Source organism: Dipodomys merriami, unplaced genomic scaffold (genome assembly GCF_024711535.1).
Source record: "Dipodomys merriami isolate MVZ:Mamm:240054 unplaced genomic scaffold, mDipMer1.0.p SCAF_4, whole genome shotgun sequence".
In the NCBI taxonomy this organism is placed as follows: domain Eukaryota; kingdom Metazoa; phylum Chordata; class Mammalia; order Rodentia; family Heteromyidae; genus Dipodomys; species Dipodomys merriami.
This window is the reverse complement of record NW_027205603.1, coordinates 9,742,398-9,886,576: the sequence shown is the minus strand read 5'-3', so window position 1 is coordinate 9,886,576 and position 144,179 is coordinate 9,742,398. Positions and strand designations below refer to the sequence as shown.

The following is a 144,179-nucleotide window of genomic DNA, read 5'->3' as shown; positions in this document are numbered from 1 at the left end:
AGAAGTGGGATTGCTGGGTCATAGGGGAGCTCTATGGGTAGTCCTCTGAAGAACCTTCATGCTTATTTCCAGAGTGGTTGAACAAGTTTACACTCCCACCACCAACACATATATCTTAATATTCCACTTTGATGTAACATATAGCACACATTATTATAAGTTGACAAAGGAAAAGTTTCCTGATTTGGGCTCAGAATAGTAAAATATTTAGATAATTCTCTAATGACGTTTTGCTTCCTTGAAAGCTTTATGATACACATCAGGGCTAGTTAAAGGTGAGAGGAAGAGATTCTATATTACTGATGTAGCTTTGTGTTTTAATTTCAAAGGTTGTATTTTAATCCTACTCCCTCTTCATTAAAAGCTACAGATTCTACACACTAGCGTTTGTTAGGGATGTAGCTCAATGGTAGAACAGGTGCCTACCATGCCATGAGGCCCTGAACTCTTAGTCATGCTCCACCCTCCAAAAAAGAAGAATGAAATGTATTAGATTAGTCTTTGATTGAACAGTACTGTGTGGAAGGAGAAGTGTCTGAGTTCAGATGATTTCCAGGTGACGGAGATATTTTAAGACACTGCCAGCATGGGCTTGTTCCCAGGGCATCCTCAGTTCTGCTATTTGTGTTTCTCCATGCATCGCTCAGCAGCTTTGATAAAGAGGTGTGGATAGTTTCCCTCAGCACCGTTGGATATGAGCGTACAGGTGCCATTTGTCATGTTTGGTGTGTTCTTGGAAAAATTCAAGGTTTTCGTTAGTATTTTTTCATCCAGAAATGAATTTATTTTGTGAACTTTGTTACACATAGCTAGGTAGTGTAACAGAGCACCCACATTTGAGAGGGGACGGTAGGTATGCATCTCCAGGCAAGTCGACAACCCCACACCGTGTGGAAGACATTTCTCCTTTTTCTCAGAAAACTAGACTGTAGTTCATTAAGGTTAGGCAGCAGGGCTAGTCATATTTATAACTCCAGCATTAGACGTGGTACCTGGCATGTACAAGCATTCCTAAGTGTCTTTGTGGATAAATAAAATTGTGTGCAACATTTTGTTTCACTGTACATTTATTTCCAGATCCATTTTTCTGAGACCCTGACCTGCCTTACTTGTATCTCCTCCCATTTTAGTCCTGGATGAGAAATGTTGCAGTGTCTTAAACATTTCTCTGCTAATGGGATGCTGTGTGCGGTGTATATGCTAATGGGTACACCTTGTAAGAGGCAGAAGGTGAACTCTAGTGTATAGAATCTTTGGAACTGAATTATCCTACCTCGAGCCTAATACAGGTTAATAGCCACAAGGGTGCTCGGCTCATGCGGTCATCCAGTCATCCAGGGCCTTTCAGTGTAGTGTCTCCATTTTCCAGTTGAGCCTTGTCACATCACATTCTCTACCAGATGAGACACATCCAGTCAAGGAAAAAAAATAGGAACTCTAGTGACTTTTGAGAGGTTTTAGGGGTAGGTATAGAAGTTGAGTATACCACACCCATCTATACTTTCACAGACCAGAATTCAGTTAAAGAGACCCTCTCACTGCAGTGGGCTGTAAATGGGCAGCAGCAAAAGGAAAATGGTTAAAAGGAAGGCAAAAAGAAAGGGAGTGTTGGTACACAATGGTTAATCCTGCTACACACTGAGAGCCTCAATGAAATTAATGCCAACTGTGTCCTTTTCATCTCTTAAATATCGTTCATATTCTCCTAAGAAAAGAAATTGAATTTCATGAAGAGGACGGTGCTCAGCAATAGAAGCAGTATGTTGGAATTCCCCCTCCCAAGAAAAGAACGGAAAATTCCCATTTAACAACTGTAACTCTGGGGATAGGCGCCAAGTGCCAGATTCCAGCTGTGCTATATCCAAATTTACTCAAGTGTAGGGCTCAATTGTATTTTCTCCAGTAACTTTTAAAAGTGTACATGCATGTACTACTTCTGCAAATGAATCAGATGTACAGTGTTGTATAACTAACTTTTGAGGAAGATGTTTGTGCCACACATATTCTTTGTGGAAAGCTAGCCCTGAGGCTATTCATTGACTTAAAAGCTGAAATTTCCTTTTGGGGTTAGAGGTAGTGATTTATAAAATTTACTTGAAAAAAAGTAATTACTTAAGCGTTCAGAGCAGAAGAGACTCATTTAAACAGCGAGGAATACAAAGGCTTCAAACAGCTTGTGCAAATTCCTAGTTTCTACCTACAGAACGGCACATACATTGAGAGAATGTGGCTTCTTTCAATGGATTGTGCCTTTTGGTTTTTTGTGTTTTTTTTTTTTTGTCCTGCAAACTTGTGCAAGTATTTTATGAAGTGCTAATGTAGTTAGGCTCTAATGTTCTTAATTTATGCAGTTGGGTATTTCATAAATGGGTGTTCTTCATGCAAGCATTTGTACACATTAATATTTATGCATGTATTCAAATCAATGCAAGGGCATCTGTCTGCATATGTGATGAAAATATGCATATGCATGAACATTTGTACTGGGGGAGAAGTCCCTAAAGTTAGTGCTTGCTGAGGCCACAATTTTTGACTTTTCTTATCCTGATGATTTCTTTGTTTTTGCCAGTCCTAGAGTTTGAACTCAGAGCCTTGAGCCTGCTTGTCTGCTAAACTGGAGCTCCACCATTTGATCCACACTTCCAGCCCAGTGTTTTTACTGCTTATCTTGAAAGTAGACTCTTGGGAGCTTTTTCTGTCCATTCCTCTAGATCTCAGCCTTCTGAATATCTCTAGGATTATAGGTATGAACAGCCAGTGCTTGGCTGACAAAACTGTCTTGACTAGAAAAGGCATGCAGAGATGAAATAGCACAGTCATTAATACCGACAAACAAAATGGTTCTGTCTGTTTAGGTGTGACTGACAGCTTATTTCATCAGTGACAGAATTTTTTTAGAATAGGTATTAGATTTTACAATGAACATTTATTCTAATGAATTGCCAGTACAATAATATTATTCTGTTAGTGATGGAATGATTTTTGTATGAAATATTTCATTCCTTTCCTTTTTCCCTTGCCTTCCTTCCTCTCTCCCTCTCTCCTTCTCCTTCCTTCCTTCCTTCTTTCCTTTCTTCCTTCCTTTTCCTCCTTTTTAGGTTTTCTTTGGCTTCTTGGAATAAATTGTCTCTGTCAACATGGACCTGACTTTGCCTCTTTTGTATACATATACTTATGCAAAAGCTGATAGAATATAGTTTTGGCTAGAGGATTTCAAGCCCTTTCCTAGTCATGTAAGATCCTCTAGCTTCTGTGCCCTGAATGGGTCTGAAGATCTTTTCCAGGCTAGAAAACCCTAATGTCTGTGATCTATTCACCAGGTAGGCTGAAGAACCTTTTACAGGAGGTCTGGATCCGTTCCTATACAGGTAGAGTGAAGGGATGTTGGTAGTCCTCCATGCTTGGTCATCTGCTGACCCCCACCCTCTATCTTTGTTAATCTAAAGGAGAACTTCTCTTTGATCTCATACTTCTCATTCTTGTTTAGCTGTTTATTAGGTTAAAATGGCAAAGTATTTCTCTTAATTTATAAGCTTATTTATTTATATACTGGTACATGTCCAGTCCCTTATGTTAGCAGTTCATAGCAGGTCAAGAATAAACACAGTGAACTCTGAAATATTGGTTTTTGGAGTTTAAAGATGTGTTAAAGATTTCTTTTTCTTTCTTTTTTTTATTACATCCTGCTTCTTAAGAATTTAAAAATCTAACACTATGTTGAAAAACGAACTTTACAATTTAGGCAGGGGGAGGGGGAGGAGTGTAGTTGGGGAGGTGGGGAAGGAAGGGATGGTAGGGGAAAAACGAAGGAGGAGGCAACAATGCTTGATAAGAAATGTACTCATTACCTGGCTCATGTAAGTGTGCTCTGCACACTATTTTCACAATAAAAAACTTATTAAAAAAAAGAAAAAAAAGAAAAAAAATCTACCAGCTGTTAGGAAGGGATTGGAAATTACAGTGTGTCTTTGTTGTACTTAATTATCTTTCCATTGAAATATTGGTTAAGCTTATTTGGGGCTGAAATGATAAGGAGTTAACTTTTGTGTTCTGAGAAAAGAAGAGTTGAGAAAATTATAAATGACTTAGATGTGAAGTTGAAAGATCTGCTTGCTGAGTCCTGTGGGTTCCCCAAAGCTCATTAAGTATTTCCCATGATTATCTTGGGCATAGATAAAGGCTCTTCTTTTCTTTTTGTACTGAGGCTTGAACTCAGGGCCTTACCTTTGTTAGGTTACTGATCTACCAATTGATCCTTGCCTCTAATCCTTTTTTTTTCAAGATAGGGTCTTTTATTTCTGCCTGGTCTGGCCTGACACTGTGATTTTCCTAACTCTGCCTCTAAATAGAGCACTGCACATGGCCTAGGCTGCAGGTTTTTTTTAATTTGTATTGTTTCATATTAGAAGGATAAGGCTTCCACTTATTTCTAAAACAGAGATAGAAGGGTTATGATTGAAAGGTTTGAAGAAAGGAGACTGTTGTTCAGGCAGAAAAGTTTATTAGCAGAATCAAACTACGGGCCCACCCGAGATGTAGTGTGCAGAGGTGACTTACAGCAGGGGGACAGGTTATATAGGGAAAGGGCAGGAAGGAAGCATGACCATGGTGGATGAGAAAGTGACCTCAGAGGAAAAGGAAGTGACCTCAGAGCCTGGAGGCCCTCCCACTGCCCCCAGGTGCACCAGTTACCTGGGTTACCGGTGGTGGATGGGAACTTCTAGAGAGGGCCACAAATGCACTGAGGGAAAATGCAGGGAAAGGGATGTTTTTCCCAGGGAGACCTAACAGCAGTGTTCCGCATCTCTCATGGGCATTTCCAGTTACCGTCACTCTAGGCAAGCTCTGTTGTATTGAATTTAGATCCAACACTTCTAAAGGATATTTTGTCTCTTTTGCTGATTTACTCAATTCACTTCCAATCTGAAGACATCCACTTAGGCTGCAAGCAGGAGGGGTAGCAACGATGAAAGTTCTGCTATAGAAAGGAGTATGAATGTTGTAGCCATGGAAGAAGACCAGATGAGCAAGAGGGAGAGAAGTACAGGGGTGTGAAAGGAGAGACTAGGTGAGGCTCAGGTAAAGAGTTGAGATTTTACTCTGACAACAGTGGAAGCCATTCAAGGTTTTGAGGTTGAAATATGACACCATTTGATTTAACATTTTAAGAAAGATTGCCTAGCCTCATGGGTAAAAATGGTGCCTGGCTTGTTCTTAGTTACTCAGGAGGCTGTGATTTGAGGATCACAGTTTGGAGCCAGCCCAGGAAGACAAATCTGAGAGACCTTTTACTCCAAATAACTAGGAAAAAAAAAACTTGAAGTACAGGTGTGACTCCAGCTGTAGAGCACTAGCTATGAGGAAAAAACAAAAAGCTGTGTGAGAGAATGAAGCCCTGAGGTCAACTTCTTGTACTAGAAAAACAAAAGTGTGGATTTTATGGAATAGGAATATACACAGGGAATGGTTATAGGGCAGATGAGGTGTAGTAGTTTCTATTAAATTAGTAGCAATTGAAATGGAGAAAAGAGGATAAATTCAAAATTTGCTTTGAAGGTAGAAGCAATAAACAATGCTAAAGGATGAAATGTTTCCAACCAAACAGTAGAGGAAACAAGAGTTTCTCCTAGAATTTTGGTTTGTAAGTGTGCATATGGTGTGATGAAGAAGAAGGATTTAAAAAAAAAAAAAGGAATACAAGGCGGACGTTCCATTTTGGTTAATATGGATACGAGAGCCCCTAGTGGAAAAGTATGGACAAAAATGAGAAGAATACCTAGAGTCAAGACTGAAGTGGTTCAAATCTTTGGAGACCTGATAGAAGAAGAACAATGAGTAGAGTTGGGTTTTTGTGAAATGATCAAGAATTCAGATGATTTTAGAAACAGAAACCAAGAGAAGGGATGAATTGGAAGTAGTAAATACAGGCAACTTGTTTGTGAAGTTTTTCTGCAAAGGGATGTAGAAAAGAAAGGCTGAAGGTGAAAACAATTCAGGGTCAATGTAATTTTGTTTTAATTATCACTTTTTTTGTATGTTGGATTAAAAAAAACACAGGAGCTACAGAAGCATTTTTGAACTGAACTAGTTAGTATAGGTGGAACTGAGAATATAGGTGGGAAGACTTAAGTGCAGGAAGAAAGTTCTAGAGAAGAGTGGAGGGGATGGGGTTTAATGTGTAAGTATAAGGTTGAACTTGGATAGGGTCCAGGAGGATGACTTCATTGAATAAGAAGATTAAGCAGAAAATGTTTCTATACTTACAAATACGGTTATGATCCAGTAGTGGAAGATATAAAACCCACAGTGGGATGCTCCTCTTTTCTACATTCTCTGTTCGTGTGTTGTGCCTGCTCCGGCTCCTTAGTGAGTTTTGCTGTTCTTCTCTTCCTCAGTGCTTAATAGCTGGCGCTTCACAACTTCCGTCTCACCTTAATTATACATCCCATCGATATCACAGCCTCGTGGAAATACCTGCAAGTGATGGTGGTGTGATTCTCAGAGCTCTTCTTTATCTTAGCACTGAGTTGTTCAGTGTGATAGCTGCTGGCCACTTGTGGCCTTTGAACATTTAAAATGTAGCTACTGTAGCTGATAAATCCAATTTTAATTTATGGTATTGAATTTAAATTTAAAAGCAGATACATAATTCAGTTATTGGAAAAAATTACAATGCTTGGGACCCCTTAAACATATGAATCCACTTTTCCATGTACACCACTTTTTTCTGGTAACATTTTGTGTCTGGGTTGAGACATGCTGTCATTGTGCGTTGCATGAAGATTTTGGGGGACTTAGCTTAAAATATGTAAACTGGTTAATAATTCTGTCCTGATTACATGTTGAAATGATACTAATTTGGTTAGATTGGATTAAAATGTTATTAAATTGGTTTTACAAGATTAAACAATTTCTAAAAGTAGCTTCTAGCAAAATTAAATTTAGTAAGCAGCACATATCATGTTTCTATTTGAGGGCATTGTCTTAAAGGAGGTAAAGTTCACATTTTGCATATGTACTTGGATGTGCCTGTCTAGGAATGATCTATACCTTACCATGTGGAGCAGAGATTGTTTGGAACACATGGCTTCAAAGTGATTGCACTTCTTTCTTGAAGTCTAAAGGCTGCCAGACTGGAATTTGAACTCTGGTTCTCTGTCTGCCTATAGGCTGTTGCCTTCGATCATACACAACACTGAACTTATTCTGTACATTTACTGACTACAGTCATTCTATGTTTACATAAGCAAAGGATATTTACATGGACATATTTGGGTTTTGAACTCAAGTAGTTGAAATTATGGCTCTGGCGGCATGGTTTTAATGTACTGCTACTGATTTTGCTTTGATCAAATTGTGAATACACAGTTTTATCACAAGGCCCCCTTTTTGGTACTTGAAGACATAGCAGTTGACTTTCACGTTTCTTATTTATTACCAGTGATGACTGCTATTTGTGCTGTGTATCTCCCCGGCACATAGTATTACGATGTGCTGCCACAGATTGTTTCCTTATTTGATGATAGTTTCCCTTGGTCTTAAGACTGTTAAACTTTCATTAAGAATCATTGGGAAGACAAGATCTAATTTTTATCCCTAAATAATTTAAAGTAAACATGAATGTTGAAGGGTGAAAAAGTTTATCATTTACCACCATGTCCTTGGAATGTCTGAAAGTTAACCAATCCCCAATTCCCACTCGTTACTCAATCCTCTTATATCATTCTTTATGTCCTAGCTATTAAGGGTCATCACTAGGCATCCAGTTGCCAGAGCAAGAACCTCAGTTGGCCTTCTCTCCTGACGTCCCGTCATGCCAGCCTGCAGTCATGAAACTCTTCTCCAAGTCTAACCCTGCCCTCCCTATCACTGCCACTGCCTCATCAGACCTTCAACATTTCTAGCTTTTCTTCTCCCTTCGTTGACTCATGATTTTCCTATCCATTGATCCTCCCTACTCCTCTGCCATCCGGTTCAAGGGTGGGGCCTTCATTTCTGCTGTGTTTTTAGGCCTGCTGATAGTCTTTATTCTGGTATTCAGAATAAAGGGTGTGCATCTGTTTTATTCAGAAGTTGGAAATGCCCTGTGTTTCCTCTCCGTTTGTATTCTTCTTTTGTCCTCCTGAACACTGTTAGCTAAGCTGACTCAGCACCACTGTTTAGCAGGGCCACACAGTCAGCTATAAGGCTGCTGGCCTGGTGAATGCAAGACCATCCACTGTCTCCCAGGTGCCCGCTCAGCTCATAAGAAACCAACTAAAATCTTTCCCAGGCTAGTGCAGCTTTAATGAGGGACAGCTTTCTTTTTTGGAGCTTAAATCGTATAGTAATGTACCCCCAAGGAATAGAACGTGATAGAAATCCCTAGAATCTAATATCTGAAACTCTATCACCTCGGGACCAACTGAGGATAATTTTCATATAGGTATATAGGTAGAGCATCTGGCACACTGTTTATGAGACAGAACTTACAACATGAAGAAATTTTAAAAGAAAAACCATAAAAGAAGCAGAAATCATATAATCAAGTCACAAGTTTGTTTAAGCATTATTTTTTTTTAAGGCAAGTCAGTCAGGTTTCACACAGGATAGCAAAAGAATCACACAAAAATAAATCATGCCTAAAGCTCCCTCAGTACCGTGTTACTTCAGCATTTTCTTCGGATCTGTCTCCAAACAGGATATCATTTCAGAAATAAATCTGTACCAGTCCTGCCCCTGGTGAAAGGAGAAAAGTTACTCCTGTCTGTAATGTAGCAAAAAGATGCCAATAGCTATTCAGGCAATTTTTTTTTCCTTTATGCATCTGATGAAGAGATATTGGTGTTTTTATATGGTGTATAGGATTTCATAGGAGGCATAGTGGAAAGTTTAGTTAAACAAAATGTCCCTTTCTGTTCTATCTCCATTTACTAGTGGCAATTCTCAGCACCGTGGGGCTCTATGTTACAAGCACTGGTTTACAAATGACCCACACCTATCCACTGCGGGTCCACCCTTCCAAGACCTCCAACTGAATGAGAGTATTGTGAAAAAAATCTGAGAGCCTTTGAAGAACAATTGGACTTTTAGCTAGAGGAAAAGGAGAAACTGCCAAGAAGATTATCAAGTAGAAGAAGCTGTTTGTGCCTGAATTTTCTGGCATGAGTCGATAGCCCAGTATAACTGATCCCCCCGCCCCAGTCCCAAATTATGTACTCTGGACAGCATCCATTTTGCCTTTAAAAAAAGAAAAGCATGTTTTTCCTGGGATTCCAGTATTGGGTTCAACATAGCTGATACAGTCCTTTCATAAATGGGAAGGTTGAAAAGTCACTGCTAATTCACTTCGTAGTGTGAATCAGATTGCTTTCTTCATTCTGAAAGAAGGCAAGTTTGTTAGGTGGGGTGGAGTGATGGAGGGTGGACACTCTGGGGGCAGAGGCTAGAAAGAGCAAGGCTGGTCAAGGCCAAGGATCTGGGAAGCTGTACACTGGGGGACCCGCGTGAGTTACTAGGCTGTAAGATAAACTTGCTTTGTCACAGTACTCCTAGGAGCTGTCTTCATATTGACACCAACAGTTCATCTATGGAAGGGGTATTCTGCAGCCATTGAAAAAGTCAAGGAGATTTAGTGACAAAAAGAGAGCATATAACGTCTGCACACACACACACACACACACACACACACACACACACACACAAACATTCTGCACATACACATACATACACACAACACTCTGCACACACACACACACACACACACACACTATATTCACAGATGCAGAATATTTCTGGAAGAAATTTAATAAATGATTATATTGGATGCCTTTAGAAAAGGAATCTGGAGACCTGTATCTGGGATACAATTCTCTCTTTTGGGAGGGTGGGTGGGTATATTGTCATTTTTTAAAAATAGTACTTTAAAGGTTTTCTGGGATAATTGTCACTCTTCCAGCATGGGTGGTACAGAGTTGGGCTATCAGAAGTAGGAGGGAGGGAGCAGGGGGAAGCCAGGGAGGCCAGATAATCTCTTTGTCCTTCTTTCTTCTGCATTACAAAGTTCAAGGCTCTCCTACCTCCAGTCTTATTACATCAGCTGGGTTGTGGTTAAGTAAGCTCCTCTAGGCTGACCTGGAACTGAACTATCATTTTAATCTCTTTTTGTGGGAGAAACTTTGCAGTGGTCCAGACAGCAGTCTGGACCAAATTATGTCCACCCTATCACTCAATTTTCTGTCTATCCTATTCCTTCTCTTAAGAAATAATTTTACAAAAGGACTTTAGATGTATTCCAGGAAGCCCTTTTCTTCCACATTCTCACTTATTTAATTGGAATTGACTAAAATATCATGTACAGTTTTATGCTTGGCTACCTTCTGTTTTGTTTTGTTTTGTTTTTTTTTGCTCTTGTTTGTTTTCTGTTGTGCTTTTAAAACAAGATAGCCTCTGATTTGCACTTTCTTTTACAATTAGTTTCTAAGTCTTCCTGAGGGAGGCCATTACCTTTCCTTTGTGAGCCTAGTAGAGTTCTACTGGCGTTCAGTAAATACTTCTTAATAAGTAAATTAAGGTGTGAGAACTACAGCAGGTAATTTACATGAGCTATCATAAAGAATACTTTTATGAACTATTGAAAGGCTTTGAGCTGGGTGCCAGTGGCTCGTGTCTTTAATCCTAGTTAATCAGGAGGCTGAGATCTGAGGATCGTGGCTCCAAGTCAGCAGCCCAGGCAGAAAATGTCCATGAGATTCTTTTCTCTTATCCATCCAAAAACCAGAAGTGGAGTTATGGTTCAAGGGGTAGAGTGCCTGCCTTGAGCAAAAAAGCTAGGCCCTGAATTCAAGCCCAGACACACAGACACAGACACACAGATACACAGACATACAGACACAGACAGACAGACAGATAGACAGACAGAAAGACAGACAGACAGACACACACACAGATACACACACACACACATACACACACACACACACACATGAAAAGCTTCAAAGTAGCACAGGGCTTCCCACTTTAGGCATTAAGTGGCATCTTGGATCTTGGGCTAAGTAATTCTCTAGTGAGCTGCCATCCTGTGCATTGTGGGAGACATAGCAGCCTCCCACTAAAAAGCCAATAAGAAGCCTTGGTTGTACAGTCAAAAATGTCTGCAGATATTACTAAATGTCCACTCAGAGCAAAATTGCCCAGTTGTCAATTACCAATTTAAAATTTGCTGTTCATTGTCTGAAAATTATTCTTTATTGAGAAAGGGAGAGAAACAGAGAGAGTGTCACACACACACACACACACACACACACACACACACACACACACACACACACACACACACACACACACACACACAAACCCCTACCTCTTCAAACGTCCTGGAGACTTAGTTGTGGTGACCAAGTAAAGCCACTACACAATGAGCAAAGAAGCCATGTAATAGAGAGGGGTTAGATACAGAAATGTAGTCTGTGTTCACCCAGCAGTTCCTCTTCATGTAGTCTGGCTGGATTCCTGTATAGGAGCAGCTCTGAAGCCTGGAGCTCTCTACCTATGTGGGTAGAGAAGCTGTTGTTGGATGTCATACTCATGCAGAAGGATGAGGCGCAGTCTTGGCTGTGTGTGTGCAGCCTGGAATCTGCTGTGCTGTGGGAACTTCAGGTAGCTTGTGCAGTCAGTCATGAATATGGACGAGGGGCAGATTGCACTTCTCAGAAAGCATGGGTTTAACATTCCTGGTTAGGTAGCGAACACCCACTTTGTGCCAGGAGGGAAAAATGCTTCTCCCTGTCCTCTCTACCCTCCATCCTGTCTCCAGTGTTCTGTTTCTGTGTGTTTGATATAGTATTTCATTTTATCTTATTCAAGAGCTTTTTTTATGTTTTTATTTTTTACTTCCAAGTTAATTTGCTTGATCTCTGAAGGGCTGATCATGATTACGAGGAGGAGGAACAATCGAAGTGTGGTTAGAATGTTCAGCACATTCTGTGGTGGCGTGGCCGGGCTCCCACTGCGCGTACACACGCTGGGTTGCAGTCTGGAGCTTCTTCCTCCACATTTCATATAGTTTCATGTTATCCCACAATGCAGCGGCACCGCCTCTGCCAAGGCAGTTTGTAGAATCTCCTTCCCTGGAGGTCTTTAAAAATAGAACAAAATACCCATCTGTCCTTAATGGTTTGGATGCAGTCCTGCTGATGAGAAGGAATAGATGAGATTTTTTTTTTTCTGTCAAGATTCTTTCCAGTCTTGAGTGCTCTTAAGTGAATGAGTTTGCTTCGGGGGTCGGGAGCAGTGGTGGTGGGGAGATAGGGATGTAAAGAGATAGTCCATGACTTTATTGGTATACCGCTGTATACATCTTGGTTAAAAAGAATGAGATAGCTCTCCTGGTTTCTAATATTTGGAAGCACTGCACGCAGAGCCTCCCAATGGGGTGAAGCAGGAAGGGCCCGTATGGAGTCTCCAGGCTCTTGGGAATCAGGAGACCAGAAATATTGAGTCTGGGGTTCGAGTCCCACCCGGTTCCCATGGAGCAGAGATGTTCCTTTTCAGGTGTGTGTTGCTCCTATCTGTCTACCCTGTGGCTTCTTGTGTGTGTGTGTGTGTGTGTGTGTGTGTGTGTGTGTCCCCTCTGTCATTGTATCTAGACATTTCATTTGGAATCATAAAATTTTAGAGCCATGTCAGTTTTGGGGAAGGTACTATTTCATACCTTAATTATTCCTTTCAAAAAAGGACCTTTTCATACTAAATCATAATAAGGTTTGTTGCCACACAGGCATATATTCCCATATATTTATATAGTATGCATGCTGTGTTTATGTGTGTATATAAGATTGGATCTGTAGGCTGGGTGTTGGTGGCTCACGCCTATAATCCTAGCTACTCAGGAGGCTGAGATTTGAGGATTGTGGTTCGAAGCCAGCCTGGGTAGGAAAGTCAGTGAGATTCTTATCTCCAGTAAACCACTAGAAAACCAGAAGTGGCACTGTGGCTCAAGTGGTAGAGAACTCGCCTTGAGCTGAAGAGCTGAGGGACAATGCCCAGGCCCAGAGTTCAAGCCCCACCACCGACCAAAAAAAAAAAAAAAAAAAAAGAATGTATGTGTAGGTGTGATATTTAGGTATAGCTCTGTGTGTGTTTGCATGACCTTTGCCACATGGCGAAAAAAGGGTATGCAGCTGGTTAGAGGCAAAAGGAGAATAACTAAAGGTGTGTGTGTGTGTGTGTGTGTGTGTGTGTGTGTGTGTGTGTGTGTGTGTGTGTAAATTTGTCCCTGTTTTTTCTGGTTTCACTTTAGACCTGAGAAATTGGGCTCGGATCAGCACTGTACTGTATTTACCTAATAGTTTAGGTAGAGTGTTAGTATTTATTTCCCAAGTTATGAGAAGTTAAAAACTCACTTTCTTACTGATTATCTCAAGACAGCTACAAAGATTGAAAAGGTTGTGTGTGTGTGTGTGTGTGTGTGTGTGTGTGTGTGTGTGTGTGTGTGTGTGTATGTTGTATGTACTGGGGCTTGAATTCAGGGCCTTGTACTCTTAGTTGTTTTGATCAAGACTAGTACTCTACAACTTGAGCCAAGTCTGCAGTTTGCATTTTTTTTTGCTGGTTAATTGGAGATAAGAGTCTCTGGGATTTATCCTTTGAACCATAGCAGTCACATCTCAGCTTCCTGAATAGCTAGGATTATAGGTATAAACCACCATGCCCAGCATAGTGTCTTTCTAATATTTTGATTACCCAAATGCTAGCAGGATGCCATTACTTCTAGACATGCTTAGTGAACAGAGCTACTAAATACTTTTTGAAAGAGAAAAATATAGTTTTTTTCAAAAGTAAAACCTCTACTAAGTACCAAAAATATTTAATTTAGAATACCAAAGTACTAGAAAGAATCATTTCTGTGTAATTATGCTACTTAGTTTAATGTGTAACTGGATATATTTATATCAATTTTATTTTGAGAGGCTACTTATTTTGAGTATTTATATTTGAACTATAAAATGTTGACACAATTTTCCAAAGACAAAAGTACAAAATGGAATATATTGAGAGTGATCCCTTTGATTTTCCATCTTCATCACTTCATTCCCTATCAGTAAATAATTGCTTCATTTTTTTCAGCCTTGGTTTATTTTACAACATCTGCATTTTGAATATGTAAGTCTGTGTAGCATGAATTCTTCCCTCTCTTCTGAAATGATAACAGAACATACATTCTATGTATGTTCCTTTATTGCTAGGTTCTGACTATCATTCACTAAGTGTATGGAGATCTGATATACAGATTTTTTTTTCTTGTACTGGTCCTGGAGCTTGAACTTAAGGACCTGGGCACTCTTTTGAGCTTTTGTGCTCAAGGCTAATGCTCCACCACTTGTGCTACAATTCTACTTCTGGATTTTTGATGATTAATTGTAGATAAGAGTCTCTTGGACTTTCCTATACTGGCTGGCTTCAAACCATGATCCTCAGATTGCAACCTCATGAGTAGCTAGGATTATAAGTGATTCACTGATACCTGGATTTTGCTATGGTTCTTTAACCAGTCTTTTATTTAAAAGGCTTTTGGTTTATGTCCAGTCTTTTGCTATGATTAGTATTGTAGTGATAATACTATACATTTATTCTTTCATTTTTTTAAAGTGGAGTACCCTTGAGGGTTGATTTTTTATTAGAGTAACAGATGGGTTAAAAGGTAAATGTATATGTAACTTTGCTAGATAGGACCAGATTTCCCTCCAGTGGGGTTGAACCATTTGTGTTCCCAACAGTAGTATATAACAGGGCCTATTTCCTCAGTCTCCTCATCAAAAATATGTCATCAATATTGGAATTTGTTTTTGTAAATTTAAAAGGTATGACATGGGAGACCTCATGTTTTAACTTGTATTTCTCTTATCATTGAAAACAGATGACCAATTGCAGTTTTCTTTTTTTCTGTGAACTATTTGTTTCAACTTTTGTCCACATTGAGTTGTTGTTATTTTCCATTTGGCTTTGATTTTTGAGTTATAAGTAAAGTTATCAAGGAAATCCCCCATGTTTTATTTCCACGGTTTCATATTTTACATTAGGATCCCAGTTAGCAATTATGTATTTTTCTTGGCTTTTCCAGCATTGTATAATAAGGAATCTTCCTTTTCCTGTCTTGGATGCCTTTATCCTAAGCTCATGGGTTTTTCACTGGACTGTTTTATCTAATACTGTATAATAATGCTCCAATAATAGCACATAGTTTTTACTTCATTTGTTGTGCTGTGGTTGAAACTCAGGGCCTGGGTACTGTCCCTGAACCTCTTTGTGCTCAAGGCTAGCGCTCTACCACTTGAGCTACAGTGCCACTTTCAACTTTTTCTGAGTAGTTTATTTCTGAGTAGTCTCATGGACTTCCTGCACCATCTGGCTTCAAACTGTAATTCTTAGATCTCACCCTTCTGAGTAGCTAGGTTTGCAGGTATGAGCCACCTATTTCTTATTAAATAGGTGTTCAAAAGAATCTCAGCTCCAGAAGTCAGGGTATAAGTACAATGCATCTTGATCAATGTTACTCCCTCCATCTTCTCCCCCATCTTCCCCCATCCCACCCTCAGGCTTACCTATTTCAATTTTTACATATTGTACAGTGAATATAATAATTATTTGCTGACCCTTCCTCCTTCCATTTATGTTAGAAATTTTTTAAATAAGTTTTTATTGTGAAAACACTGTTTATGTTAGAAAAATTTTTAAGCAAAGTTGACATGATGGCTGTGATTATAGAAACATTCAGTTTGAAAGGGGAGACTTTCCAGGGACCTTACATATGGGCTCCTTTTATTCCATTTTGTAAAGAACAAAGAGGGTAAGGTTGCACAAATCATCGGAGATCAGCTAGTTAGCAGTGAGACTAGAACCTATGTTCTTAACCCATGCACTGTATGCTTTTCCAAAAAAAAAAATACATGCCTTTCTCAGACAACATGGGGGACTACAACAAGGACCTAGATTTGGATCATGTCTTTTCTTGCCATAAAGTATTTCCTTAGCTCTGAATATTTAAGATGATACATAATTTAGCTTATTTAGTTTTATCAACATCATAAAAAGCATTGTGGAACTGCTGGGAACTTTATGGAATGGGCAATATTAATAATAATGAAAACATTCAAGAACTTACTACTAAGCCTCAAAAAGGTATTACTTTGTTTAATTTTTCCAGAATCGTACCATTTCTCCTTCCTCCTCTTCCTTCCTCCCCTCTCTTCTCTTCCCTCCCTCTTTCCCTACCTCTCTTTCTCTAGCTCTGTCTTCTCTCTCTTTGGCTATCCATGTGTCTCTGTCTTTGTCTCTCTATCTCTTTCTGTCTCTCTCTCATCACACCTGACTCAGAAGTTTTCTTTAAATAGTTTTTGTTTTCTTAACATCAGGTGAAGTGGAAATAACTTTGAGAGAATGACAATAAGACGTGTGTGTCTTTAGCAGTTATAAACTCGAATCCAGTGCTCTTTTTTCAGTATTTGGATTTGAACTCAGAGCCTAACTACTTGCTAGGTAGATGTTCTATCATCAAACTATGCCTCTAGCTTAATTTGCCATAAAATCCATTTGAGGATTAAGACTTTGTTGTCGAAGCAAGATTGTTATTGCTAAGGAATGCTTGACTTTGAGGATTCAATAACCTCACAGAGTTGGTAAATGATGGACTTTAATTTGCACCGGCCTTCGCCTTGGCACTGACTGTGTGCTGCAGATATCATTTGGATCCTGTTAATTTATTAATACTTTAACAGAACTGTTCTTCCTTATTTCTTTATTAAGTTTTATTAATAGTACAACTTCTCTTTTGGCCCAGTTAGATAACTTCTACCAATTTTTAAAAAGTTAAAAATACTCATCCTTGATTTTTTTGTTTCTGATATTAAAAACATCTTTGTCTCTTTTTAAAGAGCATCTTGAAAGTGAAATAGAATAGATGGGGAAGACCAGAGTGAACAGAAACACATAGTTGTAAGTGCAGAGTTACTTTCCTCTGTTGACCTGGGCAGTTTCCTGCCAGTTTGTTTATGTCAACATTTGTACAACTCCCTAATTTTTTGGTCTACCTTTACCCAAGTCCCAATTGTCCCAGATTCTAAGTTACAAATGAATACACGATACAGTGATGTGTGGCTGATATGTGACTGGTTTGGAGTTTGATGCACAACCTCAAGTAAATAAAATACTTGTTTCCTGACTTTACGTCCTTGACTTAGAGCCTAGCTCAGCAATATAGTTATGTTTACTTCAGTTATGACATGAATGTTCATATCAGTACAAAGGATGAAAAACCTTATCACTTACCAATTTGTCTCCTCAGAGAAGCAGTGCAGAGCATTTTTTTTTTGGGGGGGGGATCTGGTTGTGGGCCCGAACTCTGGGCCTGGGCGCTGTCCCTCAACTCTTCAGCTCAAGGCTAGCACTATACCACTTGAGCCACAGTGCCACTTCTGGCTTTTTTTTCCCCTGCTTATGTGGTGCTTAAGAATCAAACCCAAGCCTCATGCATGCAAGGCAAGCGCTCTACCACTGAGCCACCTTCCCAGCCCAATGTGCAGAGCATTTTGAAGAAAGAAATGAGTTAAATGTGGCAAGCTAATAGGAAATTACACCATTAGTGACCATACACTTCTGAAGTGTAATTTTGTATGTATCTTTGTACTAGGAGAGAATAAAATGGTGTATTCTGGATATATGAACTGATTTCTAACTTTGTAGTACTCGAGCTTTGTGATAGTAGCTGAGTACAAAGGGTATGAGAGCAAACTGGATGACAGTTCCTGTCATCAGGAGATATATATTTAGTGTACTGAGGCTCCTTTCTTTCTTTCTCTTTCTCTTTCTTTCTTTCTTTCTTTCTCTCACTCTCTTTCTTTCCTTTCTTCCTTTCTTTCTCTCTCTTTTCCTTTCCTTCCTTTCTTCCTTCCTTCTCTTTCTTTCTTTCTTCCTTCCTTCTCTTTCTTTCTTTCTTTCTTTCTTTCTTTCTTTCTTTCTTTCTTTCTTTCTTTCTTTCTTTCTTTCTTTCTTTCTTTTTTTTCTTTCTTTCTTTCTCTCTCTCTTTCTTTCTTTCTTTCACCATTTAGCACCTTTCAGTAAATGAACATGTGAGTCCATTCCTCAGTATATTTTATATTACTATAAATTATGTATTTGTACTCTTAGAGACCCATGCATTTGTAAAGTTTTTTTTTCTTACATTTTAGGATTAAACAAATGTCAGTAGATTGATTTTTTTCTTGAATGTCAGTGCACTGCAGGGTATGATCTGTTTTTGAATGTCCCTGACCCATCATTAGATAGGGGGAATATGAAACAGCCTGTTTCCTGGAGGAGCTTCAGTCAGAGACACATTTTATCCCGAAACATCAAGTGACCAGCGGCCTTTCTCTCTTCAGGTAGCATATCCGCTTTTAACCTAATAATCGGTAATTGGATAATCAGAGCATGTGACTCACTGTCTGTTCAGAAGCAATTGGACCTGAGCAGACTCTACTCTGTGCAGGTAATTTTTGCTTTTTTTGTTTTTGAGATAGATTCTCACTATGTAGCACAGGCTAGCCTCTTCTTACGAGCCTTCCTGCTTATCCTTCTTGAGTGCTGCGATTACAGGCATGTGCTACCATGGATGGCTTTGAACTGGTAAAAATATTGATATTTCTGCTACAGTTTTATTGCTGATTCTCTCTTGTCTTTAGCATGATCATGTCAAAGGTGTATGTATTAGCATGACACAGAAAAGGCAAATTAGCCTTAATCAGCAAAGTACGGTTCTTAAGAGTAAATGACCCTAGTTAGCAAACATTAAATGTTCACAGTCACAAATATATTATTATATAGGCAAGTACTATAAAATCCTGTCCATTCAAAGAATAATTTACCATAAGTAATTACTATTTAACTTAAGAATTCAAGGGTGGTTCAATAATAAGAAGTCTGATTATATAGTAAAACTAATAAGGAAGAGATAGTGATTTAAAAAAAAGACCCTCATAACACTATTTGATCTCATTGAAAGTATGTGATAAAATATAACTATAAATTCTGAAATAGTGTTTCAGGTAGGAAATGTAGTGGGTTTTTTTTGTTGTTTTTGTTTTCTTTTTGCTGGTACTGGGGCTTGAACTCAGGGCATGCTCTTATTTGGCTATTCCCACTCAGAGCTGGCACCCTACTGCTTGAGTCATTCTTCCAATCCTGAAACAATATTTCAAACACTTATTTTTTTGTGTGCTTTTTGTGTTATTTCTAGGAAGCAGAGAACATTGATCATTTTTATAACCAGACAAGAATATACAAAAGATTTTTTAACCAGATTCTTTATTCACACAAGAGCCTTTCAATAAATATTTGCAATGAAACATTTTATGAAAGTAGGCCTTATTTTTTTCTATTGTAAGAGTTAGTGAAAAAACAGAAGGAATAGACTTTTTCTTTTGTCTTGAGAGAGACCTTATTTCAGGAATCTTCCTTAACCTGTGTTTAACGTGAATTTCTGGTCCCTAGGAGATGCCTTGAAATGGTTCTATGTACTTGCTCAGAGATTTTCCAGTTACACTGTGAGCTCTGATCTCTCTCTGTCTCTCTGTCTCTCTCTCCATCTCTGTCTCTGTCTCTCTCTCAGCTGCATTGTGGCTATGGTCATTTCCTCTCTGTAAGTCTGACTGATGGCTTATGCTGCATTCTGGCAACTCTATCCCAGACTCAACCTGCCCAGGCCCCACCTCAAGTCAGAACAACCCTCAGAACCTTAGCTCCCCTCTTTCTGCTGGTATTCTTTATATTCTTTACTTGATACTTCTTTTTTTTAAATATTACTTATTTATTTATTTATTATTGGGTCCGGTTGTGAGGCCTGAACTCTGGGCCTGGGCTTTTTCCCTCAGCTCTTCAGCTCAAGGCTAATGCTCTACCACTTGAGCCACAGCGCCACTTCTGGCTTTTTTCTTTTTGCTTATGTGGTGCTGAGGAATCGAACCCAGGGCCTCATGCATGCAAGGCAAGTGCTCTACCACTCTACCACCTTCCCAGCCCTATTTTATTTTATTTTTATTGTGAAAATACCATACAGAGGTTACAATTACATGGGCAAGGTAATGAGTACATTTCTTATCAAGCATTGTTGTCTCTCAATATAGTCCCTATCTTTAATGTCTCTCAGATCTTTTCTTTATCCACTCTTATGACCCTGGTATAGGTCTCTATCTCTTACCTGCACTATTTGGCATGAGTCTTCTGATTTCAATTTCTTCCCATTTTAGTGACATTAATCTTCGTATATTGGATTTGAATGCCATCTTCCCTCTCTTCCAGCTGAAAGCTCAGTGACTCAGGGTTTCTAATCAAATTATGTACAAAATTGCTGGCTTGACCTTTGAAGCTGTCCTGTCTGCTTTTCCTGCCCTCTTTCCTCCTACATCTTACTCATGGCATGTGGAACTTGTTCTTCTTGGGACCACAGTAGGGCTGATCTATTGTTGTCTCTGTGACTTGTCTTTCCACCTCCTGTTTTCTCACTTTGGAAAACTGCCTCAACATCGTAATGAACATACCAAAGGCCCTGCTCTTAACACATCACAGTCTTCCTGATGCAGGATTTCCTGTTCTCATTCCCTGGGCTAATACAGCCCTGTCTACTTCTCTGATTTCTTTGTATCCTCTAATTCAGGGATTATGAAAGTGGTGCTTATAACCACCTTGAATAATGTGAAGCTAGGTTTTATGCAGGTTTGTAAATTTTGCAGTTACTGAAGTAGTAACCATAGTCTAAATACTAATATTTTGATTCAAACATTAAACATAACATTTATGTGACCAGTACACATTTGTCTTGCAAATATATGAATGCCATTAGTTTTGTGTAAGCTCTAAGAATTGTTTGGGGGAGGTAGAGCTATTATAAAATATAGTTGTGTGTGTGTTTTCCTTTATTAATTTTTTTTAGTTTTCACATGTAAACTAAAGCAAGTCACTTTACTTAACTAAAATCTCATTAATGTTACAAATAATAAAGTCATTATGATAACTTTAAGAGACATATGCTAGTTAAGTTGGAGGTTTAAGAAAAGTAGTGTGCTGGTGGCTTATGCCTGTAATCCTAGCTACTCAGCAGAGTGAGATCTGAGGCTCATGATTCAGAACCAGCCTGGACAGGAAAGTTCATAAGACTCTTATCTTCAACTAACTACTGAAAAGCCATAAGTAGAGCCATGGCTCAAATGATAGAGTGCTAGCCTTGAGCAAAAAGAGCTCAGGGACAGAACCTAGGCCTTGAGTTTAAGCCCCCAAAACAGCACAAAAATCAAAGAAAACAAAAGAAAGATAGTGCTTAGTAAGCTATCTTTCTACATTTGTGATGACCTGAAAACGTTATTTTACTATATTTACTCAAACTGCCAGGGCATTTTTTTGCAACAGATTGAATGCTATGATAAATATCTACATTTTAGAGCTTTGGAGAGTTGTTGCCTGAAAAGCAAGCTTGAACTCCCCAGGAGATCACTGTGGAGATAAAGGCTTAAAAGCTTTTCAAAGCTGTACTCTTGGTTCTATCAGAATTTAATTTCCCAGTGATTATATTTATATCGATCTGGACACACATGGGCATGAACACTAAGCACTGTTCCATCATTGGTGATTTCTTATGCTTTAGACTACATCTTTCTTTTAGGTGCATATAGAATCTACTTATATCTCTTTTCAAATATATTTTATTGCTATTGAGAGGTGATGAACAGAGGAGTTATCATTATATGAGTCAGGTAATGAGTACATTTCTTTTTGGATATGTCACCCCTTCCCATATCTCTTATATATGTATTCTTGAATTAAATGTACTAGTTTTAAAAGTAGACTTTGGGAATGTGTTCTAAGTTGTTTAAAAGCTGTCATTTCATAGCAATTGATATTTCTATGTATGAGAGAATGGTTCCATAAATGTCTGATACTTTTTAGACATTTAACTATACTTGGTTAGGTCTGAATTGTAGTTATAATAAAAGGGAGTTTAAAACATACACTCAGTCTTATAATTTCACAGTGAACATGAGTATACATAGAGAGGTGATACTCAATGGTGTAGAAGATCTTGTCTCAAATCCTGTTGATTCTACTTTGGGGCTTCAGTGTTGGGCTTGTGGTGGCATTACTTTCTAGAGTTTATGAATATTGCATGAAGTAAACATGTAAAAGACTTATGATGGAAGTTGGGTGCCAATGGCTCACAACTATAACTCAAGCTATTCAGAGGCTGAAATGGAAGATTGTGATAAAAAGTCAGCTTAGGTAGAAAAGCCCATGAGACAAGTAAGAAAGAAAGAAAGAAAGAAAGAAAGAAAGAAAGAAAGAAAGAAAGAAAGAAAGAAAGAAAGAAAGAAAGAAAGAAAGAAAGAAAGAAAGAAAGAAAGAAAAAAAAAAGAAAGAAAGAAAGAAAGAAGAAAGAAAGAGAGAGAAAGGAAGGAAGGAAGGAAGGAAGAAAGGAAGGAAGAAAGGAAGAGAGAGGAAGGAAGAAAGGAAGAGAGAGGAAGGAAGAAAGGAAGGAAGAAAGGGAGAGAGAGAGGAAGGAAGGAAGAAAAAACAGGGAAGGAAGTAAAGGGAGGAAGGAAAGAAGAAAGAGAAGGGAAATGAAGGAAGAAAAGGAAAGGGAAGGAAGGGAAGGGAGGAATAAAGGGAAAGGAGAAGGGAAGGGAAGGAAGATGGGAGGGTAAGAAGGGAAGGGAAAATAATGGAGAAAGGAAGAAAAGAAAGGAAGAAAGAAAAAAAAGGAAGGAAGGAAGAGAGAAAGAGAGCAATACTGAAGCATAGCTTATGGGGGACTGCTTCAGCCATGAACAAAAAAGCTGAACAAAAGCTTGAGGCCTTGAGTTCAAGGTTCAAGCCCAGGTACTGTCACACACACATACACAAGAGGTCTTACAATGGTGGTGCTTACTCTTTAACGTAAGTTACTTCCATTTCCCTTTGGCCCAAACCAACCCTAAAAACTTTAACCAACAACAAATAATAACTGATGAAAGAACTTGTTAATGGGTGATGTTTCTATTTTTGAACTAAAAGTTAGAAGGTTAGAAATCCCATATCTAAAGTGACCAGAATAATTTTAGATTTCGGGGTGCTTTGGATTGGAGGTTATTTGCATATGCATGAGATATCTTGGGACTGACACCAAAGTTTACACACAGAATTCCATTGTGCTCAAAGAACATCTTATACACATAACCGGAAGGTGCTTTTATACAATAGTTTGAATGTGCCTGTGATTTCAGTGCAACCTGTCACACAATTTTCCAATTGTGTGATCATGTCAGCAATCAAAAAGTCTCAAATTTTGGATTTTTGGATTAAGAATTCTCAATCTACAGTAGCTAAGTAGATATTGACCATGCAATCTTAGAACTAGGTTAACTGGCTATTAAGAGTATGAGTTTTGAACTCAGGGTCATACCTCCTCAGGTGACTTTCTTTCAATGGCTCCCAGTAGACATTAGCATGCTTCCCATACTTGCTCCTTGCCTAATGATGTCTGGAGACTATGGTCCATGCAGTGAAGATTATACAAGCCTTACACCCTTTCATCCTTACTTATCCTGATATGGTCATTTGTAGTGTTTTGGCCAGGTCAGAAGAGAATAAAGGGTTTCTATATATTACTAGGATTGGTATCAGGGGCTAGGAAGGTGGCTCAGTGGTAGGGTAGGTATCTTCCTGACATTCCATGCATGTGTTTTGTTTTCTAAGTAAAACATAAAGTGATTGAGTGGAAGCACTTTTATTATGAAACTCATGAGTCATAAGTCGTAATTTTTGTCAAATCATGGTCTCAGATACAACTACCAGTCTTGTCTCTAACATCTGAACATCACAGAAGACTGTAATACACTTTAAAAGCTATAACCTTGATGTTATGAAAAAATATCTAGCCCTACTAAACATTTATTTCAGTTTGCATATGTTTTAAAGAAAGATTTAAAATATAGCCATTTATCACCGTAGTGTTTTGGAAAAGTTAAAAATTATAATTCTGAGCATACAGTATAAATAATCAACTAGTTGAAGTATAACCAATATGCAGATTTTGAAGGTATAGAGTCTTCTGCAACATTACCCCCAAAATTAGATTTTTTTGGTATAGATATTTTCCCTTTTTATGGAAAGTTTGTATTTTGTGTTAGACACAATTAGTTGGCAGATAATCTTTTAAAACCATCTTGTAGGAATTGTGAAGAAAATATACAGCCATTATAAGTTTGGAAAAGGCCAAATTTGCTGGGTGTAGTGGCATCTTCTTGTAATCCTAACACTAAGGGAGGCTAATGGAGGTCTGAAGCTAGCCTGGGCTGCATAGTAAGACTGAGGCCAATTTGCGCTGTGTAGTGACACCCTTTCTTAACTATTAACCCCCCAAAATTCAAAGCTAAACCAAACAAAACCCCAATACTATGAACACTTTGTTTAAAATGGGAATAATACAAATTAACTATTTTCCCTGATTTAATTAATTTCTCTAATTATTAATTCATACCCCCTTCAGAGTATACTTGTGCTTTAAGAAGCTCAATTTGGGGGGGGGGGATAGTTTATCATAGAAAACAGTTTCTCTAGCTTAAGTTGAGAGTTCTTGAGTTTTTTTCATCAGTTGCATGTATTGGATTTGTGTATGTCATAGTCAAAGTCATTATCAAATACTCTTGTCAGTGAGCATTTACTGTATTTGAAATAAATGTTCATATCTTGGATCCCATTTAAAGGAAATTCTTTCTCTGTGTTTACCAATAGAAAAAGTCCTGTCCATAACCAGGTTGAAATTTTACTGTTTAGAATGATTTCATCAATGTACAGATACAGAGCAGAATAGCATTAGAACGAGATTGTGTACTTTGGAATACAATTAAAATGAGATTATCTCTCAGTGACTGACATTTCTTGACCCTCCTAACATTAGTAACAGGATGTCTTATCACTACCCATGCTATATGCTCCTTCTGGCTCATCTCATCTCAATTTCACCTGTCCCAATTCCAACAAGTTGTTTTTTTTTTTTAAATCTGGGGGTAGATGATGATCGCTAAACATTTACCTGTTTACTACTGCATAGAAATGTACCATTGATGAATGAAAAGCAGGAAAGTTTCCCCAGTTAAGCTCCTGCCAGATTAAGAGTCCTCCCAATGCTTCTGTTTATTACCTGCTTTTACCACTGCTGCAAATGCCAACGAACTCTCCCTTGTCACAGATGGTAGGGACCAAATTGTCTCCCTAGCACGAGGAGTACTGTTCCTTTAAATGAGCAGCAGAAATGGCAATTCCTTTGAAGATGGAAATTGAAGATGATAGGAAATAATAATAGTACCACTACCAGAAAGAAATAAAAGTCAGTGTTTCACTGCTGCATGGTCTAGTAGATTTTACCCACAATTGAACAGTTAAGACCTGAGTTTGAGTCTCTTACTGGGAGACCTTGGGTGAGTTACCAGTCTTAAGTTCCAGGGTCCTTATCTGTGAAAGGGATGTTGGGTGGATTAAATGAGATTTTTTTTAAAAAATCATGTACACTGATAACAGAAAAGACTTCTCAGAGTTCTCGATTGTCTTTCTCTATTTTCTTTGTATAGAGTTCATATTTCTTCAAAAATTTCAGCAGAGTTTGAATGAGGGATAACATGCAAGGCCTTGATTACCACTTTGTTCAATTGTTTTAGATTCAAAGCATCTCATTACATTTGGATATTCTGAAGATTCCAGCAGTCTCAAAAGTATATGTTCTGCTCATTCCACCCAGAGGAATCAGGTCCTTCTGTGCAACAGAAATGAGAAATTCTGTGTTTTCTTTCCCTCATAGCTCAGGATTTGAAGATTTGAACTTTTACTTCTTAGAGAAAAATATCATTTCAGTGAAATGCTTAGTTTTTTTCCAATAATACATCAATCTTTAATTAAAATCTCACACTTGGTGATATTGTTTCACAACATGATTCACAAAAGTTGGCTGGCTGGGTGCCAATGGATCATGCCGATGGCTACTCAAGAGGCTGAAATCTGAGGATTGTGGTTTGAAGCCAGACCAGGCAGGACACTTAGTGAGACTCTTATCTCCAATTAAACACACACATGCACATGTGCGCACGCACGCGCGCGCGCACACACACACGCATGCACGCACATACACACACACACACACACACACACACACACACGCATGCACGCACACCAGAAATGGAGCTGTGGCTCAAGTTGTAGAGTGTTAACCTTGAGAAAAAAAAAGCCCAAGGACAGCATTCAGGTCCTGAGTTCAAGCTCCAGGATGGAACAAAATAAATAAATAAATAAGCTGAGCTGTCAGCGTGGTGCAAATAATACAGTAGCAGTATAGTACACTGTGAGGCCCTGTGTTCAAATTCCAGTACAATGAAATAAAAAAGCCTTTTCCTTGCTGTTTATTATTTGATGAATAATTTGATCATGTGTTTTATAATTTGGTTTTATAAATTAAAATTGGAATATCAAAAGAGGATATTTCATTATTTAATTTTTTTTTTGCTATTTGGGTTCAGATTAAAGGATGAAGATTTACATTGAAAACTACTAGGACATTAAGTATGACATCCTCATTAATGAAACAAAACAGCATGCTGAAAGTATACCTTTAGAATGCATCTTAAACAACTAGTTAATTATGTATAGTACAAATTTACTTTATATAGTAAAGTACATTCCCATACAGAGACTGAGCTAGACAGATCTAGAAACTAAAATACACCTGATGCTTTAAGTTTTGCATCTTAGACTTGGGAAATTATTAAGAAGTTTAATTTTAAATGTGTTATTTCCATAGTTCAAACAGAAATGGTTTCAACATTACCATAACACTGCATTAGCCAAAATACAGTTCTCTCAGCCACCTCTGACCATTGAGCTAGTCCCAATTCAGAGAAGTTGTAAATGTAAAGTGAAGTTGCACTGGATCTCTAACACTTGGTATATAAAAATAAACAGGATGTCTCAGTACGGTGCATGGCACAGAGACAGTACTCAAATATGTAATGAATGGACGTGTGATTGAAATGGAGGTGAAGTGCAGGACTTTTGTCAGTCTTGTCCCTGATTGAAGAGCTAGCGGTATTATTGGCCTATTAATTGCACACAAGAAATCCTGTTAAATGAAATTGAGTAAAGGTATCATCTCCACTCCGTAGATGCTCACACACAGATAGTAGATGCCTCAGAGAGAATGTACACACAATACATGTGAAACTAGTTTTCACCATTCAGAGTACCGATTATTTTAAGACTCCACTACCTTCATACGTCTTTTAATGAGATATTTCCTTTAATTATGCTTTTACTTTGATATTATCTTACATTTTTAGTTATGCATGAAAGAAAACCTCCACAGAAATAATTGGAGTGAGACTCAGGAATTCAGATTTCAGTGTCCTGAGTGAGAGTGTCAGTTGTGTTGTCTCTGGTTTAAGATGCGGTGAAATCATGATTTTTAGGAAGAAGAAATTCTTAGTGAAGATTGGTGTTAGTAACTTGATGCTTCGGGTTCAGGGATAAACATTGGCATCGCTTAGCAAAGAGAAGAATGGAAAAGTATTTTGGTGACAACATTCTAGAGATATAGATATGTGAAATTTATGATGTAAACATCTAACAGCAATTCCATTTGTTTCTGGGTATCCATAATACAAGTGGATCCCCCTCGAGTCATTTCCTTTGTAGCAGAATAAACATGAAAGTACTTTTTTCACTAGTCTAGAGGTACACGAAGAATGCAGAGTTTGCTTGGCTAATAACAGGAAGGAGTAAAAATTATGTTTCAGGCATATACAGTAAAGAGAGTATCTGAAGAGCTTCTGGTTCCAGTTCATTGACCAGGAACTATGTTATTTGTATAAAGTGCTCGTGGTTCAAACTGGCTTAAGCTTTCCGTGTTAGAACAAGTGATTTCCATACATTTTCTCAATCAAGCTCTCTCTGTACGTCTCTGGTTGCTGCCTGACTTCAGCTCCTCTTCTTCCCTTATCTGTCCTATGGTGTGTTCCAGTGACATTGAACTTTTGGTTCCTTCCACTGGTGTCTCTGGGTCTTTGCAAATGCTCGTTGGATGCCTTCCCTCTATTCTTTCATTTTGCTTAATTCCAGTTTAATCATCTGTTTTTCTTTTTTTCTCCCTGGGAAAGAGCTGCTTATTGCTTCATTTCTGATAAATCCTTTTATTCTGAGCTCACGTAACTTTTTTTTTTAACCTCTGTTTGGAAAAACATTGTTACACTTTCTCCAAGAAGTACCAAATTATCCAGTTTCGGGTGTTCTTGCGTAGATCTTGCGTAGGTTATTTTCTCAGGCCTGTTCTCAAAATGCATTACAGCCTCCCACCCCAGCCTTTTATGTCTTTACTGTAAGGACAGACTTATTATTCTCACGGCATAATGTATAAATCCTGCTGCTCCCCTGCCCCAGCATGAAAAATATGACAAAACAGTTTTTCTCCATAAGTTACTTGGAAATTATTTCCTTTATTGTGTTTTCATAAGATTGATGAATCATGTAAATAGGCTATGCTGTGAATTAATTGGTAGATCACCTATCTCTGAATGGGTTAAGGAACTGCCAAGAGTGATCAAGCCTGCTCTTTCTGGCTCTGGCTATGGTGTTGACAGCCAAGCAGAGAGCTTCTTCAATAAATTCTCTCATAGTCAAGTTTTTCCAGATGTGAGAAATAATTAAGTCTTTGCATTTATTGAAGCTTTTTATGCTTTTCAAGCAGGAACTGGCAGCTGTGATGAATTAACTTTGCTTGAGTGTGTGTGGGTGTTGTGTGTGTGTTATGTGTGTGAATGTACATGTATATACAAGCACACATGTACATTTGCCAATAGCCAAACGAGGTCAGAACTCAAAGCAAAGCCAAAAGCTGATTTCAATAAATGCCACATTTTTTTTTACTGATATGTTTTGTGATTGAGAAAAGAACTTTCTCTGGTAATTCCTGTTCCTTTTATATCTTTGCTGAACAATAAAGAAAGGAATAAGGATAATTAAATGATTCACAACTGTTAAAGGGTATGTATTTTAAAAGTACATGACTCATGAAACATGAAGTAAGTGCATTTCAAAGATTTTAACGTTAATAAGAGGGCATTAGAGAGATGTTACACTTGGTTCAAAGGTCAATTGGAAGAGCTAGACATTGCAAGTAATAAGAGTTGCTGAAATGAATTTATAAAGAGATGCAAATAGGGTCTATCAGCAGTTTGATAACCACTTGCTTCTCCCTGGACACATTACTTGGCATTTCTATGGATAAGGATCATTTGTATTATTATCAGTTTTCAACAATTTACGGAATGACAAAGACATTTTAATCCCAAGGGAGCACTAGATAAAATACCAGTACCAATTTCGAATTTCACACAAAACTCTAGGAAAGGATTACTTCCTGTGGAAGTCAAGCGTTTGATCCAGTCGGACTCTGGTTCTGGGTAGAAGCCACACTCAGATGAATGAAGCTATGGCCATTTCTGAGCCTGGATTGCAGGAGTAATGTACTATTAGTATTATGAATGGGTAAACTAAGATCTCAGGTAAGTTGTGACATCATAGATTTTTCAGTTCACTGGGTGCCCATATCTATATAATGAGTTAGAAAACTTTTTCCTCACCTGGGAGAGAAGGATGAGGATATGACTTTAATTTTGGCCTTCTGGCCACAGTTATCTTGGAAATTTTTGTGTCCCAAATTATTTGCACTTGCTTGTTCTTCTCTTCCTCCAATATTTGTCTGCATATATAGGTCTCCACATTGTGAAAGTGGGAATAGAAATACTGAAAAACAGCCTATCAAAACTTTCTGTAATAATAGGAGTGGTAGTGGTGACAATTACTCAGATAAGTTTATATTCTTTTGCCCCCTAATGAAGCAACAGTAATGAAATAGCCATTAAAAAGAAAAAAAGATAGGTTAATATTAGCTATAAAAGTAAATTGAACTAATATTAAATAAGTTTTCCTATAAACAGGACAAGTTGCTATATTGTGATTATGTTTCCTGTTTCTTCTCCCTTCCCCCTTTTCCAACTATTAGTAAATTTGCCTTTTGGGTGGGTGCCAAATGTTGTATAAACATATGAGGCAAAGTTAAAAATAACGAGAAATTCAACTGAGAAGCAAGAAATTCCTAGGACAAAGTCATCAAATAGCCAGATAGCTACAAATGAATGTGAAAAAAAATTGTCAAAGCAGGAAAATGAATCTGGAAAAACAATCCTCTCTTAAATACTTTGGATAAATATTTTATCAAAAGAAATATTGAATTAATTTTTTAAAAAATGAAATGTTTATCTCTAAGTTATTCTTGTTGGGGCAGAAGGAACGTCTTCCAATCTCCCTGAAATTTTGATCATCAAGTGCTGAAATAGAATGACAATAGGCAGACTATCAGGAGAAAAGGTACATAAATTTGTTCTACGTTTGGGGGGGGGGGGCGGGAAGAAGCCAGGGAGGGAGGGGGAGGGAGAACCAGTGACCCAGAGAGAGTTAAAAGCTTATATGACCCATTCCTGAGGTTGGGGACAGGAAGGAGGGAGGTATAGGAGTAAATAATTTTTAGGGGAGAAGAGTGACTTCCAGTCAGATAATAGCCAGGAACCAAGTTTGTGTACAGTCTGGTGTGATGTTTGACTTTCATTCTCTTCTGTGATATGAGTTTACTCCTCCTTGGTTGTTGAAATAGCAGAGGGTAGAAGACAATTATGTTCCCTATTGGCAGATTCAGTCTTGGAGTAGATATAAAGGAGCTCTAGAGAAGAACCTTTTCTAATATCTACTGATACACGTCTGTTTAATACAATCTTCATAACCAGGTGCTATATTTTAGAGTGACATTTGATGGATGTTTTATTAACTCAGAACTGTATCCTGTTGATCTATTCTGGATTTTTATTTGGAAGTCACTTGTCATTATGTTGGGGACAAACACACATTCTATCACTAAGAAGAAAAGAAAGGAGGAAGAAATGAAATAGGTATTGAACTTTAGTAAACAACCAAGAGATAATGGTCACTGTGACCCTAAGGACACTGGAAAGAGTCATATACTATGAGACTTGTAGTAGTGGAACACATGAGTTCCATAAACATGAGTTCTCTTGGCCAGGGACATGCCTCCAGAGACTGTCAGTACCTACTTGGCAGTTGCTATTTGTCCACAAACTATACAAAGACCACTAGACTTCCGTATTGTAAATACAAGTTGGTTTTTATCTCTAGCTTATTCAATTTGGGAGGCCCTTTCTTGATTTGAAATGATATTGATGGCATAGAGTCTCACCTTTCAAATGACAAGATCCTTATAATTCAAATGCTTTTCTTCTAACTGTGTACCTTTACTGGGTACCAGTAAAATGGTTCCAGCTTTTCCTTTTACACACTTGGCAATGCAGTTTTTCTTTTATGCAGAGTTAGAGGGAAAAAGGGATTAAATACTTTGTCCTAGTGGGTAGACCAGAAGGTTGAGTGACTGACTATCACTAATGTGACCACCATCTTGGTCATAGTTTATGTCATGGCATGGGAAGAGGACCAAAACCAAAAAGTAGGCAATATAAGGGAAGTGCTCAGTAAGTACCAAGGATTTAGTAATTACCCAGATACTCCCCATGGGCTGGTCCAAGGTGAAAATATGCATTAGAATATATTAAACCTGGTTTATTAAGAAGAGATACGAAAGACTTTGAAACATGGTAACTATCCAGGAAGAACCCCTTTTCTTTTCTTATTACCTGGTCAGATTATGGCATATTGACAAGAGAGTTTAGCTGTGATAAAGTGCGGGGTTTACAATTTTTAGAGAAATTTGATATGAATTTTGTAACTATATTCATAGGTGGAAGGCAAACAGAAAGATGCATTCAATCAAAAGTAATCTGTGTGTGGCTTGCCAGACAATCCATTAAAGTGTTCATCTAGCAAGGTTTTTGTTTTTAATTTCCTTCCTAATCATGGCACAAAGTACATTTTACTCACCATTGTTTCTAATGCCAAGCACAGTACCCAATGTGCAGCACTTACTTGTGGATCAAGCTGGGCTTTCCACTTAGGTCTTGCTCTTTGACATTCCCAAATGAGATGGCTAGTCAATTTCTCGGGATGTTCATTTCATCCCCAGTGAAAGAGGAGGGCTTTGGGTGTGTTGACTTCCTGTGGGTCACTTGGGCTTTGAAATTCTGCTTCTCAAATCCTAAATGGAAAGTCTGAAATTTTTGAAACACTGCCTATGATGGTGAATTTGGCTTTTACAGCGTTTGTGCCTTATATATTGCTTTCTTGCCACACAGCCTGGTGGGGCATGTACAGATAGGTGCCCAATACAGATCATCCATTTACAATGGGGAAGATACATCAACTTAAGTAACACAAGTCTTACCATCTCAAATTGGATCCAAGAAAGATGTGTCATAGGTGGCTTTGGCAAGATTTTCCTGCAGATTTCTAGAGGCTTGTATAGAAAATATTCCTTCCTAGGAATTCTTTCCTCCCTAAAGGTAACGTCATACATTCTGTCTAGAATCTTAGAATCATCTTTTGGCAGAGGATATGAGGGGAACAGAAATAAGACTTCACCCATTCTTCTCCTCGTGGGACAAGTATAATGCACAAAGAATTTCCTTGTGGACTGAGCTGTACCAGGCAGGCATGATATGTTTGTGATTTTGAGGTTTCCAAAATTCAGCAAGCTCGGGACAATTTCTTCTTGGCTATTTGCAGTAAACAAGATATGTGATGCCATTAATTTAACCTGCATCACAATCTATTTTGTGACCATAAAACCCTTAAAACACTGCCAGAATAGAGCAGTGTTTCCCTGTATAATACTTCACAGAAAAATGCCAGTTTTCTGGAATCACTGGTATCATCCCAAAACAATGGTAGAAGTCTAGGTGTGGTGATTCATTCTTGTAAACCCAGCAATTGGGAGGTGGATCGTGAGTTTCCGGACACTCTGGGCCACACAGGGAAACCCTATCACAAAACAAAACAAAACAAAGTGAAACACAGCTAGCCCAACTCCTTCCTATAAAAAAGCCTCAGCGGTAGAAAGATGGAAGTAAATAAGATGAGATGGATACGATTTGTATTTGGTAAATGGTAGGTTAAGTAAACTAGAATAGGCTTTCTTTTGGTTAAGGGTCTTCTCAGAACGATTGATCTATCTATCTAACCTGTATTAACATAGTATGTGGATTGGCAGAGGTAGAGATTATTATACAGGTTTCCCAAATAGACTTGCTTGAGAAACTTGCTTTTTCCCCAGCAGATATTTCATAGAAATTCTGACTCAAAAACTATATTGGAATACAATTTGAGAAAGAGTATTTATAATGATTATGTGGAATGTTTTTCTTGTCAGAATTTTCAATTTAAGTGAGGTCAAGTCAATTTTCTTTTAACAAATTGAAAACTGGATCTAATATGAAGAGAAAACCACATTATACTTGGCTACTGAAAATGATGTGTTATTTTTGAATCAAGGTGTATTTTATATAATTAGTTTCATTCTTCACCATGGAGTATTTTTTTTAGGTTTAACACTGATACACTATAGTTTTGTAAAAGTAGATTTACTCTTAGATTTAAGCAGCCAAGGTAATAATTTGTGAAATACATAGAGTCTTGGTATTACCTAAATTGATAACCAAGGATTTGTTGTGAGATATAAGCTTTTAGTTTTATGTAACTGTGAATCCAGACCACAGAATAAATATTGTAGCAGCTTATTTTACTGATTTTTTTCAAGTTTGTGGTATACATTTGAAGAATGTACAAATAACTAGGGAATTCGTAAAAATTGACACAATGAGCAGAATTCTAAGAGAATGATTATTTTTTGAACAATACTGTTTCTAGAATTTTTTTATTTTTAAGTACTTTATTTTTATATTAGTATAAACAGAACTTACTCCCTACATTGTTCTTAATTGTTCATTGCTCACAAATGTAAATCCAATTATTTTTATTTTTTATTTTTTTTAGGATTGAGGCACAAGGTTTTATTTTACAGGTAGGTTTAGTCTGTTTTTTTTTTTTTGTGGAAATACCATACAGAGCAGTTACATGGGCAAGGTAATGAGTACATTTCTTATCAAGCATTGTTGCCTCCTCCTTTGTTTCCCCTTCCCATCCCTTCCCATCTTCCCCCTTCCTCCCCTCCCCCTGCTCTTCCCCCCCTGCATGTTTCTAGAATTCTTAAATGATAAATCAGCATGTTAGCTGCAACTTCTCATTGTTACTGATTTTTACCATTAGTAAAATATAATGCTCCCTAATATAAGATGAACAGTCACAATTGACTCAGTAGATTCTTTGAAGTGGTTTACAGGGCTTTTCATAATGAATTTCTAGCCTGGCTAATATAAATGTATATTTTTTAGGATGTGGGAAGTACTTATATGTCTCATAAAATATTTAACTTAGATTAGTGATAGGAGTTTTAATGATTCAGATTCTCTGTGTGGAATCAGGGCTCTCTCTGGCATTCCAGGGAAAGCTTTATTTAGACCTGCTCGAGGCATCTTTGAGATAACAGGCCTGGGTGTGTGATATCTGGAGTGTTAAAGCTGAGTAGTTTCCCTAGACTCCTTATATGTTCTTCTAAAACTATTTTATGAATGAATTGAGCTAGTGAAAGATTAACTTTCTCTTTGGGGTTTCTTAACCAGTTTAAAGAATGTTGACTTTAGAAGTTTGTCAAATTGACTTTTGTCTGAGAAAATGTTACTTCCTTTTGGGAGACTGACCCAGTCCGAGGCCTGGGTCCTATTCTGAGTCCTGTTCTGTTATCTCACACACCACTGAGATAAGGAGAGTCAAGTGAGAGCCCAGCAGACCGGAAGCCTGGCAAGGTCACTGCTGCCCAGGCCCCAGAGACGCATAGCTGAAGGGCACTGTGGTCCATATAAAGACACTACACCAGGGAAGTTTAAAAATACTAATTTTTTGACAGAGGGAAAATGAGGGATCCTGTGTTGGAGGATGTGAAAGATGAAATTGGACAGGACAAAGCAGCAGAAGAAGAAAATGAAGAGGAAAAGGTGAGTGAGAAAGAACCTACTTAAGGCTGTATGCAGCCTTGGAGACAGATAATTTAAAAAGTGATCTCTTCCATTTTTTTTTCTTTCCCTCTTCCCCAAACAGGTATGCTTTAAGCCTGTTATTGAAGACCTAAGCATGGAACTGGCCAGAAAATGCACTGAACTTATTAGTGATGTAAGTGGCTCAAGACATTTTTGGCTCTCTTTTTTTAATTGCATGTGTGGAGTGGTGATGAAATAGAATCTTAGAGCGGGAATTATCTGTTAAAATACGATCATTTTCCAGATCACAGAACTAAGTCCAGTCATTTTAAGTGATGTCTACGAGGCCAGCTATAGACAGGGAATTTTTGCTAGAACAAATATTCTCCCTCTTAATCCAAAATCTTGTCTCAGGAGTTTTGCTTTCATTCTGGCATGAAATCATAAAGCACTGAATTATAGGGCATATTTCATTTGGGAACCCCAAAGACTTCAAAATTAGTATAATGATATAATTTGTCTTGGGAGGCCTAAATGATTTTTAATATAAAGGATCTTTATCTAAATGAATGCTTTTTAAAATATGAAGACCTGTTGAAGAATATGATGAATACAGTTGTTTTTCTTTTTCATTTTCTTTTCTTTTCTTTTTTTTTTTTTTGTCAGTTGTAGGGCCTGAACTCTGTCTTGTCCCTTAGCTCTTCAACTCAAGGTTAGCGCTCTACCATTTGAGCCACAGAACCACTTCTGGCCTTTACTGCTTATGTGGTGCTGAGGAATAGAACCCAGGCCCTTATGCATGCAAGGCAAGCACTCTATCACTGAGCCATCTTCCCAGCCCCTACAGTTGTTTTTCAAACAAGAAAATGAACCTGTCTATATACATAAAGCATTTGTTTACAATTTGGGAGTTATACACAGCAAAACTGTTAGTTAACAGTCTTAAATCTAAATGGTGCAAAGGGCCATATTTATTGTGACTTATTTTAGTTACTGGGATTAGTTTATATTTATATATAAGGGAAATCCTAGAATCATGCACATGTATATATAGTAGATATGTAATTTAGTATTCTAGAAGTACAAGGAATGGTATTACAACTTAAGGATGAGAACTAAGCTGGTTACTACAGGCAACTTCTTAAAAGTGAACATATGCTATGTCTTTTTTTGGAGAGATTGCTACAATCCTAGATGTTTGAGTTGTTGGTGAGCAAAGTGATGCGAGGATTTGCTTATTTTCAAGGGAAGTCCATCCTGGGTAGTGGGATAGCCTTCCTGAGTCAACTTGCCATTAACCCAGGGAAGGTGATTAATCTGGCTGAGCTCTACTCTTCTAGTTCATATTTATAATAGATCAAATAATTATACCTCAAAAATGCCAAGTTTACTTTGGGGAACATTGTTTGAGTGTCCAACCAATGCTAGTTAGTAGTGGCTCTTACCCACTCAGTCTGTAACTTAGTCTTGCGTCTATCCAATCATGTTTTAAGCATGATTCTTGATTATTTTCCAGTTTATCAGAGCTAAAAGATGGTGGTGGGAATCATACTGCTTCCCTGATACTTGATTGTGATGTAATTAAATTTTAGAATGGGTATTTCTCTATGCCATTACCTACTAATCAGAATCAGCCACTTAACGTATGTGAAAGTTCTTTGCAAACTGCAATTGTGAAATGACAATGACAACAATAACTAAAATGTCACTCTCCATTATGATGTATTTATTATGTGCCAGTTATTACAGCTTCTGAAGTAGGTTCTCCTGTTTCTCCTCATTTTAGAAGAAGACAGAGGCACAGAGAGGTTACATGGCTAGCTTGGACAAACACAGTAGGGAGAGGACAAGGACTTGCATACAAAGCACTCTTTGTTGTGTTATCATTCACCGTAGATCCCTCTCTCCCTTCCTCACTTCTCAACTCTGAAAGAGATCTAGCCTCCAAGACAGCTGCTTTTGTTTTGTTTTGTTGATTAACATATTAATATCTTTTTATTTCCCTGATTAAACTCTCTGTGATATTTAGTCCTGTTTGTCAAATACTGATTCAATTTTTAAATCAGTTAAGTCTGTCCACTCCATTGATCATCTAGAATCATGGATCTAGTAATCTATCTATCTATCTATCTATCTATCTATCTATCTATCTATCTATCTATCTATCTATCTATCTATCTATCTATCTATTACTGTATAGCGGGGTTACAGTGATATGAGTAAGGTAATGAGCTTGTTATTTCCTATTGAGCTTGTTACCTCCTTTGTTTTTCCCCTACCATTCCTTTCCTCCCCACCTCTCCAACTCCTCCCTTCCCACCTCCCAGAGTTGTCTCAAGACAACATACTGTCTTGTACATCTCATTGTTACAATGGGTCATCCTGTATCCTTATTTCAGCATTTTGTTATTTCCCTTTCCCTCCCCAAATTAGAAAATTGTATATACATCTAGTAATCTCTTGAGAGCTATCGCTCACAAAAGATATTGGATACAATGGAAACATTTTGTAGGTGTTGTGTAAATTAGGCACAAAGAGCCAGCTGCATCTATGTGCAGCCTCTGACTCAATATTTTGTTTTTAAAGCTTTTTAGGGTATTTATTTGTGTGGCAGTGGGGATATTTTCCAGGCAACTGAACACTATTTGTGGTGGATAAATCCGCCCAGTGCTGAAAACGTCAAATTTCATGGCTACCCCTCCCAAGACAAAGTTCAGACCATATCAGAAAACCTTGAGAGAGTAACCTTGGCCATGATCTGTCCAGGGAACGAATAAGGCTGGAGCCACATTTCTTTCTCCCAGGGTTTACCAAAGTTAGTTGATATGATTTCATTATGAAAAAACTTCCTAGATGCTGTCTGCGAAGCCTCATGAAAGAGGAGAATACCTTCAAACATTTCTCATCTGTCATCTAGCTTCAGTCATTAGCTAATCTCGGCTGGGAGAAGGAAGCAACATTGAGCTAATTGCACTCAACTGTAGAGACTACACTGTGGGAACAGTGGGTAGAGCCAAAGCACAAAGGAAAGGTCAGGGGCCATCTTATTGATCACAAATCCATCCATTTAGTTCATTTTTAATTTTTAAAATACATGGAGTTGTGTTGTTGTTTAAGAGTGTGAATGGCTGTGAGCAACAGGAAAGTCTACTCCAGCGACTTAACAAATGGATATTTGGGGGAGGGAATTGTTCCCAAATAGGAAGCTGGAGGTAGGTAGCCTATGAGCTGATGGCTTCAGTTCAGTGGATGCTATGCTCCAGGATCTTTTTCTTCTGTCCTGCCATCATCAGTGTGGTGGGATATATATTATTCTGTGATTGCATGATTGTCTCTGCTCTTAGAGTATATGACACCTGTGTGTCCAAAGACCACGCAAAGTCTCTCCTCTCATGCTAGAAACAACAGACACTTTGCTGGAAGGACTTCCCCTAATGATTCATGGCCAGAGCTGGGCAAGATAGAATGGTATGGCTTTAGATCAGTTTGCTTTAGATCAGTGCTTGCTTTAGATCAGTTTGTCCTTTGAGTTAACAGGGGCCTGGTTACTCTCATGAATCTATCTGGGTTCTGTTAGTAGGAGAGAAGGAAAACAGCTGGAGAATCTATCCAATGATGGACCAGCCTTCACTTTGAAGATGTAGTCATGGTTGCAATAGAAAGTATGCTTTTTATGTAATGTCAGTTTAGTGTTGTTGATTGCTGTGCTTCTTTTGCCTTTAACACTTCTGTTTTTTTTGCATATGAATGCTACTAATAGGTAACATTCTTCTTATGTTTTAAATAGAAAACCATAATTTTCTGTTTGTCTTTCATATTGTAACATCACCAGACATAGTACACAAAACAATTTATTTGGAATCATACAATTTCATTAAAAACCATTCCCAAACCCATTTGAAGTCCTGCAATAGTGTGTGTGTATGTATGTGTGTATGTGTGCATTTGTAATCATTAGTAGATTTTATCATATGAATGCCAACAAGCAATTGCCTTTAAATTTTTTTATTCAACTTGAATTTAATGACATAGATGTTCATATCTTTCTAATAAAGACCAAAGAAACTAATGAAGTCCACACTGAAGACAGAACTATTTGCCTGTAGAACAAAGGAAGTAAATACTTCACCCTTATCCAGAGCTCCTGTCCTGAACATTCTGCTCCTGTCAGACTTATCAGGAGGCCCCTAGCCAGAGGCACATACCACTGCAGTGAAGAATGTGAATGTGATGGGGAAAGATGGTGGCAAAAGATAAAAATAATGAGCCAAACTTAAGCCTAATGATAGGCTATTTTTTTTCTCACACTTAATTATATAACGGAGATACTCTTTTTTTCTCCTTGTGATCAAAATAGCCTACTATTTATCATACTGCCATTAACGATTTAATTACTAGTGACTGAGGAGGGCGATTTGCAGGAACCTAAAATTATGGCTAATCTCTGTAAAGAAAAAAAAGTAATTTAGTGCTCAGATAAGATAAATATGTTCTCATGTTGATTTCATGAATAAAGCAAGTGTTTAATGTGGTGGGCATTAATATCTCAGAGTCACAGCAGTGAAATGTGGAATTTTGAAGTTACTTACTGTGTTTGTATCTGGGTTAGAACTCAGGTCAAGTCATGCCCCTCAAATCAGGTTTGCTGACGGGAGAATCTCCACAGAATGTTAGCACAAAACATCAATATTAATCACATCCCCTAAGAACCTGGTAGTACATACAATTAAATGCCACTGTTGAGTGTTAATTAGAAACACCATAGAATTTATCATCTGAACTGGGACACTTTTTCCAGTCTAAGTATTTATTTACAGTTCAGGGTAGATAAATATGACTTTATTAGGGGATATTATAACTTATAGCAAATTACCTCCATCCTTGTGACTTATCAAAGTTCGCCGCTACAGTTTTTAGATTACACAGCAGTAGGTATGCCAGCAGGGTGACATTGTAAGGACCTTCTTCATATTTCCTGATTCTTTTCTGCTCACGTGTCCTGGCCTCTCCACAAGGGGAAGAGAGTGCCAAATTTTATCTGGAAGTTTGTGAAAACAAATGAACATGTTCAGCTAGGCCCCTCTGGTCTTTCTCTGCTGATCTGCTTGCTCACAGCAAGGCGGAGTATTCTGTAATGATTTGAACCACCTTGCAAGTTGCTTGGGCAGATTTGGGGAGGAAAGGAGGGTAGGGAAGGCAAAGGGCACTCATAAATTGAACGTGTTTGATTTGAGGGAATTAATTAGTAACTCAAAGACCCAGCTTGATCACAGTTTAAATAAATGTCTCTCTCCAATCTAACATGGATGGGCACCAATGATAGTAGTAGTCTCCATTTGTTTAATTCTGCCTTTATTACATAATGCAGAACATCTGTTCTAATAACTACTTGTTTTCTGCCTTGAGGTGGGCAGCTCTGGTTTTCCCTGCCTGTAGACTTAACTGTGAAGGTCAGTGGCTTAGAAGTAGCATGAAGTAGGACACCTATGAGAGATGGAGCTCATTGGATAGTCACGCTGGACAGACAGGCTCAGCCTGACATACCCAGGTGCATCCCCAGGACTACACTGGTGCTTAAAGTTTAGTCCTCCCTCCTCACCTGTGCAATTCTCTGCTGGGTCTCTATGTATCCACTTGGTGTTTCTGAGACTTATTCCACATTATGTATTTGTTTCAGAAAACAGACTTTATGAGTTGACTTAAATCTCTGTTCAGACTATTACAATTGGTTTTCTTCTTTCTCCCTTGTGCTAATTATTCTCTTTTATAGATCCATTATAAAGAAGAGTATCAAAAGTCCAAAGACAAATGTACATTTGTGACGGATACTCCCATGCTAAACCATGTAAAAAACATTGGTGCTTTTATTTCTGAGGTAAGGTTTCAAAAACTTGCAAAATGGACTGTGTTTTTCCTTTTAGTGTTTATATGCATGGAAGTCTGTGCATTAAATATGGAGACTATTTTTAAAGTACCAATGAATATTGGTCAAATATAAAGCATTATCTATGATTGATATTAATATACTTGGTTATATATACTATATATTATCATATTATATATGTGGGTTTTGACTCCAGCCCTTTCTTATTTATATAGTATTACTCTTGAATAAAGGATATTTTTATTCAGTAAGTAGTAAGCTCTGACAATGTAGATAATTTCAGAAGTTCTAAATTACTGCTTTCCCAATGGACATATTAGAGATAAACAAGTGAGTACCCTTTTGGAATTCAGTGAATTTTAGCAATATATTCTATAAAATATGATTGTTGATAATAATTTTAAGTTAGAACTTTTTGAGTGGGCTGAAATTCATTTCTACAGAGATATCCATTGTGAAACCCCAGAGTGGAAAATAAAATATACTACCTTCATTTTCTAGCTGAAAAGAAACATGTAGTCTCTTCCTGAGTGTACTGAGAACTGCAGTTTATGTTGCATTGTAAAGCATGATGTCGACAATATTTCTATGTTGAAGCATTACTCTTGAAAAGAAACTTGAAAAAAAGAATGAATAAAATAGCACTGTAGATGATTTGATCTCTAGTGTTTTATACACTGGCAAAAGATTAACCTGTGATCTTCATAAGATTATCTGGGAACATGAAACAGTGCTGAGGAAATCAGTCCATTTTCTAGAGTTGTGGGGACAAAAGACTTACGTAGAATATATGATCAATAACTCACTACCCAAGGCAGGCTGTGAGTGGGGAGGGACACAGGCTTCATCCACAGAACATGAAAGAACATTGTCTTTTCTTTTTGGGGGATGGGAGGATTAGCTATGTTATTTCTCCTGTGCAGAGAAATTCTTGGAGATCTGGAACTCATGATTGATTAATTTCCCTGATGGAGTTAACTGCTGAGAAAAAAAAAATTTGCAATTGGGTGATCCATTTTGTTCCTTTGGATCTAATTTTCCCAGGAGGACATGGTAGATGATTGTTTGCCTTTTCAAGTAATGATTGAGCTTATCCAGATCCAGCAAAACAAACTCATAACAAACAAGCACGCTCTTTCTCTGGGCTACAGGAGGCTGAGAGAATTCAAATAAAAGAATGCATTTCTTTAAAAAAAATTTACTGTTTGAACCTGTAGATTGATGGAATGCAGTCCAATAATTCTAGACATGGAAATGCTGTTTAATGACCAAATCAGGGTAGTTAACATTTCCTTTTCCTTAAAAATTAAAAAAATGATTAGTATATCATAATTATACCTACCTATGGGGTACCATGTGATATTTTGGTACATCTGTATGATATGTAGTGATCAAATTAGGGTAATTAATGTTTCTGTCTCCTTATCCTTACTTTGTATTTGATGTCTTTGAGCTCCTCTCTTAACTCATGTGTAATAGGTTGTTGGAACTATGTCACTTCATGGTACTGTAAAAGACAAAGACATACTACTTGTATCTAATTGTGTTTTGGTTCCTGTAAACCAGTCTCCTTTACCCAGACTCTAGTTATTTATGTTCTTTGCCTTCAGGACTAGATAGTAAGTTCTGATTTTCTGGAACAGCTCAAATGTCTCATTATTCTCTTGATTGTTTGCTCACTGATCTAACATTCCAAACTGAATACACATAGATTGATTTTTTATTTTTTCAAAGAAATGCGCATAGGTTTAAATGGAAAAAGTTATTATATTCTTGTGTGTCTCATTTAAACTTTATCTTTGATAGATAGGATTTATTTCTATGTCTTCAGAATATGCTCATCGGGTATAGTATCTAAAATTAAAATGGCCTACAGATTATATGAACATGAGAATAGTCCTGGAGTTTTGAACTCAAGGCCTTGCATTTGCTAGGCAGGCCCTTCACCACTTGATCCAGGCCTCTAGACCTTTCACTTATTTGTTAGACAGGGTCTCATGTTTTAGCAGAGTGATGACCTGGACCTCCATTGTTCTATCCATACCTCTTCTGTAGATGGATGGGATGATGTGCGTGACCCACCAATCGCAGCACAGTCTGGCCTGAAGATTTCTATAGCCTTTCCCCCTCCATTTTTATATTCACAATGAGAAAACTAAGGTGAATTTCTTTTCTTTCCCCCCACCCCACCCCACTAGAAAAAATACAAAGGCAACATTAAGGCTGAGCTTTGCAACTCTCTGTATAAGCGGATGCCGGAGACCATTGACAGCGTGTTTGCAAGAGAAGTTTCTCAGCTTCAGAGTGAGGTGAGTTTTCCCACCTATGGTTAGATCGTATGGCTCAAGCCTTAGTGCCTCACACAGGTTCCTTAGCATTTTGGAAAATGTTGTTTATCTTGGGTAACAGTGAATGGAAGACGGAAATGACTCAGTCCCTCAGTGGTCACTGGGGAAACAACAGAAAATGTAAAGAGCCTGGAAGTCTCTGTCAGTCCCAGAAGGCTGTTTTCCCAAGCCCCACTCAAGAGCCATTTTTAATCTCTTTCTGACAGTATTGATGTGACATTCTTGCAGCAACTATTAAATGATTCTTGGGTTTCACATCTGATCCCCATGCAGAGAACATTTCAATAGCTTTTTAAAAATCACTGTTGCCTATTTCTAAAGATCTCAACTGAACTTGAAAATGGGATGGGGTGGACATTGCCTGGAAGTGATGGATGGACTCCTTCTCAGAAGAGCTGTTTTCAGGCCAGGTCCAAGTACTCCTCCTCACAGAAATGATGTAGGATACTCAGCATCAGTACTGACAGCTTTATGCATCTATGTTTTAATTGATACTGTCTACAGGTTGTTTTAGGAGTTTACAGGTGTCTGTGCTGTGAGACTACAAACACATTTCCCATTAGGAGCTAATAAGCACCATTAGGAGCTACATATGTCATACACACATGGATGTAAGTTAGGCATAACAATCTAGAAGTGAAATATATAAACATATTTATTAACATACAGTATTTATATGAAGTATATAAACTTTTGCCAAGTGTTCTCTACTCTTTAGCTGTCCAGTACTATAGCAACCTGAGCTCTCAAAGTATGAAGAAAGCAGTTTTATTCTACAGCAATGCCACATAATAAGGACAAACCCCAAGACACCAAATTTGTCAGAAAATTTATACCTTGGCCAGCATTTTTCATTAGCTATTTTAAGGAAGAAAGTTAATACGATAAAGGAGAATTCACCTACCTCCTTGATGCCGTCTCCATTCTAAAGTAGCCATTTAGTAGCAGCAGCTATAAATGAAAAGACTATTTTTTAAAGCTGCAAGTAGAAAATCATGTAGCCTTTTTAAGAAAGAGTGCTTTTTAAAATTGTACTCGATGAGTCACCATTTCTGTGATAGCTCACAAAATGATCCTCTGCCTTGGTTCTGTTTATAACGTTGAAGTATGACATTCAGTCTAAATTACAAAATACACCAGGCATCCATTAAAAGGAAGATGGGCACGTGTTAGTTCTTTAAGAAGAAAGAACAAATCACATGGAAGTTTTGGGGGTTTTTTGTTGTTGTTTTTGGCTATAAGACTTAGCCATCCATTAAAATTCTCTCCCTCTGCCCCTCAGAGTTATAGATATGAAATGCAATGGAACTGAAATAATTGCTTTTCTCAACCATATGTAGACCCTTTCAGATTTTCCTGTTTCATATAAGTCATTATTGAAAATGTGCAGATACATTTATCAGAATTAGATATCTCAGTGGAGTACATCGATGTACTTGTACTGTAACATGATGAATTATACCTAGAGTAATGCGCAGGGCTACATTTGTGTCCTGGTAATGAGCCAGGCATACAGAACTGCATGTGGGCACCTGGCTGGACAGAACCAAGTCAGGGCATTAATTTTCAGAAATCTCAACATAGCCATGCAAAGGAGAATGGCCTGTGGATGCATTGGTAGCATTTAGCAGGTGGAAGATGATGACTTGGATTAAGTTAAGTATAATTCTAATCTAATTTGGACCATTGTGAGGACTGTAAAGAAAAAGTGGGTAAATTGGGATTTGGATTAAATGGATCCTCATGGAGGTTCAAGAGTTCAGCTTCTAAATCCATTCAGATGAATGGATTCAGTTTAACTGTATTCTTTTCATTGAAAACTAGACCTGTTTGGTCTTGTAAAGACTCTTCTAGTACTCCTTTTTAAGTTCCATTTATTATTTTGTGCCAAATAATTACAATATCACTTAATATGTTTTCATTATTAAACTCTTTTGTGGTATTTAATATTATTATCTCTTAATCTATCTTGAAATTGAGTTTGTTTTTCTTTCCTTCATTTATTATTGTTTTATTCTCATTCACTCAATTATTTATTCATTTGCTTATTACCCCACTGAGTGGATACTTACTGATGCTCATCTTTTCCGAGAAACTATTCTGGGCACTGAGGGTTTAGGAAATTGTTATATTTTAGTACTGGAAGACAAACTAAGATATTCTGCAAGAATTAAACAGGGTAATTAAGGATTGTGAAGGATCTGAATAAGATAATGATGTAAACTGAGAATGAGGGATAACTTGATTACTGTCTCCTTAATCTTTCATTACCAATTTTTATGAGTTCAGTTACATCTGCTCTTTGTGTGTGTGCTAGTTGTAAGGGCTTGAATTCAAGGGCTGGGCACAGTCTCTAAACTTTTGTATTCGAGGCTAGTACTCTACTACTTGGGCCACAGCTCCCTTTCCAGCTTTCTGATGGTTAACTGGAGATAAGAATCTCATGGCCTTTCCTGCCTGGACTGACATTGGACTACAAGCCCCAGAACTCATCCTCCTACATAGCTAGCTTTACAGGTGTGAACCATCGTCTCCCAGTCAGAACCTTCCATTTTAAAAACAAATAATTTACTTAATATTGTGGAATTTCTTCCCATTGGTCAGTTGTTTTCTTAGTACTTAAACCTTGAATATTTACAATCCTAAAGGCCCTCAGATATGGAAGGTCCCTTAAAACTGTTGGCACTATTTAAGCTAGGTGACTAAAATTGGAAGTTGTGTCTTTTGAACCAATTGAAGGTTACTGAACATGGAGTGATAGCCTCATGTATATTGTCTTGCTACAGAGGGTCAGGAAAATTGAACTGTCAGCTATAGTAGTTAAATCTATAGAATCTTAGTAAAAAAAAAAAAGTGGAATTTAACAGGTGGGAATTTCCTATGCCTCTGAATGGAACTAATAATTATTTGTGTGCTTTAAGGTTGCCTACAAGCAGAAACATGACGCTGCCAAAGGACTCTCAGATTACGCCCACATGAAGGAGCCCCCGGAGGTCAAGCATGCCATGGAGGTGGGCAGACACCAGAGTAATGTAAGTGAGCGCCTTCCACATATGTTTCTAGAAATCTCTAATTAATCCTCACTGGGTCTGAGAATAATTTGGTTGAAATTAAAACATGATTCTATTAAAAAAAGACCTACATTTTTAATCAGTTAGAGATACATAAAGTTATTCTGAAGATTGTCATTAAAGCTCGGTTAAATGTCTTTAACTTGTATCTTTAACTTGATGCAGTAGATCATGGCCTCCCATGAAGAATAGCAGAAACAGTGGGAAAAAAAACCAGTGACTCCCAGAATCATTCATAAACACTAGCAAAGTTGCACCTGCTGTCCTCCCTCCCTTCCTTTCTTTTTGCTCTTTCTTTCTTTTTTAACTCTTTCCTTTTTTCCCTCCATTTCTCTTTCTTTCTCTCCCCTCCATTTTCCCTCCTTCCTTTCTTTCCTTCCTTTTTTCTCTCTCCTTCCTTCCTTCCCTCTCCCTTTCTTTCTTTCTTTCTTTCTTTCTTTCTTTCTTTCTTTCTTTCTTTCTTTCTTTCTTTCTTTCTTTCTTTCTCTCCCTCTCTCTCTCCTTCCTTCCTTCCCTCCTTCATTTCTCTTTCTTCTTTCTTTTTCTTTCCCACCCTCCCTATCTTTCCTCCCTCCCTCCCTTCCTTTTCTCTTTCTCTCTTTTTTCTAGCTAAGACAAGTACTTCCTCTTCATTGATTTTAACTCACCAAGAACCTGATCAGCAGTCAGATATGGTAGCTCACACTTGTTACCAAGTCTATGCTTATTTCCTGGCACTCTCACACGGGGTCTGTCCCACCACTTAGCCTTTTTTTCTGAAGGTGCTTTACCAACTCTGGGTCTCTAAGGCCCAGCTGTGCAGAGAGGATGACCACAGTTATTTGATATCAAATTGAACCAAGTCAACATGTTAGTAAAAAAATGGAGTGACAGACATTCTAACCCAGATATCCGGTACCTATGAACACCAAAGATATGGGAACTTAGGAAGCTACATGTCTGAAATTATTAGCAGTGCTGAGATTTTTAAGGCGAGGCTTTGTAATAAGTATTGTTTGCTTCCAGAATGACTGTAATAATAATAACGCTTACCCAGCATAGAAGACTGTGTGCTAAGACTTCGATCCTTGCCAATTTCACAAAAGGCCTATGCTCAGTCCCATTTTGTAGATGAAGAAAATAAGACTAAGGAATCAAGCTCCGGAGTTTGTTCTTTCTGTCAGACCCAGCTGCTTCTCTCTTAAAGGCCACAGGAGATGTCAAGATTTGAAATAAAATATTTTTTTTTTTAAATGAAGAGCAACTAAGTTATCACCAGTATTCAGATGCCCTGCAGGGGAAAAAACTAACTGAGACATGCTGAGCTCCCACGATTTCCATGCTGAAGAGACTTTGAATTCATATAAAAGGCAGAGGGTTAGAGGGTGGGGGAGGGCGGGTAATTGGGGAGGGGCTGGTGTGACACAGATTCCAGAGAGACCCTTTCTGACACTATCAGTCAATGAAATTCAAATACAGAAGTTCCTTATCATAGAACTGGCTTATTATTTTAACTCTGCCTTTTCTTTTAAAAGGTCTTTGATTGAGGGATTGAGGGAATAGCATACAAAGCCCTTTTCTCCTCCATTCAATGCTGTGTACTTATGGGAGAAAGATGTGTTTACTTACATTCTTCTGCCAGCTCTGCTCAACCTTTTACATGCAAAGTTTGTACCTATAATAGGATTTAGAAAGTGTTTAAGACTGTTTGCTCAGATTTAAAGTGAGAAAGATATTTGTATTCTTACCTGTGAAGTAGTTGATATGCCTCCAGAGTCAAACCACTCAGAATAATACATTTGTTGTCTCTGCAGTGTGAAATTTCAATACTAGCCTTGGAAAAACGACAATGAAAGAGAGAACATACTTTTTTGTTTGTTTGTTTAGTGAGTGGATCTATACAGACTCTATAAAAGATAAAACCCTATCTCCCAGAAAACTTCAGCCAGAAGAAATTTGTGGCAGGGAATTACCCTTTTGTAATGTTCAATGTCACCTAGAGCTCTGGCTACAAATGACCTAATTTACAATAAAAATATGCCCTCCTGGGTAAGTCCAATTGACCTGTAAGCAGTGGAAGTCCAAAGCCTTGTTTGTTTGTTTGTTTATTTCTCTCTCTCTCTCTCTCTCTCTCTCTCTCTCTCTCTCTCTCTCTCTCTCTTTCTCCTTTCTTCCTACCTTCCTTCCTTCCAGCTTGCTTTTTCTTTTTGAATGTTCCTACCAAAATCAAGTCAGCTTTGTAAGACCTTTTAAAGAGCTTCAAACTGGATGGACAATTAAAGTCCAGACTTTTTAACTTCTGCTTCTTATCTGCTCATACCTTTTATTAGAATAGTCATCAGTATGCCAAAGGGAGTAAGTTTTCTTTGCCATCTTTCTCTATCTTAGGCCTTTAGTGAGGAGAATAAGAGAGGAGTCCGACTGCCCAGTGAAATTCTCACCTGTGAATGATGAGAGTTCTATGAGGCAGAATATTCTAGAGATAGGAGGCCTATGTATCATTCAAGAAATGCATTGATGACAGAGGAGGGGGCAAAAGTTTCTTAGAATTGCTCCACGATGGCTTGTACTGGAAAAGGAATCTGGAGTCAGATAGAGACCAAAATGCTTGCTTTGCCATATATATTGTGTGATAAGTTTGGACAAGTTACTTAATATCTCTAAATCTTAGTTTTCTCAGCGATATTTATCTCCCCCTTCTCTCTAAGGGATCCCTCAAGTAGTAAATTAGGTAATATATGTAAATGTTACAGAAGAGCCATTCCATAAAATATCAGACCTTTTTGGTCCTTCTCTAATTTTTCAAGAGGTGATTTGAAAGTATAAGTTGATACCATAGTTTGAAACAATTACAAGTAAACGTGAAATTAGTGTTCAGATGTGTTTAGTTCAGAAAGGCATATGTATTGAAAAGGTTCCCGGGCCTATTTTTTCAATTCCATCATCATAAAATAAAAAGATTGAAAACGGCCAATTGAAATTCTTTTGTGTCTTACGAGATGTATCCCTGCCAAATTTTTCTAATGTAATTAGAGACACTGGAGTATTTTCTCCTGTGACTTTGCCCCTAAGGATGGACTTGTAATGGAAACCTCTTACATTATTAGTTCTCATCAATCTTATTAGAGACATGAAGCCCCATAGTTCTGAAGCAAGTCAAACATATCTCCAGCTACCATCTTAAGTTTTCTAAGTGGTGTGGTCTATACAAATCAGAATGGTTAAACTTTTCCAAAACTCCATATTGACAATCAACTCAATGTGTATTAAAAACAATATTCAGCATGGGGAAACAAGAGACTTAATGCACTTTACAAAAATGATATATCTACTGTCTTAAAATTAATAAAAACTTATCAGTAGACAAATTTCTGTTCCATCAGAAAGTGAAAAGGCTTAAAGATAAATAAGTAAAATGATACCACAAAAGCAATTATGGCTCTGTGCAATTTCCCAACGTGTCTTACAATAATAGTGTTTGAGAGTTCAGTACTAAAACTGAATATATTAGTATTTTGTTCAGCACAGACAGAATCATTAGTGATAGCTCATTAGTGCTCTTCTTTCTGCAAGATTGTGGTAGGAATAAAGTTAAATCACAAGGAAGAAAAGTTTTATCAGCTATAAAATGACTTATAAACAATGACAACAGTGCTAGGGATAAATTGTTATAGACATCACTCCATATTTTACGTGGTCTTCTGAAGATCGGAAAATTTTCCTGCCTGTTGAATAACATCAGATCGTATCCTTATTTGTATTTGTAAGTTTATAAGTTTATATTGTCTTGTAAAAATGTTAGATATTTAAATAAACATAATTAAATTTGGGGTCTCTGGGGTAGGAGTATAGCTTAGTGTTAGACAGCTTGCCTTACTATGTGCAAACATGCAAACACACACACACACACTCACACACACACACACACACACACACACACACACACAAAACCAACAGACTTTTGATGGTAGTTGGAGAGCTGCTATAATGTGGGAATTTAAGATGCTGATAAGAGGTTTCCTTGGGACCCATGGAATTTGGGCTCCATGATGACCTTTTAGATTATAGATAAAGGTTATCCTGCTTGCTTCTCTTCCATAAACTTGGGAAACAATCTCTCTTGTCTAGATCCTTCTCACCAAGAATTATTTTAATCTCCCGAGTAGGCCAGGCATTGGCTGGGGTCCAGAGAGATTTCTTTTCTTGAAGGTCCAAACACTTGTATGGGCCCTTGGTTCCCAGAGGTATGGTGGATCAACTGCTTCCTTGAATCTCTAGTGTTTCACTGTCAGTTCAAGGGTAATCCATGAAGGCTTTGCTTTTCTCTAGTTCACTAACTTACATCCCAACAAGTCACACATCCCCTTTGTATCAAAGTAAGATTTTTGCTGGAAGATGGCTTCCTTTGTGTCTGTGTCTGCCTGTGCTTGCAGAGGACTTCTTCTTTCAAACTCTTACAGGAAGTTCATTTTATTAGGCAAGTCTGTCTCTTCATGGTTTAAGGAAGGGGATGCTGTAAAATATAGCTCCAAGCATAGAATTGAATGTGGATGGAGTTCTCTTGAGTATAAACAATTCACAAGAGGGATGGGGAAGGATTCAGTGAATTTGTCCCCCATCAAGGATTTAAAGGACTGCCTGCCACATTGAATATTCCAGCTGAGGGAAGGAAGCATTTGAAAGGCATGGCTCTTACAAAACAGAAATCTAAGATTATTTTAGAAAACCAAACAGAATAAAAGGCAACAAAATGATATGAAAATACAAGACAAGGATGAAGGAGAAGATGTTGAGCTAAGGAAGAAATTCAAAGGTGTATTTTGATGTAATACAGTTCTGTAATAGAGATAATAATGAACAGATTTGCCACTGTAGAACATAGCCAAATGAGACTTTTCTGGATTAGGGACAGAAATCTATCTCAATTAAGCTCAAGTAAAAATGGAAAATTGGCTTATGGGTAATAGCTCCCATAGCGGGCACAGGACTCTAATAGATACCAAAATAGTTTCTCATACAAAATGGAAGCATATATACATATAACTTACTAAATCCTCTGATATACTTGACATTATCTACAAATTATTTAAAATATCTGATACAATATAAATGGTAAATAATAGTTATGTTGTATTTTTTTGTTGTTGGGAGTGGTGGTTGTGGGGCTTGAACTCGGGGCCTGGGCGCTGTCTCTGAGCTCTTTTGCTCAAAGTGGGTGCTCTACCACTTTGAGCCACAGCTCCACTGCCAGTTTTGAGTGGTTAATTGGAGATAAGAGTCCCTTGGGGACCTTTCTGCCCCAACTGGCTTCAAACCTCAGTCCTCAGATGTCAGCCTCCTAAGTAGTTAGGATTACAGGCAGGAGTCATGGGTACCAGCTACACTGTATTATTTGTAGAGAATGACAAGGAAAACATCTGTATGTGCTCAATATAGATGTAATTTTCTTTTTCATATATTTTAAATTTGTGATTAGTTAACTCCTAGGTAGAACCCATGGACATAGATGGTCACAATCATTAGAAAGATCGTGTTTTCTTCAAGCAAAACTGGCTCCAGAGCCTTCTTCTCCACTAATTCCCTGAAGCCATCTTCTGTCCTATAGCTTGGCTCTGTTGATTCTGTCTGACATCACTTTCAGACTGAGTCTGTGGCACCTACCTCATGGTATCAGCCACTGTTTCCGAGCTTAAATTATCATTACAGAAGTTGTTCACAGAGAAAGGATGATGTTTCTTCAATCCCCTGGCCTCAGATCCTTTGAATGACTCTGGCCTTGTTTGGCTGTGTGTCTGCCATTTTATTAACCATGGTTTCTAAGTGGGTGTGGGATCTGTTAGACAGTTGAAGGTGCACAGCCAGCCCCGTGTCTAGGGAAGTAGGCTGTACTTCAGAGCCCTTCCTCATCACCCAGAGGGAAAAGAAGCATTTTCCAAATTGAAAAAAAAAAACTAAGAAGCAAATTAATAGTTGTCTTCTAGAAAGGAATCATTTATAAAAGTGACCCCAATATGTGAAAAAGTGCAGAGAATAAATACCGTTTAGGAATAAAAAGACAAAAGGAAGAGATCATTCTTATTTAAAACATTTGAAATAATAATTGTAGGTGCTCCTACAGAAGAAATCAGAATTACTATTTATAGATAACATCCTGTATTTTTATATGCTGATAAAAAAGATAAAGTTAATTGTTTTAGGTGAAGATGAATGCATAAAATAATCACCATATGATAATTATTATTTTGACTTGTATAAGACCTATAGAGAAAATGATGAAACTTTATTGAAAATTATAATAAAAGATTTAGAGAAATGGAAACTTCATCTTGTAGAGTGAGACTGAAGTAGTATTGAGATGTCATTTTTCCCTGTTATTTTATAGGATTAGTGCTGTGCTCGTTTGATGTCTAGTCATTTCTTTGGCAGGATTTACTGAAGTGCTGCTAATGTTCATCACCAAGAATAATGAATAATGTTAAGGACACATTTACAATACAAGAGTATTATATAAAAGAAGTCAATAGGAATAGATAAGTCTGTACTATGGCACATAAGTTCCTATTTCCAAAATTGGCACCATTTTGGAGATATTTTTTTTTTCTTTTGGTGCTGTTCCTAGGCTTTGAACTGAGGGCCTAGGTGCTGTTCTGTAGCTTTTTTCTTGCTCAAGGCTGGTGTTTGAGCCACAGCTATACTCCTAGCTTTTCACTGGTTAATTAGCACTAAGAGTCTCACTGAATTTCCTGTGGCGCTGATTTAAACCATGGTCCTGAGGTCTCAGCCTACTGAATAGCTAGGATTACATGTATAAACTACTGACTCCAGTTCTGTACGCTATTTCAAATATTATTTTCTCCCCTCTGTCTTCTGCCTTCTTCCTTCCTCCTCTTCTTCTTCCTCTTCCCTTCATTCTCTGCTGTACTTTGGATAGAGTAGGCAACACCATGTTGACATAAACTCAATCATTGACAGTCAACTTGCAAACATCTTGATTTTCATCTATCTCTTCCTCTGTCTCTATTTGAAGTGGTATGACACAGCTCAGCTATATTGCCATGAGAAAACTGAAGAATGAGAAAACTGAATCCATGGTTCCAATGTGGTTTGGCATTGAGGGTCTGAACTGACTCATGACATTCACTTCAAATCCCCTCAACTTGAACAAGGGTTTAGGTACCAGAAGATGAGCGTCTGCCCAGGAAACCATGCTGCCATGCCTCATATGCTCAGACGTCTTGCAGAGGGTGAAATCAAGAGCTTGGGACTCCTGTCTGTCCCCAGCAAGAGACCCGCCCCGCCTCTCCCGTGTCATATCCCCAAGCAGTGGTAGCTGGTGATCAGGCTCCGTGGTTTTCTCCTGTGTGGCTCTGTGGTGTCCTTGTGTTTCAATATGCAGCTCATGTCAATCTTAATATTTGTTTTGAGTCACATATGCTGGCCTCTAATTTGCAATTTACATGGATGGTGGGGCCCCATTCAGAGCCCTGTTCCTACCTCCTTTGTGCTGTTCACCTCTCTTCGCGCAGTCATTAGGCTGAACAGCGTATAATTAGGTAAGCCATGCAAAGCAGAGGTTTCTGAAAGGTTGCTGTTCTGTTTCAAAAAGTAAAGGTTTCCTTAAAAAAATTTTTTTTTTCCTAACCCTGTTCTTTTCTAAACAAAAAAGTATTCTCCCCGTCCCCTTCCTCGGTGGTTTTCATAAGAACACAGTAACTTACTCTTGGAGGTGGGAAATAATTTTGGTTTGCTTTCACCTATGAGCCTGTTATTTTGTGGTTGTTGTTGTTGTTTACACAGCTTGTGTTTAATTGACTTACCATCATTCATAGATAAGCATGAGGCTCTTTAAAGCCAACAAAACTGGCTGCTTTTAAAGTTTTCAAAGATTCAAATTTTACCCCAGAAGAGAATGCCATTTCCAGCTATTATTACTATTGTTGTTGTTGTTGTTATCTTTAAGTAGTTATACAAAGGAGTTACCATTTAGTAAATGCATACAGTATATCTTGACCGATGTCATTCCTTTCAATATTCCTACTCATTCCTGTCCCTCTCCTGCCCACTCCTTCCCTCACTCTGCTTAATTTTTTTTTTTCAGTCATGGGACTTGAACTCTGGGCCTGGGCGCTGTCCCTCAGCTCTTCAGCTCAAGACTAACACTCTACCACTTGAGCCACAGTGCCATTTCTGGTTTGCTGGTGGTTTATTGGAGATAATTTCATGGACTTTCCCGTACAGGCTGGCTTTGAAATGTGATCCTCAGATCTCAGCCACCTGAGTAGCTAGGATTACAAGCATGAGCCACTGGTGCCTGGATCTCCTTGACTTTTTAAAAAGTTATTTCTTTCAATACCTGTATTTCAAAAAATTACCTGAAATTTTTTTTTATTGCAAAACCAGTGAAAACATAAATGCTGAACAAAGCAGTTATTCTGGTTGAAATTATACTAATTGTGTCTAAGCTGTGTTCACGTGTCAGGCTGATTCATGATTATAAATGTAGTTTAAAAATAGTCTTGTTGGTAAGGAAAATACAGACTTATAAGAGTGAACAGAAATCTATATAAGTGATTTTTATGGAAATAAGATAATGCAACTCATATGAAACTATTGAAGTATTAAGGCATTATTCCTTACAGCTGATAATTTTGAAAGAAGAAAGAAAGTAGGAATTTTCTTTTTACTCTTTGAGGTTGTGTGGAGACTATCAGGATACATCAATATGACCTAGTACATCGGTTTAGTGATCAGTGAGGAATTCATTAAAATCATGTATTCTTATGTTCCATTTAATAACATTCTGTTATAAGAGATTGTGGATGAATCTCAGGAATGTAAATTTTTAGTATGTAACCCACTTTGTGCTGTTGCTGAACGCTTACAAGCAATATAAAAATACTTGCCTTAGGCTGGGCACTAGGGGCTCATGCCTATAATCCTGGCTACTCAGGAGGCTTAGATCTGGGAATCAAAGTTCAAAGCCAGCCTGGCAGGAAAGTCCCTGTGAGACTATTATTCCAATTAACTCCTCAAAACCTGACACGGTACTGTGGCTCTACATGATAGAATGGTAGCCTTGAGCAAAAGAGCTCAGGGACAAGGCCCAGGCCTAGAGTTCAATCCCCACAACTGACCAAAAAAAATACTTGCCTTATATAAGACATAAATAACTGTGCACTTTGTACAGATGTCCATAGTTCATATTTCTAAAAAAAACCTAAGATGGGTTTGAAAATGCCCATACTTCATACTTTGTCTGATAACTTTAATAGAATATAATTAATAGACAGGTCATCTAGCCTCTGGTGATATGGCCAGGGTGATTATCACTTCATCTCAGGACAAATTTCAGGAAATAGACTGGCGGGCAGGTGGGTGGGGTGTTGGCCATCAGTCTTCTCATCCTGTCTGTCAGTCATTTCCTTAACATTGGCCAGTCAAGATAAAGCCAGCGAACACGATGAACAATATAAATTTTAAATTTAGCAAACATTGTATTTTTAACCTTTAAATCTCAAATTGTGTACTTTGGCTAGCTTGTGTCTCCCATGCATTCGGAGGGAGACCCCTCCTTAATGCAGTTGTTTCTATTTGGGAGGATAGAGTCATAGAGGCGATACTTACAAGATGATAAAACCATTGCTGGTAGACCATGACCAGGCCTTCCTGGGCATAAGCATTGGAAGAACCCATTTGGAAAGGGAGAAAAGGGGATAACTCAGAGGTAGAAAACTGGGCCCTTTCAGGGGCTCGGCATATGCAATTTCAGTCCTCACTTGCAAGGGCTTCTCTTGCATTCCCTGGGGTTGAGGATGTATGTTAGGCTGCCATGCTTCATAAGGACAATCTTAATGTGGATATGAACCATGAAGACACAAGTACATGCTGATGGAGTACTATTATAAAAACATTTAAGACCAGTTTTGTAGCCTGCTTCTGGTTTTCTGTTTTTTTTTTAGGCACTGTATTTTCATTCCAGTTATGTTAATGTCCATGAGACATAGGTATTAAAGAATTAATATCTCTACAATAAATGAATGACTTCTATAAAAAGCATAAAAAAGCAGGCATAGGTCAGTAGGTTCCCTAAGCTGTTATTACAAGGATAAATAATGTTAGGGACAGGAAGGCTAATACAAAATGAAATTACTAATTTATCATTTCTTTTTTTTCCCCATTTCCTTTTTCAAAACTGTCTCTTTGATCAGATTTCGTATAGAAAAGATGTGCAGGACGCCCACACATACACAGCAGAACTTGACAGACCAGACATCAAGAAGGCAACTCAGGTCTCCAAGATCATAAGCAATGTAATTTGTCTCTCTTAATCTTGTGCAAAAAAAATGATGTTTTATTTTTGTAGGAAACAAGTACAGCTTTGGTCATTGGGTGGCTAATTTAATTAGGGTGATTAATCTATCTGAATTAGTGACATCTCAAGGTTTTCCTGAATTATCTATGTAATTATGTAAATTATTTAGGTATATGCAGAAACCGCCCCAAATCAAGTTGACTATGGCTAGCATTACCATACTTCCACAGGAATTAGTACAATTTGGGAACAAGGTCACATTGAAGCATCTCATCCTGAAAGTCAAGGTTGTCAGTTCTGTATTATCTCTCAGTGCATTCTCATCAAAGGAATTTCACTTGACTTCATTCTCAACTGTGGCTGCTCATTGTACAGATTCTCACCTACCAACTCTCACCTTTGCACATTTCCTGCATGGCATAGCTATTTCTTATTTTCTCTAAGCTATCCTCCTTAATTGAGGATCTTTTTGTTTAAACTTACTAAAAATTCTGGTTCAAAAAATAATGATTGTAACAGGCTAAAAATGGAAATGACATAGGCTTGGTGCACCTTAAAAATTACAGATTTCTAAATTCAACTGCATGCTAATCACAGTCAAATGCATTCCTGAGAACAAACAGAACCACGAATGCCAGCCACATGAAGAATGCGGTCCCCCAGTTACCCAAGAAGTTTGCCCATTGTTTTTGCAGCATTTACAAATAAATACGAAGATGATGACTGCATACTTAGAGCCAAAGTAGTAATTATTTTACTGCTAAATGTGAAGTTTATTCAAACAACTATTACTAAATAAATTTCTGCTCAAGCAGTCAGAATTTTAGTAGTTGGGTGTGTTGTATGGTGTCTCTTTTAATGGAGGGGGGCTAATATATTTTATTTTGACTAATGTTGATGAAACTCTTCATTAGAAAGTGAGAATAAGTAACATTTTTATTGTTCATTTTAGGCAGAATACAAGAAAGGGCAAGGAATAATGAATAAGGAGCCAGCTGTAATTGGAAGACCAGACTTTGAACATGCTGTGGAAACTTCTAAACTTTCCAGTCAAGTAAGACCCTGCAGTGACCATTCCACAATGGCTTTATTCAGAGATTTTGTTTCGAGGAGCACAGGAAAAGATTTCATTTTTAGATAATATCTTTAATGGCAAGAATAAATAGAGATAATGTTTCTGAAACCATTTCAGATAGGTTTACAATAATTACAAATTTCAGTCAAAGAAAAAAAATGTAGTCTAATTTTAAGCATAAAGTCGTTTTCTTTTCCCCAGGCTCCCATCTGAACCTGTTTTAATGAGTTTGGCTATGCTGTCATATTCCCGAGAATTTTCAGGAGTCAGCAATAGCCATAATGAATAATTGTTTTTCTATTTTATGTGCACACAAAATACATACATGTGTAATATTTAACTCAAATAAAAATATTTTCTCAACTTGTAAATGTTTTAGTATAATTAGACAATAAAACAGCGGTAATAAAAAGGAAGAATTCAACTCTTACTGAAGAACACACATCAAGACCTAGAAAAGTGATAGAACTGAAAAAGCAGATCGGTTGAAAGTCACAATAGATAAAAGTTCTAGTACTCTCAGAATTACCATAAAAATGGCTTATAATTTTAATTAGAATCCAACAGGGATTTTTCTAATATAGATAAAAATATCAAGTGGAAGTGGAATGCCTAACAATGGCCTTGAAAGTATGAAGATGAAGCCCAGTGAAGAAGCCTCACAAGACAACAAAAAACACTGGACTTACCTCACTGTGGCATTGGTCCCATGAGGGTACAGTCACCAGCAGGCCAGCTGGAGTCCTGAAGTAGATTCCAGTATTCATGAGAATATAATGTACGAAGAAAGTGTTGTTTCAAGCATTGTGAAAATGCTGGATTACTTCATAATTGTACTGAAAACTGGCCATTGGTCATGGCAAAAACTACATTGGACCTGAATCTTGAATCAAGTACAATAGTGGATCTGAAGTGGATTAAAGATAGGAAACAAACAATAAGACCATTTTAAATGCGGGGTGCTAGTGGCTCATGCCTGTAATCCTAGCTATTCAGGAGGCTGAGATCTGAGGATTGTGGTTCAAAGCCAGCCTGTACAGGAAAGTCCATGAGACTCTTATCTCCAATAAATCCTAGAAAACTGGAAGTGGCACTGTGGCTCAAGTGGTATAGCACTTGCCTTGAGCTGAAGAACTGAAGGATAGCACCCAGGCCCAGAGTTCAAGCCCCACAACCACCACCACTACCACCAACAACAGAAAGATATCTTTAAAATATTAAAAGAAAATCCAGAAGACTTTAGGTACCACAAAAGGCTCAAAGAATTGGATTTAAACAAGGTCAGGCATGCTGAAGCTCTAGAAGAATAGTTAGATACATCAATGGCATACAAAAACTTTTTTCTCAGTGGAAAAGGCAGTATTTGCAGAATCAATAGTAATGTCATCAAATAGAATTTTATTTTAAATCAATCTCTTCTCAAAATGGAGAGGCATGAATGGTGAAAAGTCTAAAGTTTGAAGAAAAAAAGAACCAAGTAAAATAAATCCTGAGCAGATAAAAACCTCTTCTTAAAATGGAGAGGTGTAAATGGTAAAAGGGAAGGAAAAAAATAGAAAAATATACCCTGAGCAGATGAAACTATGCACTGGGATCTCAGCTTGAGATTGTTGATACTTAGCCTCTTCATAATGTTAATTCTTCCAAAATTAATTTTTAAAAACTCCATGCATTTCTAATTAGAATGCAAATAGACTTCACAAAAATTAGGATGGAATCACATATTTGAATAAATTAGAGTTTAGAAGAGAAAGTCTGAGAACAGTTTTGCAAAATACAAAAAAAGAACAACTGTGATTCTTTAAATATTCAGAAAATGATTTATAATACATATGATAAAAATATTTTAATCCCTATAAAATATACATTCTTTAAAACAGAAACAATAATAGCCTAACAGATCCGAACCAAAGGAGGGGAAATGAGGTGAATAGATATTTTAAGGAAAAACAAGGATAAGTGGCCAATAAACATGTAAAAAGACCTCCCTCCAATAATTCAGTAGAAAAGGGGAATGCCAAGAAATGAATGTGAAATGTCATTTGTACCCGTCAACATTCTGGTCGGTTGTTAGTGTGGGAAGGGACACACAGTCTAGAAAGGTTTTGTGTGGGAAGTAACTTTGCACTGGGTTAATGGGAGAGAAAGCTCTGTTCCAGGGGAGAATCCAAAATAAAGGTTGGGAACGAGGGCGACAGGGCACAGAAGTTTCACAGCAGCTTCACATGCCTTTGGAGCAAAAGCATGTGAGTGCTAAAGAAGAATTTGAGAGGAGCTTTGATTTGTAGTGGGTCAGTGTTGTATTGAGTAGGAAGTGAGGCAGGAAGTGACGTGGTTGAGAAGTCTTGCTGGCGGTAGAGGTAAATACCTGAGAGAGAAGGGATACACAGGAGAGAATTGTCATCGACTCTCCTCCCGATTGTCTTACACTTAGAAGACAACCTTGTGGCCCACGGGTCTGTTGTCGTACAGGAGATTGGGGACATTTGAGTGGCACTCTTGATCAAGAGCCAAGGTGGGCTGGGACACCAAGCTCCTTGCATTCCAAATAATGCTTGCTTGGAAGGACTGGCAAGAGAGCTGGCATGTGTAGGTTTCCAGCCCAGTCCCCTGACTTCTTACATTTCCACCCCTTTCTGGGGATGCAGAGGTGTCATCAGGGCAGATTGTGGAGCCTAAGTTTGGTTGGATTAGTGATTAGGCCACCTGGACGAGGCTCGGTTCTTTCTGTTGTTTCCTAGCAAGGTGACCTTGGATCAAGTGCCTCATTTCCCTACATTTAGCTTCCTTACTGGTATTTCTCTACACTTAGCTACCTTTTTGGTATTGCTGACAGCAGTAATGTCTACTCCTTAGCATTGTGTGAGGTTGAACAGTTCAAAATGGTACCAGGCTCCAGTGGCTCACGCCTGTAATGTTAGCTACTCAGAAGGCTAAAATCCGAGGATTACTGTTCAAGGCCAGCCTAGGCAGCACAGTCCTTGAAACTCTTTCCTCCCATTAACCACCAAAAAGCAGGAAGTGGAGCTAGCTGTGGCTCAAGTGGTAGAGCATTAGCCTTGAGCACAAAAACTCAGAGACAGTGCGAAGGCCCTAAGGTCAAGCCCAGGACTGACTCCCTATCCCCGCCACACACAAAGAAGATGGCCAAAGATGACATAACTTTGTAGGAGTCATTTAAATACGGGTATTCAGAGTATTTTCTCTTCTATATTCCTTTTAGATGAATTCATACACCAATCATGGGGAGGAAGTAGGAATATAATCTCTTGGACTCTGGTCTTCAGTTTATTTTTTTAATTGGTATTTGAACCTTTGCTTTCACATTTTAAATTCAACATATAATATTCCTACTTCATCCCCACTTGTATTTTTTTTCAATCTTATATTATTTTCCCACTGAGTGACCAGATGCTTAGGCAAATTGCTGTAGGCAGTTTCCTTTGTCTGGATCATCTTACATTTCCAGGAGCTTCTTAGCAAGCTTGTGTTTGTGTAACCCATCAGAAGAGGAGAAAGCTGGGCACTTGAATAGCTGGGACTCCGAGAATGAAGTCAGGAGGTCTCCTTTCTATTCTCAGGTGTCCGAACTAGAAATCAATGCAAAAAGTGTAGTTTCATATGATCACTGGTGACTTTGAGCTCGTGTGGTTCCTAAAGGAAGGACAAGGCATGGTGGTACACAGAAGGGAAAAGGTCCAGGAGTATGGTAAGTAGGGAATAGAAGGGGCAGAGTATGGGGAGAAAAGAGCTCGAGAAGACCTGCAGAAGAGGAGACAGAGGCCATGGTTCATGCATATGAGATATACTCGCTGAAAAAAAATGGTATCTCAGAACTGGGGAGCAAGATGCTCCCACTTTGCCAGTCAGTTAGGCTCTATGGCTTTCCCTCAGGAAAAATAAATGGAAACACCTTTCTTTTTTTTTTTTTTTTTTGGGTCCGGTCGTGGGGCCTTGAACTCTGGGCCTGGGCGCTGTCCCTGAGCTCTTCAGCTCAAGGCTAGCGCTCTACCACTTGAGCCACAGCTCCACTTCCGGCTTTTTCTTTTTGCTTACGTGGTGCTGAGGAATCGAACCCAGGGCCTTGAGCATGCAAGGCAAGCGCTCTACCACTGAGCCACCTTCCCAGCCCCTGGAAACACCTTTCTACTATTACCTGGTACAAATGCTTGGACCTCATAGTTGCTATCCTTGTTAAAGTTGGAAGACATGTAAAATGATGGTCAGGTCATGAAAAAAAATCTGTAACAAATAAAAGTAAAGTCTCATATGCCAAGGGAAAATGATTGGTTCAGACATATCTCACATGTAAGGTACATCCACTACTTGATGTTATCAGCTTAAAACATCAGATATATCATCTGGATTTATTAATTGAAATTTGTGTGATGAACAATATAACCTAATGGTATGATGAACACTATAAGTAAATATGAGGGTTCTTGCTTAATTATATACCATTAGGGAAAACCTACACATTTATAATTATTAGTATTGTTCTAAAATTGCATTTTTATATTTGTTTTAAACTTAAAATCTTTTTTTTTTTTTTTTTTTTTTTTTTTGGGTCTGGTCGTGGGCCTGAACTCTGGGCCTGGGCACTGTCCCTCAGCTCTTCAGTTCAAGGCTAGCGCTCTACCACTTGAGCCACAGCACCACTTCCAGCTTTTTTTTTCTGCTTATGTGGTTCTAAGGAATCAAACCCAGGGCCTCATGCATGCAAGGCAAGTGCTCTACCCTCTGAGCCACCTTCCCAGCCAATAAACCTAAAATCTTTTATAGAGGGCTAGAGAACTTTTTAGTCAGAAGCATTGCTCTTAAGTTGTAAAGGGTATTCCTTGTTTTGGAGAATCACCAATTCTCCCTGGCAGACAAACTCTCCACCAACCTCCTCACGCCCAAACACTAGCTTAAATGTCACAACCCAATTTGCCTCTGTAGTTGCTTTCTCTCTACTCCCAGCACTAGGCCTCTCTGTCGCTAATTCACTTGTCTAGAATGGTACAGATTAGGCAATCAATCAGTATATAGGGATGGATGTAACAAAAAACACATTTGTCTCTGGATTATGAACATTTGGTACCAAGTTAATAAAATGATGTCTTGTAAGGAGTTTAAGGGCAGAGACAGCTTCGGGTGTAAAATTCAGACTTAATGTATGGTTGGTCTTTAGGGTGAGCTTTATATTGGTCCTATTAGCATGATTTTCCTAGGCCATTTGTCGACTAATTTCACCCCATATTGAGGAGAACTGGAAGCCATGTGGTGACATAATTGCTCATTTTTCATTTACAATGATATTTAAAGTGTACTCATCAAAGTTTCATCTTTCTCCTAACATTGGTTCATATGGCTCCAATGTAAAGCCTTGTGCAGGGTCCCTAGTTTCCTGTCTTTTTTGGTTCCTAGTGAGTTTGAGGCACATAGAGAAGGCCAAAGCCCTGGTGGTCAGTTGGGCTTTGAACCACAGAGACATTAATTTGTCCAGAAACACTTTGACAACTTGTTTACATTATGTCACTGCAGCCTTACCCATTCAGTGTGTTCTCCATGCATGAGCCTCTGAAAGTGGTTGAGGTTAAAATTCTCTAGACAGTGTTTAGGAGTTAGAAATTTATATAGTGAGCCTTTTAACAAAGTGATTAAAATGATCCATTATCTGAACCACTAGGTATAGCATTTTTTTCTTTCCTTTTTTTGTACTCAAGACCTTGTGCTTGATAAGTAAGCAATCTAACACTTAGCCATGTTCTAGCTTTTTTTTTTTTTTTTTTTTGCTTTGAATTGGTTTTCATGTAGTGTCTTGAGATTTTTGTCCAGAGCTGGCCTTGGACTTTGATCCTCCTATTAATGCCTCCTGTATGGCTGGGATTACAGGTATGAACCACAATGCTTGAGTTTTTTTAAGATGGAATCTTTTAATGTTTTGCCCACGCTGGCCTTGAAGGGCACTTGTCCCTATCTCTGTGTCCCTAGTAGCTGGGATTACAGATATGAGCCACCAAACTCAGCTTAGGAGGTATACTATTCATAACTTAAATAAAGTTAGTCATGTGAGTGACTTCATTTACTGTTTTTTTTAAAATTTTTTTTTTTTTTGTCAGCTTGAACTCTGAGCCTGGGCGCTGTCCCTCAGCTCTTCAGCTCAAGGCGAGGGCTCTACCACTTGAGCTACATCGCCACTTCCGGTTTTCTGGTGGTTTATTGGAGATAGGAGTCTCACGGTCTCTCCTGCCCGGACTGGCTTTGAACCGCGATCCTCAGATCTCAGCCTCCTTAGTAGCTAGGATTACAGGTGTGAGCCACCAGCGCCCGGCGTTTTTTTAAATTTTTATTTATTTTTTATTGTGAAAATACTGTACAGAGGGGTTACAATTAGATGGGCAAGATAATGAGTACATTTCTTATCAAGCATTGTAGCCTCCTCCTTTGTTTCCCCTTCCCATCCCTTCCCAGCCTCCCCTCCACCCCCCCCAATCCTCCCCCCTCCCACAAAAGTTGTAATTTATTGTTAAAAGAATGTCTCTAGGTTTAAGGAGAAACATTGTGCCTTAAAACTAGCATGTATACTCTTTCCTCGGTGGTCTTACGACTGGAACAGGGATGCTCTGTGCTATGATTGGGTCACCAGTTACAGTCAAGGCAAGATGTTGCCAGGGTTGTGCGCTAGAGGTGTGACTCAAGTGGTAAAGAACTTGCCTAGGAAGTGCAAGGCTTTGATTCAAACCCAATACTGCCACTACAGAGATAGATAGATAGATTGATAGATAGATTAGCTATATACATACATACATACATACATACATACATACATACATACATACATACATACATACATACATACATAGAGTGCTAGAATTTGTTGGGTGATGTGAGGAAATGCAGACGTAGACTCTTAGGTGTGTGAACTGTGTATTGAAAATAGGACAGAATGGCAAGCCCTTGTAACTCATGCTTGTAATCCTAGTTATTCCGTTTGTGAGATCTGAGGATCTGAGTTCAAAGCTAGCTTCGTTATATAAAGCCTTTAGACTCTTACCTCCAGTTAACCATCAAATACCTGGGATGGGAGCTGTGGCTCAAATGGTAGAACTGATTGAGCAGGTCAGTGAAAGATGAAACCCACTTAAGCCAGTTGGCCATTTTCTCAGTTCACGACGTGCAAACCCAAAAGAGTAAGGCAAGAAACAGCTGTGTGTCACTGTCTGGCCAATATATTAAAAATATACAATACCGTTGTTTTACTTTCAGTTAATTAATGAGGTGAATACTTGTGTCTTTGTCCTGGAGTTGTCTTATGAATTGGATCACTGAGATTACTGCAGCTTTGAGGGAAATAAATCGTACAATACCATGCTTATTATTACATGCAACAGAAGTATATGACTGACAGATTGATTATTGTTTTTCATAAATATACATTTTCTTAGCAGAGCAAATGCCAGGTTTCATAAGGACTTGTCATTTCCATTTCCAAGTTACCCACCCTACACATTGTCTCTCCTTGCCCATGTCATTGTGTTGGGAATTCCTGGTCCACAAAGACTGGGCTGGGCTCACAATGGCCAAAGATCATAGAACCCATGGTTGTCATTTAGCTAATAATTACTAAGTCACTTCATGGCGCTTGGACTTGGTGAAGTGAAGAGAAATTTAGGCTTCAAAGCACAGCTTAGGGGTAAAGCTCCAGCTGAGGAAGAACAAAAGACCTTGAGTTCAAATTCCAGTACTATGGGGGAGGGGGGGGGAGAAGGGAAAGAGCTTGCTTGATGTAATCGGATCAGTAGATCCAAACTCACCCAGACCTGAGAGCCTTTATAGAACCTGATTGGCTATGAGAAGGTTTGACTCAGAAAGAGGAGGGGGAATGAGGATGAAAAACCTCATTTAGTTTAGAAACATCTTAAAAAAGGTATTTTCCTCCTTGTTAGTGAATACGCCACATCCCTAAGAGAGACAAAACCTGTTATTGAGATACGATGGAAAGAGCTTCAGTAAGGGTGGGTTTGGGTATTCAGGGAACACAGGTAAGACCTTTGTGTTTGCACCAGCTACTACGTAAAACAGTGATGGAAACCTTGTTGTTGTTTTTTTTTTTCCTATGTGTACTCTTGTCCCTGATTACAAATAGTAATTCGAAAAAAAATATTACGATAAAGTAATTTGAAAAAAGAAGCCAGAATTTGTCTCACTTGGCAAATTCTCACCAGTGTTAATGTAAGAAAACACTTCCAAGGCAATGTGCCTATCAGAAAGTTGCCATTACCAGATGGAAACACACAGAAAATACTTAACGCCATCTTGAACTATAACCCAAGTGCTGTATTCCCACACGTCCTTACAGGAGACCCTCATTCTACCAGATGATGGGAGCCACCCTCCAGTCTGTTTAATAATGATATCGGCAGAAGAAAACAAAGTATCACAGGAATTGTGATGCGGTAGAAATAGCATAGGAACAGAGTAACCAATTTTTGCTTGGGAAAGCCACACGTTTTCAGCCATACTTATGAAGGGATTGTGAGATGTAACTTGGTAGACTCATTTATGTGTCAGAGAATCTGTCTGGGTATTCCATTAAGCATTATAGTATCTACTGGTGTTTCTTTATTCATGGAAAAAGATACACCATCCTGCAAGTTGATAATCCTTTTGTGTTGTCCTATGACTACTTCAAAAAGAAAAAAACATCACTTAAGCAATTTAGGTGTGATTTTCCTGCTGAATACATTTTGGAGTTAAAGCAGGAAAATTCGGAATAACATTAAGTAGACCTAGGGTATTCAGAAAATGTATTTCCTATACATAAACTGTTGAAACAAAAAGAAATGTGGGCAACAAAGAAAAACCTTACTGCAAATCATGTCCTTTATTTTGAAAAATTTCCTCAGGTAAATTCATATTCAAATTCTGAGACCAATCATCCAATTTTTCTAAATGTGGTAGTCCTTAAGGTATGCAGACAGGGAAACTGACATATAAGACCCTTGATTTATTAGTGTCTAATTCTCATAAATACAGAATTTGAATTCATGCCTAATTGCATTCATGATCAATGTTCAAGTAGCACACTTTAAAAAAATTGTGCTTTTTTAAGCTTTGTAGAAGGAGAGGAATACTGGGAATTTGAATTTTGCAAGCTTTTGTTTGATCTTTTTTTTTTTTTAAACAAATAGGTTACTTTTGAACATGAATGTGCTGTTTAACTGCTTCCTTTTCCCCCTTTTATGACAGGTTAAATATAAAGAAAAATTTGACAATGAAATGAAGGATAAGAAACATCATTACAATCCTCTTGATAGTGCTTCCTTTAGACAAAATCAGCTTGCCACCTCACTGGCCAGTAATGTAAGTTGTAATCCTCAGAAAATCATTTTTAATATCTACTAATTCTTGTTTTCCTAGACAAGCCTGTGCCTAATCACTGGTACTTAATTGAGATCATGTCAGCCCCAAGTCATTTGTAGTTGAAAACACTGAATCATATTTCCCTGAAGGATTTTTTTTGGACCAAAAAACATAATTATAATTTACTCTTAATGATTACTGATTACTAATAAATTAATAAATATGAAAAGTATTCCAAATAATATTATTATGTCTGATTAAGAGTAGATATAGATGATAAGAGTTTAGCAGGAAATAACTATGTATTATCACAAATTAGTAGGTGGGAGAAATCATTAACCCATATAATTATATTCACAAAATTGGGTTTATTATAAAGTACTATCATGTACATTGTGATCTGTCATAAAGAAACTTGCACAAATTCCCATGATAATGGCTTAATTTTTTTTTCAATTCCATCATGGAGTTGCTATGACGTACTTCATAAGGTAGATTTTTTTTCTATGTTTTAAAGTGAGGATTTGTGAAATCAGGATTACATGATTACATGAAATGATGTTTAAAATTCTTTGTAGAAGCACTCAGCATATGAAAACAGAAGCACAAAACGTTGATCACTTGGTCATAGTTGAAAATGTCCAGAGAACCTTTTCAAAGGTGAAAGTTAAATATTATTGACTGCTTTGTTAGTTTATTTGACCCCTGCAAGCGCCCATCATTTCCTCAGGAATTAGTTTATCTTGCTTCCATTCATATTTAGAAAGTGTTATAATTTTTCTGTATTCAATAATAAGCTTTAATTTACAGCAATAGAAACACCTGGGTTTTTTTTTAGGACCATCGGGACTACCAGACTGATTTTTTCTTAATTGTTTTGTGTGTGTAAACATAAAAGAAATAAAGACAAAACATATTTAAAGGAACCTAGAAACTTGGGCTGAACGCTCAAATCAGATTATTTGGATTTGAACTTCTTACCACCATTTAATATTATGTCTTGATCTTCTTATGTCTCAGTTTCCTCCTCTGTAAAATGAGATTACTTAAAGTGCCAACCATTAGACTTGTCAAGATTAAATGTTACACATATATAAATTGTTTAGAAATGTGCCCAGAACAAAGGGTTTGAAATGCTTACTGGTATCAATATGTTACTTTATCACTAGTGTTAAATTTCCAAAGCAGCTGGTATAAAAGAAAAGGAAGAAGCCAAATCAGATCTATGAAAAATACCCCAACCTCCAAATTACCATAAAGCAAAATTGAAAGAAATCTTATTGCAAAGTCTAAAGAATAAAGTGCTTATTCTCTATTTCTTGAAAACAGAGTTTCTCTTATAATTATTTGAATCTGTTACCATCACCCCTTTGGAGTATGCAAACAGTAAATGGAATTATCAAAATATTTCCCAGCCCATAAATTACTTTTATTTCTTACTTATTCAGTAGTGAATTAGCACCATCTAGTGGCTGCTTATAGATTCATCCCTTTCCCTCTGAGTGGGGCCACTTTAAGAAAGCAAGCCTGGGTGATGGCACAAAAAGCTTATTTTTCTTCTCCTAGATAGCATTTTGTTCCGTGCTGTTTTCATAGGTGAAGTACAAGAAAGACATTCAAAATATGCACGCGCCGGTGTCAGATCTCCCAAATTTGTTGTTTTTAGACCATGCTTTGAAAACCACCAAAATGCTCAGTGAAGTAAGTGGTTGTCGGATGGGTTCTGGAAGCAGCAGCTGGCGTGCTGTGCTTGTGGACCCTCTCCCAGTAACTAACTAAAGCTATCTGCTTCCTGCCAAAATCCCACCCAAACTGGGGCTTTCCCTGACGGTGTTTGCTGGGTCTTCCTCTCCCATACATCCACACTTCGGAGTGTTGTGTCCATGTTCTTTCTGTCTTCTGTCCCCTCCTTCTCTTCATCTGTACTGCACTCAGACTTCTTTGAAGTTCAGCTTCCGTCATTAGAGATCTTTTATTTCATCAAGGCCAGACCAGAGTGCGATATTTAGTATACCTTCAGTAATGTGAAGCATTATCTTAGTTCAGCTGGGCAAGGTGGCACACAGCTGTAATCCCCGCACTTGAGGGGAGGAGGCAGAAGGAGGCTGAATGAATCTGAGCCCAACTCCAGCTACGATGGCCAGGCTTTGTCTAGAACAAAACAAAACAAAAATTGTTTTTAAATTATATTATTTTTTCATAGTTCAATGACATCCAAAAGGAAAGGTACTGTTTGCCTGACTTATGTAATACCTCTTTTTTTTTTTTAGCATTTTCAAATAATAATGATTTAAAAATAAATAAATTACATTTTCCCTGAAAGTCAGGCATCAAGGTATTTATATTAACTTGCTACTGTTCTTTTCATCTTGTCATGGTTTCTCGTAATGGCACTGGGAGGGTAGGCTGGGTGCTTCAGGACTGTGCTGATGAGCGCGTTGTGTTCACTGCCCACATAGGCAGTCTCTCCTGTCAACCCTAAAGGGTATCAGGACACAGCCCCCCCCCCCCCCCTCAGAAATTAATGACCCTGGGTCACTTGACGCTAGTTGGAATGTCTCAGAATGCCCCCTGGTGGTGGGGAGCCCTAATTCCACTTTACAAGCCATCAGGACTATTTTAACTCTTGTCAATCATGCTCTCAGTGTCCTAGTTTACAGAATAGGCACAGCCAAAGGAAGAAACAGATGTTGGACAACACATAGGGAAAGTGAAGAGAGTTGTTCCTGCAGATATGCTTGTAGCCATCAACTTAAAACTGTCATTCAGACTTGGTTCCCAGCCTCAAATGGAGAGAGACAACTTAGCTCCACGTGCAGAGATAACTACATAGCTTCTGTAAACCAAAACACCTGTTCATTATTTGGTATGTCTCCCCCTGCACACGTTGCCACTCCTGTCATCCTTCTGAAAGTATATGCAAGTAATTCATACTCCCAGAGATTTGTTCTAACTAATTTATGTTTTATTTTCTATTTTTGGTGCCAATCTTGGGGCTTGAACTCAGGGTCTGGTTGCTATCCCTGAACTTGTGTGGAGGGGGGATTAAGGCAAACACTCTACTACTTGACCACACCTCTACTTCTAGCTTTTTGGTGGTTAATTGAAGATAAGAGTCTCATGGACTTTCTTGGTGAAGCTAGCTTCAAACTATGAACCTCCAATCTCAGACTTCTGAGTAGCTAGGATTAGAGGTATGCACATTTTTTCCAAACCCGTTGGTCCTTAGATGAAAGGGATGATGTCATTCTTTGCATTCTGATGAGCAAAGGTTAGAGGAATATTTATAGGTCAGAATTAGTACTTGGTTCCAGCACCCTTAAATCATACAGTCCTGTCTGATCAGGGCATCCATCACCTCCATACATTCTGCTCTCCCTTCAGAGACTGGTTTCAGTTTCTAGAATCAATCAATTTCTGTCTTAAGAGCCTCTGCTTTCTTCACAGCCTTATGCCCTCCCCCTAGGTCATTGCCATGGTAATTCATCCCAGACCATTCCCCCTCCTCACTCAGGTTAAGTTTTCCATTTAGGGAAATTGGAATGCCTTTTCCAATTTGGGGATTCCTGGTAAATCAGCCAACCAAAATGTCATGTGGGTAATGAAAAAAAAAAAAAAACCAAACTGGGTGCTGATATTTACTCCTGTCTTCTAACTACTCAGCTTGAAAAATCCAGGAGACTCTTAACTTCAATTAACCAGCAAAAAGCCAGAACTGGAGCTGTGGCTCAAGTGGTAGAGCATCAGCTGTGAGAAAAGAAAAATGAGAGAGAGAGAGAGAGAGAGAGAGAGAGAGAGAGAGAGAGAGAGAGAGAGAGAGAGAGAGAGAGAGAGAGAGAGAATAGGAGAGGGGAGGAGAGGATAGGGGAGAGGGAGAAGGAGAAGGAGAGGGAGAGGAAGAGATGGGAAGAAATGGGAGAGAGGGCCCTGAGTTCAAGCTCTATACCAGGAGAAAAAAATATGTGGTAGTTGGAAGAATTCATGTCACCGGAGGCAAAATTTGTTTTCAAGAATTTTGACCTGTGTTTTATAATAATAACAAATTACAATTTAATATAAGTTATTGCAAGCATCTTCAACAAGATAAAAAGCATAAGAATGTTGCTACTTAATTTATGTGCCCCTTATAAGGTTTAAATCTTCTTGCAGGTGGTTCTTTTGCCTAGGTTACAACTCTTTTTTCCTGTAGAAAAGTTGTGACTAAATGATTACATCATGGACCAGCAAGTTTGACCTACCAATATTACTCTGAACCATCTACTTCCTGAAATTGTACAGTAAGATGTTGGCTCAAAATGGTTGCACATTAGAAAGGCTTTCTTTTAAATTTTAAAGAAAAGGGAACCAAAGTTTTTTTGACTTTGGAAAAGTCAATTTTATTAAAAGATTAAATGAAAGATTGCTTAATGTCTGAGATAAATTATCTATATGAATAAATATTTAAATAAATTATTCATCTATAAATTACTATTTAAAAAGATCCATAGAGCCCGCCCCTTCTCCCTAGGATGTCCTGGGGATTGAACCTAGGCCCTTATGCTCACTAGGCAGTTGCTTTACCACTTGAACCACACTCCAGCCCTTTTTTACTTTAGGTGTTTGTTGAATAGGGTTTTGGATTGTTGCATGGGACCACAGTTGTTTCAGTCATGACCCTGTGTGATTGGCATCACAAACACTACCATGCCCAGCTTATTTGTAGAATTGGGCTCTCAGTAATGTTTTGCCCAGGCTAGTCTCAGACTATGGTCTCCTTATTTGTATGTCTAGAGTAGCTAGGGTTACAGGCATTAACCGCCATGCTGTCCTAGGTCTCTTTCATATAGATCAGAAGTCTTTTTCTTTTGTCTGCCTAGGAGGTAGGAAAAATGAGTAGCTTATGAGCATATGTAGCAGTGTTGATTTTTTTGAGGAAACACAGTCTGGAAAATGGAGCTCTCATTGTTTTCCACTTCTTTAATTTTCTATAAATTAAAAATACATAATAGTGTTGTTCCATGAAACCTTCCACTAAGAGGCAGCAAAGACTATTATATGTGGAAAACAAATCAAAGTATTAGAGATTTCTTTTTTGGATTTTAGTTCAAATGTGCTTTTTTTTTTAAAGTAAGAATTCTTAAATTGTTTGTGACTGAAATAGACAATTTAACCAGAAAAATATTTTTTAACCCTTTCTCAGTATGAATCCCTTTTTTTCCCTCCCAAACATAATACCCTAGGCTTTTTTAGTTCTGGATTTTGACTCAGTAATAGAATCTGTTCTAGGCTATTACGTTGTCATTATTATTTTATACACTTGTATTATAAAATAACTTCTAATGAAATAAGAAAATCTACAGTGTCTTTATTTTCCATGTCTGCTTTTGTCTTAGTTTTTAGTTTCATTTTCTTAGTTTTTAATTAGTTTCATTTTCATTTATCTCCTTCCTTCCTTCCTTCCCCTTTCTTTCTTTCTTTCTTTCTTTCTTTCTTTCTTTCTTTCTTTCTTTCTTTCTTTCTTTCTTTCTTTCTTTCTTTCTTTCTTTCTCTCTTTCTTTCCTTCTTTCTTTCTTTCTTTTTTCTTTCTTTCTTTCTTTCTTTCTTTCTTTCTTTCTTTCTTTCTTTCTTTCTTTCTTTCTTTCTCTCTCTCTCTCTCTGTCTCTCTGTCTCTCTCTCTCTCTCTCTCTCCCCCCCTTCTCCCTCTCCCTCCCTCCCTCCCTCCCTCCTCCCCCCTCTCTCTTCTATTTAAAAGTAGTAGAGTAGCCAGGTGCCAGTGGCTCATGGCTATAATCCTAGCTACTTGAGAGGCTAAGATCTGAGGGTGGTGGTTTGAAGCTAGCCCAGGCAAGAAAGTCCCTGAGACTTGTATCTCCAATGAACTAACAAAAAGTTAGACGTGGAGCTGTGGCTTAAAGGGTTAAGTGCTAGCCTTGCTTAGGGACAGTGCCCAGGCCCTGAGTTCAGGACTGGCATTCATGTGTATGCATACACACCACACACACACACACACACACACACACACACACACCACACACACACATCGAAGATACTCTCTTTGGCAAAGCTATACAATGGGAATATTATAACGACATTTCTTCAGTACTCCTTGCCCTTATTTTATTTGGATTGCAGTTTTGTGGAACACACATCTCTATTTCCTAGCTGACAAGCGACACTGGAGGCCAGCCCCCTCTGTAGGCCACTGCTTTTCTTTTTCTTTTTTTTTTTTTTTAAGGTCCGGTCGTGGGGCCTGAACTCTGGGCCCGGGCGCTGTCCCTCAGCTCTTCAGCTCAAGGCTAGCCCTCTACCACTTGAGCCACAGCGCCACTTCCGGCTTTTTGCTTTTTGCTTTATGTGGTGCTGAGGAATTGAACCCAGGGCCTCAGGCATGCAAGGCAAGCGTTCTACCACTGAGCCACCTTCCCAGCCCTAGGCCACTGCTTTTCCACGGGTACAACAGCAGCAGCTCCTTGAAGCGGGTCCTAGGTAGCTGCTATCGTTCTGTCCCTCCCCTGGGCTTCCTTCTCCTTCCTCTCCCATCCTTGGAGATTCTACCTCCCTAAAGACATGATGTGCATTTCTTTGCCAATCCCCTTCTGCTGCCTTCCATGTACTTGTGAATCTCTCCCTTCACTCTAGACAGAAGTGCCATTTCCATGAACCACTGACATTAGCTTCTTAAGTCGTTGTAGCCTTGACTTACTGTTTACTTCAAAAAGTCTTTCCCCAAATTGGGAAAAGCACCAATTACAGTTTTGATCTCCTTGCTGACTTTTGCATTTGGAGTCTTACAGTTGTCCAACTTGACGTTCTACTCCTGCTGGTGTCTTCCAAGTTTCAAAATTCACCTGGCTGTACCTGGATTCCTTTGTTCCTTTTCCAGAAATCTTACTCTTTCCTTGGGATTAGGAGAATTAATTGAATTATTTTTCACCCTTTCATTTTTCCATGTCACTTTTGATCTTCTTCATGACTGAGCTTTGTAAATAGCGTTTCCCTCTGGCTTCCAGGTTTGCTTCCCTCTGTTTTCGGCTCTTGTTTTTTCTTCTCTTCTTCAATTCCTTTTTCTTTTTGGCAAATACTAGAGTTTGAACTCAGAGGCTTATGTTGCTAGACAGGTGCTCTGCCACTTGAGAAACTTCTTCATCCCTTTATGCTTTAGTTTATTTTGCAGATAGGGTTCATGCTTTTGTCTGGGCCAGCCTTGGATCATGATCCTCCTATCTCCACCCTCCACATTGCTTAGATTACAGCCCTGTGCCCCATACCTGGCTGTGTTTTGTTCTCTTTTTGCGCATACTTGATTTTTGTGCCAGTACTGGGGCTTGAACTTGGCTTTATTTTTGATCAAGACCAGCACCAGTGCTACCTTCCCCCCTACCCCCCCCCCCTGCCCCCCGCCCCCATCACTAGCAGCTTTTGAATTGCTATTCTTTGGTGCTGCAAAGATGCCTTTTCCTTGCATTCACAGCTAATTGCCCTCAGAGTGTGTCGTGTGTGTGTGTGTGTGTGTGTGTGTGTGTGTGTGTGTGTGTGTGTGTGTGTGTGTGTGTTTTGGCCTGGGCCGCCTAGAGCTGCATTTCTTGCATCATCTACCTGTATTAGCATCAGAAATCACCCACGTCTATGTCATTATTGCTGACGGTGCGTTGATAACAGTGTGGCAGCTCTTGATGGCTTGCTTTTTTGTTTTTGCCTTTGTAAGTGATCATTGCTCTAACCAGTCTCTTTCCATCTGAAGTGATTTTTCTGTATGATGTTCTGTATTTCAGCGAGAATATAAAAAGCAGTTTGAGGAGAGTAAAGGAATGTATCACTTTGATGTGGAGACTGCAGAGCACCTGCACCATAAGGGCAATGCCACCCTCCAGAGTCAGGTAAGTTCCCATGTCTCAGTCACCTGCCCTCCCTGCCGGGACCACGTGATCAGCCCAGCGCTCACTCCCCAGGGATCTCAACTGAAGAATGTCTGATGCTGACAAGAATAGATCCCAGGACTTTAAGATTGCGTTGGGAAGGTCTCAGCCTCTATTTTCCATCTATTTATTGGGTCAGGAAGTTTGAATTGCGCTTCAGTACAAAGGCATTTTATAAAATAGCCCTTGCATCCCATAATTAAAAATGTCCAATTTCAGAATTAATCAAACGGCGATGAAGTGTACTGATGTGTCATTTTGTAAAATTACCTTGCCAGTGGCAAGATTCGTTACAATTTCTTATTTCAGTGATAACTGTTATGGGAAAAGAAAAACAATTTTTCAGGTGTATTGCTTTCAACTATGAAGCCTTGTAACTTTTGGAGGAACTTTCAAAATTTTTTTCTTTTTAGCCTATCCTAAAGCAGATCATGATTTTTTGTTTATATTCCGAGCTTAAATAGTTGCTAAAGATGTTATTTCCAGCATCTGTTAAGATAAACGCTTACAACCGTTTAAAAATGTATTCTGTACAACATAAATTTCATAATAATTTTGTGCCCACTTCCAATCGACTTGCTACCTGCTGTTGGTCATACACATTTTTTCCCTCTTTAGATTTTTCTCTTCATTTCAATTATTTCCATAAAACTTGACTTATGCTCTCAGAGTCCCAACAGCTTTGTTGATCATTAAGTGGTGCTTTTCTGCAACAAAAAATATGTCTGCAAATAACTGTTTTTAAAACTTCTTATAGTTCCTGTCATTACAAATTTCTAAGCATTGAAAAGCTCTCTTTGGTTTGCATTACTGTTGACATCATTTTTATTACACAGCTGAAGCTATGTCCTCAGTGTATAATAGTAATAATATTAATCATGAATACATATTAAACCCAAGTTGTGCATCTGAATAAGCTGAAACATGGTTAAAATTTTTCTAGGAATTCAAAGACTTATTTTTCGGTGTGGGTACTGGGGACCAAGCCTAGGATAGGACTTTGTAGTGCTGGACAAGCACTTCTACTACTGAGCTCCCCAGAGCTCATCCCAGCCCCTAGGTTGTTTTTATTCTTTAATTTATTATTTTAATTTTTTCCCTGTACTTGAGATTGAACTTGCACTTGCTAGCAAGTGCTCTACAATGCAAGCCACACCTCCAGCCTTTTTATCCATTATTTTCCAAATAAGGTCTCAGTTCATGCCTGGATTGTGATCATCTATTTGTGTTTCCCATTGCGGCTATTTTACTTCTTTTTCTTTTCCCTTCTTCCTTTCTTTCTTTCCTTCCTTTCTTCTTCTTCTTCTTCCTTCCTCATTCCTTCCCCTTTTTCTTTTCTCCTTTCTTTCCCTCCCTCCTTCCTTCCTTCCTTTTTTTTTTTTTTTTTTGTCGGTTGTGGGGCTTGAACTCTGGGCTTGGGCACTGTCCCTGCAGTGTTCAGCTCAAGGCGAGCACTCTACTGCTTGAGCCACAGCACTACTTCCGGTTTTCTAGTGGTTTATTGGAGATAAGAGTTTCACGAACTTTCCTACCCAAGCTGGCTTTGAACTACCATCCTCAGATCTCAGCCTCCTGAGTAGCTAGGATTACAGGCGTGAGCCACCGGCACTCAGCTTGCTTGCTAGTTTGCTTGCTTGCTTGCTTTCTTGCTTGCTTGCTCACTTGCTTTCTTGCTTTCTTTCTCTGTTTCTTTTTCTCTCTTTCTTTCTGATTCTCGGTCCCCTTTTTCCCTCCTTCCTTTCCTTTCCATTCTTCCTTCCTTTCCCTTCCTCCCTCCCTCCCTCCCTCCCTCCCTTCCTCCTTTCCTTCCTTCCTTCCTTCCTTCCTTCCTTCCTTCCTTCCTTCCTTCCTTCCTTCCTTCCTTCCTTCCTTCCTTCCTTCCTTCCTTCCTTCCTTCCTTCCTTCCTTCTTTTGTGTGTCTGGGATAGCCTTGAACCACTATTTCTAGATCTCTGTTTCCAAGTAGCTAGGATTATAGGCCTGAGCCACTGCACCTAGATATTCCTGAAATTTTTAAATAAAAAAAAATATTGTGTACTTACTTCTCTTGAACACCACTAACTTCAGGGAACCTAGTGCTCTCCTTACACAGTTAGAATAACTCAATTCTGGGAAATGGGATGATTAATTCGAAACACTTATTTTCCTTCTCTCTATGTAAGGGCCTTTGAGTTTTTTTATGCTTTTGTTTTGTGTTTTGGTGCCGTGGATACAATCAAGAGTCTCCTGCATGCTAAGCTTGTGCATAACCCCTGAGCCACACCGCAGCCCTGATCTGACATGCCTTTCCTATTTCTTCCTTCTTTCCTTTTTCTCCTGTGTGTTTCTTTTTCCTAGTGCATATTAATTGTACAAAAGGGGTTTACTCTGATACTTCCATAGTTTATGAGATGTACTTGGATAAAATTCACCTCTTCTATCACTATTTTTTTCTATCCCAATTGTTTTCACTGAAGGTTAAATACAGAGAAGAGTATGAGAAGAACAAGGGGAAATCAATGCTAGAATTTGTCGAGACGCCATCATATCAAGTTTCAAAGGAGGCTCAGAAGATGCAGAGTGAGGTAGGTCACTGAATTTGGTACTAAAGAATCAACAGTGGGTTGAAGGAAAGAGTCCAGCTTTGAGAAGGTTCTGGAACCTATAATCTAGACCCAGACCCCCCCCCCTCTCCCAGGCACACCCCACCCTCCCACCAAACACATACATCAGGAGTCCTGTCAAGGTCGAGTTCTCACTTTTTCTCATGGACCAAATTTGTATACCAAGGCAGAGGGTCTCTTAGCACCCACGTTCTAAGCTCTCACACTTTATCATCAGATAATGAACCCTTCCATTTTGTATCAATCTAATCTGTAATGGGTACTTAACTAATTAGAAAGCAAAGAGCTGCTTGCCCTCCTTACTTTTCTTCTGCAATGAAAACAGAACCAACATTTATTAAATCTTGATTTTGTGCTTGGTAATTGCTAAGCTCCTTATATCAGCTCATTTAATTCTCAAAGTAATGGCACTAGAAGGTGTTATCCCCTAGGTTTATAATGTATTGAATGAAATTATGTCAAATAATTAGTTATATGTCCAGTCAATGCCAATATTTTAGGGCCTGGTCAAAGTCATATGTACTACCATTTTGTTTCTGTGAGTGTATTCATAAAGAGTTGTTTTCCCAATGTGAGGTAATGCTAAATTGCATCCAGCAAATCCTGTATCTTGTAGTTTATGAGTTGTACATTCAAATGTGCTATTCCAAATTAGAAATGATTGTGATTTCAGATTAGAGATTTTTAGCCCTTTATTTCTCTTGATAATCTCTCTCTCTAACACTCAGTTTGTTCTTTCCCTCCTGCTTTTAATGATAATTGCTGACTATTAGATTATTTTAGACTCTCAGTTATGCCTCTGCCCAGCAAGGCTGGAGGAGAACAGAGGCTTTGAATAGGAAACATATTTGGATCAAATTTATACTGTGAAGGCTAAAAAAAAAAAGTATTTAATATGTTTAAAAAAGTTTGTTGAGGAGCTGGGCATGGTAGCTCATGCCTGTAATCCTAACTACTCAGGAGGCTGAGATGTGAGGATCACAGTTAAAAGCCAGCTCGGGCAGGAAAGACCATGAGACTCTTATCTCCAATAAACCACAAGAAAACCGGAAGTGGTGCTGTGGCTCAAGTGATAGAGCACTAGTCTTGAGCTGAAGAGCTAAGGGACAGTGCCCAGGCCCAGAGTTCAAGCCCCACGACTGACAGAAAAAAAAAAGTTTGTTGAGGAAAATGTCATTAAGTACAAGAACAATGAAGTAGGTATCAAGATAGCCACCTGTCTGAGAGATAGGCTTTTAATTCCTCATGGATGGGCCTGACTATGCTTTATTTTCTTTGAAGACTCTTCTGAGCAGGCATACTTAGGCTGGAGGTGGTACGCAAGTGCTGATCTAGTAAAGAAAAGGTCCTGAGTTCAAACCTCAGTACCACTGAGAGAAACAAGACTGAGCAGAATAAGCCATCCATGTCTTTGCTAGTCTTTGTTATTTTAATTTTTTTTTTTATTTTTAAACTTTTTTTTTTGGGGGGGGGGTCTGGTTGTGGGCCTGAACTCTGGGCCTGGGCGCTGTCCCTCAGCTCTTCAGCTCAAGGCTAGCACTCTACCACTTGAGCCACAGCACCACTTCTGGCTTTTTTTTCCTTTTTGCTTATGTGGTGCTTGGGAATTGAACCCAGGGCCTCATGCATGCAAGGCAAGCGCTCTACCACTGAGCCACCTTCCCAGCCCTGTTATTTTAATTTTTATTTATTGTTTAAATTATTTTTAAATACTTGTATTTAGGAGGTGCCATATCCAAAAGCAGCTCGTGAATACAATGCATCTTGACCAGTGCTACCCCTTCAGTACACTCACCCCGCCCCACCTTGACCCACCCCTTCCTTTGCTGTTCTTAATTTTGTGGTGGGTACAATGAATTCTTGACTCCATTCTCCCTCTCTACTGCCCTTCGTTTGTCTACCTCTCTCTTTGGCCTCACTCCCCTCTTGGATATACCCATTTCTTGGTGCTGATTTTTTTTTCTAAAATATTACAGTATTTGAGGTCTCTGTAAAGTCAATTATACTTCAGTCAATTCATCTTGCATACCATGCAGTATGTTTACTTATACATTTATGGGTACATTCTAGCTATACACATGTGGGAAATTATGCAACCTTTGTTTCTCTAGGTCTGGCATACTTCATTTAATACATTTTTTTCAAATCTTTCTATTTCCTTATGAATGGCACAATATTATTCTTTCTAATAGATGAGGAAACTTCATTGTTTATGTGTGTGTGTGTGTGTGTGTGTGTGCACATGCGCGTACATGTATGTCACATTTTCTTGGTCCATTTGTCCATTGAGAGCATCTGGGCTGGTTCCATATCTTGGCTATGGTGAATAGCACTGCAGTGAACATTTATGCTGATGGCTTTCAATTATGCTTATCTGACTTTTATGCATTGCCAGGTATAGGCTTAATTGGTGTGTGTTTTAGAGCAAGTCTCTCATTCTTCCCTTGAAAAGTTCTTTGTCTTTTCTTTTTTTTTTTTTTTTGGGTCCGGTTGTGGGGCCTGAACTCTGGGCCTGGGTGCTGTCCCTCAGCTCTTAAGCTCAAGGCTAGCTCTCTACCACTTGAGCCACAGTGCCACTTACGCTTTTTTTCTTTTTGCTTATGTGGTGCTGGGGAATTGAACCCAGGGCCTCAGGCATGCAAGGCAACTGCTCTACCACTGAGCCACCTTCCCAGCCCCTCTTTGTCTTTTCTTTTCAAGTATAACTCTCCTAGAAAAAACAAATTGAAGATGCTGGGAATTTGTCTTTTCAGGCTATGTATTGGCCAGTTCCAGTCATATTCAACCTTCCATAATGATTTACTTTATTAAAGTAATTATCCTCCCCCAGGTGGGGTACTATGTAAGAGTCTAATATATAAATGAAATATATTATGAATATAACACAATTCCTTTTATTTTAACACATTATGTTATATAACATATTACAGTATAATTATAAAATACATTATATATACTTATATAATATACAAATAATAAAATAATAAAACAAAAACATAACAATAAAATAATAATAAATCATAAAATGTATAAGATATTGATATATGATATATGCATATATTTCTATATAGGGTATCCATTATATAGAGATATATTTCTTTCTTTAAAGTTTTTATTGTAGTGATGTACAGAGGGGTGGCAGTTACATAGGTAAGCTCATGAGTACATGTTTTTTGAACAATGTTATTTCACCCTCATTTTCATCTGTTCCCTTCACTTTCCTCACCTTCCCTTCCTCTCCCCCTGCCCCCCGCCAAGTTATAAAGTTTATTTTCAACATAATGTCTGGAAAATATCGCTGTTGCATTGTTTACCCTTTGTCCCACTGTTTTATATTTCTATACACTAGATTAAAACCCTCCAGGTCACCTTCAGCATCTCTCTTTCATTTCTTGTTGTGGACTCTTTTGTTTTTTTCTTATAGAGTTGGAGATGAAACCTAGGCCTCCAGCCTGCTAGGCAAGTGTTCCACTACTGAGCTAACCCCAGCTCCTTAAAAAGTCTTACTTAAAGGACTTGCCAGATTTCAGACAGGCTATTTTCATAGCGTAACTTGCTCCATGACAAATTCCTTAAGTGGTAGAGAGATATTATGGATGCTAAAATTATGAAAAAAGCCCACCACTCCATCCTGACCGTTTAGAAATCATTGTTCCTCAAAAGGGCACAATGCTTATGTGCATTTGTTCATATAAAATAATATTTCTTGAAATGAACGGCAGGAAATGGGAACAAGAGGCTCTTTTCTTTGTTGCTGTTTTTGTTTTCTTTTTATTCTATTTGTTTATCTGTCTTTGGGAGGGTAAGGGGGAGGTATAGACATGGAGGATGAAAGGTGAACAAATGCAGCAGTGGTACTCACTAGATACTATGTTGAAAATGAACTATACAACTTGTGGGTGGTCTGGGAGGGACAAACTGAGAGAGCAGAGGAAAGTGGTAACATTGTTCAAAAGAAATGTACTCTTTACCTGACTTATGTAACTGTAACCCCGTGTATATCATCTTTATAATTACAAAAATTGAAAAAATAATTCACAAAAGAATGTCAAGGAGAAGGGCAATGGAGCCCTAGCCATTTCGAAGGGACTTCCACACCATCAGATTGTCATCAAATCTGTGAGAACCACTGAGGTGACTCAATCAGCGCCAATCTTGCTACTTCCTGTCTCAAGCTCATATTAATCAAAGATTAGTAAGAGGCTGGAAACAGCTTTTGCTTGCTATGTTCTTAAGTTTATATAGAAGTCAGATTTATTTTCCTATTGAGAAGACACTCATGGGTGATAAAATTCTATAAGAAAACATAGTTTTATTTTAGAAACTCTTGATTTTATGTCTTTCAACATATATTAGTATTTTGTCAACTGAAAATTATGTGTTCTTACTTAACAGAAAGTTTACAGAGAGGATTTTGAAAAGGAGATTAAAGGAAAGCCCTCAATGGATTTAGACAAGACTCCTGAATTTTTACATGTAAAGTACATCACCAACCTGCTGAGGGAGGTATGTTCTTCCTATTTTCTATTAAATCTCAGAAAGAAAAATGAAAGGAAGTAATAACCAGAAAATATTTAACCATTCTCAACTAATCTGAAATACTAAGACTTTGCTCTTCACATCACTTGGGTCTGTACTAATAATAGACCTTAAAACTTATAAATAATAAGAGCATGTATGCTAACCTGTCTAACAGAAAGAAATTACTGAGTTTCTGGAAAACTAGAAGAATAGTCTGGATTTGTGTCTTGACTATCACAGAAGCTCAATAAAGAATAAGTTTTAACGCTTCACAGTATTTCATTTTAAAAATAATACTTTGAATATAGTAATACATTTTATCCTTTTAAATTTAGTTGTAATCCTAGCTACTTAGGAGGCTGAGATCTAAGGATCATGATTCAAAATCAGCATGGAGAATGAAAGTCTGAAAGACTTGCATCTCCAATTAATCACAAAAAATGTTGGAAGTGGAACTGTGGCTTCACTGGTAGAGCACTATCTTTGAGCAATAAAGTTCAGGTAAAGCACCCAGGCCCTGAATTCAAGCCCCAGGACCATGCCACACCAGACAACAACAGCAACAACAACAACAGCAAAACCAAACCCCAAAACCTTAGATTAATTTAAAATTTTTTTATTGTAAAGATGATGTACAGAGGGGTTACAGTTACATAAGTCAGGAATACATTTCCTTTTGAACAATGTCACCCCCTCCCTCATTCTCTCCCAGTTTCCCCCCTCCCTACTTTCTTCCCCTTAAGTTTTAATAGTTCATTTCCAACATAGTGTCTATTGGGTTTCACTGCTGAATTAGTTTAGTCTTTGTCCCACCATTTCTGTGCTTCCCCGTCCCCTCCCCAAATCAGATAAACATATACAAGACAAAGGGTACTGAAATAAAAAACAGGGACAGATAGAAGAGAATAAACCAAAGAAAAAGGAAAGAAGGAAAGAAAAAGGAAAAACAGTACAATTAAAAAACCTCTTTTTTTCCATTTCTTGGAGTTCATTTTCATAAGCATCATTTTATATCATCATATGCACATAGCTATTGAGCCCTTGTGATCCTCTCCTAAGAATACCCTCCTTTGTTCTCATTGTGTGAATGTTTAGACTGCTGTTTAATTAATCGTGCCCATGCATAATTATTTGTCATTTACTGTCCATTGGGTTTACTTGTACATTTCTAGGTACATTCTAGTTATAACAAATGAGGGAAACAATGCAGCCTATGTTTCTTTGGGTCTGGCTTTTTTTCCAAGTCTTTCCAGTTCCTTAGGAATGGTACGATGTCATTCTTTCTGATGAAACATAAGATTCCATTGCGTGTACATATACCTCATTTTCTTGATCCATTTGTCCACTGAGTGGCATCTGGATTGATTCCATATCTTGCCTATGGTAAACAATGCTGCAATAAATATGATCATGCGAGTAGCTTTAGTGTAGCCTGGTTTGTGGTCAGTTGGATAGATGCCCAAGAGAATAAGTTTTAAAACTTTCCTTTATTTTAGTTCTTTTTTATTGTGAAAGTACTGTACAGAGGGGTTACAATTACATGGGCAAGATAATGAGTACATTTCTTATCAAGCATTGTAGCCTCCTCCTTTGTTTCCCCTTCCCATCCCTTCCCATCCTCCCCCTGCCCTCCCATCCAATCCCCCCCCCTTTATTTAAGTTCTGAGAACAGGACTGGAACTTGGTACCTGATGCTTTCACTCATTGGCCATTGCTCTACCAACTTAGCCACACCTCCAACTCCTTAGGGGTTTTCTGTATCCTAACTTTTGTCTTGTCATGACATTTCATATGACAAATAAATGTCCCCCTGCCCTCTGGAAAAAACTAAACATATCTAAAATAACCCTAACTGAAATATAAGTAAAGCAAAAAAGGTCTGGAGCCATGACTCAAGTGCTAGAATGCCTGGCTAGAAAGCACAACACCTTAAGTACAAACCATAACAGCTGAAAATTAAAAGCCTGTTAGCTTAATGATAGACTACTTGCTTTATATTCTCAAGGCCTTGGGTTCAATAGACAGCACAAAAAAAATCCCAAACCCAAATCAACCAACCCACAACCAAAAAAATGCCACTCACTTGGAGACTTAATAAAATTTATAGGTTTACCTTTCTATTTTATTATGGATTTTAGATTTACATTGTCCTATAAGAGCATCTCAAGTATTACTTTCATTTCATTTGGTTTGATTCCCCCTATTGCTCTTGGACATTGGTGGAACATATATTTTTAGTGCCATTTTGCCAAGATGAGAATCAAGGCTGAGTTACTGGGTCACAGGCTCTGAAAGCAGATGACCTGATTCCACTGGGAGGTCTTTACAAATCACAGCAGAGGACAGGCTAATTCAATTATTTAATTGAAATTAATTTAATTACAGGACAGAGGGAGAATAACATGAAACAAACCCTAGAATTAACGAGAACATGATTCCTTATCATTAAAGAGGATTTTTATCTTTCATCTGGCAAATTAGTCATGAATGAAACTAGCTTAATGGGAATAAGATATTTATTGTTTTCTCATCCAATTAATTCATTAGCAGAGAGAATAACAAAGTATAATAAGTATTCTTGAAAGGCATTCAGATCTAAAATATATTATAATTTGCAGAAAACGATTTGGTTTTACAAATCTTTTTTTTTTTTTTTTTTTTTGTCAGTCATGGGGCTTGAATTCTGGGCCTGGGCGCTGTCCCTCAGCTCTTCAGTTCAAGGCTAGTGCTCTACCACTTGAGCCACAGCGCCACTTCTGGCTTTTTTCTGCTTATGTAGTGCTGAGGAATCAAACCCAGGGCCTCATGCATGCAAGGCAAGCACTCTACCACTGAGCCACCTTCCCAGCTTGGTTTTACAAATCTTTAAATGAAAGGGAAACCTTTCTTGTTTCTTCTGGTCCTGGGCTGGAACCCAGGCTTATGCACATTAGCAGTCAAATTCTTCTCACTGAGTTTATACCCCCAGCTATAAAACTTTTCTAAAACAACTGGCTATAATGATCTTTTGCTTTGTGACTTTCCATTCTTCCTAATTACTTTCTTTTGATAACATCTATCATAGACATTTTTCAAAATGTATATTAAATATTTAATAAGAAGCCTATATTCTTAAGATCTTCTTCACCACTTAAAAGGAAGACATTTTTTTTTTTCTGAAAAAGTCCACTATGGTACCAAGACATATTGGGAATTAGAATAAAAAAAGTGATTGGTAATATTGAAAACTACTCTGAATTTGACAGAAAGAGAAAGAAGGATGAATGTTTAGTAATCTATTTTCTTCCTTCCAGCAATATTTTCTTCTCTTTGTAAAATAATTCATAGTAAATTGTTCTATTGTTGATAGTGGGACTTGAACTCAGGGCCTTCAACTTTCTAGGCTTTCTTACTTCAACAATGTCTCTAGCCTTTTGTGCTTTAGCTATTTTTTTTTTTCAGATAAGGTCTCATGTTTTTAGCCCAGTCTAGTCTTGGACAGTGTTCCCCTACCTTGATGTCCTATGTGTCTGGTACTACAGACCTGTGCCAACATGCCCAGGTTATTATTTGGAATAGCATATCACCAACTTTTTTGTCAAGGAAAGCCTTGAACCTTGATTCTCTTATCTCTGCTTGGAGGAGATAGGATTACAGATGTGAGACACTGGAACTGATCTCTTGGTTAATTTTGAACTGTGGATCTCTTTGTTTTGCAGAAAGAATATAAGAAAGATTTGGAAAATGAAATAAAAGGGAGAGGAATGGAACTTAATTCAGAAGTTCTTGATATTCAAAGAGCAAAACGGGCATCCGAAATGGCCAGTGAGGTGAATAATATTTAGCAGCATCATATTTATAAATTTGTCGCTGACTTCTTTACCCATAACTCTTTTTGAAGGATTATATTAGACTCACATTTAGTAGGAAAACCTCTTAGTCTTTCCCAGACATTGAGTTACAATTAACTTTGATGATCACATCTCTTTTCCATGTGTTGTGAGAAAGGTGGCCATTACCCCATTCTTAGAGAAAAAAAAATATATATATATAGTAAGCCAGAATACTTCTATCAGATTTCACTTGACCTTTTCAACAAGAGATTAGGAAGTTATGCCCTCAAGGTCTGCCAACAGCCACAGCTGAACAGTTCACGCCCTCCTGTTCTTCACTGCTCACTCTCTATGCTTGTCTTGCTGCTGAGCGAACCCAGTTAACCTGTTGTTCGCACTAAAGTGGTCACCTGTCATGTCATGTGAATGTTAGAAGATGTGAAATGTCTCCGAAGTACAGTCTGTCTTTTAGTCCTTATGTGACATTGCTTTGGTATCATACAATGGCACTGTATGTTGAGGAGAATCTAGAAGATTTTAGCAGTCAAAAAGCTTAAAGTGGTATTGTCCTCATTGTTAATGAACCAGAGTGTGGATGATAGCCTGTTATTCAGGTACAAAAACAGAAGCCCTTCTTATGGTTATACAATAAAGGAAATGGTTATCTCAGGGATTAGGAAAGCCCCCAGTAGTGTTTCCTTTAGAAGGGGATTCAAGGTGATGCTCCATATGTTCTTCTTCACCTCAGTTCTATTATCTTCTCTATTGGTGTCCCCAGTAATGACAGGACAGCACATACCTGCCACCATAAATCCCACTGGGAACTGAGCATCTATAGTTTACACCCTCAGTTAAGGTTCTAGCATCAAATCCCTCTGGATCAGTTCCTGTTCCTTTCTCAGCCCCAACCCAGTCACATGACACAAAGTAACGTGCTGATTGGCTCATTGATCCTGAGAAAGGAATACCCATTTGTTCAGTTAACGTTCTATGTCATTTAGTTATGTTTCAAGTATAAAATATTGGGTATTTTTCTGTCTTTTATCTTTAAGTGTTTGTACAAAGGAGTTGCCATTCAACAAAGTAATATGTGAATGCAATGAATCTAGATCAATGTTTCTTCATCTCTCCCATTCCTGCCAACCCCATCCCTTCCCTCAATTTTCTTAATTTTGTAGAATATGCATATGACTCCATGGATTGAGACCATCTCCCAAAAGAGAACCATGGAGGGTTTATTTTTGCCAGAATACAGTAGATGTTCACTAACCTGCCTTTGGTATTATTATTATCACACAGCTCCTAATTTCTACAAATCATTTACAATAGTATGAGCAGTCCACATTCAACCATCATCCTTGGACTCTCTTGTCTATAATATTTGGGAAAAAGGTCCTAAACTCTTAGTGTTGGAGTATAACTAGACACAGTAGCATGGCAAAACAGTGCAGGAGCAGCAGTGAATCAGGCCTTGCTAGAAAGAAGGGCTCATATAGGGTACACTAATGAAGACCAGGGAAAATGACTGGAAAGCCCTCAGTGCTGGGCTCTGTGCTGTATGCCAAGTAGCTCTTACCATGGATTCCTCATAGATCCTTATTATAACATGGTTTCACAGATGAGTAAATAGAAATAGTAAGAAACCTTTGCCGTGTCACAGTTAGAATGTCACTGGTGGGCTGGGAAGGTGGTTCAGTGGTAGAGCGCTTGTCTAGCATGCATGAGGCCCTGGGTTCGACTCCTCAGCACCACATAGCAGAAAAAAAAGCCGGAAGTGGTGCTGTGGCTCAAGTGGTAGAGCGCTAGCCTTGAGCTGAAGAGCTGAGGGACAGCACCCAGGCCCAGAGTTCAGGCCCCATGACCGGACCCCTACCCCCCTCTCCAAAAAAAAAGAATGTCACTGGCTTAAAGCTGATCTTTCTATTTTAGCCCATTTATCCCCATTTTCCTGTCCTCCAGCCACTGGCACAATTGTCCATGAAGATCCTCAACTATTTTCTTATTGTCTTCTTAACATAAAAAAAAATCTTCAGAGCTTCATAGAACCTTTTCAATGAGAGAAATGAGTAAGAGTTCTATCTAGTTCAGGAAATTTTATTACAGGTAGTCATTCACCGTGAATAAGCTGTGCCTCATCTCTCAGGTTTGGCTTTGCTTTTCAGTCATTCACTACAAAGACGTATTTGTCCACCATGTCTGAGTGCTATACAATGTCATCTTTTACAGAAAGAATACAAGAAGGACCTGGAGTCAGAAATTAAAGGGAAAGGAATGCAGGTTGGCACTGACACCCTTGAATTCCAGCGTGCCAGGAAGGCTACTGAGATAGCCAGCGAGGTAGTAACGTGGCTCACACTCCACATTTCTGTTTTGCAACTTGACAAATCGCATTAGTGACTCCATTGGTGCGTAGGAATTTCTCAAAGCTTTGATGGTTTGGAATGGAAGCTATTTCCAATCATGATGTTTACTTGAAAGTCTGAGAGGTTTGCTTTAAAGACATCAAAGGAAGCTTGACATGGCCTGCCCAAACTGGGGTCCTCAGTTTCATTATTACCTCCCCAACTCATCAAACAGCACCAAACCAATTGTTGAAGTCACTTGGATTCATCTCATCAGTAAGGTTTATTGATCCCACCCTCTAACACTGTTGTTCTAAGTCTGACTGCTACGCTTCCAGCTCTATCTCCAGGGTCATTGCAATAGATTCCTGCCAGGATTTGGTTTCCATTCTTGTCCTGGTAGTATATGTTCTTACCCCAGCCACTGGAATTTCAGAATTCACTGTGTTTTTTCCTTATTATATGGAGGAGGGTTACATCTGGTTTCGGTTCAGGTTATTGGATTGGAGCTTGTGATAGCAGAATGGGAGTTGAGAGGTAGAAAAGGAGCTTTTGAAATCCTCCCCAGCAGAATGGTTGTTTGAGTCGGTGGATGGCATTTTGTTTTCTACAGCAAGGAATATGGGACCAGTTGTATATTTTGTATCTAAGGGGCATACTTCTAAGTCTAATGCCTCTTACAGGAAGTTGGGATATATTAGTGCTAATTAATTTGTTTATGCAACAACATATAGATTTAGATTTCTCTTTGTTTCCTATAAACTAGGAAAGTAGTGCAGATTTAGTTACTTAGGACTTATGGGAAAATGGGCTGAGAGGAGTCAGCTATATTATGGTGGCCTGTCATTTTCATCTTTATAACTGAAATATCTCATTTGCATATAATCACTATGTCCTGTATTGCCAAACTGATAGGTTCAGATCCTTTTCCATTGAAGTTTAGAACTTTGCTCTAGTTCTTTGTGTTGGAGGTTGAATTTAGGGCCTTGTGCTTGCTAGGTAGGTGGTTTAACCCCTGAACCACACTCCCAGATCTTTTTGCTTTTGTTATTTTTTAATAATGTTTTCATGCATTTGTGCCTGATCTGACTTGGGTCATTATCCTTCCTATTAACACATCTCCTATAGCTCAGATGACAGATATTTATCACCACCTCTACCTTGCTTTTTATGATTTGAGATGTAGTCCTGAGAAGTGCCTGCCCTATATGGTGTGGAACTGAGATTCTCCTGATCTCCATCTCCCATACAACTCAGATTACAGACATGAATCATTTTGCTGGGCTAGTTTGTTTCTAATATTGCTGTAGTTCATTTTTAATAACCCGCACTTTAGCTTTGAGCTAAAGTCCATGTAGTATATTATTATAACAATGATCTCCAATGGTCTGTGTAGATGAGAATGGGAGAGTTTTTTCTTGTCACTCCTATAGGGGCTGTAAATGCACTCATGCCTTGGGTTTGTCACCTTGGAATACCAAACCTTAGACATTTTAAGCCCCTTAGATTTGGGGAGTTTGGTAGTATAGCAATAATGAAAAATAATGTCGTCTCTGCTTTAGCTGAGACTTAGATTTAATAATTGGTATGGTAAAGTGGAGCCACATGCTTCTTTCTCTCCTGGGTGGCTGTCTATCATCAGTGCCTAGTGTCCACATGTATTGTCCTTCAAACAAATGTGTGGTTCAGGGCTCTAAGTAGTGTATTGAAAATGAGGTATTTTACAGGTAATAATTAAATATTATTAGTTTGAAAGTTAAATGTTAATACTTAGACTTCTATTTAGAAAAGTGTAACAGAGTCTACATTAGTAAAAAGCAAGCAGAGTTATGAGTAGAAAATAGGGATCAAGAGTTTATTCACACCTTATTTAAACGTTCTAAAGAACTTCAGTTTATTTAGAGCAGCTCAAGTAAGCAAACCAGCAACTATTTTATAGCAGAGAATCTACAATATGACAAAACAATTCTTTTTAGAAAAGCTTAATTGAAAAAGGTAATAAAAAATTAACATACAAAAATCCATAAAATAAATATACATCTCATGGAATTTAATAGTTTTACAATCCAACAAGAGACCCTTAAGATATGTATATCTGCAATTATGGCTATTTGGTAAAGAACAGATGATCTACCTCAAGCTGGAGATATAAATAAAGCTGATAATTTCTTGAAAGTAGTTTATTGTTCTTTCAAGTGAACATTAGGGGATATTTAAGCATGGGTTGTAAGTCCAGTCATGTGTTGCATAAAGACTTTAGGTCATGATGGTGATCTCATAAAATTATAATAGAAGATGGGCGCTGGTGGCTCACACCTGTAATCTTAGCTACTTAGGAGGCTGAGATCTGAGGATTGCAGTTCAAATGCAGCTGAGGCAAGAAAGACTGTGAGACTCATCTCCAGTTAATCACCAGAAACCTGGAAGTAGAGCTGTGGCTCAAAGTGGTAGAGCACTAGCCTTGAGTGGATGAGATCAAGGACTGCACCCCGGCTCCAAGTTCAAGCCTCATGACTAAAAAAAAAAAAGATTATAATAGAGATAAAAAAATCCTATTGCCCAATGGCATTGTAGCTGTCCTCTTACCATAACGCCCATCTTATTCCCATGTTCATAGTGATCCTGGTGTGCAAAAATCACAGTGCCTCCAGTCCTGCAAAAAGAACAGCACATACACAATGAGTTTGAGTACATACCATTTGATTCTCCTTATAGACAAGCTATCTTATGGGTGTCTGTATTAACTATACTTCTAGTTACTTTAGAGTGCATTCCTCTTCATTATAAGAAATTTATCCAGAAGCTTCAGTTTTAGATTGCTACACCATTCCAGGTTTGTGTACATACTACAACAAAGACACCCATTGATACCTAGATTTGTGTACATACAACAGCAAAGATACCTACTGACACCTTTTCAAGAATGTATCCCCATCACTATCAACATATTGCTTATATGGTATTTTATATAATTCTGACTGTTGACTGAAATCTCAAGGTTTTTTTTTTTGCTCTATTTACAAAGATCTGGCTATAGCAACTAGAGGCTGCATCCTTTTCCATTCATGCTTAGAAGGAAAGAAAGCATTTTCTGATTTTTCCATAGAAAAAGAAGTGCACCCATCCTGAAGGGCTAGGGATGGAGAACAATGGTTTATTTAGGTCCCACAGGGCCCAGGAAGACTCGGCCAATCTCATTCAAGCTAAATGGCTCAGACTGGGGAGTAGCTATCACTTTTTACTGCTGTTCATCAACCAAGTTATGTTAATGAATAATTTGTGATGCATAGTATGTTGAAATATAAAATGCCTTCCTACCTAGCCCTGTTCTTTTTCTTAGTTTACTTAGTAAGACAAAACTCTTTTGATGACTGGAAGTCATATTCCTACCTAAAGTTAAAACTCTTTCTTGGTTTGTAGAAATAAAAGTAATAGGGTCCGACTTAATCGCTAGTGTCTATGTCAAATTGCATCATGTTTTTCAGTATAATATATGAAATGATTATAGAACACTAACTTTGTATTTCATTTCTGTAGAAAGACTATAAAAAAGACCTGGAGACTGAAATTAAAGGGAAAGGGATGCAGGTCAGTGCAGACACTCTTGATGTTCAGAGAGCAAAGAGAGCATCCGAGATGGCCAGCCAGGTAAGGAAGCAGCAGGTGCAAAAACACATCCGGTCACACATACATAGCAAGAATATCAATGTTCCCTATATGCAGTGACTTTGCTATTCAATATGCAAATGCATACATTGCTATTGAAAGTTAAACAAAGCTCTGTGATTATTCCCTTTTCTTTTAGAAACAGTATAAGAAAGACTTAGAAAATGAAATTAAGGGGAAAGGAATGCAAGTGAATGCGGATATCCCGGATATGCTTCGAGCCAAGCGGGCATCTGATATCTATAGCCAGGTGGGTCAAGAATGTCCATGTTTAGAGAAATTCCTCTAATATCCATGACGATGTGCTTTGTGGGTCATAATGACTTGCATATTTTTTAAGACTGTGAAGATTTTGTGGTCAAAGTGAAGAACCCCCTGGCCAAATTTGATTAACCTCACTCATTAAAAGGACATGAATGTAGATTTGATTCCGGAGATATGGGGATGGAGGGATTCCCATGTGGGGCCTCTGTATTGAGTCCAAGGACATGCTGACCTTGATCTTAAGTTTTTGACTTGAATACACATTTGGTTTGAATATTATTTGCTCAAACTATAGAATCATAATTTCAAAGATTTGTTCCTTTGACCATTTCATAAAGAAAAATGTTTTTAAAAGGGATCAACTTTGAATACAAACAACAGTAGTTAGGGGCTGGGAAGGTTGCTCAGTGGTAGAGCACTTGCCTTGCATGTATGAGGCCCTGTGTTCGACTCCTCAGTACCACATAAGCAAAAAGAAAAAAGCCGGAAGTGGCGCTGTGGCTCAAGTGGTAGAGCGCTAGCCTTGAGCTGAAGAGCTGAGGGACAGCGCCCAGGCCCAGAGTTCAGGTCCCATGACTGGACCCCCCCCCCCAAATAAAAAAAACCAACAGTAGTTAAAACTGTACAGAGTAATAAGGTGAAAATAATGTTCACCAAAAATTAAGGGAAGAGCTAAGGTTTTTTTTGGTAAAATTTATTTATTTTTTTCAGAATATACCTGCCACATATACCTTTCTTTTTAACTGTGGGTTTTTTTTTTGTCTTTTCTTTTCTGGTACTGGGATTGAACCTAGGATATTGCACTTGCTAGGAAAGTGCTTTGCCATTGAGCTACATCCCAGCCCGTACCTTTCTTTTTAAAAGAATAGTTTTATTTTTTTGAGGTAGATATTCAAAGAAGTTGCCATTCAACAGAGCAGTTTATGAATACAGTGCATGCTGATCAATGTGACCCATTTCAACATTCTCACCCACCCCTCCAACTCTACCCTTTCCCTCGCTTTTCTTAGTTTTTAGGTTATGTATTAAATTTTCTTTTTGCATTTAACCTGTCACATGTTGTCTACAAATAAAAATCTGCATGTGAGAGATAATGACCTCAGATGAAAATACTTATAAAAATGACTTATAAAATTAGGGCAAAAACATTCATTAGTGAATAATACCTTTGGCATTAGCTTTATATAGTTGATAAGGCATCCCAATGGCAGCAATTGAGGAAACAGAATAAATGTGATTGATGGAATTTATGTTGAAAGTACTTTTGACATAATTTGTCTAAACTTGTTCAAATTCTGGCTAGAATAAAAGCAAGGAGCCTAAATAGCCATTTTTTCAAACATGAGAGTATTAAGATGGTAGAGTCAGAATGTCAAAGGATTTGTCTGCTCAGCCTCCTTGGCTCACATTGGCCTCTTTGAGGGCCACAGCACTTGGGCTGATTCTGAAGTGCATGTGATCCTGAGGCGGCACAAGAACTTGGAGATGGTGGCTGTAGCTGTGAGTTGTGTGAAAGTTCTAGGTAGTATGTAAAATAGGCAAATGGATATTTGAGTTAGTGGAGGGAATGGTTGCAATGACAAGTGCTACATTTCAGCATCATTAAGAGGCCTTGGTCTGACTTTGATAACCATCGTGCCTGAGAATTGAAGCCCTAGCTCTGACACTTACTATCTGGTCCCTGAGTTTCCCCATCTGTAAGATGAGGATGGTACTAGTATTTGCTTGTGGGAAGAAGTCAATACAATTAAGTATGTGTTGAGTATTTACCTATTACATAATAAGCATTATGTATGCTGCACTAAAAGTAAAGTATTGCTAGGTTTTATAGGACATCATCAGGACTTATTTAGAGAAGTGTGTGTGTGTGTGTGTGTGTGTGTGTGTGTGTGTGTGTGTGTGTGTGTGTGTGCTGATTCTGGGGGGCTGGCCACTGTCCCTGAGCTTTCTGTTTTTTCCCCCCAAGGCTAGTGCTTTACCACTTGAACACAGCTCTACTTCCTGTTTCTATTTTTGGTAATTGGAAATATAGACTATCCTGCCATGGCTAACTTTGAATCTCCTTTCTCAGAAAATCTTGCTCCTGAATAGCTAAGATTACAGGCATGAGGCACTGACACCTGGCTATTTTCCCCCCTCTAACTCTTATTGACAAAAATACTAGTGTCTTTCCTTAATCAAGTATCCTTACCTAAAAGTAGGAAGCAAATCACAAATCCAGAAGAAAGTGAAAAACTAGCTGTGAAGAACTGGGCTCTACCCAGAGTAGAAATGGGGCTGTTAGAACAGAGACTAGGGCAGCTTAGGGAAGTGTCGGTCCTTTAGGAAGGATGTAGAATTGGAGGCATTTGAGGGATCTGGGGTGGGAACCACAGCCTGAGCAGAGGCGAGACTGTGGTACTCCTTGCTCACTCCCTCGATCCTTGCTGGTTTTCAGTTTCCTTTTCCATGTGAATCTTATGATTAGAGTTAGAACAATATATATGGTATTGCTGGAAGTGGAGGTATCGTTCTCTGTCTGTCTCTCATACGCACACACTGTTTCAGATTTCTATCAACCTTGTATTTCTAGAAAAAGTATAAAGGTGAGGCAGAGAAAATGCTTTCGAAGTATTCCACTGTGGTCGATACTCCTGAAATTCAGAGGATCAAGACCAGCCAACAGAACATTAGTGCCGTGAGTAGCCATTTCAGGCTGAGTAGCTCCCACGTGAAATTCTTGGGACCAGAAATATTTCAAGTAGTGTTGGAATGGTGAATGTTTGCACTTAAAATTCACTTTTGGCTTTGAGAACGAGACCTATGTCTAAACATGAAATTCATTTGTGTTACAAATTGCTGGAAGCAATTTTATAGACATTCAGTGCACATGTTTTGACTGTTGCCCATTTGTCAGTGCTCAGAGAGTCAAACTTGGAAGGATTTCAGATTTCGGTGTTAGATATTAATTTATGTTAGAGATGTCTAGCATATATATTTTTTGGGGGGGGGTCTGGTCATGGGCCTGAACTCTGGGCCTGGGCACTGTCCCTCAGCTCTTCAGCTCAAGGCTAGCGCTCTACCACTTGAGCCACAGCACCACTTTGGCTTATTTTTTTCTGCTTATGTAGTGCTGAAGAATCGAACCCAGGGACTTATGCATGCAAGGCAAGCGCTCTACCACTGAGCCACATTCCCAGCCCCTTGATATTTCTTTTACATTTACTGCATTACTTTTTTTTTAAACTTAGGCCCTTTTGCATGTGAGGCAAATACTCTGTCACCGAGCTCATCCCCAGCTCTCCTCACCCTTTACTTCCTCCCAGATGTCTGATACATTTTTTGCTTCATTACTTACAACCAAATGGGTTTCTTCAAAATAATAAAAATACCAATTATCTTCATAAATTCTAATTTGTCTTGATAGTTTTGGAATTCAAATTTTATGCTTGATACAAGCCACCATTATTAATAGGATATGAAAGTTTAATCCAGGAAAGGTATGTTAATTTTCCCTATTGACTTCACTTCGAAGATGAAAATAGTTCTGTGAGGTGACTTTCTTCTGGCTCTTTTGATTCTTTACATGGATCTTTAGAGATTGACTAGTTTATTACAGCTCCTAAGCTTTCATATCTTTTCTTGAAGAACTGGAGGTAAAAATCCACACTGTTAATTAAGAGACTGGGCCCGGGTTTAGTGGGTAAATGTATAAATTTGAATTCAATTCTAAAATTAGAAAACTGATCATATAGTCAACACCATCATGTAGAATTTGTGAAGTCATTTAGTACTTAAGCAAGTGTCTAATTAAGAATGTGGATTCAATGAAATTCAAAGGCTGGGATACTTTTTCTTTTCTGATTAACAGGGAGGGGCTAGCTCTCAGGGTCGGTTGGTCTGGTATTTTTGTGGTCTCCCCACAGTGGGCCAGACTGGGCAGCGATATGGGAAATTCTCACTCGAAGGATCAGAGGCTGTTTTCCTGCAATGCTGTGATTCTGTAGCATTCCAGATTGAGCTTCTGAAGGAAGACAATTCCTCATGTCATGCTCTCCCAACCCCATGGGGCCTACAGGTTGCCAAATGTCAAGAGCGGAAGCAGTGTTGTCCTCAGACGCTTTTCTCAGGGCCCTTATTTTGTTTCTGTTTTTAGTTTTTGCTTCAGTTCATGTTTCAAAGGGGTAGATGTTGTTAGGGACCATGAGCCCTGGGGGAAAGATAATGAATAGGAGAAGGAAGAGGGGAACAGACTATAGAGTTAATGCCAACATCGATGATAGAGCTAGTATTTACTTGGAAGACAATGAAGATTTCTTTGCATTTGGAAAGAATAGCAGGTGTTTAAAATTAAATAAATTAAATAAATTAAAATTAATAAACTGGGGCTAGGAAGGTGGCTCAGTGGTAGAGCGCTTGCCTTGCATGCTGGAGGCCCTGGGTTTGATTCCTCAGCACCACATAAGCAAAAAGGAAAAAGCCAGAAGTGGTGCTGTGGCTCAAGTGGTAGAGCACTAGCCTTGAGCTGAAGAGCTGAGGGACAGCAACAGGTCCAGAGTTCAGGCCCCATGACCAGACCCCCAAAAAATAAAATTAATAAACTGCCCGGTGAGCTTTTGCAATTGAACCCTGGGCTCCTTAATTGTTAAGCAAGCACTCTACCTCCTTGAGACATGCCCCAGCTTTTTTCTTTCAGTGTTGGTTTTTTGGGGGGGCTGGTGTGTCACCCTCTGGAGTAGCTGAGATTACAGGTGTATACCACCATACTCAGTCTGATTTTTCTCAGTGCACTTGTGGTATATATCCATATTTGAAGAAGGAAACTCTAGTTTGCTAATTTCTGTCCTTAAAGAAAGTAATCTGCAGACGGGGTTCGGGTAGCTCACACCTCAGGAGGCTGAGATCTGAGGAACGTGGTTCAAAGCTAGCCAGGGCAGGAAAATCCATGAGACTCTTATCTCCAATAAACCACCAGAAAACTGAAAGTGGTACTGTGGCTCAAGTGGTAGAGCACTCACCTTGAGCTGAAGAACACAGGGACAGCGCCCAAGCCCAGAGTTTAAGCCCCACAACCGACAAAAAAAAAAAAAAAAGAAAAAGAAAAGAAAGTAATCTGCATCTAGCTAAGGTATCAATCATACTTTAGAACAGGTATTAGATAGAGGTGTTCTTGTAAGATTATGGGATAGGAAACTAATGTCATGCATTTATTATCATAATGGACTATTTAATTGATTCATTGAATGTTGGTACTCATAAATAGAATAAGGATTCGCATTACTATAAAACCTAAGACATGGTCTTTGTTTTATAACAGTCAGATTCAGTACCTGAATTCTAATGAGCTTATAGTTCTTTTTTTTTCCTTCTGTAATAAAGGTGTTTTATAAGAAAGACGTAGGAGCTGGCACAGCAGTTAAAGAAACCCCAGAGATTGAGCGAGTGAAGAAAACCCAGCAGAATATTAGCTCAGTAAGTTCTCAGCATTTATTATCTTGTCCAGGGGTAAACAGAAGCTAAAGCTAGATGACTGTTTTTAGTTCTTTACTTAGCAGACTGATTTTTTCTCTTAGTTTTTACTTTACTGATATATGATTTCATGAACCATCAGAGTCCTAACTTTCAGAATGAGAACTGTAGCCTTGTTTCTCTTGAACATAAAGCATCATTTCATTTTGCTGTGGAAAAGTAAAGATGACATAGGTCATTTTAATGAGGTCTAGGATTACATTTCATATTTAGAACAGAGTTTAACTATATTAAATTTTTCAGAGAAAGGGTTCATTTAGTATCTCTCAACAACTTGGAGGAAAAGAGCTTTAACCCAACTGAATGACCAAAGGCTCCAGAATATTTATTTAGTATCTTAAGTGAAGATTTAGATTTTTTTTTTTGTCAGTCATGGGGCTTGAACTCAGGGTCTGGGCACTGTTCCTGAACTTTTTTGCTTAATGTTAGCACTCTACCACTTTGAGCCACAACTCCACTTCTGGTTTCTAGTGGTTAACTAGAGATAAGAGTCTCAGACTTTATTGCCTGGGCTGGTTTTGAACTGTGATCCTCTCAGCCTCCTGGGTAGGTAGGATTATAGGTGTGAATGACCACTGCCCAATTTGGAGGTTTAGGTTTTAAAAACAATGTAGTATCGATTCATCTTTATCCACTAGCTTCATGTTTCTGAGCTTACTCTTAATTTTTATTTTTTTATTTTGTCAGTTGTGGGGCTTGAACTCTGGGCCTGGGTGCTGTCCCTCAGCTCTTCAGCTCAAGACTAGTGCTCTACCACTTGAGCTACTGCACCACTTCTGCTTTACTCTTATATATACATATAAAGATCTATCTATCTATCTATCTATCTATCTATCTATCTATCTATCTATCTATCTATCTATCTATCTATCTATCTATCTATCTCTATTTCTTTCTCTCTCTCTCTCTCTCTCTATCCTATTATCTGCTGTCTGTATATGCCCATATTTCTGTTTTCTAGCTCTATTTTTTACCTTCTCTTGCAGAGAATACTTTAAATGCCCTCAATATAAACTGTAAAATAACTTATCCTCCAATCTTGGGAAAGAAAATGTAGATGAGACACGTGCTGTTATAAGCAGAAAATTCTCCTGTTCAGTGCTAGATATTGCAATGGACAACTACTTCTCTTCCTTTCCTAATGTGTATTCCTCCACGTGTATTTAGCATATTTAGTTTCTTGTTATGTGAGAAAAAATAGTATTTTCTTCTTTATTTCTTCTTCATTGGGCCTGGGAACATAAAATGCTAGTTTTCTTCACGTTCAAATGATCTTATTTGAAATGTACTCATCAACATATCAGATATAAATGTTTTGTCATGAGCAGCTCCACAGCCTATGTGAAATAGCTGATTAGAGTTGTATGGAGAACATCTTTAACCATGTTGGGCTTCTTACCTGGGAAAACCACACAGTACATACATATCATACAATGTAGCATTTCTATCCTGAGCATCCTGCAGTCTCTTCTGGCAACAACAAGTGCATGGCTCTGGATTTCTGAAGCTGGGTCATAAAGTCTTGCTTAGTATTCAGATGGAAAGTTGCCCTTTCAAGATTAGTGGGATCTGTCAAAGTGAGAAGTGGTTCACTAACATTTAAACATCTCGACATTTTCCACCTCCAAAGGCAAGACTTCTCTCTATTAGCTCTTGGCTAACAGCTGGTCTTTGGATTTTATTTAGAAGTAGTCTGTTTTGAATTTTCAATTTAACTCTTGTTGTTCTGGACTGCTGTTGGTGTCGTTACTCATATTAAACCCACAGACACTGAGCCTCTCTGAGTGTGATTTGAGATAGGAGGTGGTGGGTCTTCATTTCTATTTCTGTCTTAGTCAAGTTAAACATTGCCAAGGCATTTCTAAAATATCTTGAGTAGATTTAACTCTCTTTTTCAACATATGTCTCCTAATTGTGTGCTTCCATATGCACACACAAATACATACACATATATGTATGAATATATATATGTGTGTGTGTGTGTATGCTTTTTTCTCAAACCCAGTATATTCCATGTGTTTTAGTATATTAAAATAGCTCCTGAAATGACCTTGCCAATTATATTTGAAATAGTATCTTTCCTTCCCCTGCCTACCTTTTCTCTTCTCTCTTTTCTTTTCCTATGCGTTCCTACCTATGTAGAGATGGTGATTTCTCAGATGAAGTCTGTTAGTAATATATATCCTATTGTAAAAATCCTAACGAAGACTTTGCGGAGGCTATATGCCAGTTTTTTTAATGTGCCCCAATACTTTAGTATAGCTCTTTCTCATCATGCTAAAGGGTCTGTGCCTTGTCCCCAGATCTGATATGAAGAACAAAGCTGTAAGGCTGCTCTAGTGCATGTAATGACTGATCCGAGAGTGAGGAGAAGCCAGGATCAGCTGGGTGGGCCAAGTACTTTCTGTTTTCTTTGATATTTTAGCTCACATCCCATATTCTTGCTTGTTAGAAATGCTCTGCAAGGCTTTAAACTTCTCTGCCCGGCTGGATGTTCTTTCGCATCAGCACATTGAAGGCCATGTCCTTTGACTGTCATGTGATTCCAGGAAGTTTGTGATGGTTTTGCTATAATTCAGCCATGCTCATTTCCTCAGGAACTCTTCATTAAGTACCCATTTGTGTCAGGCATTGTCCTGGTTATAGGGCACAATGTGTCCTAGTTATAGGACACGATGATGGATAAGATCTACCTCCTTTCCTCATGATTTATTTGAAGATCTCTAAAAATATAGCTAGGTAAGGAGCTCAAAGAGTAGCGTGGGCTCTCACATAGGAAAGTCTGCTTGAACACGGCAACAGAATTCCTGGATTTAATACTGCATCAGGACAAGGAACTTTATACAGTATATGGAATGGAAATTACTCATTGCTGAGGATATTGCTCCTGGTGAAGCAGTATTAGTTAGCGATTTTATGAGGCACCTCTACTATGGGATGGATCCAGTGCTAATGTTCTGTATGAATGCACAGTCCAGCATTATTTACTTTTCTGATTAGCAGATGTGATTTGTAGTTGTGATTGGTAGATGGGAGGAGAATCAGAAATCCATGGCTGGTTAAGGGAACTCTGAAATCCTCTGAAGTGCCCCAAATGGTTGTTTCCCTCATTAGGTGACCCTTTCACGTAACTTCGCCTAATAGAAATGCTAAGGCCAGTCTTCTAAAACAGGTAATTTTTAAGATTTGAAAATCGAAGAGCATGCTGTTCCAGGTGGAGGAGAAAATTCATTTCAACATAGTTTGTCCTTATAAATATCCCTGGAAGGTGGAAAAAGTCAAATCTTTGAAAGGTGGAAACCCCAGAGTCCGGATAAAATAAAAGACTTTCCCAGACTGTTAGGAGTTATTCTGGTGTTTCTTTTCAAGCTTGCTCCCTTGTATATTTATTGTTTTTATATGTGTAACTTGCAGTTAGTTTTGACATCAACATATTTATTGAAGATTTTATTAAGTGGCACTGCTGACACTTTTGTGTTTGCTGGGTTTAATAAATTGAATATATGTTCAACCATCAGGAAACTTAAGTGTGGGGGAACCACTGTGAAGAAATATGTGTCAAAAGCTAGGATGAATTTTTTTCTTTTTAAAATATTTTTTATTGTAAAAATACTGCACAGAGGGGTTACAGTTATATGAATAAGGTAATGAGTACATTTCCTATCGAGCATTGTTACCCCTTCCTTTGTTTTTCCCCTACCATCCCTTCCCTTCCCGCCTCCCTAACTCCTTCCCCCCCCCCAAAATTGTAAAGTTCATTTGCAGCATAGTGACTTGTACATCTTATTGTTGCAACAGGTCAACCTGTATCCTTATTTCAGCATTTTGTTATTTCCCTTCCCCTCTCCAAATTAGAAAAATGTATAGACAAGATTCAGGGCACCAGAATCAGATACACTCAAAACAGGGCTTATACCGTGGGAGAAGAACATGCAAAAGAAACAAAAAACATCACATTATATACGTACATTATTTACGTTAAAAACAATAGGAAGAAAGAAAAAATCAGTTGTGTCCCTATCTTGGGGTTCATTTTGCTTAATATCATCTTATATGGTCATGTGTACATAGCTTTTGACCTTTGCTGCTTGTCCTAGACATATACTAGTTATTGCAAATAAGGGAAACCATGGGACTTAGGTTTCTTTGGGCCTGGCTTACTTCATTTAATATACTTTTTTCCAAGCCTTTCCATTTCCTAACAAATGGGGCAATGTCATTTTTTTGATGGAGGCATAGAATTCCATTGTATGTGTGTGCATATATATATATATATATATATATATATATATATAACTTTTTCTTGATGCTAGGGTGAATTTTAAGCCTCATCTTCTGAGGTACTTGCTCAGAGTCTATTCTTTGTCGTTAAAATCCATGTTTATCCTCCACAGGTCAAATATAAAGGAGAGATTAAGCAGGCAACTTCCATTTCTGATCCTCCAGAGTTGAAGAGAGTGAGAGAAAACCAGAAGAATATCAGCAATGTGAGATCATCTTGGCACCTTCCTCTTATGCTATCATATCCTGTTAAAGGGCAGATGAAGGGAATGTATTTCCAAGTGTTCCTGTTTGAGTTGATATTCTGCTCTCAGTTGACTAGCATTGATTTGAGAGATCTCCGGGTTTGAGGAGTTGCAGGGTTCCCAGTACTACACCATAACAACGACAATTGCCATCCAACATTGATGGCTGTGCTTCCTCAGTTGAGATAGACAGAGCTTTTCCTTATGGTCCTGCAATCGAACTGTCTCCTGCCTGTCTGTGTTCTTGTTCTCCAGCCTCCTCAGCCCCTTCTCCCATTCTCAGTCATTCTTACTGTACTTTTGGGCAGTGTCTGATGAACACTTCATGGTTGTATAGTTCACGTGAAACACGTGGCCAATGTAGAAAGGGCATTTGATCCAAGTTGTTTTTTTTTTTTAATTTAGATACCAACTTGTGATTCGCTGTTTCACTTTTGTTTATGTAATTCACAAATGGCAGTTCACTGAAAAAAATCATTTTTAAAGTCATTAACATATATATTGGGAAGAAGAAACTTGTAAATCTATTACATTCAAAGGTATCTTGTATTCCTCAATCCCTTAAAGTCAATTGACCAGTTTATGAAGCAAAGGCAGATTATCATTGGTATTTATACCTATTTAATGTTTTGGAGAAGTAGATTTTCACTTTTTTTCTGATAGTCACTCTTAGCTCTGCCATACTAAGAAAAGAACATGGTGGTTGCGAAGGAAGAATGGAGCAATGGGATGTTTACCAATCTTTATAGATGACCATAGTCACCTATTTAAATGCATCCTTACAAAATTCAGTCTCAGAAGCCACAATTATGCAGTACCATTCTATGTGGGCAAGAGGGCTGGTAAGCAATATGAAAATACTGCTTTTCATGTTCCTCAGCAAGTAAAGATTTACTGCTCATTTACTAGTGATATGCTCATATGTGCAAGAATGTCCACAGTGATTCAAATGGCAAATGCACACTGCTTTGGAATAAAATAAAATCCCAGTGTCTTAAGATGCAAGCATTTAAGTATGGTAATTAGACTACAGATAGTTGCTTTTCCTCCACTACTTCCTCTTTCTTCTCCTCCTTCTCTTGCTCCTCCTCTTCTTTCTCCTCCCTGTCCATCTATAGTTTCCCTTCCTTTGCTAACTCTAAAAATGAATACTATGGGACTCTACTTTAATTGACTTAGATTCACACTAGTCTTTTGTTCCCCGGAATGACAGGTTTATTATAAAGGTCAGCTGGGAAGAGCTACAGCATTAAGTGTAACTCCTGAGATGGAAAGAGTAAAGAAGAATCAAGAAAATATTAGCTCGGCAAGTGGTCTTTGTTTATTTTGGAACATCACAAAGGTGTCTTTTATAAGTTATCTATAGTTCTGTTTTTTATTCCCTGTGAAATTTCTGATAAATGCGTGTGTTTTTCAGATGACTTCCATAAGTTGCCACTGTATAAATTTACATTACTCTGCAGCCCCTCTTTGGTATTTCCAGATGCAAATGACAGTTGCATTTAAAGTGTATTTAAACAATGATGCATGTTACTGTAGCCAATATCTTTGAAAATGCCAAAGTCTTTGATGTGTAAGTTGAAGAGTTGTCATTTTACTGATGTATTTATTTCACTGAAACTTGGCTCATCAAATGCTTTCTGGAAAAAAAATATATAGAAAAGGAGTCATTACTTCAAAGTAAGGATTTAGAGGAAAAAATCTTTAAATGTATTTAAATGCAGAATTCAGTTACTCAGGGGAGTGACTGGTGGGACATATGAATGTCTTGTTGGGGTGCATTCCCTCAGTGGATGTCAGGCCTTCATTTCTGCATTGCATAACTATCCCCATGTTTGCAGTAAGAGGAGTCCTGACCTCACAGTAAGTTTTGGGAGTGGCAGTGTTCTGCTGGTCAGCCTGTCCAGAGAGACCCTCTCTTAGCACATCTTGAAAAGCATTTAGGCTTCAAAAGCTCCATCTGTGTAAAGGCATTTTTTTGTCCAAAGATACCATATGTGTTTAACATAAATTACCTTTAAACTGTGACTGCTTAGAGGCAAAATTGGATTTATTTGTCATGGTTTCTCATTCTCCAAGGAGGCAAAACTAAAGGGAAGTAGGGGGAAATTTGCTGTGCATTCTTCAATATTGCAGAAAAAGGGGGGAAATTTAGATGCAGGCACTAAGTTTGGGTTCTATACTTTTAGATTTCCCTATTTAATTTAAATATGATAGCTAGTTTTATATTCCTAGTGACTAGTGGTCACAAAGTGTTTTAAATAGGGAGATTTAATCTTTTTTTTTTACAATAGCATTTGAGAAAGCATAGTTGGATTGGTATTCTAGAAGAAAATGCAATTCACTGAAAAAAAATTACCTGGGAAATAATTTCAAATATGTTGCATGTATTTCCTTCCTAGCTTAGAGAAGCTATACATTTAAAAAAATTCAAATTGGCCTGTTATAAGGAATTCTACTATTTATTTTTCAGGTAAAATATACCCAAGACCATAAACAGATGAAAGGTAGACCAAGTCTGATTTTAGATACACCTGGTTTGAGACATGCTAAAGAAGCACAAAATCATATTTCAATGGTAGGATACAAGCAGACCGCTCTTCCCATGACTAAAACATGCTAAGGGACGACACAAGAGTGTATGGATGGTGTTTATTCACTGCTAATCTGGATGACTAACAAATCATGGAAACTTGGATGAGATCTCTTTTGAGGGGAGGGGATTTATAATGTAATTAATGAAAATATTTGGTCTAATAAAGTAATTTTCCCAGTGACTTTTGTGTGTGTTTTTATTACTAACTTAACTACTATAAATGTATTTTGTGAATGACATTTTCCAGGACTTCTTTCCAATTAATTTTAAGGCAGACTTTGGTGTATTTGCATGTCATAAAGAATATGAATGAGTATGTTTTTACAATCAGCTTTACTTTGAAGTGTTGAATTTAATGGCTTGTAGTAAAATTTACAGAGTGGTATAGCTATCTTGCAATTTCAGAACATGACAACAATATATATTTTTGAAATTCCTATAAGATTTTGTAATTATATACAAAAACTGTAAACATCATCGTCTAACTCTCTTAATCTTACATGATACTCTTTTCTTGAAGAATATTTATATATATATATGCATATATATAAATAGCTTATCACTTGATTACACATTGAAAGTTAAATGTCAATTTGCAGGTCAATTAATATATATTAGGAGGTATCCAGGAGTTCAAAATATTTATTTTTACTGATTCTTAAAAGATACATTACCAACTATAATGTTTAAAAATGTGATGAGAACACAGTCCTTGATTTCTGATGTTGGATTAAGTGGAAAAAATACATGTATGTAGAAAATACTCTAGATGCAACTGACACAACGACAAAATTTGTAACAGGTGACAGACATGTCCATTTGAGTTCATGTGTTTTTCTCCCCCTTTTTCAGGTAAAATATCACGAAGACTTTGAGAAGACGAAGGGGAGGGGCTTCACTCCCATTGTGGATGATCCTGTGACAGAGCGAGTGAGGAAGAACACACAGGTCATCAGCGATGCGGCCTATAAAGGTGTCCAGCCTCACGTCGTGGAGATGGACAGGAGACCCGGAATCATTGTGGGTAAGCAGAGCATCTACCTCGGCAGACGCAGGCCATCACGCACATAGCATGTGCTTTATCTTCAGCATGTGCCTTCTTGTTCATCTAACTCTTCCCTAGCTCCATGTTTGATATGGTAAGCAGTTCGAAATGAAGTACAGGGTGGGCTTTTAGTTAGCAAATGCTTTCTGTTCTTGGGAATTCCTCTGTCTCCACACTCCCTTTTTGGTCTTCAGAATGTTTACTCTGGTTAAATGCAGGAACCACTCACTCATGGAAAATCAGGAATGGTAAAGCAACTGTTTTACATTCTTTTAGTTTGTGTGCTTGGTCAACATGTTGTACAGTCGACATGGGAGGCAGAAGGAAGCATAGGACACGTAGGTCCTTTTAGCTCAGACTCATGGACCAGACAGATTCTAATGGTTTTGTGTAATATGAATCTTCTGTAGTTCTTAAATACTATTTTTGAAAGGGGAAGAGGTGAAAAATATCCAAAAGCCCAACAAGTTAGAGACCTTCTGTTCTTGAGGCCTGATCATTGCAGTTAGTCAAGGAAAATTGGCAAGAAAATTATTGAACATAGCTTGAAATATCAGCCGGAATAGTAGCGAAGTATAAAGCAGGGCTGGAAAGGAAAAAAAAATCAATGATTTTTAAAATGTATTTCCATTGTTCACTAACTCTTGTCTCTTTCAGAGTATTCAGTCTCTGAATTTTTGTAGCTATTCTAACTGTGGAACTGAAAGACTATTTTGGCTAACTGTAGCATACAGTTCTCAGTAATGTCAGTGTTACATTTTCTTCACCTTTAAGAGAAAGAGTTTGTCTTTTGGAATAATACTAGTGAAAGGCCATTTAGAGGAAAGCTAGGAGGGAGGTATAAGTATGTTAGGGTCATATCTTAACACAAAACACTCACACCAGAGCATCAAGAGACTAGGATGACTACCAAAGTGACTCTAGTAGAGGTTCCTAAAGTATATTTACAGACAGCTGATGGCTTTACTGATCTCGACTTGATTACTCAAAGATCACATTAAGTTGGATGGGTGAATCATGAAGTCTTCATTCAATGTAACACAGAAATTGATAGCTTCATTCCTTTGTGCCAGTATCTCATAAGGGATAGTGCTTACCCCAGGGTCCTACGAAGATCAGGGACCAGGAACTATAGTGAGATGATTGTGAACAGACCATGAAGCTACCTACAGACTCTCAGATTGAGTATTTATAACCTATAAGATAGAAATTGTTACTTCTTATATATTTCCTTTGAACTACTTATTTAGTAATTCGGTAGTCAGTCTATCTCCTCTTATTGGGGCAATATGTTTTCATCAGAAACTTACCAATGAAGGTAAAAATTGAAGTAAATTCACCAAACATTAACTTTCCAATAAGCCAACCTCAGTATAAAGCATGGAAATACAAGTTTGTAGAATTTTCTGAGTCACACAGTCTGAGAAAGTTTATGGGGCTTCTATTTTCATAGAAGGTTCTGCTACTTACTAGTCAAGTGTCCTCATTTACAAAACAGGCATAATAATAGTATCTAGGAATAATGCTTGACATATAGCAAACATGCAAAGCTGTCAAGAAAGTCTCCAGTTTCCATTTGCCAATTGGTTACTTCTACTGTGGTCTTATTTCTGTCATATATCCATAACTAAGTTCTTATTTTCCCGTTGAATAGCATGACTTAGCTCATTTTATGTCCTGATACCCATCAGTTGGTCAACCAATGAACTCAGAAATGATTAAAAGTGAATTTTATCTCTAATTAAAATAGAAGGATACATTGGCTTGCTAAAGTTGACACTATATTTCTATTAGTGTGACAAAATACTTGAGAAATTCATTTAAAGGAGTGGGATGTTTGGCTCACAGTTTTAGAGGTTTCAGTCCATGGTCACTTGGCCCCTGTGACTTTGAGCCTGTGTAACACAGTATGTCATTAGAGCAGGAATATGTAGTGGCTGCTGGAAATTGAAGACAGAGGAAGGGACTAGGTCTCAGTATTTCCTGCAGAAAAGTACAACCATAATGTTCTAACTTTCCCCTATTAGGCTCCATCTTCTACTGATCTAACTTCCTCCTACTAGGCCCCGCCTTCTACTGATCTAACTTCCTCCTACTAGGCCTTGCCTTGTAACTGAGATAAGAAACTGCTCCTACACATCTGCTCATCCCCCATGGTTCCCAAACAATGCCTTGTTCAGAACACTTACTGACAAATCTGTCTTGAATGGCTTCCTGAACTTTCAGAATGAAAACTGGGCTTCTCACATGTTACATTTCCAGTACTCATTTCTGTTACTAGGGGGAGGAACTTTTTGTTTAATTTTAGGAAAAACATCTCAGTTGTTTCCAATGCTATCCATGTGTCCTTAATTGGGAACTTTAATCAAACACTGTCTATTTCTTGGATGTAGGGCATGAGTGATAGAGTTTTGGGGCTGCAGGTAGGGGCCTCTCATACTTTGGACTTGCAGGAAGAGTCACAGATGTTGAACAAGGCTCAACATAGCCTGCCAAGGAAGAAACTAGGCAACAACTTAAATTTGGTGATCAACTCCTTTTAATATGCACACATGCAAGTGACTCTCTTATTGTTCTCTGACTTCTGTAGCACAGTTGTATTATGTGCCTTTTGCTTGTCTTTCTTTGGTGCTGGTTTGAAAAAAATTCCTTCTTGATCTGTTGATTTCTTCCTTTTGGTGAAAGATCTCAAAGTATGGCGCACTGATCCTGGTTCCATCTTCGACATTGATCCCCTGGAAGACAATATTCAGTCTAGAAGTCTACATATGCTCTCTGGTATTACTCATGTGTTGAGTTCCTCTTCATGTATGTGGATTTTTCTCCTGAAAATGAAGCTGCTATGAACTGCACAGGCTCATGATAGCAATGGTACCTTGTAGATTTTAAAGTTGAGAATAATCCAAAAATAAATACATTGCTACATGAAGGTACCATTAGTTATTCATGAAAATAAAACTTGCAATAGAGCTTTTTAATAAACCCTAGATTAGTTTCTCCTAGATTCATTTAAGATGGTGTCTCAAGCTTACTTACCATAACTTTTTGTAGGTGAATATGGTTTTATATTCCTTCTGAGTTTATAAATACAGTTATTTGGATTGGATAAAACTGCTGGAACATAAAAAAATTGTTTAATAAAAAATAACAATATTTTAAAGATAGATTCAACAAATTATAACTAGGACATTATAAAGGTTTTCTATATAGCATCATAAATATCCTACAATTAAACTGCTAAGTATTTAAAATTTATCTCGGAGTTTCTATATAATGTACAACGAATAGTTTTCCATAAGGAGCTTATTTGACTTTTAACTTAGATTGCACATATATAATTAAATCAGAAAAAAGAAAACAATGGTTTTGTATAGTGATAACATGATTTGACATTTCAGACTTTCAAACTGTGTTTAGAAAATGTGGTCTGAAAAGCTTTGATAGCTAGGCAGTTATTTTAAATAGCATGAAGGCTGTAAATATATCATTAAATTCTTTACCCCTTGAATTTAAGACTATAACTGTTGATTAACATAATTTTGAGTCCCCAATGAAAACTAGAGATTCAAATACTTCTGTAGTTAATTTGATCCATGTAGTTAGCCCACCATATCATTTAACTTTCTAAAAACAAAGGCAATGAATACTATATACCTCAGGATATTTGAAAGCCAATATTTATCAGCAGATGCTGTGTCTGAAAGAAACATAATCATTTTCCCAGGGTTTTCTTAGTTTGTGTTTATCTCCTAAATCCATGTTCTTATTAAAATTCAGATTTTAAATGTTTGTAAATAAGCTTCAAATTCTTTAGGTAGTGAACAGTGCATGGTAAGGTTTGGGAAGAACTGAATAGGACCATGTAATAGCTGAGATTTGGGATTATTATAAATAAGGAATTGTTTCCCTTCCCTGTAAAACTTTTAAGTGATTTTCCTGTTTTTCAAATCACGTATTCATGTGTCTGGGTATTTCTCCTCAATAGAAAAGGCAAGTCAATATAGGAGACATCGCTCTCGATCTCATTCCAGCAGTACTTTTGGTACAGGTCTGGGAGATGACAAGTCAGAAATCTCTGAGCTCTACCCTAGCTTTTCTTGCTGCAGTGAAGTAACAAGACCATCTGATGAAGGAGGTACACACAACAGACACTTATGTCACTAGAGTGTTCCTAATGTATTTTGCACCTTTGCACAAACATTTAATTGGAGACATGATATTTAGTTTAGAAAGTTGTCTTTTACTTAAACCACTAATTTGCATTTGCATGTTATCTCCTGTGTGTGTGCACGTGTGTGTACGTGTGCATATGTGTTTCTTCACTGTTATCACTGCAAATGTATCTATAACGACAGAATTGATCTTGGGATTTGTAATGTGAGTGTTTCACGGGAGTAGTACGTGATGAATCTGTATAATCTCAGTAGAGTTTAGCATAATTTGTATTTGATTTCCATTAAGAGAGAAAAAAATCAATCTATCATAATATTTGAGTGATTGAGAGGCCATTATGTATGTGTGGGCTTAAATATCAATATAAATGCATAGAATGAGTTAGATCTTACCAAAAAGAAATCAGTAATAAAATTTGGGATATGAGTTTCCCCCCCCCCCCCAAATGGGAAATACTAGTCAGTGTTAATCTTTTTGGTCTACTTTATATACCCACCTTTTACTTTCCTCCACTGAAGCTGGTGGATTGGAGATACAACTTCCAGTGGATTTCTTGGAGGTACTAAACTGCTGAAAAAGCTGTTATTAAAGAATGGGGCAAATATCAGCCCTCTCTGTGGAAGTTGGGTGTTGATGCAGTGAGAAAGATGAGGGGACTGAAGTCTGTAAGACCAACAAGAATACTCAGTTATATCTAGGAAAGCTGTCCTGTAGTACTTGGTTGTCTCAAACCACAGATATGGCCTTGGTGGTCAGGACATTGAGCAGAGGAAGAGACACTAGAGTTGAGTAGCAATACTTTACGGCTCTAACTCAGCATCAGTGACAAGAAGGGTATAGAATATAAGAAGAACTATCTTAAGGTGGTTTCTATTTCTTAAGCTAAAGATCATGCATTCAAATGAACTCTTTCTCCTATCTGTGAGAAAGTTCCGGAAGTGACTTTGGAATTAAATGGTGGGCAGCTATGTAGCCATATTATTGAGGTCTTTCTTATAAAATAGAGGATATTCTGACTGTTAGGATAAACAATCAGTTCGTTTCCTCCAGGCAAAAGTAGAATGCTTTCTTCATTCACATTTGGTTTTCATGAACATGAATACATAAGCCTTCTCCAGCTTTGACTTTTTATCATCGTTTTAATCCATTAGATTGTCTCATCTTGCTTTGATTGCTTGATATTTTTATTCTCTTATGTGATTATTTCAGGCTTTCTTTACTTTCCAGCCTATTCACCAGTGGATTGGGCTATCAAAGGGTTTTCATTGTTACATCTCTACTGTGTTACTTTGATTCAATTACAGAGACTTTTGTTTAAACTTTATCCAGTTGTGTTTTTGATTCTTGAATAGTATTGTTTGAAATGATCTTTATTGCCTCTCAGTATTACATTAGTTCAACTTAATTTTCATGTGACACTCAGTTTCCTTGGTGGAAATAATCCTGATACTTTCTGCTGATTTCCCTCGGAGGTTTGCTTTCATCTTGGGGTTTGTTTTTAGTTCACTCGCTATGATATGGTCTGTCTCCTGTAATGCTTTGCATGTCCCTGGCCTCCCTTAACTAGCTGTTAGGGGTGGTGAGTGTCTCTGTGCGCTTGCAGTTGCTGCATTTGCAGTCTCAGCTAGCGTTTTTACCCTCCTCAGGTTGAACTTGTGTTCAGTTTGCCTCCAGGTGTTTTATGTGTTTCTATTTTCTCTGGAGCATGAAAGGGAGGGTGAGGGGAATGAAAAACAGATGCACTTTTCAAAATAGACATTTTCAGTTTTTCGACCTTGTGAACTTTCCCCATTTTGCGGGGAAAGAATCCTATTGGAATGACCTTGGTCCTGCCTACACTGACTGAAAACAAGTTTCTGAATTCCCCAGAGTTTAACCTGGCCTTGGTGTGCTGTGCTTGTAGTGCTCTGTTCCATGGCATTTGTCTTCCAAAGAGATTAGGTTGGAAAAGAAACTTCTGTATACCCTGGAACTCTTGGCCTGTTGTCCACAGGGTGTACCAATTAGGTAGCCATTTGGTATTCAGTGGTACCTCTAACTGCATCTGTTCAGTTGCCAGATATCTAATCTCTCCCTTATGTGTGGGATGCTGTGAAAAGGCATGAATAAAAAACAGGTAGTTCTTCAAAGAACTCATCAAATTCCGGTGCATGAATCAGATGCATGAAATCATTGTGCTCAGAATGGCATTGTGATGGAATATTGCTTCAGGTTATAGAGTTAGCCTAGCCAAGAAATGGATAAGGAATGTTTCAGGCTGAAGAATGGCAAAGGCATGCATAGCACATTGGTGTAGTTTGATGCCTTTTGGGCCTAGCCTCAGGGCATTGTGGGTCTCAAAGATGGGTTTCTGAAGAAGCTAAGAGCCAGAGCATGGGCGGCACTGAGCCCCTCTGCAGACACAAGGGTCAGCTGAATGTAACCTCAGCTTGCTTTCCTGAGTCTTTATGCTTCAGGAAAGCATATTGTCTAGATCTATTGTCTAGATCTAGAGATAAGTGGGCCTCTTCCTTGAAGGCCTAATCTACTCTGGGAGCTTTTCTAAAAATTCATTCTGCAGTAGATGAGTTAGATTCTGCCAAGAGATTTGATTCCTCAGGCCTTAAGAAAACAGGAGGCCTTCTTAACAGTCTTCTAGAGGGTCTGGTGATATAAAACAACATGGTGGATTTTACTGTGCACAGTATGATGTCTGTGATTATCAATGTTGGTCATTTATGTAAAAGAACAGAAACATCCAAACCAATGCACCTTGCTACTTTTAACAATGGCCAGACGCCAGACAAAGCATCTGACTGCAGGATGATTAGCAAGCATCTCATCCTCATGTCTGAAACCAGAATCTTTTTTTCCTGTTTCTCTGCCACCCTGACACCCTACTTGATCTTGTCTTAGTGTTGGCCATTTTAGCTAATGCTCATTTACCCTATTACTTGAGCAAAACCTTGAAATCAAATCCTCTCTTCCTTCTCATGCTACACGTAGAATCCATCTGTAAGACTGATGGTTGTCTCTGTCTTAAAAATGTATAGCTCCACATTTTCCACACGCAGCTTTTTTTCTGCCTCTGTCCCCCGAGAGCATCACCATCCTGTCTCACTGACATGGTAGAGATCAGGTCCTGGGCTGTGTAATTCCATTTATGTCTACACAAGTCTGGCATCACCCTACTGCCCAGACTCCCCAGTAACGTTTCTGTTTTCCTGTAAGTACTTCTTCCCTCAGGGTTTCGGTTAGCCTACTTATACTATGCATCTATGTGCAGTAGTAGGAAGACCGAAAGTCAAAGGGCCCAACAGGCTTCTGAAATCCCACCTTATATATCATGGCTTCTTTATCACCATGTTCAGGAGCCACAGAGGCTGAGTGGGGAGAGCTCAGTCAGCATGTGATTAGGGCAGGAAAGGGAGACAACACAAGAAGAGTCCCTCACAAGCTAGCTTGGGGCAAAGATCTTTGGGCTAGGTCCTAAATCCTCAGGACAACAGCCGTCATTGAATGACAGATTAACCAGTCAAACAAAAAGAGAATATTACCCACAGGCATAGTGTGATTAAAGAAAAAAAACCATTGATTTGTTTTGAAAGTGATGGATATGTGTTCACCAGGAGTATCTGCAAATCTCTTTTAATCCAAATACTACCCACCAAGTCAAAGACTTTGCCTAGTGTTGGCATTCATTTTTCAGTTCATTTCTTCTTCCCACTGAAGTTTTAGGCTTTCTGATTTACACATGGCCACCTGCCCCTGCTTCAGGATTATTGGTTGTTTTTTGTTTTTTAAATCATGAGTATAATTTCAAAATGAAAAAAGGCACAGCAGTTTTCTAGAAAATTCACTCCTGGAGAAGAAAACCCTAATTTAGTGTTGGTGGAAATGTAGGTGGTGGTAGCCCTGATGGGGAGCAGTATGAAGCTCCGTTGCTATGCCGTGCAATCCAGCAGCTGTCTTCGGAATGCACACCCAAAGGATATGAAATAATCACCTCCTGAAACTGTCTGCATTCCCATGCTCCATGAGACATTGTTCACTGTAGCTAAGATATGGAAACAAGGGAAATATCAGTTGGCAAATAAATACAGGGAATATTATTCAGCTTTAAAAAGGGAGATCTTGCCATTTGCTACAACACAGATGGATGTGAAGGGCAGTGTGCTGAGTGAAATAAACCAGACACAGACAAAAACATGGCAACATTTACCTTATATGTATTTTTTTAAAATTAATCATGGGGCTTGAACATAGAGCCTGGATGTTGTCCTTGAGCTCTTTTGCTCAAGGCTAGTGCACTAGTGCTTTGAGCCACAGAGCCATTTACAGTTTTCTGGTGGATAATTAGAGACAAGAGTCTCATGGACTTTCGTGCCTGGGCTGGCTTTGAACCATAATCCTCACTTCTTAGCCTCCTGTGTGGATAGGATTATGGACATGAGCCACCAGTACCCTGCCTATAAAAAATGTTTTTCAGAGAGTTCAAATTCTCAGAGATGGAGAATAAAGCTGCAGTTTCCAAGGATAGGAAGAGAGTGGACGTTATTCAGAATGGACAAAATTAGAGAACTAGTGTACAACACGAAGACTCTAGTTAATAGAATTGTACTTGGGATTCCTGTTAATAAGTAGTCATACTCTATTTATGGTCTTATATATACACAAGTGTGGGATGACAGATATGTTACTCTGAATCTTTCTTGCAATCATTTTTCTATCTCTATATATCCTCTAACATCATGTTTTAAACCTTAAATACACACAAGAATTAGTTTTTTTTATTTTTTATTATATATTTTTTCTTTTTATTATTATCTTAAAGTAGTTGCCTGAAAGAGTTGCCGTTTAATAAACCAGTTTATGAATCCATCTTGATCACTGTCACCCCTTTCTACATTCTCACCCATCCCTCCCTCCCCTTACTCTGAATTTTGTAGGATTTGCATTGGATTCTTAAATTGCATTTTCTCCTCTTCTCTTCATTCATCTACTCCTCCTCTCATCTTGACCCCACTCACCCTTTTTTGAGTACCTGATTCCCGGTGGTTTATTTTGCTGAAATTTGATTTTGACTTTCTAAGGAATTAAAATATTTGAGTTCTCCCTTGAATCTACCAGATTTCAGTTAGCACATTTATATAACTTGCATATTACCCAATATTGACTTACAAGTTTATAAGCGCAATCTAGCTTCCACATATAAAAGAAAACATCCCTTGTTTCCTGGGCCTGGCTTACTTCATTTAACATAATTTCTTCCAGATATTTCCATTTCTTTGCAAATGGTACACTATCATTCTAATAAGTAAAATTCCTTTTTGTTTGTGTGTGTGTGTGTGTGTGTGTGTGTGTGTGTATACACCACATTTTCTTGACCCATTCATCCATTGAGGGGCATTTGGACTGAAAACCAAACACACTTCAGATTTAGAGCTGTCCATTTTCATGTAAAGTAAACATTGTGAGCTTTTCTACTTTAGGTGGTACTTTATTTTTATAATTGCTGATTAGTAATTTCAACCCCATCCCTCTCCTCAAATCCAATTTATTCCTAATCTGACTTTTCTAAAGAAAATACTTTCAAGTACCAAGTCTCAATTGTGTATGTGAATTATTTCAAGATTGTCATTGACAAGTTTGTTAACTATCAAAAAAAAGTGGTGTTAATGGTCAACAGGAAAATGAATTACAATTCCTTTATAATGTGAAATCTAGTTATCAGGCTATCACACGAGTATATTTAACCATCTGTCTGGCACATACAGTCTACAAAAAGCACATGTTATAAATTGTGTGAAAATTTGACTTCTATTGTTACCCAAGAAAAAGTGTCAGGTTTGTGATTGAATTTGAACTCTTTAGAGGAACTCATATTTCTCATTCTCAGTAGGAATGGAATGAAAGAAACATCTTTAGCTTTCTCTTCTGAGTGTTAAGTCAGATACAGGATCAAATACTAATGAATAGCATTTGTCCCTGGAAGCGCATGTGTCTTTCATTGATATGCCAATATCGAATCAAAGCGTCCTGGATGCCTATGAAGAAGAAACATCTGACACTTAAAGTAGCAAACAATAAAACATTTAAAGTGTATTTCCTGTGAGGCTGACAGGATTGGGAGAAACAGGTTTGAGTGCCAGAAAGGATATAAATGTGGCCATAGCATATGTTGTACAGTGAGAAGACTTTTGGGGAAAAGCTTTATAAAATGCGAAGTGGCATGCATGTAAAGAGATTCTCTCAGTTTTCATCTTCTTGCCATGAAAATGGATACAGGAGCATTGAGTTTTATGCATCGAAATTTATGCCCAGGCTTGGGTGGCTAACTGGATGTCTATGTTTACATATCTATGAGACTTTAAAGGGGGATGATATTACCCCTGCAGTGACAAGTTTCCCTACTTTTCTCCCACTTTCCATTTCAACATGGTGCCCATTGTCCTCTTAGGCTTCCATGCCTCAGGATTAGTGAGTCATGGGAATTGGAGCCTGGCATTATAGGACCTCTAAAATTTCCATGGTTGGAAATGATACCCTACCAGAAGTGGAAGTATTTTATTGCGTTTTAGTGTTTTTGTTTGGCCCTCATCTCAGTTTATCTGGGTTCTTTTCTTCTTGCCTTAGGGCCATGTTTTCCATTCTTTGTTCTCTACTTTAATCCCTGGCTTGCTCACAGTACATTTTCCAGACCTTCTAGTCCTTGCTGGTTCTTGATTGGTACCATACACTATCTGTTGGGCCCAAGTGTACTATTTGGCTGTCTGTCTTGCTTTTCCCTAGCTCCTATCTGCATATCCTTAAAAATTATACACATTTGATCATAATGGCTAGTTTCTGTGACTGTCCCTATCTGATGGTGACTCTTCATACCCCTGTGTTTTTTCCAGTCCTAGCCCAACTAAGAGGGACTTCGTTGGATGCAGATGGTCAATTACACATTAATTTTCTCATACTTTTCCACTTTTACTTCATGTCAGGTACATGAACATTGAGCTGTGTTTCCATGTGGTGTTTCCTGTGGCTTGTTATTAAAGGTATCCAGTATAAAACTGTATTTGGGAATTCATGGATTGCATTAGTTCCTAAGAGTCTGTATTTTAATCCAAAAGTTCAAGAAAAAAATCAAGGATATAGTCCAGGCTTTATTCTTTTTAAAATGCATTATACACACATTGCCATGTGCTGGTGGCTCCTGCCTGTAATCCTAACTACTCAGAAAACTGAGATCTGAGGATCCCAGTTCAAAGCCAAGACAAGTAGGAAAGTCAGTGAAACTCTTATCTCCAGTTAACCACCCCAACGTCACAAGTAGAGCTGTGGCACAAGTGGTTTGTTCCAGCCTTGAGTGTAAAAGCTAAGAGACAATACCCAGGCCCTGACAATACATACCATGCATTGTCCAGTATTTATAGACTATTTTCTGTAATAGCATAATAAGAATTTCTTTCATCATGCTGGAATAACAGGTCTTCATAGAAAAGATCAATTCATCTAACATTGCAGTAGTATTCACTAAGGAAATTGGGGTTTGTTATAGGCTGGGGCTTTAGTCATGGTATAATTTGAGTCTGCAAGTTCCTCGTAGTGACTTGGGTTACACAGTGAAAATAGCATATTTGTATACCTATCATGCTTACATTCTCCATTGCTTTAATCTTATAAAACTGCCCCTCACCCCCGCCACATAGTTCTTTTTAGGAAACTATATATCCGTATGGTGCATTATTTCTTTTCTTTTTTGTTCTGTTTTTGGGGGTAGTACACCCACACAGATGTACATCCTCTGGACTTGCTGCAACAAGAACATCATGAAAGACTGTAATTTTGGGAAGGAATTCATTTCTCTTCTGTAGTCATGATCCTGCTTATGTTGGTGGTTTGAATTTTTCTAGTCACAAATCAAGGACTCCTATTCTGTCTTAGATAACTGAAATGAGAAAAGAAAGCTTGAGAAGTCAGAAACATTGTGAGTTGAAATTCAGATCCTGAATCTAGGAGCCAATTGGTTATATTACTTTCAAACAGAGCAGTGGGATTTCTTACATTAGAAGATACCTATTATACTTAAACCGTACTATGCTGAGATCAGTTCTGTCAGAGAACATTCACAGAGTTATTTTTTTTCCCACTTAGCTTTGGAATCAAAATGTACTGCCTTTCTGCACTCGTGGAACTAGTCAAATTTTACCGGCAAAGTCATTCAAATTAGAGCTAAGATATCTTAATAATATTGAGGAATATTTTGGAGATTTATGATAACATTCTAGAAGTACTTAAGCAAAAAGTGAGATTCTATATCAAAAAGAACCAGAGAATACAGAGATGGAGGTATGAATACCTGCTTAGTAAGCATGAGATCCTACTTACTATGTAATAGTGCATAAATGAAATATTAAATGTGATGTGTGTGTCTCTGTAATTTAGAAAGTACAAGGACTGTATACATTCTTTTGCAATTGACAAATGATAATCTTGAAATATCCAATTTAGTTAATTTTCACTTTAAGCAATTTTATCAACTTGATTATTTAAAAGTTGGGAAAAATGATTAGATCATCTCCTGGATTTGCTTGCATTTGCAGCTAAATTCTTAATACTAAATTCTCAATACATCTTTGGTAACAGTGTTTTCATACCTCCTTGTTTTCATGCCCATTCAGAAGAAGGATGAGTCTCAAGTAGTTCTGGACAAAGTGACCTTAAAGATTGTTAGGTGTCATCATTATGGGGGGTTCAAGTCACTCTAGGGGATGCCCCACTGAACATAGCCTGGAAGTTATGCACACAGGATACTGATCATTGCCCAACATAAAATACCGTGGTATTAGCAATGGGGAGAGGAAACAAGGATCTCCCTTCCCTGTCTTTCTTCCTTCCCCTCTTCTTTATCCTTCCCTCCATCTTGCCAGAGACTTGGAAGACTCCAAAAGGACTCACATCCCTCTAAAAGCCCAGAGTGGTACCACTTTATATTGTTTGAGTTTGCTTGTCCCAAAGTTCATTCCTTCCAGCGATGTTCTGGCACATTTTATTAACTACATTCACACACATAATTCCTGTTGCATTTATCCCTTGAGGCTGCCCGCCCATCTCTAAATCAAGGTCAACAGAGTACCCAATGCCTGTATGACAAGCCGTCTCCTCCAGCAATTAAACACCTTTCCTTTTGCTTTTCTCTTCATGTCACTTCTGTCTGCCTCTAGGAGGGGACCTGCTTGTCAGTCTTCTAATCAGGACCTCATCAGTCCTGGAAGCTTCTCTGCGCTCCAGATTGCAGTGCCTTTACACTTCTGGAATTCATAGTGGCTAAGTGGAAATTGATCTTACACTATCTTCTCATTTCTCCCACAATTATTTTGGTTTAGTGTAGTCAAGAGTTTGGGCAATGGACTCAGATTGTTGGCACTAAATCCTGGCTCCCACCTTGCTGTGATAATTTGACTGAATTACTTTATGTCACTGATCTGCATGTTCTCTCTGTGAAGTGAAGATTATGGTGAAAATTGCATTTGCTAAATCAAGTGACGTGTTTAATAAGGGCCAGACACATTGAGTAGGGGAACTGGATGCCCCCAATTACCTGAGACTAAGGTGTTCCTGGGAAATCAGACCTTTAGCACTGAAATTAGGCAAGGCGATGTCAAGCTAAGTTGGTACTTCTACATGTAAGCATTTAATTTGTATTATGTAGCTTCTCTTGGGTGCATATCTTCTATCTTCTCAGTAGCAGAGTCTTATGGCACAGCTTTGCTCAAGGGTATATACCTAGTGCTTAATTAGTTTTACATATAGTACATTTTCTTAAAAGAGACTGCAGAAAGGCTAAATCAAAGGTCAACAAAAACACCAGGAAATGAGTATTTGAAAGGGGTGAGATGGGGTCAAGGAGAGGTGGGTAGATGAAGAGAAGACAAGAGAAGAAAGGGAAGAAAACACAGTTGAAAATTCAATGCATATCCTACAAAATTAGGAAAAGTGAGGGAAGGGGAGAGTTGGGAGGGAGGGGTGAGAATGTTTGAAGGTGTGACATGGACCAAGACCCACTGTGTTCATAAACTGCTTTGTTGAATGACAACTCCTTTGTACAACTACTTAAAGATAAAAATAATTGAAAGAAGAGACTGCAGGGTCACACAATGCTGATATTAATGTACCTGGTGTCAAAGAAATGTTCACTGAATGATTAAAGTGATAATTTTCGGGTATGTTTTATTTAGTGCCAGTCCTGGGGCTTGAACTCAGGGCCTGGGCACTATCCTGAGCTTGTTTGTCTCAAAGCTATCACTCTACCACTTGAGCCATTATGCCACTTCCAGCTTTTTCTGCAAAGTCTCACAGTCTTTCCTGCCCATGCTGGCTTTGAACCATGATCCTCTGATCTCAGCCTCTTGAGTAGCTAGGATTACAGGCATGAGCCACCAGCGCCCAGCTGATTTTTACCACAATAAAGAGATTTGCAATTTTAAATTAATGTTAGGATTAGAGAAGTCAGATGAAGAATATATTTCCTTTTGAACTATGTTGTAACTCCTCTGCACATCACCTTTACAATAACAATAAATATATTTTTAAAAAGAAATAAGAAAAATGTTAATGAAATATTGCTATTATCACAGTTATATTACATGTTAAAGTATATATTATAGTAACAGTAATGAAATTTAGCTAAAAATAGAAAACACATAGATAACATGGGAGTATAGAAGGAGAAAACTAATGGCTAGGAACAGCATTGGGTTGAGAGATAACTTTCAATTTTGCATATATATCTTTGCCTGGCTTGCTGTTCCTCTCATGTGGTGACTAATTGTGCTATGATCACCCTCTCCCAACGTGGAGTCCAGGCCTGCTTGGTGTATTGTATACGCATTTGCTTAGTATGAGTCATTGAGTTCAATCATTGGTGCTGCCCCAAACAAAACAAAACAAACAAGCAAACAAAAGAAAGGCAGGTGTGATAACTCATACCTGTAATTTCAGCTACTTGAGAAAGGATCATAATTCAAGGCCAGCCAGGAAAATGTTATATGACCTCAGCTTAATAATTTAACACTCTGTGTAGTGATTCAAGCTTATACTACCAGCTACATAAAGGCCTAGTTAGGAGGTTCCATTGACCCTAAAGCAAGAAGGGCTACTAAAGGCATGGCTCAAGTGGTAGAGCACCTGCCTAGCAAGTACAAGGCGCCTTGTCAAAAACCCAGTATTGCCAACAACGATAAGAAGACAAAACAAAAAACACCTTCCTCCTCCAAACAAACTAAAACCTAAAAATAAATCGATAAATAATCATTTGCCTTTGTCTTTTCTGCAGGGAAAAGGAAAAGCATTTTCTATAGAGCTAAGAAATCTCTTAGGCTAAGAAGTGGATTCTTATTGAATTAGTCACTAACAATGTGGATGTGGTTCCTATTGGTGGAATGTGGGGAGATTTATGCATCGTGGGCACTCATGGCTCTGCCATACAACTCGACGACATGTTTCAAAGCTATTTGAGCAAGACTGTCATGTTTTGGTTTGGGCTTACCAAGCAGCAATTCTACCTCCCTTCTGCATAGTACAGATAACTCATTATTCAACAAGCACTTTCAAACATTACTCTCCTAAATGCCTTGTCTCTCAGCACTTCCCCTTTGATCATCTAAATAGACTCCTTCTAAAACTAAAGCACAAACAAAACCTTATTGAGGTCTTTGACATGCATTAGCTGCCAAAGCTTTTAAAGTGTTAGAAAATAATGACCATCTTTTCATTGTACCCTGTACTCTTTATTGGAATATTTCTGAAGGATGATTTTCTCCGTGTTCTGATTTAATAAATTGTAGGTCTCTGAGGTCTTCTGAGAAAGATTCTCGAATTATTTTCTCAATTAATGTTATATCTACAGTGAATAATGCCATTTTTTTTAGCAAGTCGACTTGGGCCAGCTATTGTGGGGCCTTTTGAATTTGCTCCCTGTTTTAATTCTTGCAATCTATACTGTGCCTTCCCCTAGCAAAGAACTTGTTGTGTTGCAGTATTGGTCTCTGTTTGGAAGTAATACAAAGTAGGGATGACAATTACTGGAGACAGTTGTGATAGTAAAGGAGCAATGTACAAAGCTCCATTGACAAAAGGGTGCTTAAATAATCCTTATTCTATTTCTCTGCCTCCCCACCATCCCCCCAAACCCCATGTGGGGACATCCTCCATCTTGGATTTCTTCCCTCTTGATTCACTTACTTTTTTGCCTATTAAAACACATGTCTGCCTTTTTCTAGTTTCTGTTTTTTAAAAAATTCTGTTAAAAAATGTTACTTTTAACCAAATGCAAGTAGCTCATACCTCTAAGCCTAGCTCATTAGGAAGCTGAGATCTGAAGGATTATAATTCGTAGCCAAACCAGGTAGAAAAGTTCTCAAGACTCTCTCCCTAATTAGCCAGCAAAAAATTAGACTGGAAGTATGTCTCAAGTGGTCATGTACCAGTTGTGGAACAAGTGTGAGACCCTGCATTCAAGCCTCGGTACTGGTAAAAATAAAATCAGAAACAAGAAGGAAAAACGTTGTCTTTTTACTTTTTTTCATCTTGTGTTTGAGCAAAAAGCTCACACCATGGTTCCACCTTAACTATTCACTTCTTTATTTTAGTTTTATCTTCTTCTCTATTTAAGAACAAACTTTTAATAGAGGATATTAGGATTGGCTATTTGTGGAAGACCTTTATTGTGCAGCAGAAGAGACATTTTTTTTTTATTGTGAAAATACCGTACAGAGAGGGGTTACAATTACATGGGCAAGATAATGAGTACATTTCTTATCAAGCATTGTTACCTCCTCCTTTGTTTCCCCTTCCTATCCTTTCCCCCCCTTTCCTCTCCCCCCCCACCCCCCTGCCAAAGTTGTGAAGTTCGTTTTTTGACCTAACGACTTATACATCTGCTTGTTGCAATGGGTCCACCTGTATCCCTATTTAAACGATTTGTTTTTCCCCTTCCCCTCCACAAATTATACCAACATCAAATACAGTGAAAGCAGGGATTATACCATGGGGGAGGGACATACTAAACAACATAGAAATCATTTTATAAATATGTTAGAAACAGTTGCATGAAAGAAAAAAATTTGAATACTTATCTTGGGGTTTATTCCCCTACCATCACCTTATCTGACCGTTTTTTCTGGTTGACTCAGACATACACTAGTTATTGCAAATAAAGGAAAGCATGGGACTTATGTTTTGTTGGACTTGGCTTACTTCACTTAATATAATTTTTTTCCAGGTCTTTCCATTTCCTAACAAATGGGGCAATGCCATTCTTTCTGATGGAGGCATAGAATTCCATTGTGTATATATACCACATTTTCTTGATCCATTCATCTACTGAGGGGCATCTGGGTTGGTTCCATATCTTAGCTATGGTAAATTATACTGCAATAAACATAGTTGTGCTGGTAGCTTCAGTGTGGTCTTGTTTGTGATCATTTGGGTAAATGCCCCAAAGTGGGATTGCTGGGTCATAGGGGAGCTCTACGTGGAGTCTTTTCAGGAACCTCCATACTGCTTTCCAAAGTGGCTGAACAAATTTACACTCCCACCAACAATGCAGTAAGCTTCCCTTCTGTCCACATCCCCTCCAGCATCTGTTGTTATTAGAGTTCTTGATTTTTGCCATTCTAACTAGGGTGAGGCGGTATCTCAATGTTGTTTTGTTTTGCATTTCTTTTATGGCCAGAGAAGTTGAGCATTTCTTCATGTGTCTATTGGCCATCCTTATTTCCTCTTCAGAGAAGTTTCTCTTTAAGTCTCTAGCCCACTTATTTATTGGGCTGTTGTTTCTTTGAGGATTTGTTGTTGGGGGATTTAATTTTTTTGAGTTCCAGGTATATTTTAGATATGAGACCCTTGTCGATTATATGGCTAGTGGAGATCTTCTCCCAATCCGTGGGCTTTCTATTGATCTTGTAGCCATGTCCTTTGCCATGCAGAAGCTCTGCAATTTCATGCAATCCCATTTGTCCAACCTTTCTTTGATTTGTTGTGTTTCTGGGTATCTATTTAGAAAATTTAGGCCTGTGCCAAGGAGATGTAGGGTTTCTCATATTCTATCCTGTAGACATGTTGGTATTATAAGTATCATAGTTCATTCCAAATAGAGCTTGAAATGTGTGTTACTTTGGTCCACTTCTGGACCTTGGATCAATAAGTCTCAGCAATGTGAAATGAAAGTTGTATTGCACTTCTGTGTTTTGTTATTGCCTTAGGATAACAAAACCTTTTGAAAAAATTTAATGTTATGGAAATAAAAACAAACCCTCACACTCGGTGGTTAGAAAAAACTACTGAACTTTTATCATCATCCATCGGAACTTACACTGATGAAGTCTGACTACTGATTTAATAAAAGGGCACTGTGTCCTTTTCTCTATAAGATGTCCTCAATTGTTGCAAAGTTAGCCTAACATCTTGCTTTTGCAAGAACAGTTTGAAGTCTAAATTTCATGGAAGAAATCTTTTTTTTAATTTAATTTAATTTTATTTGTGAACATACTGTACAGAGGGGTTACAATTACATGGGCAGGATAATGCGTACATTTCTTACCATGCATTGCAGCCTCCTCCTTTGGTTTACCCTTCACATCCCTTCCCAGCCTCCCCCCTCCCCCCAATCCCAATCCTTCTCCGTCCCCCCCTTTCCCCCCCCACCGACGACGTTGTAAAGCTCGTTTTGGACATGACAACTTGTACTTCTCATTGTTGCAACAGGTCCACCTGTATCCTTAAACAACTGGTTTTTCCCCATCTCCTCCACAAGTTATACTGACATCAAATATAGTGAAAGCAGGGGTTATACTGTGGGGGAGGGACATACAAAGCAACAAAGAGATAATCTTATAAATGCGTTAGAATCACATGCATGAAAGAAAAAACCATTAAAATACATATCTAAGGGTTCATTTTCCTGACATCACATTATCTGACCTTTTCATGGAAGAAATCTTATAGAAGAAAAGTTAGCTTTCAATTGAGTTTATCAGAACCTGGATTTTTCAAAGCTATCACTGTAAATTTCCTTTTGCTTGTTTTGTCCAAGTTTCAAAAAATTATGCTTCTTAATCATCATTTTTCATTATTAATATTCATGTCTCTTTTAAAATTGGTGTTCAATTTTACTGAATTGTTTTTTCTGGGCTCTTAGTTATGGTTTTCATATCCCTAATAGAAACCTCCTAAAAATTCTTGTATTGCACCAGGTATAAAGTAGATAGCAAGGTTGTCTAGCCCTGGTGGAACTTTGGTTAAGTAATTCAGGGAAATGAACTGTACTTATTGTGCAGTGGCCACTTCTCAACTCCCTACCCTGATTTCCACTGCACACCTGCTTTGGACCAACATCTTCTTACCTTTTCTTACTCAATTGGCAGTAGCTACTGGATCTCTCTGAAGGGTGGATTTGAGCACTTGAACACATTAAAAAATACCCAACTTTTGCCGGGTGCTGGTGGCTCACGCCTGTAAACCTAGTTACTCAGGAGGCTGAGGTCTGAGGATCACGGTTCAAAGCCAGCCTGGGAAGGAAAATCCATGAGACTCTTATCTCCAATTAATCACCAGAAAGCCAGAAGTGGACCTGTGGCTCAAAGTGGTAGGCTGCTAGCCTTGAGTGAAAGAGCTCAGGAGCAGCGCCTAAGACCTGAGTTCAAGCTCCATGACTGACAAAAAAATAAAACCCAAGAAACCAAAACAGATTCCAAAGGCCCAAGAGAGAAGAATGATAAGTAACATTCTTCAGTTATCAATACTTATGGGCACAAAATTGGGGTAGTGCTGTACAAATGAAAGCATAAAGATATCACAGACTCTGGGACTGCATAATTTTCATTGTCCTTTTCTGAAAGATTTTCCCCCCAACGTATTTTAAGCCCATTGTACTTAACTTAATACATAAAAATGTAAGATTCACAGTATTGGCTAGAATTTATTTATTTTCCTTTAAACAAATGAATAGAGGCATTTGTATTTGTTCTTTGAAATTTTTAAATAGACTCAAATTAATTAATGGAGAAATGACTAGTTTCAATGGTTAGAAACAAGTTTAGGACTAGCAATGTAGGGTATTAGCCCAAAGCATTGATCTAGGCATTTAATTGGAAAACCCCTGCACATCCAGTCATCTTTGTTTAATTGGGGAAAGGGCCAGTGGCTGAAGCCCATTGTGACTCTGGGAGAGCAATCATGCTGTCATTCCTGTCGTGCTGGTATGCCTTGAACTTGGTGGACAGCCATGACTTCTCATTGAGGTCAGGGAGACTTACTCTGTGACTGCAATGTACTCAGCTTCATATGAGCGGATGAGTGTTTGTTTTGAGTTGAAGGAGAGAATAAGAGAAGGATCAGCACTTCTAGCATCTCATACAGAAAAGCCCCTTCCACTCAGCTGGAACAACATAGATATTTATGAAAATTTCATTATTTCTTCCTTCATGAGTGGCTTTCAAAAATATCCTTGACATCTCTTGACATTAAATATTTAATTGAGTTGGTAATTTTAAAATACTGCTGTTTTCAGAAGCGTTTGATGTTTAATCATGGTTTAATAATGAAAATACACTCCAACCCAGTAAAGGTATTGGGAAATTCTCTTTAATGCCATATAAAAACAGAAAATAAAATTTGTAACAACATTGTAATATAAATGCACTCAAGAACTACTAGATGAAGGTCCCATTCAACCTAATGTCATTATTAATCAGGACAACACAGTAATGTATTATAACTTTCTGATTATTAAACTATTTTAAAATATTGATGATCATTAGAGCAAAGTTTCCATTTACTAAATATTAACTGTTTATTACACTCAAGAATTTAATCTGCTTCTTTCATCATAAAACTGTCCTGAATAAATCAATCAGTTATAAGTAAACAAATTGTCAAACTATTATGGACTTAATAGTGCATGAATTATACAGCTTTAATGAATTATATAATTATTCAAAATGTAATAAAGGGTATACTACTAAATTACCTTTTGCTTATAGCTCATGTTTCTGGTAATGAATGCTAAAACATAGAAACAAACATCCAAGTATACATGATTTTTGATTGTGTGTGTGTGCTTAATCTAGCTTTCTTGTTGGTTTCTGAGGAAATCAGAGTTTATTATAACAGAAATTAGGTCTTTTGAATGTCTTAATTAGAAGTAAGGAAGTAACAGCTGAATGAACACCATTTTCGTTTTTATTGTTAACATGGAAAGCTGGTTATGAAATTCTTTGAGTGGTCTATTTTGTTAGATTTTAATGAAAAAATACCCTGAACTCATTTACTTAGTCTTCATTATAATCAAAATGAAAAGTAGAATTCTTATGTTCCAATCAAGTTTTCTTCAACAGGTACAGACTTTTCATTGACTGTTGAACAAAATATATTTCTAAACGAAGGTTCTGTTTACCATCTTTGCTAACACTCAGTTAACTGCCACTAATAACTACCCATTATGTAATGATAAGCACTCTGTGTAAACAGCGATATTTTCTCACTGGTTGGGAAATCCAATTAAATCTCTTTCAACTCCAGTTTATACTTTAGCAAATGTCTTAGAAGAATGATGTGGATAAAACAACCCATGACTGGGATTTTTTTTATTTTGTTGCATTGTTTGGTTGTGTTGTTTTTATATAACATCTATAATAGAGCAATAAAATTAGTTGTAAAAATAGAACTGCATGATAAATGGATTTTCTATTATGTCTTTAATTACTGTGATTTGGACTAATATAGTGCTTGTTTGCAGTAGAGTTCCTCACATTCCAACTGCTGCTGAAAAGGTGGAAGCCTGTCAGCATGGCTTCATGGTGAAGGGATGGGAAGGATTACTAGGAGGCAATATTAAGGACTCTATGTGTGTATGTTCTGTATGCAGCACCTGTCCTTCCTGGAGCTTATCAGCAGAGCCATTCCCAAGGCTATGGGTACATGCATCAGACCAGTATGTCATCCATGAGGTCAATGCAGCACTCACCAAATCTAGTAAGTATGGGTTTGAAATGTTCCTTTAGGCCAGAAGTATAGCTCAGTGGTAGAGCACTTGCTTAGAGCTCTGAGTTCAATCTCCAGCACTGGGGGAAAAAAGTGTCCTTTCTTGTCTCATCTTCCCATTTTGCCACAAGAATGTAAGTACATGTAGCATACTGCTGAACTGCCATTGACTGTTTTGTCTAGGCATAAGTGATTGCCTGTTGCTATTTATATAGCCTCTTCAGAAGAAGTAAAAACCTTACAGGGGTGAAGAGTTGAGAAAAGAAAATATTAATCAGAATTAAACCAAACAATAAGAAGTATAAGACATATTCTAGTACATTTTTTATGATCAGTGTTAGCCAACTATGATTTTAATTCTGCCCTACAAAGCTTCAGATATTTGATGGATGCTAGTCATATGGTCTACAGAAGTCTAAATGTTCTCAACACAAAAGTATGATGGATTTCTGAGCTGGTAGATCTGCTCATTACCTGACTGATCATTACCCACTGCATACATGTATTGAGGTGCTACATTATAATTTGTACAATTACTGTGCACCTATTAAAATATTAATAAACTATCCATTTTAAAATATCAAATCCCCTTCATAGGAAATCTTGAAATACTGATTTATTCCTTCAGTGTCATATTTGAAAGCAACGCATGGGAACATCTAGTCTCATTATGTTTTGCTTCTCCTGGCTCTGTCCTGGCCCTTGGCTTTTATTGAACACTTAGATATAAATGACTTTTCACAACTGTAAAGTATCTTCAATGACTCCAAGGCTAGAAAGCCACTTTCCTCAGTCAACAAATACTCTTGCCTCTGAGACTCTCTGATGTTTAATATTAGCTAAATTCTTAGCCTTCATAATAACCAATGTAGGAAAATTCAATTAAAATTTTCTCATTACAAGATTTTAAAAAATAAGTACTTCAACATTCAGAACGTTTATATATATACATATATTGCCTTTTTTAAGGTCACTGTGATAGGTGAAACTATCAAGCATATTATGATTTTTAATTCTGCCTTGCATATTTTAAGAGGAAACAAGGATTATGAGTATCTGTTTAGGAAACAGTCATTTTTCTCTGCTTGGAGGACCAGGGACTAAGAGCCAATGGGATTGGGACCTGTCTGTCAGTATGGCAGGTCTTATTCTCTGAAGAATATGAGGCAGGGGAGAATCAACTAATCTAAGCTTTCTTGAGTGAATCTGAAACCTCAGTGGGGGTGTGAGGAAAGGTTGACTTTGCTATTTTAAAGTGGAGTCGTTGTCAGATGAGCCATTGTATGTATTCTTTTCATCATTCTCTTTCCTACCAATTCTAAAGTATGTCCTTGTTTCTACTCTAACACTCCAATACTATCTCTTTTCTTGACTAAAATGAAACTTGAGATCAGGACAGTGAGATGCTAGGCTCTGGTTGAACAGATTTCCGAAAATAGACCTGCTTTAAAAACCTTCCAGATGTTTGATCCTGTGTTGATTTACCGGAACTGGAACTGGTCGCGGTGACGATGTGGATAGTCAACGACCCAATCCTTTCTTTCTTTTCTCAGAGGACCTACCGAGCCATGTACGACTACAGTGCCCAGGATGAAGATGAGGTCTCCTTCCGGGATGGTGACTACATCGTCAATGTGCAGCCCATTGATGACGGCTGGATGTACGGCACCGTACAGAGGACCGGGAGGACGGGCATGCTCCCGGCGAATTACATCGAGTTTGTGAATTAATTCTTTCCTCTTGCCCTTTGAGCTTTATTCTAATGTATTCTACACTTAATCTTTTTAAAAGATAGAAAATACTTTTAAGACAACTTGGCGATTATTTTACAATAACATACACCCTTCCTTTGACAACTAGACATGCAGGTACCAGGAAGAATGGATGACTTCTGGACTGAAAAACAGCAGCATTTTCAGTAATTCCTGTAAACAGAATCATTAGGTCTGGAGACCTGGTGCTGCTAATTGTGTTTGTGGTTTCCTTTGATTGGCTATTGAACCCTTCTGGGAAATGTATTTTTGTAGACTTTAATAGAGATGTTGATTGTCCCCTCAATGTAACACGTGTATGAATCTTCATAGCTGTCACTACAAGTCACTGAAATCCAAATCTCTTAACTCAGTAACACAGCTGATAACTAAAAAAAAAAAACCCCAAAACTGTTGAGCTTTTGGTTCATTAGGCAATTTCTAACACTGGTAAAAATTGCCTAATCTAATAAATATAAGCAATGGCAGAATGAGTCTGGGTAAAATTATATTGACTGATGGCCTTAGGGGACCAAACAGGAAATATCCTTGTTCCCTAGGCCAACTGGGTCTATTTATTTCTCATCTGTACCACAGTGTATCCTATTCTCCATTTACATTCTGTCGATCGAAACACATGCTTGGTTCCACAGAATGTTAAGACCAAATAACTTCACAGCTATTCTTGCAAAGGGCAAAAATTGATGTCATCTGTATTATTTCCCTAGTAGCCTTTGCCCTGTTGCATGTCACGTGGGTTCAAGCTTCTGTAACATAGGCAGTTTCCTTGCCTGTTGCTGTTATTAATGCCAGCAGTATGGCTCCTATCTCCAAGCCCTTTCCTCTAGTTGCCAGCTCATCAGGAAAACCTATTTTGAAAAGTTGCTTGAGATTTTCCTGCTGTATTGCACTCTAGTTTTGAAGGACTAACACTTTAGAAGAAATATACATATACTCTAGTAAATAAGTGATTTAGGTATTTACTGAAGTGCTTTTGCTGACTTATTGCCGCCGTTGATTTAAAAGTGAAGGAAAGATCATAAAACCCAGTGATAAAATGAGATACACAACATACTGGTCACAACTTGGGTAAACACAAGTTGAGTCCACAGGAAGTTGGCACCACTGTTTTCTTTTGGAAAACAGTATTGGGACTCTGGAAGAGAAATCTAGCCACTAAAGACTAGTGAATGAAGAAACTTCCTTTCCATTTTCTGGTTTTTGTTTCTAAAGCATCTTTAGGGGATGAGATAGGAATATCAGCAGAGATTGCTCAGTTTAGACTCAAAGGCCATTCACACACACACACACACACACACACACACACACACACACACAGAGACAGAGAGAGAGAGAGAGAGAGAGAGAGAGAGAGAGAGAGAGAGAGAGAGAGAGAGAGAGAGAGAGAGAGAGAGAGAGAGAGAGAATGGTTGTTGTGTTTTGAGTGTCTTTGCAATCATCTGGTGGATTTCCAGCCACATGTATACACATTCAGCCCTTGCTTGTGAAATGTCACCCCTATTTTTTCCTGCTGTCCCATGGCAACTCTGCTGTCATTCTGATTGTGCCCTGTATCATGACTTACAGCAGGGTAACATTCATGAAGGATGTGATTATAGCACTGCACTGAGAAAAGCAGTTACAAAAATGCACTAAGACGTAGGGATCTTGGAGATACCTACTGCTTATGATATATTCAAGAAAACATGATATATGTTTATGATATATTCATAAAACATCCTGCACAACACTTCCTGTTGAAAGGTAACTAATCCAAAAGCCATTCACATTTTTGAACAGTCAGTACATACTGTTGAATATCTTTAGTTTCAGGTATTAGGTTAACACAGCAAAAGAAGCTTTATTACACTTAGCTGTGGCTATATGAAATTGAAAGGACAAAAATTTAGGGGAATAACTAGTATTTTTGGAAAGGGTTTAACAAATTACAGCATACTAAGCCTAACCCATTTCCATCATTTAAAAGACTAGTGGTGACTGAATCGATTGACTCCGTATTTAATGCTTGCACACAGACTTACAAATTGAACTTGTAATAAGTTTGCAAAAATCTGTGCATCCTAAACAAGGACAGTAAGTCTGCTCACTTTTGGTTAAGTATGTCTTTCTGTTTCCCCAGACTATTTTCGTGTGTGTGTGTGTGTGTGTGTGTGTGTGTGTGTGTGTGTGTGTGTGTGTGTGTGTGTGTTTCTTTATAAAAAGAGTAGTTGTTGATTAAAATTTGGACTAATTATAGGACAGGTACAATTTTTGACAAATAGAACATGTATAGGAAGCTCAAAAGAAGCCAACTTGTAATTAGGAAAGTTAACATAAAGTAGCAGTTGATATTTCATGCTTTTTCTCATTAGCTGATTTCAAGATCACATTCACTGGATATCAGAGTCGCCACACATTTAGGAAATAAGTATCCTAAAACCTTAAGTAAGCTTCATATAAATGCAAAGCAAGATGTTTCTGTTTCATGACTTGTGGGATTAATAGCAGACCAGAATTCAACTAGGAGGCACTTATTTTTAAATAAAGACAGGCTGAACAGGACATTGCATGTTCTGGAGGCTGCAAGTTTGATAGTGTTGGTGTTGTTTCTAATACTTGTCAGGACATTAAACATCTTAGCAAAATAAAGGAAACAGAGATGCGTCATACCAAAGTCAGCATCACTTAACAAAAAAAGATATTCTTGAACACCTTTTCACTTTCCAAATGCCTCCTGTCCAACTTCACTTTGGCTATTGCATACATAACAGATAAAGCATACATAACACTGACAGCTAAGGAAGAATTTGAAAACAAGCCTTTTAGAAATTGAAGTTAAAGAAGACTATGTAAATGCCAAGCAGAGGTCACTCACCTGCTTCTGAAATTCGATACGTTCTCCTCTCTGACCAAAGCACATAAAAGGAGTTTGGCACACTTTTAAAAGGTTCTGAATACAAAACTGTGCGTGGATCATATTACTGTTAAAGCAAGCATAGCAACAGAATATGTTGCTTTTCTTGTAAGCTTTTGTAGTAGAAGTTTTTAAAAAAAAACTAATTCTTGTTCTCTAGAAAGCTTTCTATTTCTAGTTTATGGCAAAATGAATTCTTTGTGTCCTGTTACAGTTTGCACATCTGCAATGTAGCCCAGTTTGAAGTCTTTATCTGGTGTGGGCTCTCCATGAAACCCCTAGATCTTGCCATGCCTTCCATCCTCCATACACCATACAAGAATTTGAAGCACAATTTCCATAAGCATCTTGCATGAATGCTGATGAAGTGAGGCAGCCCCTTTCTTGCTACTTAGTATATTGCTTGAAGATGACGAGGATGCACTTTTGCCAGTTTTAGTACAGTCTTCTTTTCCCTCACCTTCTCTGTACTAAAGTTTAGAATGCTCTAAGAATTAGGAAGATTTTTTTCAAAACAGAAATTGAAGAGGTGCCCTTCCTTTTTTTAGTTTCTTCTATCTGCAGTGGAATGTATTCAGTGAAAAGAGAAAGACAATGGCTGTGATCTTAAATAGCATACCCCTATTAAACTGGATAGAGTTTATACCAAACTTATGATATAGGTAGATATAAAAGCAGGTGCCTTTTTAATTAACCTTTTTATCATTATGGTCTTGGAAAGAAAACCAAGCAAGCAAGCTTCTGCCTATCCTAGAGTGATATTTTATTATACATAATTGGTATTTTTGTGGTGGGAAGGTGAGATTCCCTTGACAGGTATTATAGGTGATAGCTGATTGTATTTTCCCTCTTAAAGATTTAGGGCTTTAGAAAATGTGGGCTTCTTCCATCTATTTCTGGAAAGTTCTTTGGGGATTTATATATAGTTGATATGTATAAATAGTAACTTTAGGAATGGAATTTAAAGTACCTATTCTAAGATAGAATTATTGTGTTAATGAGGCTGAATTCACCTACATAAATGAGCTTTACTTTATGTTAATTATATGTTAGCTTTTGCTTCTTATAATCTGAGATGTGGCTAGATAGTGATTGTGTTGGGTCACATGGCCAATGACAATATATCTTTAGTTAAATAGGAAGCTATGTAAACAAACTTAAGGGTGCTAAAATGGAAGTGTTATTCTGAAGTGTTCATGCCCATTAGGACTGTTTTTAAGCATCTAACTGTCAACTATTGGAAATTAAAAAAAAAAGCCAAAGCATCATATGAGGCTATGTGAATGTCATCTCAAGATGCTTACACTATTAGATCCCACAGGTCTGGATGGATCCATGGGCAGATTTCCTCCCCAGTTGTCTCTCTGACTTCAGTATATTCATGGAAACTTTATCTGCTTTTTTGTGTTTGCTATATAGTATCCAGTTTGCATAGTGTATACATTACTGTAATCCAGTTGCTGTTAAGAATGATTTGCTTTCGAGGAGAAAGGGACATCTGCATTGCAGTCCCATTCTTTTGTGTTCATACAATGAACTGCTGAACATTTTGGAAGCAGCACCCAGTGTGTAGCAGGTATGATGTGCATAGAACTGTTGGTATTTGGCCAATGATAAAACTGCAAATTTGAATCATTGTAAAGCCTGACTCTGTTTACTTCCAAATATGTACAACTGTGCTTGATGATTAATTTCTAAAACCGTATGAGCTTGGAGAGCTTACCAGTTTTGAAGGGAACACTTAATGTTTTTCAAAGGAATGGGGCTTACAGAATGATACGATGTGATGAATATAATGTGGCTTTTGTTATGCAAATTGTTAACACCAGCTATTAAAATATATTTTAGTAGAGATGCTTTAATTCATTTTTTCCCCTCTACACTGTGAATCTTTAAGCCTTGGTAGATAAGAGGAACGAACATTGTACCACACAAAGTACTAACCTATGCAAACGAGTTTATGTGTTAGTAGATGTCACAGTAAGTGTCAGATAATACATTATCCTCATATAAAATACAGTGGTTGGGCACTAAAATAACACAGGAAGCCTAACACCTCACGTATTCCCTGTACTCACTAACAAACTCTTCAAGGCTACCATTGTCGTTACTGTTTGTACTGAAGTAGAAGCAAATCACTGATTTATCTACCTAAAAATGACTTAAATGGGTGTGTCAGTTGTGGCTTTCCTATGGTCTGTGCAAGTATTCACCATGAGAGATCTGAGCTCCCCCAGAGACTCTCTTCAGGGACTTCACATTGTGTGTCCTCCTTCCATTATAACACATTCACTCCCTATCTCTATACATTTGGTTTGTTAAATAAATGCAGGATTTAACAGAATGATTCTATTTCTTGGCTCTCAATTGGTTTCTTAGAGGACAGGTCATTACCCACAGGTAATATACCCTCATAATACCCTGAATACTAGATTTATCAAAGATATGCCCGGGTTCCAGCGCATTTATATTGGGGATTCATTCACAGTGTCTTCTCCTTTCTCCTGAATTAATTGTGTATGAACTGCGAACAATATGATGCCTTTTCAAGCTCGGTGTCTTTCTGATTTTATATCAAAGTGCTTCAATAAAGCATCATTGTAGTTCACTTCTTTCAAGATTAAATTCTTCACATGCCCTCAGTACTACAATTCTAATTTTTGTACATTTATAAGATGAAAGAAACAGCTTGGAGCACAAAACAGAAATGCACAATTTGAGTACATGAAATGGGAGGGTACTCAGATTTTTCAGCTAAGAATGGCTCATTTATCTTAAAGCATAATTGCTTTTCCCCTTGATTTTCCCATTATTGGAAATGTGAACTAGTTCCTAGTTTGGGTCTCATATATGCTTCACTAGGTTGGATCTGACCTTTATTGTATTATTTTGTAAAAGTCCCTCTTTGGTGCACAACTGTACAATGCTAAACATTGCAGACAAAAACCTCATAGAATAAACACTAAATTCTACCCCATTTGAATTTTCTGGGTTACTATTTTAAATTCCAGAAGTATGAATTTGATATTTTATGGTATCATTAAACATACTCATAATATTTGAAAAGACAAAATAATAAGAGTTGTTTGTGTACTTAAGAATTCACTATTATTCTCTTCCTTCAAAACTTTGTTTTACATTCATACTTACAAATTTACTTCTAGAAACTGGCCTACAAAAGACATGGATACTTTTTTCTGACTTTAAATAATTTAGACATTAACTACACCATGCTGGTAATTTTATTATCTTAATTTTCAAATTTGTGGAATTAGTTTTTTAGATAACTAGAGCATTGTAAAAGAAATACTCAGACATTTTAAAAAAAACCCAAGAAGATTAGATAAAAAGGAAGTTTTGTTCCTTTCTTGGTATAATCTGCTTCTTTGACATAGAGTGATTGAAAAAGAGTTTTGTGATAGCAGAAAGCTGGGTAGGGTCCAAGGGTGAACTGCTACTTGTTTTTTCTGTAGTACCAAGCAAAATTCTCATGCCTTTGTCTATTATGTGTTTGAGCGCAGTAAGGTTTAGATGAAAATGAAGAATGAGAAATGGGTTTAAAAGGTGAAAAGTCAAACTGAGAAACAAGGGTCCAGTTGCTGATCTTGTACTTATGCCACAGCATTAAAAAAAATCTTTGTTGCTTTCATGTTATTTCAATTTAATTTTTCAGTACCAAACATGAAAGAGGATAAGAGACCAAACTAGAGAAATGAGCAAATGTGAACTCCTGTTACTCTACTTGAGAAAACAGAACTTTGCCCTACTCCAGCCTTGGTTTACCTGATTGTTCTTTCCATGAACTAGTTTCCTGTTCTTGACCTTGGTTAGCCACCCTTATTTTCCCAGGGGTTTCTGTCCATGGCCATGTGGCCCCAATCAATGTTTGTTCTAAGTGGATAACCATGTTATCACTTATTCTGTACAGCTGTCTAGATCCTCAGGGTGACCCAGCCTCTTGCGTCACAAGCACTTTGCCTGTTAGGGAGGAAAATGACTAAATCTCCTCTGTGCTCAGTAGATAGAGTGAGCTGGCAAACTGGTGATATGATTAGGAACTTCGAGACCTCGAGAAAGAAGTCTACAGGAAGCATAAGGTATGAGAAAGCAGAAAGGATGCCGAAGAACAAAGCCCTGGGACAGGGAAGAGGCTTTGAGGCAGCGGGTGAAGAGGAATATAGACAGAGGCTGAATCTAGAGTGATTATATTATATTGTAAATGGTGGCTCCTTTTCAGAGACACCCACTTTTGCTGCCAAGGGAGTGTCCCTACCGCACCCTAAGTATGGAAGGGATGGGCCCACCTGTGTGAGTTTACCTGTTCTGGAAGGGTGGTAACCTGTTCTTGAGTGCCAACAGGGCCTTTTGGTGAAGCAAGCCCTATGTTTCTTTCTACCATTACATGCCAACCTTCCATTTCTTAAGATGTGTTTGAGTGACTGTGGGCCTTGTTAACACATGAGTTTGATCACAGCACCCAAACACATCCATCATCACGAACTACAGGGTTCATATTGTCATACCTACAGGTACAATAACTGGGTAACTCATCTGGACAAGGAGCAATATACATGGATGATGGAAACATTGTACAATGTGCTTCCCAGAGCAACACGGAGAGATAGCAAATGGGATGGAAAGACCAATTGCATCATCATATCACAATTGAAATGTCACATGGATTGACCTTTAGGTTTTTGGTTTTGGTTTTGGTTGCCTTAAGTTTTATTGTCTTCATATATATACATATATATGTGTATATATATATATATGTCTTAGTAAAATCACATAAGTAGCAGTTAACATGGGCTTTTCTAGCCTTATGAATGGTAGCAATAATGAATACCAAAATCAGTTTAACTTCTATTAGTAGGTAGGAGTTTAGGGGTTTAGAGAATGTTCCCATAGATTTCTAAATTTTGGCAAAGAAGAGTGGAATGGCTGGGGCCACCTTAAGAGCAAGACATAGGATCTAGTGTCACCAGAGGGAAGCTTGAATTGTTTGCAGACTTTTATTAGAAAATGATTCTCCAAGGCTTACTCAGTGATAGCTCTTGATTAATTTAGCCACGACACATTTACTTCTTCAGCATTTAGTCTATCCAAGCAATGCAGCAAAGGAACATTCCTCTTCAGGTGTTCTTATTGGTAGGGGGAGACTGATAGCAAGCTGCTAATTATGTGTTTCGGCAATCAGTCGCTTAATTATGATGTCAGGTGTCATGGAAGGAGAGCCTAGAGTGTTGTGAGCTCTTGGAGCTGGGGAGGGGTGAGGCATAGACTCAGGAGGAATAGTGTGGAAGCCATTGTTTGAACTGACTTCCGAGTACAGTGTGGAAAAAAGCCCCAAGTCCATCTTAGATGTGCATACCTGGGAAGAACCCAGTTACTGGTAGGAAGTAACAGAAATACTCCAGCCCTCTGTTAATATTGTAAATTCAATGGTGCGGGCAGGTTTTCATATTTTTAATACAATTGAAATGCTGGTGAAAAAAAGGCAGTATGTATGAGCATGACCTTTGTGTTACACACACTGCTTTATTCTAATTATGAACCATTTTACTTAAAAAAAGAGTCAGTAAGCTGCAGAATGAATTATATAAGCAAAATTTCAATATCTGCAGAATGATGATGTCTTCTCTGGAGTTTCTTGTGTCTTTATTTCCTCTCCCAGTGTTTTTAAACATGTGCGCCTCCTGGGGGCTCATTGCCATAATGTCTACAGCATGGTCATCGTTTAAGATGGTCTCCTGTCCTGTTTGGATTTCTCAGGTTCAAGGACTGCCATTTCCATCTTATCCTTGGTATGAGATACTTAAGCTACATTAACTGGGTAACCCAGAGAAAAGTTATTCACGATGCAATGAAGGTGTTGTTATACATTTGGAATGCATCCATACTCTGAGGTAGACCATAGACCTTATAGAATTCTAGCAAAAATATTGAATCTGCCTCCTCCACAAGCCTGAAAATGTGACTATACATCCTACCTTGAGCCATTTAAATTAATGATTGGACATGTTTAATCTTCCAGTTGATCAAAAAAGAAGGCTCTTGTGTGGGGAACACTTAACTGATATTTACAAACATTTCCTGATGCTAGGTGCTGCTGGCTCATGCCTGGAATCCTAGCTACTCAAGAGGCTGAGATCTGAGAACCATGGTTCAAAGCCAGCCCCGGAAGGCAAGTTCATGAGACTCTTCAATTAACCACTAGAAAACTGGAAGTGGAGCTATGGCTTAAAGTGGTGGAGCATTAGCTTTGAGTAAAAACGCTTAGGGATAGTGCCCAGGCCCTGAGTTCAAGCCCCACATCTGACAAAAAAAATTGCCAGGTCCCTGTACATCTTTCTTCTTGAAAGTTCTTTTTTTCCCATTTGATTAGCATATTTTAAATTTGTGGATTGATAACTTCCATTGTGATATTTCCATATGTGAATGTTATATTCCTTAGTTAATGTTAATATCCCATTCTCATGCCTTACCTTCCACACTCCTCATAGTCCCTATCACCCTAGTAGAGGACTTTTAAAAAAATATGTATATATATATTTTTTCAAGACAGTGTCAACACAAAGTGATTTCTAGATCTTTATATCTTTTGGTTGAGTCCTATTTTATGCAGCTTCGTTTGCATAAAAGCCATATTCCCACTGTCAATGTCGGTAGCCTGAGCACCTTGCTCATTTTGGATGACTTCCCTGAAAAGGCTTCTAGGCGTGTACTGCAGCACCCAATAGTAGTGGTCCAGGTGGCTCCTTCTGGCTGCAGCATCTTTTGTCCTCCATGTTTATGATTTCTGCCTTAGAAGGACATAGAGGTGGGCTACTATGATGATTTGTTTTCAGAACAAGCAAAAATATTTATTGTAGAAGAATAATAAGTTATATTGTGCTAATCTTAGTATCATATCAAAGTTGAATGTTTAAAATAACATGGAAATCGTTCCTGAACTCTGAAGGGCCTTGATTATGATGGCATCCTAAAATGCGGTGTCTTTGCTTTCTTTTTTTCTTTTCTTTACTTTTGGAGCTTCTAGAGTTTGACCTGAGGACCCCATGCTCGCTAGGCATGCACTCTGTCATCTGAGCCATGTCCCTGGCCCTTTTAGTGTATTTTTCTGATAGATCTTATACTTGCTTTTGCCTGGAGCTAGGCTAGCAGGGTCTTACCTAACTCTGCCTCCTTGAGTAGCTGGGATTACAGGTATGTACCAATACACTTGGCCTAAAATATTACTTTCATAATATAGAAACCTAAAGAATTTGACAATAGAATGTAATTTTATTCCCGCACAGATGACAGGACCTGTATTATGATGACTGGGGCAGAGAAAGATGATGACCAGAAATAAGAAGTCCTAGTGCCAGAAGAGAGTCATGTAGGATTGCAGCAGAGTTCGTAGGAAAGGAGAAGAAGCAAACTTCTTCGAGGCAGGCCAGGGGTTGGTAGTTTTACTTGGAAGAAAAGAATCCAAGTTTTGGTTTCAGTCATTTCAGGAGGACTATTTGCTTTGTGTTGGTCATATCTATCTTTCATGATTTTGCAATTTAGTAATTTTCTCAAAATAATACCGCACTTAAGTTTAGAGTTCATCCTTTGTTGGAAAATGCTCACAATTGATTTTCCAGTGGTTCCCGTATTGGAGAACAGCTCTTGACTTTCGGGTCACATGATGCCTCCATGATTACCCAACTTCTGTGAAGTCTTACTTAGCAAGTGATGGAAATAAAAGAGGAGCTGGGCAGACACTCCATTCTGTTGAGGATCCTGGTGCTCACACATTCTTGATGTTCACGTGTTTGGCCCTTCTGTGCCTATTACCCTTAGACTTATAGATCTTTAACTGAGCATGCACCCTAGTTGTTGTTCTCATTTTCAGGAGCCAGGGCATCACTGAATCATTTCATAAATTAGAAAATAAGGGTCTGAGAAACTTGGTGGCTTTGTCATCATCCAATGGTATATCATTTAAAGGGTGGATAAAAATGCATTTCCTCTGCCCTCTGAACCTGTCTTTCTTGCTGCACTGAAATCTCCCTACAGTGGAGATGAGGAAGGTGACTGTCTATAGTTGCCTTTCTTGTTCCTTAAATGTCACAGTAAAGACATTGTGGTGGCACAGCTATTGTCACCAAGGGGAGTGATCTCAGGAGGCTGCGTGCCTTGATCATTCAAATCATAGCGAGGAAACTTCGAAGCAGAGGATTGATGGGTCAGACTTGCAGAATATAGGTTAGAAAGTATCTCATTTCCTTGAAGACTTTGAGACTGCAGTTTAGGGCAGGATTTCATGTTAACCAGGTCTAGCTTGTTTGGTATGGACAGGGGATTTTATGGCACAAAACAGGAGAAATGGTACTGAGTCAAACATTGCAAAAATACAGGCAAAATTGTAATGGGGAAAAAGGCGGATGAAGAGAATCAGCACCAATCAAGAGATGGTTTAGCTTGCTCCCTATTTTGTTGATGGGCTGAGATGGGCTGAAATCAAGTCATTTTCCACTGGCCTTGGGCATGATCTTGAAAACTGTTTTCTTTATTGGTGTGCAAGCACCCTGGCTGGAGGTTTACTAGTGAACAGGCAGTTGACTTTACCTAAGAACTCTCTTGAGTTCTTTCTGCTGTCAATGATGTCATTTTGAACAAACTTCTGGCCTTTATGGTTTGGCCTGGGCCTGACGATTAAGGCTGGAGGTGCCTGAAGTGTTGAAAAGCACAAAGGCGGGATAAGAACACCTGGCAGCCCCAGTGGGGAAGAGGCCAAGTTAGCCCTGTGTTATAGACTTAGACCAAATATATATATTTTAAAGATCCACATGTTTTCATGCACAGCTTGTAAAATCAAGGCAGCAAACAGGACAGACACAGTGAAGGAAGAGATGTCAAGTCTTCACATCTGATCACATCCGTCCAGGATCTGCAGGCCAAGTGCAGTTGTTTTCAGCGCAGTAGCCTTTGAGTTTCTGCACATAATCCATGTGTCAGAAGCATTGTCTGTGGCAAAGCTGGTTAGAAACTGATAATGCACTGCCTAGCTATCTGGCCTCCAAAATTCGTGATTTTTTTTAAAGTCAAATGAGAGCAAGTGAAGCTGGAGGATTTACTTACTTTCCTTTTGTTTTTCTTTTCTTATCAATAACACCAAGGCAGAGAGACCCATTCATGAAGTGGCGGTGATTCTGTCCTGACAGACTGCCTTACATCCAAGTTGGTTCTGGAAGCTCACAAGGCGCAATTCATGAGATGGGGTTTGACATAGGATGTTTGTTTTACCTTGGTAACACTTTCTTTTCCCCAGAAGAGTTCAGTAGGTCAGACAAAGCTTCCATCTGTCCCACAAGCAAACCCCTTGTGGTTTCCTGGCACTTTAAATCAGTTTGTTTGGATGTGATACCAACAAGCACTTCTTATATACCTCATACATTCTTCCCACAGGATGGCAACAGATTTCAGATTTGTGGCACATTGCAATAAATCAGCCACCCATGTGTGTGGCCTGTTTTATTTTTATTTCCTTCTATTTTTTAAAAAAATAAATGTGTTGGTTCTCTAACTGTACCTTGATTTTATCATTTCACATTGTTTACATGCACTCAATTATTGTACAATACTGTATAATATTTTAAATAACAAAAGCCATCCATCCCCACTGCAGAAATCCAGAGAAGTTAGAGAAGAAAAACTACTTATACACTCACTGGCTGTCAGAAATTATGAGTGTGGGTGCATAGCTTTTCAGAGTACTTGTCATACATATGCATAGATTTTGAACAAAGCTTGTTTTGTAGAAAATGGTATTTTGCTTTCCCCGCATTTAATATGATTGGATAAATGATTGAATCCTCACCTTAGATGTTGAAGTTGTTTCCTTCCTAAAAAGTTGCAGTGAATATTTTCATAATATAATTTGGATTATTATTTAGGCTAAATTTCTTAATGTCGGATGTCTTAAATAAAAGAGCCTGTATGTTTAAGGCTTTTATATATAGTATTAATCTGCCACTCAGAGAAAATTACCAATTTTGATGGATATGTTGTTTATCTTTTATAAGTTCTGTCTTATACATTTTAGATTTTATTTAGTTAGTTAGTTATATTGGTCGTACTAGGGTTTGAACTCAGGTGCTTGCATTTGCTAATCAGGTGCTCTACAACTTGAACTTTGTCCTAATTATTTTTGAATAAATTTTCACATCAGTGTCCTGGACAGTCTGAACTGTGATCCGCCTATCTATAGTTTTACATAGATGAGATACCAGGGGCATACCACTATGCTGAGTATTTTTTGTTTTGTTTTATTTTGTTTTTACTGGTTGAAATGGGCTCTCACAAACTGTTTTGCCCCAGGTTGGCCTCAAACTGTTTTCTTCCCCATTTCTGTCTCCCAAGTAGATGTGTACTTATTTCTGTGATTGGTAGTAAAGCTCATCATTTGAAGTTCATCCCCTCTCCATCCATTTCTGAGTTTCCAACTTGTTTCCTGGTATACTCAGAATTTCCTTTGGGTATCATTTTTATTTTCTTTTTAAGGTTTTGATGTGCATGACCAAGGCCACCCACAGGAAATTTTAGTATGTACATCTTGTTATCAACATTTTGTGCCTTAAAGCCTTTTCTGGCATTGAAAGTCATTTTTTTATTCTAATTTTCATGAATACTCCAGAAACTGCTTTTCATATGGTCCATAAATATGACCTTGGTTTTACACAAAAATAGCCATACATTAAAATATAAGACATAATTACAGAATAGAAACAGAGAAGCTCCTGGGAGGATGAGGGGAGGGAGGAGAGGACTTGGCCCCCATGTATTTGAGACTGCTAAGTGAGAAAAAGACTAAGTGGAAAAATCATAGCAAGCCAGGCTCATGCCTGTAATCCTAGCTACTCAGGAAGCTGGGATCTGAAAACTATGATTGAAAGCCAGTCCGGGCAGGAAAGACCATGAGACTCTTACCTCCAATAAACCACTCAGAAAACCAGAAGTGATGTTGTGGCTCAAGTGGTAGAGTGCTAGCCTTCAGCTGAAGAGCTCAAAGCCCAGAGTTCAAGCCCCATAACCAACAAAAAAAAAAAAAAAAAGAAAAGAAAAAAAGAAAAGAAAATTCATAGCAGAAGAGGATGGATACCCAGACTTGATGGCTTAAATAACAGAAATTTATGACTTTTTCCACAATTCTAGAGACTGGGAGTCTATGTCCAGGTACTGCAAACCTGATCATTTCTGAAGCTTGCTTCTCTCCAGAGCTTGCAGATGGCTGTCTCTTCCTTGTGTCCTGTCAGGGCATTCCCTCTGTCCCAGAGACCCTGGAGAGCCGCTGCAGGCATCCACAGATGTCCACCTGTCCAGTGAGAGAAGAATTCAGGCAGGATGCAAAACGAGGTAAAAGCATTAGAAAAGTTCATTAGAAAAAGGAACATGTCAAGTCCAGCCACCAAATAGATGAAGGGCAGAGAAAGAGG

The 144,179-nt window shown here is 38.1% G+C and overlaps 1 protein-coding gene across 7 annotated transcripts; it reads left to right on the top strand.

Annotated features, from left to right (window-relative positions):
• The first annotated feature begins 34,899 nt into the window (after positions 1-34,899).
• Nebl (nebulette) lies at positions 34,900-134,566 on the top strand. 7 transcript variants are annotated; one of them, XM_069990477.1, is made up of 26 exons: positions 34,901-35,087; positions 35,191-35,262; positions 40,840-40,944; positions 43,152-43,262; positions 46,223-46,333; positions 56,560-56,661; positions 57,616-57,717; positions 66,973-67,086; positions 68,683-68,787; positions 74,838-74,942; positions 77,438-77,545; positions 81,980-82,090; positions 85,804-85,914; positions 88,144-88,254; positions 91,797-91,907; positions 92,065-92,175; positions 94,762-94,866; positions 97,548-97,640; positions 102,092-102,184; positions 103,437-103,529; positions 104,697-104,801; positions 105,672-105,843; positions 108,550-108,642; positions 109,850-109,999; positions 127,934-128,040; positions 129,603-134,566. In XM_069990477.1, the coding sequence occupies exons 1-26, from the start codon at positions 35,007-35,009 to the stop codon at positions 129,777-129,779; spliced, it is 2,859 nt and encodes a 952-aa protein (XP_069846578.1). In that variant the 5' UTR covers positions 34,901-35,006; the 3' UTR covers positions 129,780-134,566. The 7 variants fall into 7 exon arrangements, with proteins under 7 accessions (XP_069846580.1, XP_069846578.1, XP_069846581.1 ...); XM_069990479.1 differs by lacking the exon at positions 56,560-56,661 and having other exon boundaries at positions 34,900-35,087; XM_069990480.1 differs by lacking the exon at positions 68,683-68,787.
• The last annotated feature ends 9,613 nt before the right edge of the window (positions 134,567-144,179 follow it).

Bases quoted from the DNA above. Each gene is read 5' to 3' on its own strand.
- Nebl (XM_069990477.1), top strand. From the start codon at position 35,007: ATGAGGGATCCTGTGTTGGAGGATGTGAAAGATGAAATTGGACAGGAC. The intron at 40,945-43,151 runs GTAAGGTTTCAA...CCACCCCACTAG, and splicing joins TTGGTGCTTTTATTTCTGAG to AAAAAATACAAAGGCAACAT. The intron at 128,041-129,602 runs GTAAGTATGGGT...TTCTTTTCTCAG, and splicing joins TGCAGCACTCACCAAATCTA to AGGACCTACCGAGCCATGTA.